Below are 144,179 nucleotides of genomic sequence, written 5' to 3' on the forward strand. Positions count from 1 at the left end.
GGGGACCCGCTGGGATTCCCTATCTCTCACACACACTCAGGGACACTCCGGGATTCCCTATCTCTCACACACACTGGGGGATTCCCTATCTCTCACACACACTCGGGGACTCGCTGGGATTCCCTTCCTCTCACACACACTCGGTAACTCTCTGGGATTCCCTATCTCTCACACACACTCTGGGATTCCCTATCTCTCACCCAGACTCGGGGATTCCCTTTCTCTCACACACACCCAGGGATTCCCTATCTCTCACACACACTCTGGGATTCACCATTTCTCACTCAGGCTCGGGGGTTCACTATCTCTCACCGAGAATCGGGGATTCCCTTTCTCTCTCACACACTCGGGGATTCCCTTTCTCTCGCACACACTCAGGGATTCCCTTTCTCTCGCACACACTCAGGGATTCCCTTTCTCTCGCACACACTCAGGGATTCCCTTTCTCTCGCACATACTCAGGGATTCCCTATCTCTCATACACACTCGGGGACTCTCTGGGATTCCCTATCTCTCACACACACTCGGGGACACTCTGGGATGCCCTATCTCTCACACACACGCGGGAATTCCCTATCTCTCACACTCGGGGACTCAGTGGGATTCCCTATCTCTCACGCACACTCGGGAACTCTCTGGGATTCCCAATCTCTCACACACTCTCAGGTACTCTCTGGGATTCCCTATTTCTCTCACACATTCGGGGACCCGCTGGGATTCCCTATCTCTCACACACACTCAGGGACACTCCGGGATTCCCTATCTCTCACACACACTCCGGGATTCCCTATATCTCACACACACTGGGGGATTCCCTATCTCTCACACACACTCGGGGAATCGCTGGGATTCCCTTCCTCTCACACACACTCGGTAACTCTCTGGGATTCCCTATCTCTCACACACACTCTGGGATTCCCTATCTCTCACCCAGACTCGGCGATTCCCTTTCTCTCACACACACCCAGGGATTCCCTATCTCTCACACACACTCTGGGATTCACTATCTCTCACACACACTCTGGGATTCACCATTTCTCACTCAGGCTCGGGGGTTCACTATCTCTCACCGAGAATCGGGGATTCCCTTTCTCTCTCACACACTCGGGGATTCCCTTTCTCTCGCACACACTCAGGGATTCCCTTTCTCTCGCACACACTCAGGGATTCCCTTTCTCTCGCACATACTCAGGGATTCCCTATCTCTCATACACACTCGGGGACTCTCTGGGATTCCCTATCGCTCACACACACACTCGGGGACACTCTGGGATGCCCTATCTCTCACACACACTCTGGGATTCACTATTTCTCACTCAGGCTCGGGGATTCACTATCTCTCATCCAGAATCGGGGATTCCCTTTCTCTCGCACACACTCGGGGATTCCCTTTCTCACGCACACACTCGGGGATTCCCATTCTCTCTCACACTCTCTGGGATTCCCTTTCTCTCGCACACACTCTGGGATTCCATATCTCTCACACACGCTCGGGGACACTCAGGGATTCCCTATCTCTTACACACACTCGGGGACACGCTGGGATTCCCTATCTCTCACACACACTCGGGTCACTCTAGGATTCCCAATCTCTCACATAAACTCAGGGACTCTCTGGGATTCTATCACACACACTCGGGGACACTCTGGGTTTCCCTATCTCTCACACACAATCCGGGATTCCCTATCTCTCACACACACTCGGGGACTCGCTGGGAATCCCTATCTCTCACACACACTCGGTAACTCTCTGCGATTCCCTATCTCTCACACACACTCTGGGATTCACTATCTCTCACCCAGACTCGGGGATTCCCTATCTCTCACACACACCCAGGGATTCCCTATCTCTCACACACACTCTGGGATTCCCTATCTCTCACACACACTCTGGGATTCACTATTTCTCACTCAGGCTCGGGGATTCACTGTCACTCACCCAGAATCGGGGATACCCTTTCTCTCGCACACACTCTGGGATTCCCTATCTCTCACACACACTCGGGGACTCTCTGGGATTCCCTATTTCTCACACACACTCGGTGACACTCTGGGATTCCCTATCTGTCACACACTCGGGGACACTCTGGGATTCCCTCTCTCACGCACACACTCGGGGACTCTCTGCGATTCCCTAGCTCTCACATATACTCGGGAACTCTCTGGGATTCCTTATCTCTCACACACACTCCGGGACACGCTGGGATTCCCTAGCTCTCACACACTCGGGGACTCACTGGGATTCTATCACACACACTCGGGGACTCTCTAGGATTCCCAATCTCTCACACACTCTAAGGGACTCTCTGGGATTCTATCACACTCAGTCAGGGACACTTTGGGATTCCCTATCTCTCACACACACTGGGGGACTCTCTGGGATTCTGTATCTCACATACACTCGGGGACTCACTGGGATTCTATCACACACACACTCGAGGACACTCTGGGATTCCCTATCTCTCACACACACTCCGGGTTTCCCTATATCTCACACACACTCGGGGATTCCCTATCTCTCACACACACTCGGGGATTCCCTATCTCTCACACACACTCGGGGATTCCCTACCTCTCACACACACTCAGTAACACTCTGGGATTCCCTATCTGTCACGCACACTCTGGGATTCCCTATCTCTCACGCACACTCTGGGATTCACTATCTCACACCCAGGCTCGGGGATTCACTATCTCTCACCCAGACTCGGTGATTCCCTTTCTCTCGCACACTCTCGGGGATTCCCTTTCTCTCGCACACTCTCGGGGATTCCCTTTCTCTCGCACACTCTCGGGGATTCCCTTTCTTTCGCACACTCTCGGGGATTCCCTTTCTCTCGCACACACTCGGGGATTCCCTACCTCTCACACACACTCAGTAACACTCTGGGATTCCCTATCTGTCACGCACACTCTGGGATTCCCTATCTCTCACGCACACTCTGGGATTCACTATCTCACACCCAGGCTCGGGGATTCACTATCTCTCACCCAGACTCGGTGATTCCCTTTCTCTCGCACACTCTCGGGGATTCCCTTTCTCTCGCACACTCTCGGGGATTCCCTTTCTCTCGCACACTCTCGGGGATTCCCTATCTCTCGCACACTCTCGGGGATTCCCTATCTCTCGCACACTCTCGGGGATTCCCTATCTCTCACACACAACCGGGGATTCCCTATCTCTCACACACAACCGGGGATTCCCTATCTCTCACACACAACCGGGGATTCCCTATCTCTCACACACACTCTGGGATTCCCTATCTCTCACACACACTCTGGGATTCCCTATCTCTCACACACACTCTGGGATTCCCTATCTCTCACACACACTCAGTAACTCTCTGGGATTCCCTATCTCTCACGCACACTCTGGGATTCACTATCTCACACCCAGGCTCGGGGATTCACTATCTCTCACCCAGACTCGGGGATTCCCTATCTCTCGCACACACCCGGGGATTCCCTATCTCTCACACACACCCGGGGATTCCCTATCTCTCACACACACTCTGGGATTCCCTATCTCTCACACACACTCTGGGATTCCCTATCTCTCACACACACTCTGGGATTCCCTATCTCTCACACACACTCTGGGATTCACTATTTCTCACTCAGGCTCGGGGATTCACTGTCACTCACCCAGAATCGGGGATACCCTTTCTCTCGCACACACTCTGGGATTCCCTATCTCTCACACACACTCGGGGACTCTCTGGGATTCCCTATTTCTCACACACACTCGGGGACACTCTGGGATTCCCTATCTGTCACACACTCGGGGACACTCTGGGATTCCCTCTCTCACGCACACACTCGGGGACTCTCTGCGATTCCCTAGCTCTCACATATACTCGGGAACTCTCTGGGATTCCTTATCTCTCACACACACTCCGGGACACGCTGGGATTCCCTAGCTCTCACACACTCGGGGACTCACTGGGATTCTATCACACACACTCGGGGACTCTCTAGGATTCCCAATCTCTCACACACTCTAAGGGACTCTCTGGGATTCTATCACACTCAGTCAGGGACACTTTGGGATTCCCTATCTCTCACACACACTGGGGGACTCTCTGGGATTCTGTATCTCACATACACTCGGGGACTCACTGGGATTCTATCACACACACACTCGAGGACACTCTGGGATTCCCTATCTCTCACACACACTCCGGGTTTCCCTATATCTCACACACACTCGGGGATTCCCTATCTCTCACACACACTCGGGGATTCCCTATCTCTCACACACACTCGGGGATTCCCTACCTCTCACACACACTCAGTAACACTCTGGGATTCCCTATCTGTCACGCACACTCTGGGATTCCCTATCTCTCACGCACACTCTGGGATTCACTATCTCACACCCAGGCTCGGGGATTCACTATCTCTCACCCAGACTCGGTGATTCCCTTTCTCTCGCACACTCTCGGGGATTCCCTTTCTCTCGCACACTCTCGGGGATTCCCTTTCTCTCGCACACTCTCGGGGATTCCCTTTCTCTCGCACACTCTCGGGGATTCCCTTTCTCTCGCACACTCTCGGGGATTCCCTATCTCTCACACACAACCGGGGATTCCCTATCTCTCACACACAACCGGGGATTCCCTATCTCTCACACACACTCTGGGATTCCCTATCTCTCACACACACTCTGGGATTCCCTATCTCTCACACACACTCTGGGATTCCCTATCTCTCACACACACTCAGTAACTCTCTGGGATTCCCTATCTCTCACGCACACTCTGGGATTCACTATCTCACACCCAGGCTCGGGGATTCACTATCTCTCACCCAGACTCGGGGATTCCCTATCTCTCGCACACACCCGGGGATTCCCTATCTCTCACACACACCCGGGGATTCCCTATCTCTCACACACACCCGGGGATTCCCTATCTCTCACACACACTCTGGGATTCCCTATCTCTCACACACACTCTGGGATTCCCTATCTCTCACACACACTCTGGGATTCCCTATCTCTCACACACACTCTGGGATTCCCTATTTCTCACTCAGGCTTGGGGATTCCCTTTCTCTCTCACACACTCTGGGATTCCCTTTCTCTCGCACACACTCTGGGATTCCCTATCTCTCACACACACTCGGGGACACTCTGGGATTCCCTGTCTCTCACTCACACTCGGGGACACTCTGGGATTCCCTATCTCTCACACACACTCGGGGACTCTCTAGGATTCCCTATCTCTCACACACTCTCAGGGACTCTCTGGGATTCTATCACACACACTCGGGGAGTCTCTGGGATTCCCTATTTCTCACACACACTCGGGGACTCTCTGGGATTCCCTATTTCTCACACACACTCGGGGACTCTCTGGGATTCCCTATTTCTCACACACACTCGGGGACAATCTGGGATTCCCTAGCTCTCACACACTCGGGGACACTCTGGGATTCCCTATCTCTCACACACACTCGGTACTCTCTAGGATTCCCTATCTCTCACACACTCGGGGACTCACTGGGATCCTATCACACACACTCGGGGACATTCTGGGATTGCCTATCTCTCACACACACTCGGGAACTCTCTGGGATTCCCTTTCTCTCTCACACACTCGGCGACTCTCTGGGATTCTATCACACACACTCAGGGACACTCTGGGATTCCCTATATCTCACACACACTCTGGGATTCCCTATCTCTCACCCATGCTCGGGGAGTCACTATCTCTCACCCAGACTCGGGGATTCCCTTTCTCTCACCCAGACTCGGGGATTCCCTTTCTCTCGCACACACTCGGGGATTCCCTTTCTCTCACACACTCTCGGGGATTCCCTTTCTCTCACACACTCTCGGGGGTTCCCTTTCTCTCACACACTCTCGGGGATTCCCTTTCTCTCACACACACCCAGGGATTCCCTATCTCTCACACACACTCTGGGATTCACTATTTCTCACTCAGGCTCGGGGATTCACTATGTCTCACCCAGAATCTTGGATTCCCTTTCTCTCGCACACACTCTGGGATTCCCTGTCTCTCACACACATTCGGGGACTCTCTGGGATTCCCTATCACTCACACACACGCGGGAATTCCCTATCTCTCGCACCCGGCGACTCATTGGGATTCCCTATCTCTCACGCACACTCGGGGAGTCTCTGGGATTCCCTATCTCTCACACACACTCGGGGTCACTTTTGTATTCCCCATCTCTCACACACACTCGTTGACTCTCTGGGATTCTATCACAAACACTAGGGGACACTCTGGGATTCCCTACCACTCACACACACTCGGGGACACTCTGGGATACGCTATCACTCAACCAGACTCGGGGATTCCCTTTCTCTCGCACACTCGCGTATGCCCTTTCTCTCGCACACACTCGGGGATTCCCTATCTCTCAGACACACTCGGGGACTCTCTGGCATTCCCTATCTCTCATACACACTCTGGGATTCAATCACACACACTCGGGGACACTCTGGGATACCCTATCACTCTACCAGACTCGGGATTCCCTATCTCTCTCACACATACTCGGGGATTCCCTATCTCTCACACACACTCAGGGACTCTGGGATTCTATCACACACACTCGGGGACATTCTGGGATTCCATATCTCTTACACACACTCGGGGATTCCCTATCTCTCAGACACACTCGGCGACTCTCTGGCATTCCCTATCTCTCACACACACTCGAGACTCTCTGGGATTCAATCACACACACTCGGGGACACCCTGGGATTCCCTACCACCAAGACACACTCGGGGTCACTATGGGTTTCCCTATATCTCACACACACTCGGGGACACTCTGGGATTCCCTATCTCTCACACACACTCAGGGATTCCCTATCTCTCACACTCTCTCAGGGATTCCCTATCTCTCACACACACTCTGGTTTTCCCTATCTCTCACACACACTCTGGGATTCACAATCTCTCACCCAGGCTTTGGGATTCAATATCTCTCACCCAGAGTCGGGGATTCCCTTTCTCTCGCACACACTCGGGGATTCCCTTTCTCTCACACACACTCTGGAATTCCCTATCTCTCACACACACTTGGGGACTCTCTGGGATTCCCTATCTCTCACACACACTCGGGAACACTCTGGGATTCCCTATCTCTCACACACACTCAGGGACTCTCTGGGATTCTTTCACACACACACCGGGACACTCTGGGTTTCCCTATCTCTCACACACCCTCGGGGATTCACTATCACTCCACCAGACTCGGGGATTCCCTTTCTCTCGCACACACTCGGGGATTCCCTTTCTCTCGCACACTCGGGGATTCCCTTTCTCTCGCACACACTCGGGGATTTCCTTTCTATCGCACACACTCGGGGATTCCCTTTCTATCGCACACACTCGGGGATTCCCTTTCTCTCGCGCACACTCGGGGATTCCCTTTCTCTCGCACACTCGGGGATTCCCTTTCTCTCGCACACTCGGGGATTCCCTATCTCTCACACACACTCAAGACTCTCTGGGATTCTATCACAAACACTCGGGGACACTCTGGGATTCCCTACCACTCACACACACTCGGGGTCACTTTGGGATTCCCTATCTCTCACACACAATCGGGGACTCTCTGGGATTCTATCACAAACACTCGGGGACACTCTGGCATTCCCTACCACTCACACACACTCGGGGACACTCTGGGATACGCTATCACTCAACCAGACTCGGGGATTCCCTTTCTCTCGCACACTCGCGTATGCCCTTTCTCTCGCACACACTCGGGGATTCCCTATCTCTCAGACACACTCGGGGACTCTCTGGCATTCCCTATCTCTCATACACACTCTGGGATTCAATCACACACACTCGGGGACACTCTGGGATACCCTATCACTCTACCAGACTCGGGATTCCCTATCTCTCTCACACATACTCGGGGATTCCCTATCTCTCACACACACTCAGGGACTCTGGGATTCTATCACACACACTCAGGGACATTCTGGGATTCCATATCTCTTACACACACTCGGGGATTCCCTATCTCTCAGACACACTCGGCGACTCTCTGGCATTCCCTATCTCTCACACACACTCGAGACTCTCTGGGATTCAATCACACACACTCGGGGACACCCTGGGATTCCCTACCACCAAGACACACTCGGGGTCACTATGGGATTCCCTATATCTCACACACACTCGGGGACACTCTGGGATTCCCTATCTCTCACACACACTCAGGGATTCCCTATCTCTCACACTCTCTCAGGGATTCCCTATCTCTCACACACACTCTGGTTTTCCCTATCTCTCACACACACTCTGGGATTCACAATCTCTCACCCAGGCTTTGGGATTCAATATCTCTCACCCAGAGTCGGGGATTCCCTTTCTCTCGCACACACTCGGGGATTCCCTTTCTCTCGCACACACTCTGGAATTCCCTATCTCTCACACACACTTGGGGACTCTCTGGGATTCCCTATCTCTCACACACACTCGGGGACACTCTGGGATTCTCCATCTCTCACACACACTCAGGGACTCTCTGGGATTCAATCACACACACTCGGTGACACTCTGTGATTCCCTATCTTTCACACACACTCAGGGATTCCCTATCTCTCACACACACTCGGGAACTCTCTGGAATTCCCTATCTCTCACACACACTAGGGGCCTCTCTGGGATTCCCTATCTCTCACACACACTCGGCGACTCTCTGGCATTCCCTATCTCTTACACACACTCGGGGACGCTCTGGGATTCCCTATCTCTCACACACTCGGGGATTCCCTTACGCTCGAACACACTCGCGGATTCCCTATCTCTCAGACACACTCGGGGACTCTCTGGCATTCCCTACCTCTCACACACACTCGAGACTCTCTAGGATTGAATCTCACACACTCGGGGACACCCTGGGATTCCCTACCACTCACACACACTCGGGGTCACTATGGGAATCCCTGTCTCTCGCACACACTCGGGGACTCTCTGGGATTCCCTACCACTCACACACACTCGGGGTCACTATGGGAATCCCTGTCTCTCGCACACACTCGGGGACTCTCTGGGATTCCCTATCTCTCAGACACACTCGGGCACTCTCTGGGATTCCCTATTTCTCACACACACTCGGGGACTCTCTGGGATTCCCTATCTCTCTCACACACTCGGGGATTCCCTATCTCTCACACGCACTTGGGGATTCCCTATATCTCACACGCACTCGGGGTTTCCCTATCTCTCACACACACTCAGGGACTCTCTGGGATTCCATCACACACACTCGGGGACACTCTGGGATTCCCGATCTCTCACACACACACGGGGACACTCTGGGATTCCCTATCTCTCACACACACTCGGGGACACTCTGGGATTCTCCATCTCTCACACACACTCGGGGACACTCTGGGATTCCCTATCTCTCACACACACTCGGGGACACTCTGGGATTCTCCATCTCTCACACACACTCAGGGACTCTCTGGGATTCAATCACACACACTCGGTGACACTCTGTGATTCCCTATCTTTCACACACACTCAGGGATTCCCTATCTCTCACACACACTCGGGAACTCTCTGGAATTCCCTATCTCTCACACACACTAGGGGCCTCTCTGGGATTCCCTATCTCTCACACACACTCGGGGACATTATGGGATTCCATATCTCTTACACACACTCGGGGATTCCCTATCTCTCAGACACACTCGGCGACTCTCTGGCATTCCCTATCTCTTACACACACTCGGGGACGCTCTGGGATTCCCTATCTCTCACACACTCGGGGATTCCCTTACGCTCGAACACGCTCGCGGATTCCCTATCTCTCAGACACACTCGGGGACTCTCTGGCATTCCCTACCTCTCACACACACTCGAGACTCTCTAGGATTGAATCTCACACACTCGGGGACACCCTGGGATTCCCTACCACTCACACACACTCGGGGTCACTATGGGAATCCCTGTCTCTCGCACACACTCGGGGACTCTCTGGGATTCCCTACCACTCACACACACTCGGGGTCACTATGGGAATCCCTGTCTCTCGCACACACTCGGGGACTCTCTGGGATTCCCTATCTCTCAGACACACTCGGGCACTCTCTGGGATTCCCTATTTCTCACATACACTCGGGGACTCTCTGGGATTCCCTATTTCTCACACACACTCCGGGACTCTCTGGGATTCCCTATCTCTCACACACACTCGGGGTCACTTTTGTATTCCCCATCTCTCACACACACTCGGTGACTCTCTGGGATTCTATCACAAACACTAGGGGACACTCTGGGATTCCCTACCACTCACACACACTCGGGGACACTCTGGGATACGCTATCACTCAACCAAACGCGGGGATTCCCTTTCTCTCGCACACTCGCGTATTCCCTTTCTCTCGCACAAACTCGGGGATTCCCTATCTCTCAGACACACTCGGGGACTCTCTGGCATTCCCTATCTCTCACACACACTCGAGACTCTCTGGGATTCAATCACACACACTCGGGGACACCCTCGGATTCCCTACCACTCACACAAACTCGGGGACACTCTGGGATACCCTATCACTCTACCAGACTCGGGATTCCCTATCTCTCTCACACACACTCGGGGATTCCCTATCTCTCACACACACTCAGGGACTCTGGGATTCTATCACACACACTCGGGGACATTCTGGGATTCCATATCTCTTGCACACACTCGGGGATTCCCTATCTCTCGCACACACTCGGGGACTCTCTGGGATTCCCTATCTCTCAGACACACTCGGGCACTCTCTGGGATTCCCTATTTCTCACACACACTCGGGGACTCTCTGGGATTCCCTATTTCTCACACACACTCCGGGACTCTCTGGGATTCCCTATTTCTCACACACACTCGGGGACACTCTGGGATTCCCTATCTCTCACACACACTCGGGGACACGCTGGGATTCCCTATCTCTCACACACACTGGGGGACTCTCTGGGATTCTGTATCTCACACACACTCGGGGACTCACTGGGATTCTATCACACACACTCGGGGACACTCTGGGATTCCCTATCTCTCACACACACTCTGGGATTCCCTATCTCTCACACACACTCGGGGATTCCCTTTCTCTCACACACACTAGGGGACTCGCTGGGATTCCCTACCTCTCACACACACTCGGTAGCTCTCTGGGATTCCCTATTTCTCACACACACTCTGGGATTCTCTATCTCTCACACACACTCTGGGATTCACTATCTCTCACACACACTCTGGGATTCACTATCTCTCACCCAGGCTCGGGGATTCCCTATCTCTCACCCAGACTCGGGGATTCCCTTACTCTCGCACTCTCTCGGGGATTCCCTATCTCTCACACTCGGGGACTCAATGGGATTCCCTATCTCTCACGCACACTCAGGAACTCTCTGGGATTCCCTATCTCTCACACACAGTCGGGGACACTCTGGGATTCCCTATCTCTCACACACACTCGGGGACTCTCTAGGATTCCCAATCTCTCACACACTCTCAGGGACTCTCTGGGATTCTATCACACACACTCGGGGACTCTCTGGGTTTCCCTATTTATCACACACACTCGGGGACTCTCTGGCATTCCCTATCTCTTACGCACACTCGGGAACTCTCTGGGATTCCCTATCTCTCAGACACACTCGGGGACTCTCTGGGCTTCCCTATTTCTCACACACACTCGGGGACTCTCTGGCATTCCCTATCTCTCACGCACACTCGGGAACTCTCTGGGATTCCCTATCTCTCAGACACACTCGAGGACTCTCTGGGATTCCCTACTTCTCACACACACTCGGGGACAATCTAGGATTCCCTATCTCTCATACACACTCGGGGACACGCTGGGATTCCCTATCTCTCTCACACACTCGGGGACACTCTGGGATGCCCTATCTCTCACACACACTCTGGGATTCACTATTTCTCACACACACTCGGGGATTCCCTATCTCTCACACACACTCGGGGACTCTGGGATTCTATCACACACACTTGGGGACATTCTGGGATTCCATATCTCTTACACACACTCGGGGATTCCCTATCTCTCACACACACTCGGGGACTCTCTGGGATTCCCTATCTCTCAGACACACTCGGGCACTCTCTGGGATTCTCTATTTCTCACACACACTCGGGGACTCTCTGGGATTCCCTATTTCTCACACACACTCCGGGACTGTCTGGGATTCCCTATTTCTCACACACACTCGGGGACACTCTGGGATTCCCTATCTCTCACACACACTCGGGGACACGCTGGGATTCCCTATCTCTCACACACACTGGGGGACTCTCTGGGATTCTGTATCTCACACACACTCGGGGACTCACTGGGATTCTATCACACACACTCGGGGACACTCTGGGATTCCCTACCTCTCACACACACTCAGTAACACTCTGGGATTCCCTATCTGTCACGCACACTCTGGGATTCCCTATCTCTCACGCACACTCTGGGATTCACTATCTCACACCCAGGCTCGGGGATTCACTATCTCTCACCCAGACTCGGTGATTCCCTTTCTCCCGCACACTCTCGGGGATTCCCTTTCTCTCGCACACTCTCGGGGATTCCCTTTCTCTCGCACACTCTCGGGGATTCCCTATCTCTCGCACACTCTCGGGGATTCCCTATCTCTCACACACAACCGGGGATTCCCTATCTCTCACACACAACCGGGGATTCCCTATCTCTCACACACACTCTGGGATTCCCTATCTCTCACACACACTCTGGGATTCCCTATCTCTCACACACACTCTGGGATTCCCTATCTCTCACACACACTCAGTAACTCTCTGGGATTCCCTATCTCTCACGCACACTCTGGGATTCACTATCTCACACCCAGGCTCGGGGATTCACTATCTCTCACCCAGACTCGGGGATTCCCTATCTCTCGCACACACCCGGGGATTCCCTATCTCTCACACACACCCGGGGATTCCCTATCTCTCACACACACTCTGGGATTCCCTATCTCTCACACACACTCTGGGATTCCCTATCTCTCACACACACTCTGGGATTCCCTATTTCTCACTCAGGCTTGGGGATTCCCTTTCTCTCTCACACACTCTGGGATTCCCTTTCTCTCGCACACACTCTGGGATTCCCTATCTCTCACACACACTCGGGGACACTCTGGGATTCCCTGTCTCTCACTCACACTCGGGGACACTCTGGGATTCCCTATCTCTCACACACACTCGGGGACTCTCTAGGATTCCCTATCTCTCACACACTCTCAGGGACTCTCTGGGATTCTATCACACACACTCGGGGAGTCTCTGGGATTCCCTATTTCTCACACACACTCGGGGACTCTCTGGGATTCCCTATTTCTCACACACACTCGGGGACTCTCTGGGATTCCCTATTTCTCACACACACTCGGGGACAATCTGGGATTCCCTAGCTCTCACACACTCGGGGACACTCTGGGATTCCCTATCTCTCACACACACTCGGGACTCTCTAGGATTCCCTATCTCTCACACACTCGGGGACTCACTGGGATCCTATCACACACACTCGGGGACATTCTGGGATTGCCTATCTCTCACACACACTCGGGAACTCTCTGGGATTCTATCACACACACTCAGGGACACTCTGGGATTCCCTATATCTCACACACACTCTGGGATTCCCTATCTCTCACCCATGCTCGGGGAGTCACTATCTCTCACCCAGACTCGAGGATTCCCTTTCTCTCACCCAGACTCGGGGATTCCCTTTCTCTCGCACACACTCGGGGATTCCCTTTCTCTCACACACTCTCGGGGATTCCCTTTCTCTCACACACTCTCGGGGGTTCCCTTTCTCTCACACACTCTCGGGGATTCCCTTTCTCTCACACACACCCAGGGATTCCCTATCTCTCACACACACTCTGGGATTCACTATTTCTCACTCAGGCTCGGGGATTCACTATGTCTCACCCAGAATCTTGGATTCCCTTTCTCTCGCACACACTCTGGGATTCCCTGTCTCTCACACACATTCGGGGACTCTCTGGGATTCCCTATCACTCACACACACGCGGGAATTCCCTATCTCTCGCACCCGGCGACTCATTGGGATTCCCTATCTCTCACGCACACTCGGGGAGTCTCTGGGATTCCCTATCTCTCACACACACTCGGGGTCACTTTTGTATTCCCCATCTCTCACACACACTCGTTGACTCTCTGGGATTCTATCACAAACACTAGGGGACACTCTGGGATTCCCTACCACTCACACACACTCGGGGACACTCTGGGATACGCTATCACTCAACCAGACTCGGGGATTCCCTTTCTCTCGCACACTCGCGTATGCCCTTTCTCTCGCACACACTCGGGGATTCCCTATCTCTCAGACACACTCGGGGACTCTCTGGCATTCCCTATCTCTCATACACACTCTGGGATTCAATCACACACACTCGGGGACACTCTGGGATACCCTATCACTCTACCAGACTCGGGATTCCCTATCTCTCTCACACATACTCGGGGATTCCCTATCTCTCACACACACTCAGGGACTCTGGGATTCTATCACACACACTCGGGGACATTCTGGGATTCCATATCTCTTACACACACTCGGGGATTCCCTATCTCTCAGACACACTCGGCGACTCTCTGGCATTCCCTATCTCTCACACACACTCGAGACTCTCTGGGATTCAATCACACACACTCGGGGACACCCTGGGATTCCCTACCACCAAGACACACTCGGGGTCACTATGGGATTCCCTATATCTCACACACACTCGGGGACACTCTGGGATTCCCTATCTCTCACACTCTCTCAGGGATTCCCTATCTCTCACACACACTCTGGTTTTCCCTATCTCTCACACACACTCTGGGATTCACAATCTCTCACCCAGGCTTTGGGATTCAATATCTCTCACCCAGAGTCGGGGATTCCCTTTCTCTCGCACACACTCGGGGATTCCCTTTCTCTCGCACACACTCTGGAATTCCCTATCTCTCACACACACTTGGGGACTCTCTGGGATTCCCTATCTCTCACACACACTCGGGAACACTCTGGGATTCCCTATCTCTCACACACACTCAGGGACTCTCTGGGATTCTTTCACACACACACCGGGACACTCTGGGTTTCCCTATCTCTCACACACCCTCGGGGATTCACTATCACTCCACCAGACTCGGGGATTCCCTTTCTCTCGCACACACTCGGGGATTCCCTTTCTCTCGCACACTCGGGGATTCCCTTTCTCTCGCACACACTCGGGGATTTCCTTTCTATCGCACACACTCGGGGATTCCCTTTCTATCGCACACACTCGGGGATTCCCTTTCTCTCGCGCACACTCGGGGATTCCCTTTCTCTCGCACACTCGGGGATTCCCTTTCTCTCGCACACTCGGGGATTCCCTATCTCTCACACACACTCAAGACTCTCTGGGATTCTATCACAAACACTCGGGGACACTCTGGGATTCCCTACCACTCACACACACTCGGGGTCACTTTGGGATTCCCTATCTCTCACACACAATCGGGGACTCTCTGGGATTCTATCACAAACACTCGGGGACACTCTGGCATTCCCTACCACTCACACACACTCGGGGACACTCTGGGATACGCTATCACTCAACCAGACTCGGGGATTCCCTTTCTCTCGCACACTCGCGTATGCCCTTTCTCTCGCACACACTCGGGGATTCCCTATCTCTCAGACACACTCGGGGACTCTCTGGCATTCCCTATCTCTCATACACACTCTGGGATTCAATCACACACACTCGGGGACACTCTGGGATACCCTATCACTCTACCAGACTCGGGATTCCCTATCTCTCTCACACATACTCGGGGATTCCCTATCTCTCACACACACTCAGGGAGTCTGGGATTCTATCACACACACTCGGGGACATTCTGGGATTCCATATCTCTTACACACACTCGGGGATTCCCTATCTCTCAGACACACTCGGCGACTCTCTGGCATTCCCTATCTCTCACACACACTCGAGACTCTCTGGGATTCAATCACACACACTCGGGGACACCCTGGGATTCCCTACCACCAAGACACACTCGGGGTCACTATGGGATTCCCTATATCTCACACACACTCGGGGACACTCTGGGATTCCCTATCTCTCACACACACTCAGGGATTCCCTATCTCTCACACTCTCTCAGGGATTCCCTATCTCTCACACACACTCTGGTTTTCCCTATCTCTCACACACACTCTGGGATTCACAATCTCTCACCCAGGCTTTGGGATTCAATATCTCTCACCCAGAGTCGGGGATTCCCTTTCTCTCGCACACACTCGGGGATTCCCTTTCTCTCGCACACACTCTGGAATTCCCTATCTCTCACACACACTTGGGGACTCTCTGGGATTCCCTATCTCTCACACACACTCGGGGACACTCTGGGATTCTCCATCTCTCACACACACTCAGGGACTCTCTGGGATTCAATCACACACACTCGGTGACACTCTGTGATTCCCTATCTTTCACACACACTCAGGGATTCCCTATCTCTCACACACACTCGGGAACTCTCTGGAATTCCCTATCTCTCACACACACTAGGGGCCTCTCTGGGATTCCCTATCTCTCACACACACTCGGGGACATTATGGGATTCCATATCTCTTACACACACTCGGGGATTCCCTATCTCTCAGACACACTCGGCGACTCTCTGGCATTCCCTATCTCTTACACACACTCGGGGACGCTCTGGGATTCCCTATCTCTCACACACTCGGGGATTCCCTTACGCTCGAACACACTCGCGGATTCCCTATCTCTCAGACACACTCGGGGACTCTCTGGCATTCCCTACCTCTCACACACACTCGAGACTCTCTAGGATTGAATCTCACACACTCGGGGACACCCTGGGATTCCCTACCACTCACACACACTCGGGGTCACTATGGGAATCCCTGTCTCTCGCACACACTCGGGGACTCTCTGGGATTCCCTACCACTCACACACACTCGGGGTCACTATGGGAATCCCTGTCTCTCGCACACACTCGGGGACTCTCTGGGATTCCCTATCTCTCAGACACACTCGGGCACTCTCTGGGATTCCCTATTTCTCACACACACTCGGGGACTCTCTGGGATTCCCTATCTCTCTCACACACTCGGGGATTCCCTATCTCTCACACGCACTTGGGGATTCCCTATATCTCACACGCACTCGGGGTTTCCCTATCTCTCACACACACTCAGGGACTCTCTGGGATTCCATCACACACACTCGGGGACACTCTGGGATTCCCGATCTCTCACACACACACGGGGACACTCTGGGATTCCCTATCTCTCACACACACTCGGGGACACTCTGGGATTCTCCATCTCTCACACACACTCGGGGACACTCTGGGATTCCCTATCTCTCACACACACTCGGGGACACTCTGGGATTCTCCATCTCTCACACACACTCAGGGACTCTCTGGGATTCAATCACACACACTCGGTGACACTCTGTGATTCCCTATCTTTCACACACACTCAGGGATTCCCTATCTCTCACACACACTCGGGAACTCTCTGGAATTCCCTATCTCTCACACACACTAGGGGCCTCTCTGGGATTCCCTATCTCTCACACACACTCGGGGACATTATGGGATTCCATATCTCTTACACACACTCGGGGATTCCCTATCTCTCAGACACACTCGGCGACTCTCTGGCATTCCCTATCTCTTACACACACTCGGGGACGCTCTGGGATTCCCTATCTCTCACACACTCGGGGATTCCCTTACGCTCGAACACACTCGCGGATTCCCTATCTCTCAGACACACTCGGGGACTCTCTGGCATTCCCTACCTCTCACACACACTCGAGACTCTCTAGGATTGAATCTCACACACTCGGGGACACCCTGGGATTCCCTACCACTCACACACACTCGGGGTCACTATGGGAATCCCTGTCTCTCGCACACACTCGGGGACTCTCTGGGATTCCCTACAACTCACACACACTCGGGGTCACTATGGGAATCCCTGTCTCTCGCACACACTCGGGGACTCTCTGGGATTCCCTATCTCTCAGACACACTCGGGCACTCTCTGGGATTCCCTATTTCTCACACACACTCGGGGACTCTCTGGGATTCCCTATTTCTCACACACACTCCGGGACTCTCTGGGATTCCCTATCTCTCACACACACTCGGGGTCACTTTTGTATTCCCCATCTCTCACACACACTCGGTGACTCTCTGGGATTCTATCACAAACACTAGGGGACACTCTGGGATTCCCTACCACTCACACACACTCGGGGACACTCTGGGATACGCTATCACTCAACCAAACGCGGGGATTCCCTTTCTCTCGCACACTCGCGTATTCCCTTTCTCTCGCACAAACTCGGGGATTCCCTATCTCTCAGACACACTCGGGGACTCTCTGGCATTCCCTATCTCTCACACACACTCGAGACTCTCTGGGATTCAATCACACACACTCGGGGACACCCTCGGATTCCCTACCACTCACACAAACTCGGGGACACTCTGGGATACCCTATCACTCTACCAGACTCGGGATTCCCTATCTCTCTCACACACACTCGGGGATTCCCTATCTCTCACACACACTCAGGGACTCTGGGATTCTATCACACACACTCGGGGACATTCTGGGATTCCATATCTCTTGCACACACTCGGGGATTCCCTATCTCTCGCACACACTCGGGGACTCTCTGGGATTCCCTATCTCTCAGACACACTCGGGCACTCTCTGGGATTCCCTATTTCTCACACACACTTGGGGACTCTCTGGGATTCCCTATTTCTCACACACACTCCGGGACTCTCTGGGATTCCCTATTTCTCACACACACTCGGGGACACTCTGGGATTCCCTATCTCTCACACACACTCGGGGACACGCTGGGATTCCCTATCTCTCACACACACTGGGGGACTCTCTGGGATTCTGTATCTCACACACACTCGGGGACTCACTGGGATTCTATCACACACACTCGGGGACACTCTGGGATTCCCTATCTCTCACACACACTCTGGGATTCCCTATCTCTCACACACACTCGGGGATTCCCTTTCTCTCACACACACTAGGGGACTCGCTGGGATTCCCTACCTCTCACACACACTCGGTAGCTCTCTGGGATTCCCTATCTCTCACACACACTCTGGGATTCTCTATCTCTTACACACACTCTGGGATTCACTATCTCTCACACACACTCTGGGATTCACTATCTCTCACCCAGGCTCGGGGATTCCCTATCTCTCACCCAGACTCGGGGATTCCCTTACTCTCGCACTCTCTCGGGGATTCCCTATCTCTCACACTCGGGGACTCAATGGGATTCCCTATCTCTCACGCACACTCAGGAACTCTCTGGGATTCCCTATCTCTCACACACAGTCGGGGACACTCTGGGATTCCCTATCTCTCACACACACTCGGGGACTCTCTAGGATTCCCAATCTCTCACACACTCTCAGGGACTCTCTGGGATTCTATCACACACACTCGGGGACTCTCTGGGTTTCCCTATTTATCACACACACTCGGGGACTCTCTGGCATTCCCTATCTCTTACGCACACTCGGGAACTCTCTGGGATTCCCTATCTCTCAGACACACTCGGGGACTCTCTGGGCTTCCCTATTTCTCACACACACTCGGGGACTCTCTGGCATTCCCTATCTCTCACGCACACTCGGGAACTCTCTGGGATTCCCTATCTCTCAGACACACTCGAGGACTCTCTGGGATTCCCTACTTCTCACACACACTCGGGGACAATCTAGGATTCCCTATCTCTCATACACACTCGGGGACACGCTGGGATTCCCTATCTCTCTCACACACTCGGGGACACTCTGGGATGCCCTATCTCTCACACACACTCTGGGATTCACTATTTCTCACACACACTCGGGGATTCCCTATCTCTCACACACACTCGGGGACTCTGGGATTCTATCACACACACTTGGGGACATTCTGGGATTCCATATCTCTTACACACACTCGGGGATTCCCTATCTCTCACACACACTCGGGGACTCTCTGGGATTTCCTATCTCTCAGACACACTCGGGCACTCTCTGGGATTCCCTATTTCTCACACACACTCGGGGACTCTCTGGGATTCCCTATTTCTCACACACACTCCGGGACTGTCTGGGATTCCCTATTTCTCACACACACTCGGGGACACTCTGGGATTCCCTATCTCTCACACACACTCGGGGACACGCTGGGATTCCCTATCTCTCACATACACTGGGGGACTCTCTGGGATTCTGTATCTCACACACACTCGGGGACTCACTGGGATTCTATCACACACACTCGGGGACACTCTGGGATTCCCTATCTCTCACACACACTCTGGGATTCCCTATCTCTCACACACACTCCGGGATTCCCTATATCTCACACACACTCGGGGATTCCCTTTCTCTCACACACACTAGGGGACTCGCTGGGATTCCCTACCTCTCACACACACTCGGTAGCTCTCTGGGATTCCCTATCTCTCACACACACTCTGGGATTCACTATCTCTCACACACACTCTGGGATTCCCTATCTCTCACCCAGACTCGGGGATTCCCTTACTCTCGCACTCTCTCGGGGATTCCCTATCTCTCACACTCGGGGACTCAATGGGATTCCCTATCTCTCACGCACACTCAGGAACTCTCTGGGATTCCCTATCTCTCACACACAGTCGGGGACACTCTGGGATTCCCTATCTCTCACACACACTCGGGGACTCTCTAGGATTCCCAATCTCTCACACACTCTCAGGGACTCTCTGGGATTCTATCACACACACTCGGGGACTCTCTGGGTTTCCCTATTTATCACACACACTCGGGGACTCTCTGGCATTCCCTATCTCTTACGCACACTCGGGAACTCTCTGGGATTCCCTATCTCTCAGACACACTCGGGGACTCTCTGGGCTTCCCTATTTCTCACACACACTCGGGGACTCTCTGGCATTCCCTATCTCTCACGCACACTCGGGAACTCTCTGGGATTCCCTATCTCTCAGACACACTCGAGGACTCTCTGGGATTCCCTACTTCTCACACACACTCGGGGACAATCTAGGATTCCCTATCTCTCATACACACTCGGGGACACTCTGGGATTCCCTATCTCTCACACACACTGGGGGACTCTCTGGGATTCTGTATCTCACACACACTCGGGGACTCACTGGGATTCTATCACACACACTCGGGGACACTCGGGGATTCCCTATCTCTCTCACACACTCGGGGACTCGCTGAAATTCCCTACCTCTCACACACACTCGGTAACTCTCTGGGATTCCCTATCTCTCACACACACTCTGGGATTCACTATCTCTCACACACACTCTGGGATTCCCTATATCTCACCCAGACTCGGGAATTCCCTTTCTCTCGCACACTGTCGGGGATTCACTATTTCTCACTCAGGCTCGGGAATTCACTATTTCTCACCCAGAATCGGGGATTCCCTTTCTCTCGCACACACACAGGGATTCCCTATCTCTCACACACACTCTGGGATTCCCTATCTCTCATACACACTCTGGGATTCCCTATCTCTCATACACACTCTGGGATTCCCTATCTCTCACACACACTCTGGGATTCACTATTTCTCACTCAGGCTCGGGAATTCACTATCTCTCACCCAGAATCGGGGATTCCCTTTCTCTCGCACACACTCTGGGATTCCCTTTCTCTCGCACACACTCTGGGATTCACTATCTCTCACACGCAGTCGGGGACACTCTGGGATTGCCTATCTCTCACACACACTCGGGGACTCTCTGGGATTCCCTATCTCTCACGCACACTCGGGAACTCTCTGGGATTCCCTGTCTCTCACGCACAATCGGGGACACTCTGGGATTCCCTATCTCTCACACACACTCGGGGACTCTCTAGCATTCCCAATCTCTCACACACACTCGGGGACTCTCTAGCATTCCCAATCTCTCACACACACTCGGGGACTCTCTGGGATTCCCTATTTCTCACACACACTTGGGGACACTCTGGGATTCCCTATTTCTCACACACATTCGGGGACACTCTGGGATTCCCTATCTCTCAGATATACTCGGGAACGCTCTGGAATTCCCTATCTCTCATTATACTCGGGAACTCTCTGGAATTCCCTATCTCTCACACACACTCGGGGATCCCCTATCTCACACACACACTCGAGGACTCTCTGGGATTCCCTATCTCTCACATATACTCGGGAACTCTCTGGAATTCCTTTTCTCTCACACATACTCGGGGACTCTCTGGGATTCCCTGTCAGTCACACACAATCTGGGACACTCTGGGATTCCCTAGCTCTCACACACTCGGGGACACTCTGGGATTCTCTATCTCTCACACACACTCAGGGCCAATCTGGGATTCTCTCTCACACACTCGGGACATCTCTGGGATCCTTATCTTTCACACACACTCGGGAACTCTCCGGGATTCCCTATCTGTCACACACACTCGGGGACTCTCTGGGATTCCCTATCTCTCACATATACTCGGGAACTCTCTGGAATTCCCTATCTCTCACACACACTAGGGGACACTCTGGGATTCCCTATCTCTCACACACACTAGGGGACGCCATGGGATTCCCTATCTCTCACACACTCGGGGATTCCCTTACGCTCGAACACACTCGCGGATTCCCTATCTCTCAGACACACTCGGGTACTCTCTGGCATTCCCTATCTCTCACACACACTCGAGACTCCCTGGGATTCAATCACACACACTCGGGGACACCCTGGGATTCCCTACCACTGACACACACTCGGGGTCACTATGGGAATCCCTATCTCTCGCACACACTCGGGGACTCTCTGGGATTCCCTATCTCTCACACACACTCAGGGACACTTTGGGATTCCCTATCGCTCACACACACTGGGGGACTCTCTGGGATTCTGTATCTCACACACACTCGGGGACTCACTGGGTTTCAATCACACACACTCGGGGACACTCTGGGATTCCCTATCTCTCACACACTCTCGGGGATTCCCCATCTCTCACACACACGCGGCGACTCTCTGGGATTCCTTATCTCTCACATATACTCGGGAACTCTCTGCGATTCCCTATCTCTCACACATGTACTCGGGGACTCTCTGGAATTCCCTATCTCTCACACACACTCGTGGACTCTCTGGGATTCCCTATCTCTCACACACACTCCAGGACACTCTGGGATTCCCTACCTCCATCACACACTCGGGGACTATCTGGGATTCTGCATCTCACACACACTCGGAGACTCACTGGGATTGTATCACACACACTCGGGGACACTCTGGGATACACTATCTCTGACACACACTCGGGGATTCCCTCTCACACACACTTGGGGTTTCCCTATATCTCACACACACTCAGGGACACTCTGGGATTCAATCACACACACTCTCACACACATTCGGGGACACTCTGGGATTCCCTATCTCTCACACACACTCGGGGACACTCTGGGATTCCCTATCTCTCACACACACTCAGGGCCTATCTGGGATTCTCTCTCACACACTCGGGGAATCTCTGGGGTCCCTATCTCTCAGACACAATCGGGGACTCTCTGGCATTCCCTATCTTTCACACACACGCGGGGACTATCTAGGATTCTATCACACACACTCGGGGACATTCTGGGATTCCCTACCTCTCACACACACTCGGTGACTCTCTGGGATTCCCTACCTCTCACACACACTCGGGGACACTCTGGGATTCCCTCCCACACTCCGGGACTCCCTGGGATTCCCTATCTCTCACAAACACTCGGGGAATCCCTATCTCTCACACACACAGTCGGGGATTCCCTGTCGCTCACATACTCTCGGGGATTCCCTATCTCTCACACACACTCGGGGATTCCCTATATCTCACACACACTCGGGGACACTGGGATTCCCCATCTCTCACACACACTCGGGGACAGTCTGGGATTCTGTATCTCACACACACTCGGGGACTCTCTGGGATTTATCACACACTCCGGGACTCTCTGGGATACCCTATCTCTCACACACACTCTGGGATTCCCTATCTTTCACACACTCTCGGGAACTCTCTGGGATTCACTATCTCTCACCCAGGCTCTGCGATTCACGACCTCTCACCCAGACCCGGGGATTCCCTTTCTCTCGGACAAACTCGGGGATTCCCTTTCTCTCACACACACTCGGGGATTCCCTTTCTCTCGCACACACTCGGGGGATTCCCTTTCTCTCGCAACACTCTGGGATTCCCTTTCTCTCCCACACACTCTGGGATTCCCTTTCTCTCACATACATTCGGGGACACTCTGGGATTCCCTATCTCTCACACACACTCGGGGACACTCTGGGATTCCCTATATCTCACACACACACCGGGACACTCTGGGATTCCCTATATCTCACACACACACCGGGACACTCTGGCATTCCCTATCTCTCACACACACTCGGGGATTCCCTATCTCTCACACACACTCGGGGATTCACTATCTCTCACCCAGGCTCTGGGATTCACTATCTCTCACCCAGAGTCGGGGATTCCCTTTCTCTCACACACTCGGGGATTGCCTTTCTCTCGCACACACTCGGGGATTCCCTGTCTCTCAGACACACTCGCGGTCTCTCTGTCATTCCCTATCTCTCACACACACTCGAGACTCTGTGGGATTCAATCACATACACTCGGGGACACCCTGGGATTCCCTACCACTCACACACACTCGGGGCCTCTCTGGGATTCCCTATCTCTCACACACACTCGGGAACTCTCTGGGATTCTGTATCTCACACACACTCGGCGACTCTCTGGGATTCTGTATCTCTCACAAACTCGGGGACTCTCTGGGATTCTATCACACACTCCGGGACTCCCTGGGATACCCTATCAATCTCACATACTCTGGGATTCCCTATCTCTCACACACTCGGGGATTCCCTATCGCTCACACACACTCGGGGACAGTCTGGGATTCTGTATCTCACACACACTCGGGGACTCTCTGGGATTTTATCACACACTTCGGGACTCTCTGGGATACCCTATCTCTCACACACACTCTGGGATTCACTATCTCTCACCCAGGCTCTGGGATTCACAATCTCTCACCCACCCTGGCATTCCCTTTCTCTCGCACACACTCGGGGATTCCCTTTTTCTCGCACACACTCGGGGGATTCCCTTTCTCTCGCACACACTCTGGGATTCCCTTTCTCTCGCACACACTCTGGGATTCCCTTTCTCGCGCACACACTCCTGGATTCCCTTTCTCGCGCACACACTCCTGGATTCCCTTTCTCGCGCACACACTCCTGGATTCCCTATCTCTCACACGCACTCTGGGATTCCTTATCTCTCACACGCACTCTGGGATTCCCTATCTCTCACACACATTCGGGGACACTCTGGGATTCCCTATCTCTCACACACATTCGGGGACACTCTGGGATTCCCTATCTCTCACACACATTCGGGGACACTCTGGGAGTCCCTATCTCTCACACATACTCCGGGACACTCTGGGATTCCCTATCTCTCACACACACTCGGGGATTCCCTATCTCTCACACACACTCTGGGATTCACTATCTCTCAACCAGACTCGGGGATTCCCTTTCTCTCGCACATCCGGAGATTCCTTTACGCTCGCACACACTCGGGGATTCCCTGTCTCTCAGACACACTCGCGGACTCTCTAGCATTCCCTATCTCTCACACACACTCGAGACTCTCTGGGATTCAATCACACACACACTCGGGGACACCCTGGGATTCCCTATCTCTCACACACACTCGGGGACTCTCTGGGATTCTGTATCTCTCACAAACTCGGGGACTCTCTGTGATTCTATCACACACTCCGGGACTCCCTGGGATACCCTATCAATCTCACATACTCTGGGATTCCCTATCTCTCACACACTCTCGGGGATTCCCTATCTCTCACACACACTCGGGGATTCCCTATCTCTCACACACACTCGGGGATTCCCTCTCTCTCACATATACTCGGGGCCTCTCTGGAATTCCCTATCACTCACACACACTCGGGGACTCTCTACGATTCCCTATCTCTCACACACACTCCGGGACACTCTAGGATTCCCTATCTTGTCACACACTCGGGGACTCACTGGGATTCTATCACACACATTTGGTGACACTCTGGGATTGCCTTTCTCACACACACACTCGGGGACTCTCTCGGATTCATTATCTCTCTCACACACTCAGGGACTCTCTGTGATTCTATCACACACACTCGGGTACACTCTGGGATTCCCTAACTCTCACATATTCTCGGGAACTTTCTGGAATTCCCTATCTCTCACACACACTCGGGGACTCTCTGGGATTCCCTATCTCTCACACACACTCCGGGACTCTCTGGGATTCCCTATCTCTCGCACACACGCCGGGACTCTCTGGGATTCCCTATCTCTCACACATACTTGGGGACACTCTGGGTTTCCCTATCTCTCACACACACTCGGGGACACTCTGGGATTCTGTATCTCACACAAACTCGGGGATTCTCTGGGATTTTATCACACACTCCGGGACTCTCTGGGACACCCTATCTCTCACACACACTCAGGGATTCACTATCTCTCACCCAGGCTCTGGGATTCACTATCTCTCACCCAGACCCGGGTATTCCCTTTCTCTCGCTCACACTCGGGGGATTCCCATTCTCGCGCACACACTCTGGGATTCCCTTTTTCTCGCACACACTCTGGGATTCCCTTTTTCTCGCACACACTCTGGGATTCCCTTTTTCTCGCACACACTCTGGGATTCCCTTTTTCTCGCACACACTCTGGGATTCCCTATCTCTCACACACACTCAGGGACACTCTGGGATTCCCTATCTCTCACACACACTCGGGGACTCTCTAGGATTCCCAATCTCTCACACACACTCAGAATCCCAGAGAGTCCCTGAGTGTGTGTGAGAGATTGGGAATCCTAGAGAGTCCCTATCACACAGACTCCGAGACACTCTGGGATTCCCTATCTCTCACACACACTCGGGGATTCTCTATCTCTCACACACAGTCTGGGATTCACTATCTCTCACCCTGGTTCTGGGATTCACTATCTCTCACCCAGGTTCTGGGATTCACTATCTCTCAAGAGACTCGGGGATTCCCTTTCTCTCGCACACTCGGGGATTCCCTTTCTCTCGCACGCACTCGGGGATTCCCTGTCTCTCAGACACACTCGTGGACACTCTGACATTCCTTATCTCTTACACACACTCGAGACTCTCTGGGATTCAATCACACACACTCGGTGTCACTATGGGATTCCCTATCTATCACACACACTCGGGGCCTCTCTGGGATTCCCTATCTCTCACACACACTCGGGGCCTCTCTGAGATTCCCTACCTCTCACACACACGCTTGGATTCCCTATCTCTCACACTCGGGGACTCTATGGGAGTCCCTATCTCTCATGCACACTCGGGAACTCTCTGGGATTCCCTATCTCTCAGACACACTCGGGGACTCTCTGGGATTCCCTATTTCTCACACACACTCGGGGACTCTCTGGAATTCCCTATCTCTCACACACACTCGGGGACTCTCTGGGATTCCCTATTTCTCACACACACTCGGGGACTCTCTGGAATTCCCTATCTCTCACACACACTCGGGGATTCCCTATCTCTCACACACACTCGGGGACTCTCTGGGATTCCCTACCTCACACACACACTCCGGGACACTCTGGGATTCCCTATCTCTCTCACACACGCGGGGACTCTCTGGGATTCTATCACACACACTCGTGGAAACCGTGGGATTTCCTATCTCTCACACACACTCCGGGACACTCTGGGATTCCCTATCTCTCACACACTCGGGGACTCACTGGGATTCTATCACACACACTTGGGGACTCTCTCGGATTCCCTATCTCTCACACACACTCGGGGACTCTCGGGGATTCCCTATCTCTCTCACACACTCGGGGACTCTCTCGGATTCTATCACACACACTCGGGGACATTCTGTGATTCACTATCTCTCACACACACTCGGGGATTCCCTATCTCTCACACACACTCAGGGCATTCCGGGATTCCCTATCTCTCACACACGCTCAGGGACACTCCGGGATTCATATCTCACTCACACACTCGGGGATCCCTATCTCTCAGAGCCACTCGGGGACTCTCTGGGATTCCTTATCTCTCACACACACTCGGGGACTCGCTGGGATTCCCTACCTCTCACCCACATTCTGGGATTCCCTCTCTCTCGCACACACTCGGGGACTCTCTGGGATTCTCTATCTCTGACACACTCGGGGACACTCTGGGAATCCCTAACTCTCACGCACACTCGGGGAAACTCTGGGATTCCCTATCTCTCACACACACTCGGGGACTCGCTGGGATTCCCTCTCTCTCACACATACTTGGGGACAGTCTGGGATTCCCTTCCTCACACACTCGGGGATTTCCTATCTCTCACACACACTCGGGGACACTCTGGGATTCCCAAACTCTCACTCACCTTCGGGATTCCCTATCTCTCATACACACTCGCGGACAGTCTGAGATTCCCTCTCTCACACACACTCGGGGACTCTCTGAAATTCCCTATCTCTCACGCACAGTCGGGAACTCTCTGGGAATCCCTAACACTCACACACACTTGGGGACACTCCGGGATTCTCGATCTCTCACACACTCTCGCGGACACTCCAGGATTCCCTATCTCTCACACACTCTCGGGGACACTTCAGGATTCCCTATCTCTCACACACTCTCGGGGACACTTCAGGATTCCCTATCTCTCACACACTCTCGGGGACCCTCCAGGATTCCCTATCTCTCGCACACACTCGGGGACACTCTGGGATTCCCAATCTCTTATTCAACTTCGGGGATTCCATATCTCTCACACTCACTCGGCGACTCTCTGGGAATCCCTATCTCTCACGCACACTCGGGAACTCTCTGGGAATCCCTAACTCTCACGCAGACTCGGGGACACTCTGGGATTCCCTATCTCTCACACACAATCGGGGATTCGCTATCTCTCACACACATTCGGGTAACTCCGGGATTCCCTATCTCACACACTCTCGGGGACACTCCGGGATTCCCTATCTCTCACGCGCACTCGGGGACAGTCTGGGATTCCCTATCTCTGACACACTCGGGGACACTCAGGGATTCCCTATCTCTGACACACTCGGGGACACTCAGGGATTCCCTATCTCTGACACACTCGGGGACACTCAGGGATTCCCTATCTCTCACACACACTCGGGGACTCTCTGGGATTCTATCACACACACTCGGGGACGCTCTGGGATTCCCTATCTCTCACGCACACTCGGGAACTCTCTGGGAATCCCTAACTCTCACGCACACTCGGGGACACTCTGGGATTCCCTATCTCTCACACACACTCGGGGACTCTCTGGGACTCCCCATCTCTCACACACACTCGGGGATTCACTATCTCTCACACATGCTCGGGTCACTCCGGGATTCCCTATCTCGCACACACTCTCGGGGACACTCCGGGATTCTCTATATCTCTCTCACTCTCGGGGACCCTCCAGGATTCCCTATCTCTCACACACTCTCGGGGACCCTCCAGGATTCCCTATCTCTCACACACTCTCGGGGACCCTCCAGGATTCCCTATCTCTCACACATACTAGGGGACACTCGGATTCCGAATCTCTTACTCACCCTCGGGGATTCCGTATCTCTCACACACACTCGGGAACTCTCTGCGAATTCCTAACTCTCACGCACACTCGGGCACACTCTGGGATTCCCTATCTCTCACACACACTCGGGGATTCCTTATCTCTCTCACACACACTCGGTTACACTCCGGGATTCCCTATCTCTCTCACACACACTCGGTTACACTCCGGGATTCCCTATCTCTCACACAGTCGGGGACACTCCTGGATTCCCTAACTCTCACACACACTCGGGGACACTCTGGGATTCCCTATCTCTCACACACACTCGGGGACATTCTGGGATTCCCTATCTCTGACACACTGGGGACACTCCGGGATTCCCTATCTCTCACGCACACTCGGGGACACTCTGGGATTCCCTATGGCTCTCACACACTCGGGGACAGTCTGGGATTCCCAATCTCTTACTCAACTTCGGGGATTCCATATCTCTCACACACACTCGGGAACTCTCTGTAATTCCCTATCTCTCACACACTCTCCGGGACACTCTGGGATTCCCGATCTCTCACACCCACTCGGCGACTCTCTGGGAATCCCTATCTCTCACGCACACTTGGGAACTCTCTGCGAATCCCTAACTCTCACGCAGACTCGGGGACACTCTGGGATTCCCTATCTCTCACACACATTCGGGTAACTCCGGGATTCCCTATCTCTCACACACTCTCGGGGACACTCCGGGATTCCCTATCTCTCAGGCACACTCGGGGACACTCTGGGATTCCCTATGTCTCTCACACACTCGGGGACACTCCGGGATTCCCTATCTCTCACACACTCTCGGGGACACTCCGGGATTCCCTATCTCTCACACACTCTCGGGACACTCCGGGATTCCCTATCTCTCACGCACACTCGGGGACACTCCGGGATTTCCTATGTCTCTCACACACTCGGGGACAGTCTGGGATTCCCTCTCTCACATACAGTCGGGGATTCCCGATCTCTCACACACACTCGAGGACACTCTGGGATTCCCTATCTCTCACACAAACTCGGGGACAGTCTGGGATTCCCTCTCTCACACACACTCGGGAAATCTCTGGGATTCCATATCTCTCACACACACTTGGGGACACGCCGGGATTCCCTATCTCTCACACACTCTCGCGGAAACTCCAGGTTTCCCTATCTCTCACACACACTCGGGGACACGCTGGGATTCCCAATCTCATACTCAACTTCGGGGATTCCATATCTCTCACACACACTCGGGGACTCTCTGGAATTCCCTATCTCTCACGCACACTCGGGGACACTCCGGGATTCCCTATCTCTCACACCCACTCGGCGACTCTCTGTGAATCCCTAACTCTCACGCACACTCGGGGACACTCTGGGATTCCCTATCTCTCACACACACTCGGGTAACTCCGGGATTCCCTATCTCTCACACACTCTCGGGGACACTCTGGGATACCCTATCTCTCACACACATTCGGGGACAGTCTGGGATTCCCTCTCTCACACACACTCGGGGACTCTCTGGGATTCCATATCTCTCACACACTACCGGGGACACTCTGGAATTCCCTATCTCTCACACACACTCGGGACTCTCTGGGATTCCCTATCTCTCGCACACACTCGGGGACAATCTGGGATTCCCTATCTCTCACACACTCCCGGGGACACTCCGGGATTCCCTATCTCTCAGACACTCTTGGGGACATTCCGGGATTCCCTATCTCTCACACACTCTCGGGGACACTCCGGGATTCCCTATCTCTCACACACTCTCGGGGACACTCCGGGATTCTCTATATGTCACACACTCTCGGGGACACTCCGGGCTTCTCTATATCTCACACACTCTCGGGGACCCTCCGGGATTCCCTATCTCTTACACATACTCGGGGACACTCTGGGATTCCCAATCTCTTTCTCACCCTCGGGGATTCCGTATCTCTCACACACACTCGGGGACTCTCTGGGATTCCCTATCTCTCACACACACTCGGGGACTCTCTGGGATTCCCTATCTCTCACACGCACTCGGGGACACTCAGGGATTCCCTACCTCTCACACGCACTCGGGGACACTCTGGGATTCCCTATCTCTGACACACTCGGGGACAATCTGGGAGTCCCTATCTCTGACACACTCGGGGACACTCTGGGATTCCCTATCTCTCACGCACAGTCGGGAACTCTCTGGGAATCCCTAACTCTCACGCACACACGGGGACACTCTGGGATTCCCTATCTTTCACACACTCTCGGGGACACTCCGGGATTCCCTATCTCTCACACACTCTCGGGGATCCCTATCTCTCCGAGACACTCGGGGACTCTCTAGGATTCCCTATCTCTCACCCACATTCTGGGATTCTCCATCACTCGCACACACTCGGGGACTCTCTGGGATTCCCTATCTCTCACGCACACTCGGGAACTGTCTGGGAATCCCTAACTCTCGCGCACACTCGGGGACTCTCTGGGAATCCCTAACTCTCGCGCACACTCGGGGACACTCGGGGATTCCCTATCTCTCACCCACACTCGGGGATTCCCTATCTCTCACCCACATTCGGGGATTCCCTATCTCTCACCCACACTCGGGGATTCCCTATCTCTCACCCACACTCGGGGATTCCCTATCTCTCAGAGACACTCGGGGAGTCTCTGGGATTCCCTATCTCTCGGGGAGTCTCTGGGATTCCCTATCTCTCGGGGAGTCTCTGGGATTCCCTATCTCTCACGTACACTCGGGGATTCCCTTTCTCTCACGTACACTCGGGGATTCCCTATCTCTCTCACCCACTCGGAAACTCTCTGGGATTTCCTATCTGTCAGAGACACTCGGGGACCCTCTGGAAATCCATATCTCTCACGCACACTCGGGGACTCTCTGGGATTTCCTCTCTCACACACACTCTAGGACTCACTGGGATTCCCTTTCTCTCTTATACTCTGGTATCCCCTCTCTGACACACTCTGGGACTCACACACACACACACTCTGGGACTCTTGCTCTCTTTCTCTCGCTCTCTCTCTCACACACACACGGACTCTCACACACACACAGGGACTCTCTCTCTCTCTCTCACTCTCACACACACACTCTTGGACTCTCTCTCTCTCACACACACACACTCTTGGACTCTCACACACACACTCTTGGACTCTCTCTCTCTCACACACACACACACTCTTGGACTCTCACACACACACTCTTGGACTCTCTCTCACACACACTCTTGGACTCTCTCTCACACACACACACTTGGACTCACACACACACTCTTGGACTCACACAGACACACTACGCTGGGTCTCAGGGATTCTCTCTCTCTCACATACACTGGGACTCTCACAGACACACTACGCTGGGTCTCACAGATTCACACACACACACTCTCTCTGCGACACACTCACATCATCTGGGACTCTCTGGGATTCCCTCTCACAAACTCTTGGACTCCCTCTGCCACTTTCTGGGGCTCTCTTACACTCTGGCACAGCCTGGGACTCTCTCACACACACCCTGAGATACTGTTCCACACTCACGGATTCTCTGGGATTCCCTTACACACTCTGGCACACTCAGAGATTCTCTCATACACTCGGGGCTTCCGTTACAGACTCTGGGACTCTCTCTCACTCACTGTGGGATTCTGTTTCACATTCTGGGATTCCCTTCACACACTCTGGGATACTGGGACTCTCTCACACCCCCTGGGACACTCTCAAATTCTTTCACACACTCAAGTATCCCAAACACACTTTGGGACAATCTGGGATTCCGTTACGCAATCTGGGACACTGGGACCCTCTCCCACACACTCTCGGTACACAGTCTGGGACACACTGGGATTCGTTCACCAACTCTGGGACACTGTGGGACTCTCTCGGACACTCTTGGACGCTCTGGGATTGCCTCACAGACTCTGGGATTCCATTACACTCTGGGTCACCCTGGGACGCTCTCTCTTGCGCGCTGACACCCTGGGACACGCTCTTGCACGCGCGCACACACACTGGGATGCTCTCTCTCTAGTGCGCGTGCACATACCCTGGGATATTCTGTGATTCTCTCACAAACCATGGGACTCTCTCACGCACTCAGAGTGGTGGCAACGGTGTTGGGGCAATGGGTTTGGGGGCAAAGGAGCTGGATGGGGTGGGGTGGAATGGCGTTGCACGGGGTTGGGGGGGGAAGGGCGTTGCACGGGGTTGGGGGGGAGAAACGGCGTTGCACGGGGTTGGGGGGGAGAAACGGCGTTGCACGGGGTTGGGGGGGAGAAACGGCATTGCACGGGGTTGGGGGGGAGAAACGGCATTGCACGGGGTTGGGGGGGGAGAAACGGCGTTGCACGGGGTTGGGGGGGAGAAACGGCGTTGCACGGGGTTGGGGGGGAGAAACGGCGTTGCACGGGGTTGGGGGGGAGAAACGGCGTTGCTCGGGGTTGGGGGGGGAGAAACGGCGTTGCTCGGGGTTGGGGGGGAGGAACGGCGTTGCTCGGGGTTGGGGGAGAACGGCGTTGCATGGGGTTGGGGGAGAACGGCGTCGCACGGGGTTGGGGGAGAACGGAGTCGCACGGGGTTGGGGGAGAACGGAGTCGCACGGGGTTGGGGGAGAACGGAGTCGCACGGGGTTGGGGGAGAACGGAGTCGCACGGGGTTGGGGGAGAACGGAGTCGCACGGGGTTGGGGGAGAACGGAGTCGCACGGGGTTGGGGGAGAACGGAGTCGCACGGGGTTGGGGGAGAACGGAGTCGCACGGGGTTGGGGGAATGGCGTCACACGGGGTTAGGGGAACGGCGTCGCACGGGGTTAAGGGGAACGGCGTCGCACGGGGATGGGGTGAACGGCGTCGCACGGGGATGGGTGGACTGTGGATGGGGGAATGGCGATGCACAGGGTTGGGGGAACGGGGTTGTGGGGGGCAGAATGGCATTGCACAGGGTTGGGGGGGGTCGGCGATGCACGGGGTTGGGGGAAACGGCGTCGCACGGGGTTGGGGGGGAATGGCGTTGCACGGGGTTTGGGGGGAATGGCGTTGCACGGGGTTTGGGGGGAATGGCGTTGCACGGGGTTTGGGGGGAATGGCGTTGCACGGGGTTTGGGGGGAATGGCGTTGCACGGGGTTTGGGGGGAACGGCGTTGCACGGGGTTTGGGGGGAACGGGATTGGGGGAACGTCGTCGCACAGTGTTGGGGGATGGGGATCGGGGAACGGCGTTGTACGGGTTTGTGGGGAACAGGGTTGGGGGAGCAGCCTTGCACGGTGTTGGCGGGGTGGGGGGACAGGGTTTGGGGAACGGCATTGCACGGGGTTGGAGGGGAACGGTGTTGCACGGGGTTGGGGGACGGGTTTGGGGGAACGACGTTGCACAGTGTTGGGGGATGGGGTTGGGGGAACGGCATTGCACGGGGTTGGGGATACGGCGTTGCACGGGGTTGGGGAGAATGGCATTGCACAGGGTGGGGGAAAAGCGTTGCACGGGGTGGGGCGGAACGGTATTGCACGGGGTGGGGGGGACGGGGTTGTGGGCGAACGGAATTGGGGGAGAACAGAGTTGCACGTGGTGGAGGGAACGGCATTACACGGGGTTGGGGGGAACAGGGTTGGGGGAGCAGCCTTGCACGGTGTTGGCGGGACGGGGTTGGGGGCACGCGGTTGCATGGGGTGGGGGGGACAGGGTTTGGGGAACGGCATTGCACGGGGTTGGGGGACGGGTTTGGGGGGAAAGGCATTGCACGGCGTTGGGGAGAAACGGCGTTGCACAGGATTGGGAGAACGCCATTGCACGTGGATGGGGGAAACGGTGTTGCACAGGGTTGGAGGGATGGGGTTGGGGGAACGGCGTTGTACGGGGTTGTGGGGAACAGGGTTGGGGGAGCAGCCTTGCACGGTGTTGGCGGGACGGGGTTGGGGGAACGTCGTTGCACAGTGTTGGGGGACGGGGTTGGGGGAACGGCGTTGGACGGGTTTGGGGGGGAATGGAGTTGCACGGAGTTGGGGGATGGGGTTGGGGGGGATGGCATTGCACGGAGTGGGGGGAAACGCGTTGCACGGGGTGGGGGGGACGGCATTGAACGGGGTGGGGGGGATTGCGTTTCATGGGGTGGAGGGGACGGCGTTGGGGACGAACAGCGTTGGGGGAGAACAGTATTGCATGTGGTGCGGGGGAATGGCGTTGCATGGGTTTGATGGGACAGAGTTGGGGGGGAGCGGCGTTGCATGGGGATGGAGGACAGGATGGGGGGGAATGGGTTGGGGGAACGGGTTTGCACGGGATGGGGGGACAGGTATGGGGGGACAGGGTTGGAGGGAACGGCGTTGCACGGGGTTGGGGACGGGGTTTGTGGGAATGGCATTGCAGGAAAACCGCGTTGCATGGGGTTGGGGGAACGGCGTTGCACGGGGTTGGGGGACAGGGTTGGGAACAGCGTTGCACGGGGTTGGTGGGATGGGGTTGGGGGAGCGGGTTTGCACGGGGTGGGGGGACAGGGTTGGGGGGAATGGCGTTGCACGGGGTTGGGGGAACGGTGTTGGAGGAGGTTGGGGGGGAACTGTGTTGCCCGCGTTTGGGGGGACGGGGTTGGGGGAAACGGCATTGCACAGGATTGGGGGAGCGGCGTCGCACGGGGTTGGAGGGGAACGGCGTCGCACGGGGTTGGGGGGGGAACGGCGTCGCACGGGGTTGGGGGAATGGGGTTGTGGGGGGCAGAATGGCATTGCACAGGGTTGGGGGGGTCGCCGTCGCACGGGGTTGGGGGGAACGGCGTCGCACGGGGTTGGGGGGAACGGCGTCGCACGTGGTTGGGGGGGGAACGGCGTCGCACGGGGTTGGGGGGGAAACGGCGTCGCACGGGGTTGGGGGGAACGACGTCGCACGGGGTTGGGGGGAACGACGTCGCACGGGGTTGGGGGGGAACGACGTCGCACGGGGTTGGGGGGAACGACGTCGCACGGGGTTGGGGGGGAACGACGTCGCACGGGGTTGGGGGGAACGACGTCGCACGGGGTTGGGGGCACGGCGTCGCACGGGGTTGGGGGGAACGACGTCGCACGGGGTTGGGGGGAACGACGTCGCACGGGGTTGGGGGGGAACGACGTCGCACGGGGTTGGGGGGAACGACGTCGCACGGGGTTGGGGGGAACGACGTCGCACGGGGTTGGGGGGAACGACGTCGCACGGGGTTGGGGGGAACGACGTCGCACGGGGTTGGGGGGAACGACGTCGCACGGGGTTGGGGGGAACGACGTCGCACGGGGTTGGGGGGAACGACGTCGCACGGGGTTGGGGGGAACGACGTCGCACGGGGTTGGGGGGAACGACGTCGCACGGGGTTGGGGGGAACGACGTCGCACGGGGTTGGGGGGAACGACGTCGCACGGGGTTGGGGGGAACGACGTCGCACGGGGTTGGGGGGAACGACGTCGCACGGGGTTGGGGGGAACGACGTCGCACGGGGTTGGGGGGAACGACGTCGCACGGGGTTGGGGGGAACGACGTCGCACGGGGTTGGGGGGAACGACGTCGCACGGGGTTGGGGGGAACGACGTCGCACGGGGTTGGGGGGAACGACGTCGCACGGGGTTGGGGGGAACGACGTCGCACGGGGTTGGGGGGAACGACGTCGCACGGGGTTGGGGGGAACGACGTCGCACGGGGTTGGGGGGAACGACGTCGCACGGGGTTGGGGGGAACGACGTCGCACGGGGTTGGGGGGAACGACGTCGCACGGGGTTGGGGGGAACGACGTCGCACGGGGTTGGGGGGAACGACGTCGCACGGGGTTGGGGGGAACGACGTCGCACGGGGTTGGGGGGAACGACGTCGCACGGGGTTGGGGGGAACGACGTCGCACGGGGTTGGGGGGAACGACGTCGCACGGGGTTGGGGGGAACGACGTCGCACGGGGTTGGGGGGAACGACGTCGCACGGGGTTGGGGGGAACGACGTCGCACGGGGTTGGGGGGAACGACGTCGCACGGGGTTGGGGGGAACGACGTCGCACGGGGTTGGGGGGAACGACGTCGCACGGGGTTGGGGGGAACGACGTCGCACGGGGTTGGGGGGAACGACGTCGCACGGGGTTGGGGGGAACGACGTCGCACGGGGTTGGGGGGAACGACGTCGCACGGGGTTGGGGGGAACGACGTCGCACGGGGTTGGGGGGAACGACGTCGCACGGGGTTGGGGGGAACGACGTCGCACGGGGTTGGGGGGAACGACGTCGCACGGGGTTGGGGGGAACGACGTCGCACGGGGTTGGGGGGAACGACGTCGCACGGGGTTGGGGGGAACGACGTCGCACGGGGTTGGGGGGAACGACGTCGCACGGGGTTGGGGGGAACGACGTCGCACGGGGTTGGGGGGAACGACGTCGCACGGGGTTGGGGGGAACGACGTCGCACGGGGTTGGGGGGAACGACGTCGCACGGGGTTGGGGGGAACGACGTCGCACGGGGTTGGGGGGAACGACGTCGCACGGGGTTGGGGGGAACGACGTCGCACGGGGTTGGGGGGAACGACGTCGCACGGGGTTGGGGGGAACGACGTCGCACGGGGTTGGGGGGAACGACGTCGCACGGGGTTGGGGGGAACGACGTCGCACGGGGTTGGGGGGAACGACGTCGCACGGGGTTGGGGGGAACGACGTCGCACGGGGTTGGGGGGAACGACGTCGCACGGGGTTGGGGGGAACGACGTCGCACGGGGTTGGGGGGAACGACGTCGCACGGGGTTGGGGGGAACGACGTCGCACGGGGTTGGGGGGAACGACGTCGCACGGGGTTGGGGGGAACGACGTCGCACGGGGTTGGGGGGAACGACGTCGCACGGGGTTGGGGGGAACGACGTCGCACGGGGTTGGGGGGAACGACGTCGCACGGGGTTGGGGGGAACGACGTCGCACGGGGTTGGGGGGAACGACGTCGCACGGGGTTGGGGGGAACGACGTCGCACGGGGTTGGGGGGAACGACGTCGCACGGGGTTGGGGGGAACGACGTCGCACGGGGTTGGGGGGAACGACGTCGCACGGGGTTGGGGGGAACGACGTCGCACGGGGTTGGGGGGAACGACGTCGCACGGGGTTGGGGGGAACGACGTCGCACGGGGTTGGGGGGAACGACGTCGCACGGGGTTGGGGGGAACGACGTCGCACGGGGTTGGGGGGAACGACGTCGCACGGGGTTGGGGGGAACGACGTCGCACGGGGTTGGGGGGAACGACGTCGCACGGGGTTGGGGGGAACGACGTCGCACGGGGTTGGGGGGAACGACGTCGCACGGGGTTGGGGGGAACGACGTCGCACGGGGTTGGGGGGAACGACGTCGCACGGGGTTGGGGGGAACGACGTCGCACGGGGTTGGGGGGAACGACGTCGCACGGGGTTGGGGGGAACGACGTCGCACGGGGTTGGGGGGAACGACGTCGCACGGGGTTGGGGGGAACGACGTCGCACGGGGTTGGGGGGAACGACGTCGCACGGGGTTGGGGGGAACGACGTCGCACGGGGTTGGGGGGAACGACGTCGCACGGGGTTGGGGGGAACGACGTCGCACGGGGTTGGGGGGAACGACGTCGCACGGGGTTGGGGGGAACGACGTCGCACGGGGTTGGGGGGAACGACGTCGCACGGGGTTGGGGGGAACGACGTCGCACGGGGTTGGGGGGAACGACGTCGCACGGGGTTGGGGGGAACGACGTCGCACGGGGTTGGGGGGAACGACGTCGCACGGGGTTGGGGGGAACGACGTCGCACGGGGTTGGGGGGAACGACGTCGCACGGGGTTGGGGGGAACGACGTCGCACGGGGTTGGGGGGAACGACGTCGCACGGGGTTGGGGGGAACGACGTCGCACGGGGTTGGGGGGAACGACGTCGCACGGGGTTGGGGGGAACGACGTCGCACGGGGTTGGGGGGAACGACGTCGCACGGGGTTGGGGGGAACGACGTCGCACGGGGTTGGGGGGAACGACGTCGCACGGGGTTGGGGGGAACGGTGTCGCACGGGGTTGGGGGGAACGGTGTCGCACGGGGTTGGGGGGGGAACGGCGTCGCACGGGGATGGGTGGAATGTGGATGGAGGAATGGCGATGCACAGGGTTGGGGGAATGGGGTTGTGGGGGGCAGAATGGCATTGCACAGGGTTGGGGGGGGCGGTCGCACGGGGTTGGGGGGAACGGCGGCGCACGGGGTTGGGGGGAACGGCGTCGCACGGGGTTGGGGGGGAACGGCGTCGCACGGGGTTGGGGGGGGAACGGCGTCGCACGGGGTTGGGGGGGGAACGGCGTCGCACGGGGTTGGGGGGAACGGCGTCGCACGGGGTTGGGGGGAACGCGTCGCACGGGGTTGTGGGGAACGGCGTCGCACGGGGTTGCGGGGTACTGCATTGCACGGGGCTGGGGGGACGGTGTTGCACAGGTATATGGGGAATGTGGTTGGGGGAATGGCGATGCTCAGGGTTGGGCAGAGCGGTATTGCATGGGGTTGGGGGGACAGCGTTGCACAGGGTTGGGGGAACAGTGTTGCACGGGGTTGCAGGGACAGTGTTGCACGGGGTTGGGGGGATGTGGTTGGAGGGAATGGTGATGCATGGGGTTTGGGGGAACGGCATTGTGGGGGTACGATGTTGCACGGGGTTAGGGGGAACGGCGTTGGGGAAACGGTGTTGCACGGGGTTGGGTGGAACGGCATTGCGCGGGATTGGTGGAACGGCGTTGCACAGGGTTCGGGGGGAACGGTGTTGCACAGGGGTTGGGGGGAACGGCATTGCATGGGATTGGGGGGAACGGCGTTGCACGGGATTAGGGGGAACGGCGTTGCACGGGATTAGGGGGAACGGCGTTGCACGGGGTTGGGGGGGAACAGTGTTGCATGGGGTTGGGGGAAACGGCGTTGCACGGGATTAGGGGGAACGGCGTTGCACGGGGTTGGGGGGAACAGTGTTGCATGGGGTTGGGGGAAACGGTGTTGCACGGGATTAGGGGGAACGGCGTTGCACGGGATTAGGGGGAACGGCGTTGCACGGGATTAGGGGGAACGGCGTTGCACGGGATTAGGGGGAATGGCATTGCATGTGTTTGGGAGCAATGGCATTGCACGGTGTTGGGGGGATGGGGATGGGGAAGGGTTTGGGGGGAAACGGGGTTGCACGGGGTTGGACGAACAATGTTGCATGGGGTTGGGGGGATGGCGTTGCACGGGGTTGGGGGGATGGGGATGGGGATGGCGTGGGACGGGTTTGGGGAGAAACAGCGTTGCACGGGATTGGGGAGAAACAGCGTTGCACGGGATTGGGGGAACGGCGTTGCATGGGGTTGGGGGGACAGAATTGCACGGGGTTGGGGTGAACGGCGTTGCACAGAGTTGGGGGAAAAGGCGTTGCATGGGGTTGGGGGAACGGCGTTGCACTGGGTTGTGGGGGTGGTGTTGCACGGGGTTGAGGGGAACGGGGTTGTGTGGCGGGAAACGGCATTGCACAGGGTTGGGGCAACAACGTTGCACGGGGTTGCGGGGACAGTGTTGCACAGGGTTGGGTGGAACGGTGTTGCACGGTGTTGTGGGGACGGCGTTGCACAGGTTTGGGGGATGTGGTTGGGGTAATGGTGATGCACGGGGTTGGGGGGTCGGAGTTGGGGGAATGGTATTGGGGGGTAGGGGGTTGCACGGGGTTTGGGGAACGGCATTGGGAGAACGGCGTTGCACCGGGTTGGGGGAATGGCGTTGCACGGGTTTGGGGGGAACGGCATTGGGGGTAGGGCGTTGCACGAGATTGGGGGGGACGAAAGGCGTTGTACGGGGTTGGGGGAAACGGTGTTGCACGGGGTTAGGGGCTCGGGGTTGGGGGGAACGGCGTTGCACGGGGTTGAGGGGGAACGGCGTAACACGGTTTTGGGGGGATGGGGATGGGGGAACGGCGTGGGATGGGTTTGGGGGGAATTGCGTTGCACGGGGTTGCGGGCGAACGGCGTTGGGGGGAACAGTGTTGCACCGGGTGGGGGGGGGAACGGTGTTACATGTGGTGGAAGGAAACGGTGTTGTATGGGGTTGGGGGGAACGGCGTCGCACTGGGTTGTGGGGGCGGTGTTGCACGGTGTTGGGTGACAGGCTTGGGAGGAACGGCATTGCACGGGGTTGTGGGGAGGGTTTTACACAGGGTTGGAGGGATGTGGTTGCAGGGAATGGTGATGCACGGGGTTGGGGGGAATGGCATTGGGGTGTACGGCGTTGCACGGGGTTGGGAGGACGGGGTTGGCTGGACCGGCATTGGGGGGTACGGCACTGCACGGGATTGAAGGGAACGGCGTTGCACGGGGTTGGGAGGACGGGGTTGGCTGGACCGGCATTGGGGGGAACGGCGTTGCACGGGATTGAAGGGAACGGCATTGCACGGGGTTGGGGTCAGGGTTGGGGGGAACGGTGTTGCACGGGGTTGGGGGGACGGGGTTGGGGGGAACGGCGTTGTACGGCTTGGGGGACAGGGTTGGGGGACAGGGTTGGGGGAAAGGCGTTGTATGGGGTTGGGGGACAGGGTTGGGGGGAATGGCGTTGTATGGGGTTGGGGGACAGGATTGGGGGGAATGGCGTTGTACGGGGTTGGGGGACAGGGTTGGGGGAAAGGCGTTGTATGGGGTTGGGGGACAGGTTTGGGGGGGAACGGCGTTGTATGGGGTTGGGGGACAGGGTTGGGGGGGAACGGCGTTGTACGGGGTTGGGGGACAGGGCTGGGGGTAAAGGCGTTGGGGGGAACGGCGTTAAACGGGGTTGGGGGGACGGGATTGGGGAAACGGGGTTGTGGTGGGGGGACGGCGTTGCACAGTGTTGGGAGGATGGGGTTGGGGGGACCGGCATTGGGGGGTACGGCATTGCACGGTGTTGGAGGGGCAGGGTTGCACGGAGTTGGGGGTGAACGGCGTTGCACGGGGTTGGGGGAACGGCGTTGCACTGGGTTAGGGGGAATGGCATTGCATGGATTTGGGGGGGGAAAACGGCGTTTCACGGTGCTGGGGGGAACGGCGTTTCACGGGGTTGGGGGGACGGGGTTGAGGGGGAACGGGGTTGCACAGTATTGGGGGGACGGGGTTGGGGGGAACGGGGTTGCGCGGGGTTGGTGGGACAGGGTTGGGGAACGGCGTTGCACGGGGTTGGGGGACAGGGTTGGGGGGAACGGCGTTGCACGGGGTTGGGGGGGATGGGATTGGAGGAACGGGGTTGTGGTGGGGGGAACGGCATTGCACGGGTTTGTGGGGGAACAGCGTTTCACGAGGTTGGGGGACGGGGTTGCACGGGGTTGGGGGTGAATGGCGTTGCACGGGGTTGGGGGAACGGCGATGCACGGGTTAGGGGGAACGGCGTTGCACTGGGTTAGGGGGAATGGCATTGCACGGGGCTGGGGGGGAACGGCGTTTCACGGTGCTGGGGGGAACGGCGTTTCACGGGGTTGGGGGGACGGGGTTGAGGGGGAACGGGGTTGCACAGTATTGGGGGGACAGGGTTGGGAGGAACGGGGTTGCGCGGGGTTGGGGGGACAGGGTTGGGGGAACGGCGTTGCACGGGGTTGGGGGACAGGGTTGGGGGGGACGGCGTTGGGGGGAACGGCGTTGCGCGGGGTTGGGGGACAGGGTTGGGGGGACGGCGTTGGGGGGAACGACGTTGCACGGGGTTGGGGGGATGGGATTGGGCGAACAGGGTTGTGGTGGGGGGAACGGCATTGCACGGGTTTGTGGGGGAACGGCATTTCACGAGGTTGGGGGGACGGGGTTGCATGGGGTTGGGGGTGAATGGCGTTGCACGGGGTTGGGGGAACGGCGATGCATGGGTTGGGGGAACGGCGATGCATGAGTTAGGGGGAACGGCGATGCACGGGTTAGGGGGAACAGTGTTGCACTGGGTTGAGGGGAACAGCGTTGCACTGGGTTAGGGGGAACGGCGTTGCACTGGGTTGGGGGAATGGCATTGCACGGGTTTGGGGGGATGGGGCTGAGGGGCAACAGGGTTGCTCAGTGTTGGGGGACGGGGTTGGGTGGGGACGGGGACGGCTTTGCACTGGGTTGGGGGGATGGCGTTGCACGGGGTTGGGGGGGAGCGGAGTTGGGGGTAATGGGGTTGCACAGGGTTTGGGGGACGGGGTTGGGTGGGGATGGGGTTGGGGGGAACGGTTTTGGGCGGGGACGGCGTTGCACAGGGTTGGGGGAACGGGGTTGGGGGGTCATTGCATGGGGTTGGACGGGGACGGAGTTGGAGGAACGGGGTTGCACAGAGTTGGGGGAATGGGGTTGGGGGGAACAGCATTGCACAGTGTTGGGGGACGGGTTTGGGCGGGGATGGCATTGCACGATGTTGGGCGGGTACAGGGATGGGGGAACGTGGTTGGGGGGGAACGGCGTTGCACGGGATTGGGGGACGGGGTTGGGAGGGCGGCGTTGGGGGGGACGGTGTCAGACGTGGTTGATGGGAGCAGCGTTGGACGCGGTTCGGGGTGGGTGGGGAGACAGGAGCCCCCTGTAAATTGAGATACATCCCACCCAGCCCCTCAGAGTCCCCTGTACACACTGACATTCCCCCTCCTCACCCCCCCAAACTCGGAGCCCCCTGGAAACACTGACACATTCCCCCCGCCCACCCCTCTCGGAGCCCCCTGGAAACACTGACACAATCCCCCCCACCCCTCTCGGAGCCCCCTGGAAACACTGACACATTCCTCTGGTGTATTAATCCGTTCCTGAAAGTTAGTGTCAACATCCCCACAATCACGGTAAATCCGCTTCTCTCAAGCTCCCACTCACATGGAAAGCAATAGCTCCCTCTACAAATGGGTGAAATGAACAATCCAAATGATACCTTTCCATTTCCTACACCAAAGCAGTGACTACTCTTCAAGCTGACAATCTGGGCCTCCAATGAATCTCTCTGTTCTAGGAATTCACTGAGTAAATATTAAAGAAATATCCATTATGAACCTGACAGACCACTTTTCAGGGATTCCCCCTGAGGGAGAATGTGTATATTGGGTATCTCCTGAATTGTCCCAACTGCTGGAACTGTTTCTCCATCGAGATCCTCTGATTCAGAGTCCAGAAGCCGGGGTGTGTGGAAGGACAGGACTGTGAGAGCTACTGTATACCACATCTGACTGTGTCAGTCACAAAAATAAATCTCTCGGTTTGAATCCTGTCATGGTCAGTGAGGATCAGTAATGGACGTCTGATTCCCTGTCTGGGAGAAAACCTTGCTATTTTGCAAGATCAGCATTTTAAATTGAATATTCCCATGTATCAGAACTGCCTCCAGAGTCAGCGATGAACAATGGACCCTAATTTACACCCAGACATCAATGAGACTCAGAAAGAGTCCTTGCTGTTTCAATAGCGCAATCACAGTGCCACAGCCAAGCCAAGCAAATGAGGGGATTGTTTCTCCCAAAAAAACTTTAGCAACACAGACAGAACAATACCATTTAGCCCCAGGAGCCTGACTGCAGCTTAATAACATTCTTTGTTCTGATTAAAAGATTGTAGGCAGCACGGTGGCACAGTGGTTAGAACTGCTGCCTCACAACGCCAGAGACCCGGGTTCATTTCCCGCCTTAGGCGACTGACTGTGCAAACTCCACCCATTCTCCCTGTGTCTGCATGGGTTTCCTCTGGGTGCTTGGGTTTCTTTCCACAGTCACAAAGATGTGCAGGTTAGCTGAATTGGCCATGCTGAATTGGCCGTAGTGTTAGATGTAGGAGAATGGGTCTGGGTGGTTTGCGCTTCGACGGGTCGGTGTGGACTTGTTGGGCCGAAGGGCCTGTTTCCACACTGTAAGTAATCTAATCTAATCAAATGCAAAACATTAACTCTGCTTGTCTCTCTCTACATTAGCTGCCGGTCTGTTTCAAATTTCCAGCAGCCACAGCATTTGTGTTCATTTTAGTAACATCATCGTTAACTTTTCAGAACTCACCCAGTTTCTGCAACATCTTTTGATCCACTTAGTATTGCAAACATTGCAAATTATTCTCTGGAATGTAGTCAGTGATTCCATTCTTGAGGTGGAAATGATCACAGATTCCCAGGTGTTTGAGTGAAGTCATTTCTCCTTATCTCAGTCACTCAGGCTGCTCTCCAGTCCTGAGACTGTGACCCATCGTAGATTCCTATCAGCAGAGACAGCTGCCAACATCAATCCTGCCAATCTCTTTGGTCATAATATCCAATTCAATGAAAACACCTCTTATCACATGCAGTACAGGATATCTGAATCTCACCCACTTATTCAACAATCTCCAGAACCAGGAATAAGTTGGTGCCCCTCTGTTACAAACACTCTGATGGCAACATGTGCTTCCTTCAGTGAGGAAAACAAATTTGCACCAATCCGGGTCTATCTGTCTGCCTGAGGTTCCAATAAGTGCATTGATGGAAATCACATTGGAAAACCAAATCCCTTTCCAGGTGTTTAAATCAATTCATGCAGAATTTACACAGGAAATCTGCATTATTGGGAGCATAATCTTATTAGTGACAGTCTGTTGCACACAGCAACATGATCCTCTCACAAACACACGCTATTGTTTTATGTTGAAATTGAAATATTAAGCTAAAAAGGTTATGTAAACAATCTACTGCTTGTCACTTTAATAAACGAACTTTCTGATAAGGTAATGCTCAAAGTGTTATAAAGTTGAAGGTGTGTACTCTATCTTTAAGAGGGAGGGAACACTCTTCTGAACTGTGTACTGTATATGACTAGCCAGCAAGCCAAAGTGTACTGGGAAAAGAAACAAATGTTACATTTGGCTGTGAAATATAGACCTATGTTGGTTGCTGTTTTGACAAAATTCAAATTTAACCTATCAGTTTAAATTATACCCCAAGATTCTAAAACCCAATTGAGTTTGAATTTATTGTTTTGCCAGCATCAAGCCAATGAGATGATCTGATGGGGGCGTATAAAATGTGGACATTTTAAAAATTGGTCAGAGAGTAACTGCTGTCTGGGAGAGTCAACATCTAGCTCACCAATAAATTAGGAAAGTCTCTCAATCAAAGGGTACCTTTTCATATGAAACATACTCGGAGTAAAAGAAGACAACGACGACCCAGGGAGATCCTCAGCCAGAAGCAGAAAGACACAAAATTCACGAGTCACTGTGTGGGTTCGATATTAAATTGATGTAATTTTAATAAGTGTCTTACTGAAATAACGTATAGTTATAGAGCTGGAGGCAGATAATATGCAGTGAAGAGAAAGGGAGAGCTTAGATTTATGAATAGTTGTTTAATATTCACTTTGAGTTAAAAATAGATTAATGCTATTTTCTTTAAATAGTGGAATGTGTGAGTTTTCTGTCACTCAGACTTTAACAGATTATGTGGGGAGGTGAACTTTTCTGGGTGTTTGGTTTAACTAACAGAGGGGGTCACCGTCATGTTGTAACAAAAGAAACACGACAAAGAACAGTACAGCACAGGAGCGGGCCCTTCAGCCCAGAATGTTGTGCTGAATGTGACACCAAATTAAACTCATCCTTTCTTCCTATCTTTGTTCCATATCCTTGCATATTCACATGCTCACCCAAAAACCCCTTAAACAACCCTCTCATTTCTGCCTCCTCCACCATCCCTGGCAACATGTTCCAAATTCCGACCACTCTCTGTGGAAAACATATTACCCCTCACATCTCCTTTGAGCTCTCCCCCTCTCACCTTAAATGCACATTCTCTAGTAAAGATATTTCAACTCTGGGTAAAACATTTTGACCAGCAACCTTGTGCATCTCATGGCGCTGCGCTGACTGTCCCTAATTAGGTCATTCTTTACTAAATACACATAAATCCTATCTGTAAAAATTCTGTCCAAAGCTTCCCAACCACTGAGGCGAGACTCACCAGGCTATAACTTCCTGGATTGTCCCTATTTCCCTTCTTGAAGAGAGGAACACCATAAGCTACTCACCAGTCCTCTGCGACCTTTCCGGTGGCAAGTGAGGACTCAAAAATCATGTTCAAGACCCCAAAAATCTCCTGTCTTGCCTTTCTCAATAACCTGGGGTAGCTACTGTCGGATCCTCGGGATTAATCCACTTCAATGCTGTTCAAGAAATCTAATGCTTCTTTCTCGACCTCAAAAATACCCGAGCACATTAGCATACTCCACACAAATCTCATTATCCCCAATATTCTTTTCCTGGGTGAATGCCGATGCAAAGTAATTATTTAGGATCTCGTCCACTTCCACTGACTTCAAGCACAAGTTCCTTCCTTTAGTCTTGACTGGCCCGACTTCTTTCCAAGTTATGTGGAAGCTGTGGAAAGAGTGCAGAGTAGATTTACTAGGATATTGCCTGGTATGAAAGGAAGGTCTTACAAGGAAAGGCTGAGGGAATGGAGGCTGTTTTAGTTGGAAAGAAGAAGGTCGAGAGGTGACTTAATTGCCTGCAACAGTAGTAGAATTGCCGACGCAAATGGCATTTAAATGGGCATTGGACATACATATGGGTAATATTGGAAGGTTGTAGGTTAGATAGGCATCAGATTATTTTCAAAGGTCGGTGCAACATTGAGGGCCAAAAGGCCTGTACTGCGCTGTAACGATCCATGTTCACATCCTCTTGTGGCTAATTATCTCCAGAACGATTTGGGATGCTCTTTAACCTTCCTTGCGAAGGGCATGCCCCTCCTTGCTCTGCTCATTCCCTGTTCAGGTTCCTTCCAGCTTTTGTTTTTTTTACGTTCATCACATGCCATGCCCGATTCTAGCTTCCCAAACCTTGCATAGGCTTGTTTTTTCCCCTTTTGACTAAATTCCCAGCCTCCCTTGTTATCCAAGGGGCCTTACATTACCAGCCTTATCCCTCCTCCTTACTGGAACATGCTGGTCGTGAACTCCAATCAGCAAGCCTTTAACTAACTCCCACGTGCCCAATATGGCATTGTCTGATGACAGCTCCTCCCAATTAACACTCCCCAGATCCTGCCTAATACTGACATCATTTGCAATCCCACAATTTAGAAACATCCCATTTATTCGTAGCTGCCTTAAAAAAAACTTACGTTGTGATCACTGTTTCCAAAATGGTCTCCCACTGAAAGGTCAGTCACCTGGCCAGGCTCATTCAGCAATATAAGGTCCACTATGGCCCCTACCCCTCCTTTACACTACTATTTCAAGAAACCCTCTTGGATACACTTAATAAACTCTGCACCGTCTCAGCCTCTTGCTCTAAAGTAGTGCCAGCAAATGGTGGGGAAGTTAAAGACACTTTGAGAACTCTGTTGTTATTGCCTCTGCCGAGATATTCTGCCAAGATATTTGTACCTCGAGGTATTGTTGGCAGATTGAGGGTCCTATAGCATAATCCCATTAACTGCATCCTTCTTATCCACATTGCCTCAGTGGGCGAGCCCCTCCAATATGTCCTGAGTGCAGACATAACATTCACCCGATTGGTAATGCAACTCCTCCACCTCTTTTACCCTCCTCTCCATCTCATCTGAAACAATGAAACCCTGGAATATTGAGCAGCCAGTCCTATCCTTCTCCAAACCAAATCTCTGGAATGGCCACAATATCGGATCTGTGCTCATCTACCTTAACTATGTTGCGCCTTGTGTTGAAATTAACACAATCAGCCCATTCGTACAATGGTGTTCATTTCTCTGTATTTCCTTTCTGATTGACTCGTATACATCTTCCGACCTTCCTTACCCCCCATGTGCTGCCCTGCTGCTGTGATTCCCAGGACCTTGCCATTCTAGGTTAAACCCTTCCCTTGTAGCAGGAACAAGCCTCCCAGTGAGGATATCAGTTCCCCTCTAGTTCAGGTCCCAATTATTCAAGATCCTGAAACTCTTCCCCCTATACCAGCTCTTCAGCCATGCATTCATCTCTGCTATCTTTCAATTCCTTGTCTCACAAGCACATGGGACTGGTGGTAACGCAATGATTACTAGCCTCAAGGTTCTGCTTTTCAGTCGTTCCCTACTTCCTGTGCTTACTCCTCAGGATCTCATCCCTCTTTCTACTCATGTCGTTGGTAGCAAAGACCTCTGGCCTCCCATTCTCCCAATTCAGAATTTCAAGCAAATGCTCAGAGATGTCCTTGACCCAGCCACCAGGGATACAACAGTCTCAGACGCAGCCACAGTAACACCTGTCTATGCCCCCAGCTAGTGCTTCTCCTCCCATTTTCGCTCCCTTGGATTTTGCCCGACCTTGGTCTACAGCACAGTCAGTTATAGAGTCATAGAGTCCTACAGCACAGAGAGAGGCCCTAAGGGCCAGACTGATCCCTGGCAACCATAATGTCCATCTATGGTCACCCCATTTCCCTGCCCGTGCCCCATCTCCTTCTAATCCTTTCCTATCCATGTATTTGTCCAAATGCCTTTTAAATGTTGTTAATGTACCTGCCTCAGCCACTTCCACTGACAGCTCATTCCGTATGAGAATCAGCATCTGTGTAAAAAAGTTGCTGCTAACGTTCCCTTTTATTCTTTCCCCTCTAACGTTAAACTGATGCCCTCTAGTCCTCAATTCTTCAACCCTGGGAAAAAGACTGAATGCATTCACCCTATCCATGCCTCTCATGATCATATACATTTCTATAAGATCTCCCTTATGTCTCCTGTCCTCTGAAGAAAAATGTCCCAGCTTGTCCAACCTCTTCCGATAACTCAGGCCATTGAGTATTATAGACCTGGCTACCGCTGTGCTACTCCCCTGAGAAGCTATCCCCAACAATACACCAGCTCTCTCTCCTTAAACATCCCACATCCAACCCCATCTTTGTCCCCTGTACGATCCTCAGTTTCCTGCTCTTGCTCCAACCCAACCACGCGGACACCCACCTACCTGATGGAACCTGGATGCTTGGACAGGACAAGATCATGGGTGTTTTTAAACGCAATGAATGGAATTCTGAAATTATATTTGGACTGAATGTAATGTAGAGCAGCGTGAAATGGAGGTGGATGACTTACGTGACTTGCTGTAAGGATACTGACAGTAGAACCTGAGGCGATCGTGAGTATACGGAGGTAGAATGTGGGAAACGAGCTGGGACTGTATTGGAGTAGTCATGGTGAGAGAGAACAAATGCTGGATGGAGGGTTTCAGCAGCTGACGGCCTGACACTGAGGTGAACCATCGGAAACTGTGCAAGTGGCCACCATCTAATAGGACAGAGAAACTGATCCATCGGCCTGAAACTGACTGACCACGTGGCTGTCAATGAATCTAATACAAGTGAATGAAAACATTGCTCAGAGTCTGTTTCTGTAACATTCAACACAACCAGGAAATGGAAAGTGAATAATGAGCTGAAAACAAGGCCACTGCTCTGTTAGAGTCAAAATCATTCAATGTTCAGTCACTGAATATTCTCACCTGCAGAAAGGAATCTCCCAGAATCACAGCAGAAAGAGAAAACAAACTTGGCAGAGACAGAATGAAGCCACCGCCTGCATCACAACAGCTCAGAACAAAGAGGCTGAATTCTCAATCAACTGACAAGCAATACAGATACTTTCAGAGTTACAGATAGAGTTCAGAATTATTCAGGAAACAGACTTACCAGATACATTGGTAGGTGGTGTGTGCCAGAAATCCATGAAATAGCTTTGTGATGTGCCGTTTGTTCGTTGAGAAATTATTCTTTGTTTTCGCTAAGAAGAGCAGATGCATAGTTCACTGATTATTAGATTTACAGACAAAGGAAACCTGATCAAGGACTCACAGGTCAATTACACTGTTAGTGACAGTCCATCGCACACAACAACAGCCTGTTACACAGAGAACAGAACAGATTCTAGTTTAACAGAGACACTCTCACAATGAACATCTGCTGCTTTAATAAAAATGTTACCTGTTTGAAGAAAAGGAACATATCAACAATACAGCGAGACTTTTAAACTGCCCAATGTAACTGTGGAGTTTTTACCCAATTCAGTGATCACTGTTTCTATGTATTTTGAAGCTATTTTGAGCAGGGTATCTATCGCGGGTCGGTGTGGACTTGCTGGACTAAGGGCCTGTTTCCACACTGGAGGGATACTATTCAATATAATTATCAACCTGTCCCACAGCAGGATGGGTAAGGCTCGAGGGGAGTCTGAACTGGGGAGGGGTTGTGTCCCACAGCAGGATGGGAAAGGCCCGAGGGGAGTCTGAACTGGGGAGGGGTTGTGTCCCACAGCAGGATGGGTAAGGCCAGAGGGGGGTCTGTACCGGGAAGGGGTTGTGTCCCACAGCTGGATGGGGAAGGCTCGAGGGGGGTCTGTACTGGGAAGGGGTTGTGTCCCACAGCTGGATGGGGAAGGCTCGAGGGGAGTCTGAACTGGGGAGGGGTTGTGAGCCACAGCTGGATGGGGAAGGCTCGAGGGGAGTCTGAACTGGGGAGGGGTTGTGAGCCACAGCTGGATGGGGAAGGCTCGAGGGGAGTCTGACCTGGGGAGGGGTTGTGTTCCACAGCAGGATGGGTAAGGCCAGAGGGGGGTCTGTACCGGGAAGGGGTTGTGTCCCACAGCTGGATGGGGAAGGCTCGAGGGGGGTCTGTACTGGGAAGGGGTTGTGTCCCACAGCTGGATGGGGAAGGCTCGAGGGGAGTCTGAACTGGGGAGGGGTTGTGAGCCACAGCTGGATGGGGAAGGCTCGAGGGGAGTCTGAACTGGGGAGGGGTTGTGAGCCACAGCTGGATGGGGAAGGCTCGAGGGGAGTCTGACCTGGGGAGGGGTTGTGTTCCACAGCAGGATGGGGAAGGCCCGAGGGGAGTCTGTCCCCGGAAGGGGTTGTGTTCCACAGCAGGATGGATAAGGCTCGAGGGGAGTCTGAACTGGGGAGGGGTTGTGTCCCACAGCAGGATGGATAAGGCTCGAGGGGAGTCTGAACTGGGGAGGGGTAGTGTCCCACAGCAGGATGGATAAGGCTCGAGGGGAGTCTGTACTGGGGAGGGGTAGTGTCCCACAGCAGGATGGATAAGGCTCGAGGGGAGTCTGTACTGGGGAGGGGTAGTGTCCCACAGCAGGATGGATAAGGCTCGAGGGGAGTCTGAACTGGGGAGGGGTTGTGTCCCACAGCAGGATGGATAAGGCTCGAGGGGAGTCTGAACTGGGGAGGGGTAGTGTCCCACAGCAGGATGGTTAAGGCCAGTCAAGAGTATACTGGGGAGCGGTTGTGTCCCACGGCAGGAAGTGTGAGGCCCGAGGGTACTCTGTACCAGGGAAGGTATGCGACCCAAAGCAGGACAGGTAAGGCTCAAGGGTAGACTGTACTGGGGAGGGGTTGTGTCCCACAGCCAGACTGTTAAGGCCCGAGGAGAGTCTGCACCAGGGAGAGGTTGTGTCTCACAGCAGGATGGGTAAGGCTCGAGGGGAGTCTGTTCCTCAGAGGGGTTGTATCCCACAGCAAGACGGTTAAGGCCAGAGAGTAATCTGTACTGGGGAGGGTATGCGTCCCAAATTAGGATGGGTAAGCCTCAAGGGTAGACTGTACCAGGGAGGAGTTCGGTCCCACAGCAAGATGTGAAAGGCCTGAGGACAGTCTGTACTGGGGATGGAATGTGTTGCACAGCAGAATGGGTAAGGCCAGAGGGAAAACTGTACCCAAGTGGGGTTGTGTCCAACAGCAGGGTGGGCAAGGCTCAAGATTAGACTTTACCAGGGAGGAGTTCAGTCCCACAGCAGGATGGGTAAAGCCTAAGGGGAGTCTGTACCAGGGAGGTGTTGTGTCCCACAGCAGAATGGGTAAGGCCCGAAGGGAGTCTGTACCGGGGTGGAGTTCAGTCCCACAGCAGAATGGGTAAGGCCCGAGGGCCATCTGTACCGGTGAGGGATTGTGTCCCACAGCAGGATGGGTAATTAGATTAGATTACATTACAGTGTGGAAACAGGCCCTTCGGCCCAACAAGTCCACACCGACCCGCCGAAGCGCAACCCACCCATACCCCTACATTTACCCCTTACCTAACACTACGGGCAATTTAGCATGGCCAATTCACCTGACCTGCACATCTTTGGACTGTGGGAGGAAAGCGGAGCACCCACAGGAAACCCACACAGACACGGGGAGAACGTGCAAACTCCACACCGTCAGTCGCCTGAGGCGGGAATTGAACCCGGGTCTCTGTCGCTGTGAGGCAGCTGTGCTAACCACTGTGCCACCATGCCACCCACAAATGTCCGAGGGAAGTCTGTACCGGGAGGGTTTGTGTCCCACAGCAGAATGGGTAAGGCCTGAGGAGTGACCGAGAGCAAAGATTTACTTAGGGAGCTGAGGGGCAACATTTTCCACAGAGGACGGTTCATATACAGAATGGACTGCCAGTGGCACATGGGAGAAACAAGAACAATTACAACATGGAAAAGACATTTGGGCAGGAACATGGAGGGGAGAAAGTTTGAAGGGCCATGGGCCAAACGCAGGGAAATGCAACTCATTCAGTTCAGGAAACCTGGCCAGCATTGGTGACTTCGGCCAGAGAGTCATGCAGCACAGAAACAGACCCTAAGTCTTGCGTTATTGGGGGAGTGGACTCTCGTGACAAGGCATGTTGTCGAGACTGAAGTAAGTTACAGAGATATGGATGGTCGTCTGGACTGGAGCAGGTTCAAACGTATGAAATGATTGGTGAGAGGGGAGGAAAGTACAGAGATAGGAACTGTTTTTAGCATTAGAATGACTGATCCACATGACAAGCTATAGATACAGTGTGGGAGAGGGAACACAGAATGGAACATTCCCAGACAGCATTCCCACCCTCTCGTGGAAGGCCTGCTTTCCCCTCTTTTGTACTGATGCTCACTAAGACAGCACAGGCTTGGATTGATAACTGTGACACTCCCGATGTTGTCTTAGTACAACAAAACTTGCAGTAAAGGCGGTGACCGAACCTGGGGTGTGTCTGTATTGTGCTCCCCTTCCAGCACTATAGCTATGTCCTGTCCTGTTAACTGATGTTTGGAGCCCTCTCATTGCTCTCTGCACTGTGAGTGATCTTACCTCACTCCAGATCTCCCTGCCCTGTGTCTCTCTGGCTGACAAACCATCTTCAATGAGGGATGGATTAGACACCCAGCAGCTGGGAAGTCTATTAGGTCAGGACTTTCCTGAGTACCTACAGACAGATAAACAGAATTGGAAATTAGAATGATGCAGTGATGGCTACACATGTCAAATGGCACTGAGTCCGACAGAAATCTGGAACACCCCAGTCTCCATCGTCTATCTGGAGTGGAGAATTCTGTTTGCTCAGGATCTGGAGTAGCTGCAAGAGCAAGGGACACTGACAGAGGCAACAATTCGACCCACACAGTGAGGGATACCACATGGAGAGTTACTAAGTAATATCACCAGAGTGCAAGATCAAACAATTGTGCAGGAAGAAAGGGTTTTGATTCTTGTTGCACTGGGATGCACAACTTGTGAGCAGGCGAAGTAATGGCCTATTGGCATTATTGTGGAACAATTTATCCAGAAACTCAGCAAGTGTGCTCTGGACACAGGTTGAAATCCCACCATTGCAAATGATTGAATGTGAATTAAATGCTTCAAAAAAGATGTAATTAAAAACCTGTGAGTGAGTATTAAACAATTGCTGATGTTAAGAAAAATCCACCGGGTGCATTCATGTCTTTAGTGAAGTAATCTAAGGTGGGTCTTTCCTCCAATTGTCCTCGACCCCAATAGCCCCGCCCACCTGCACATTGACCTTCTCAAGATGGCGGCTCTGAGGCCCGCACTCCCTCTTCCCTCAAACAAATGGCGGCCGTCACCCTGGGCCGCTTTCCCGACAGAGACCACCATCTCCTTATCAGGGCCTGGAGGGTCTTTTACGGGTTTTTTCACCTATATCCGCGTCTTGTGAATTCTCTCCGCTCCTTTCTCCCAGTGAGTCTCCCACACGCCACTCTCTGAAGCCGAGCGTAGCCGCACCCGGAGAAAGCTGCTCCATGTCTCGCCGTGTCCTGGTTAATGTGACACTGCGCATGCCCTTCATAGAAACCAAACTGCGCGTGCATCGAAGATTATCAGTGAGTTTATAGAGAATATTCATAACTGCATGGAATCACGGGAGAAATATTAGACATTAGCAATTGCTCTGTCGAGTTACAGTCATTGAGATGGTTCATATCCAAATAGATTTTTCCATCCAACTTAATCATACCGGCCAGGTATGTAAATTTCCAATCATTCTGGGAATTTGAAAATAAGTTTGTTACTCGAGTTGTGTAAATCGATTGGAAATATGTACATTGTCAGATTTACATCTTAACTATGTTGTCAGATTTACATCTTAACGATTTCTTTAAAACCTCACATTGTTTTATGAGAGGGGATAATACTCCACTATGTCGTGAGAATGATCAATCCTGCAAAACAGTTTACTTTCTGACCAATGCTGAAGCGTTCACTCCCGAGAATGCATTGGTCCCGCTCCTCACTCACTCTGTTTGGAGGACCGGACGCTGCTCTGTCCTCGAGTTCCGCCCCTTCCTCCCAATTGCAGTGTTGATTGTGACGCGACTCAGCAGCTAAGCAACAGAAACATTAAGGGACAAGGGAATAAGAGAGAATCTGGATAAAGTAGACTGGAAACAAAAATTTTATGGTGGGAAGTTGATGAGCAGTGGAAGAGTTTCAAAGACATTTTACAAAGGTCTATTCCAGTGAAATGGCAGGACTGTATGAAAAGGCATACTCAACAATGGGTATCTGAGGAAAGTGATCAAATTAGACCATAAGACATAGGAGTGGAAGTAAGGCCATTCGGCCCATCAAGTCAATGGGCATTTCAACTTCACTTACCCACATTCTCCCCGTAGCTCTTAATTCCTTGTGACATCAAGAATTTATCAATCTCTGCCTTGAAGACATTTAGCATCCCAGCCTCCACTGCACTCCATGGCAATGAATTCCACAGGCCCCACGCTCTGGCTGAAGAAATGTTTCCGCATTTCTGTTCTGAATTTATCCCCTCTAATTCTAAGGCAGTGCCCACCGGTCCTAGTCTCCTCACCTAACGGAAACAATTTCCGAGTGTCCACCCTTTCCAAGCCATGTATTATCTTGTAAGTTTCTATTAGATCTCCCTTAACCTTCTAAACTCCAATGAATACAATCCCAGGATCCTCAGCTATTCCTCATATGTTAGACCTACCATTCCAGGGATCATCCGTGTGAATCTCCGCTGGACACGCTCTAGTGCCAGTATGCCCTTCCTGAGGTGTGGGGATCAAAACTGGACACAGTCCTCCAAATGGGTCCTAACCAGAGCTTTTTAAAGTCCCAGTAGCACATCGCTGTTTTTATATTCCAACCCTCTTGAGATAAATGACAACATTCCATTCGCTTTCTTAATCACGGATTCAACCTGCATGTTTACCTTGAGAGAATCCTCGACTAGCACGACTGACTCTCAGAAACGTAGAGAAATTCTATTGAGACGGCCTTCATACAGGAAAATCCTGAATGAACTTTCTTCTGATCCCCCCAGTGTGCCAAGAAATCGATGAGGAGAAATCAGAAGAAGAGACTGTCTCAACCATTACTACAACGATGATGCAGACACCCATCTATCAGATGAGCAGTGGACAATGCATTGCTATGACACAGGGGGAAGCAATTCAGATGGCCAACAATGGTACAGATTAAATGCAAGGACTCCACACATGATCAATGACCAATACAGCGACAGCCAAGGTTGGAGCAGCCATTATACAGTATGCACAGAGCCCTGATGGACCGCAAATCTTTGTGCCGGGCAGCCAAATGCTTGTTCAAGGTGCTGCTGGAGATGTCCAAACCTATCAGATCTGTAGAACTCCTAACTCCACTGCTGACCAGGGAATGGTTATGGCATCTTCACCAGTCCTGCAAAGCCAGCCCCAGAATGCTGAAGAAACCACTCGTAAACGTGAGGTCCGCCTCATGAGAAACAGGGAAGCAGCTCGAGAGTACCATCGCAAGAAGAAATAGTATGTGAAATGCTTGGAGAATGGGGTTGCTGTTCTGGAAAATCAAGTTGAAAGAGAAGTCGAACAAAGTGGCCAAAAACAGCATGAAACTAGAACTGGGAAAATGTTAAAGGTCAACCGAAAGCCACAGGAGCTATAAAGAAAAGTAATATAGAACATGAGAAACATAAACTAGCACAGATTACAAAGACAGAAAGGAAAAGTTTATATAAATATATATAACGAGAAAAGAATGGCTAAAGTAAATGTTGGTCCTTTGGAAAATGAGAAGAAGCATTTAGTTATGGGATATCACAGTGGAGGATACTAATATCTTTCCAGTAACTAGCAAAGAGACAAAGGTAGGTGAGGATTTGGAAACTATCATTATTACAGAACAGCGAGCTTTAGACTGTTTTGAGGTAATTGAGCTAACGATAGAATAGTCTCCTCACCTTGATGGAATGCATTCCAGGGTACTAAAAGAGATTCTAGGAAAAATAGCAAATTCACTGGCAGTAATTTTCCAAAATTCACTGGAGCCTGTGGCAGTCCCAGCAGACTGCAAAACAGCAAAAGTGACACCAATGTTTTTAAAAGGAGGTAGACAAAAAGTGGGGAATTATGTACCAGTTACTTTATTCTCTGTAGTGGAAAAGATGCTTGGGTCTATTATCAAGGAAGAAATAATAGAGAATCTCAATAGAAATTGTCCCATTGTACAGACACAGCATGAGGGGCAGGTCATGATTGACCAATCTTTTTGAATTCTATGAAGACTTTTCAAGCAAGGTAGACAACGGGGACCCAGTGGATGCGGTGTACCTGGATTGCCAAAAGACCATCAACAAGGTGCTGTGCAAGAGGCTGTTGCATAATATAAGGGTGCATGGCGTTACCGGCAGAGTATTAGCATGGATAGAAGATTGGTTGACTAATAGGAAGCAAAGTGTGGGGATAAATGAGCATTATTCTGGCTGGCAATCATTGACAATTAGTGTGCCTCAGGGATCGGTGTTGTGACTGCAATTATTTACAACTGATACAGATGATTTGGAGTTGGAACCACATGTAGGGTGTCAACGTTTGCATGTGACACTAAGATGATTAGCGGAACAAAGTGAGCGGAGGACTGTGAAACTTTGCAGAGGAACATAGATACATGGAGTGAGTGGGTAATGGTCTGTAAAATGAAATAGAATGTTTGTAAATATAAAGTTTATACTCTTTGGTTCTAGTAACATTTAAAAAAAATCACTTGAATGTTAAAAAGTTGCATTATTTGCTCTGCAGAGTGACCTAAGCATCCTTCTACATGAAGGTTGGTCACCAGATACAATAATCAGTTCAGAAAGCAAATGGAATTTTGTCCTTCATTGCTGAAGGGATTATGTTTGAAAGCAGAGGTTTTGTTTCAGCTGTATTTGGGTGTTGGTGAGGCCACACCTGGCGTACTGCATGTAGTTTTTGTCTCCTTACTTGAGAAAGGATGTACTGGCACTCGAGGGGGTGCAGAGGAGGTTAACTAGGTTGATTCCAGTGTTGAGAGGTTCGGCTTAACAGAGACTGAGTAGATTGGGATTATATTCATTGGAATTCAGAAGAATGAAAACATTTAAAATAATGAATGGAATGGATAAAATAGAAGTAGAGAGCTGTTTCCATTGGCAGTTGAAGCTAGGACAAGAGGGCATCACCGCAAGACTAGAGGCAGCAAATTTAAGACTGAATTGACAAGGAACTTCTTGACCTCTATGGAATTCACTGCCCAGGGAAGTAGTTGGTGCTCGTTCAGAAAACGTTTTTAAAACTAGGTTAGATTTTTAAAAATGTAATTAATTAATGAACACGGTGAGAACGTGGGTAAATGGTTCTGTGTCCACGAAATGATCAGCCATGATCTTATTGAATGGCAGAGCAGGCTCGAAGGGCAGGACGGCCTTCTACTGTTCCTAGATCTTAGGTTATACATCCCCCCCCTCATTCGAGACTTGGAGGTGTTGGTGTTGGTGTTGGATTGGGATGGATAAAAGTAAAATTCACAGAACACCAGGCTATTGGTCAACAGGATTATTTGGAAGCACTAGGTTTGCTGCTTCTTCATCAGGGGGTTTTGAGATGCTGTTGTCATTTTTATAACTCATGAACAGCAACAAAAGCCACGAAGCAATCCGCATGCTCCAGCCAACAATGCTCCCCGGGTGATTGATGTCAGCGGCGGACCAATGGAAAGGCAGGGACAGAGCTGGAGGAGCTGGCGCACAGTTGGTCCTCCGACCAATCAGGGTGAATGAGGGGCGGGACTAGACTAGACCACTTGATCATCCTCGCGGTCTGTTCGGGATGTGTGGATGGAGAGCTGTTGGTAAAGATAGAAATAAACAGCAGGAAGCGGGAGGGAAATGGTGTCGGTATGGGTTGAGAGGGTTCACAGACATTTGGTGCACATCGAAAATACAAATTTGAAACTCAGTCCCGTTTTTGCAGTAAACGGGAAAATGCCTCATCCAGCGATTGATTCGAGTAAGCACCACCATCTTTATTCGGGGCAACGATTCACTGGACCCGTGCAGCCGCCAGCTTTGTTGGGGGCAAAGTTCAGCGGGACGCATGTGCAGCCCTCTCTGGTAGGGAGTCACAGGGCAGGATTTGCACAGAGCATATTCACACCCAGAGAAATGGATTTTTTTTCTGGATTTGTTTTTTCATTCATTTAAATGATTTGGATGTGAATAGAGGCGGTACAGTTAGTAAGTTTGCAGGTGACACCAAAATTGGAGGTATTGTGGACAGTGATAAAGGGTATCTCAAAGTACAATGGGATATTGATCGAATGGAACAATGGGCTGGGGAGTGGCAGATAGGGTTTAATTTAGATAAATGTGAGGTGCTGCATTTTAGAAAAGCAAATCAGAGCAGGACTCACACACTGAATTGTAAGATCTTGGAAAATCTTGTGAACAAAGAGACCTTGGAATGTAGGTTCATATTTCCTTGAAAGTAGAGTTGCAGGTAGATACGACAGTGAAGAAGGCATTTGGTATGCTTCCCCTTATTGGTCAGAGCATTGGGTAAAGGAGCTGGACAGGTCATTGGTTAGGTCACTTTTGGAATATTGTGTGTAGTTCTGGTCTCCCTCCCATCAGAAGGAGGCACTGAAACTTGAAAGGTTTGAGAATAGATTTTCAAGGATGTTGCCAGTGTTGGAGGATATGAGTTGCGGGGAGAGGCATAATAAGCTGGGGCCATTTTCCCTGCAGTGTCATAGGCTGAGGTGTGATGTTATAGAGGCTTATAAAAATCGTGAGGGACATTGATAGCGTAAGTAGACAAGGGTTGGTAGACCCCAGAACGAGAGGATATAGGTTTAGGGTGGAGTGGGAAATTCAAAAGGAGCCGAAAGGGCAACTAAAATTGTAACATTTCAAAGGCATTTGAATAGGAAGGGTTCAGAGGGATGTTGGCCAAGTGCTGGAAAATGGGAATACATTAGGTTAGAATATCTGGTTGGCAAAGATGGGTTGGACCAAAAAGTCTATTTCTGTGCTAGACATCTGACTGTGGGATCATAAAAGTGAACATTGCTCTGATTCATCTCTGGGCTCCTTGATGTCCACTTGTTTATTATCTAGCTTTCTCAGTCTCTCGTGTGTATTTTTGCTCCGTGTAGTATTTTACTATTACGTTCACAGTCCTCTTTGTAAATGAATTGTCCACTGCTGCCTGGCTCCTGACCATATACTCTATTATCAGGTTATTTTTTCCACAATATCTTTGACGGTCAAGAGTTCTTTTTTTTCCAATAAGTGAGTGGATTTTCCTTCCATTTCTGACAGTCAAATTCTGCACCATTTTCATTCCCCCATAAATCATATTGCACTCCCTGAAACATGATGTGTATTTCTCCTTCCACAGATACCAGTGATCAAGGCCAAAGCTCTGTTGCCTGTTGAGAAGGTGATGTTTGACTTCCTTGTACTGCTGCAGTTGGTATGGTAAAGGTGCTACCACAACGTGGTTGGGTAGGAGACATTACAGATTATGCACTCAGAGATGGTGAAGAGTAGAAGATATCTGTATAAATCAACACATTTTTAATTTCACAAAATATTGAGAACTTTTGACATAAGGCTACAGATGGAGAATATTATGTCCGGTGACCAAACCTTTGCGAAATAAGCAATTTTTCAGGAATGACTTAAAGGAAGAAAGCAGATCTTAGAGGGTGGGAATTCCAGACCGTGTTGCCTTGGAATCTGTAGAAACAGTCACACAGCTGAACTGAAAAATAAACATATCATTGGGAGTCTAAACTGAAATGAGTTATTGAGATGTGAAAGTGTGTCTGGTGCATGGAGATAGGAATGATTACAGCCAGGAATTAAGTCAAGGGTGTGAAAGTAAATTGCTGTTGCTTATAAATGGGAGCCTTTTGATGGATCAGCAAGTTCTGGTACAAGTGAATACTTGGGCAGTAGAGTTTTCAATATTCTGGAGATTATAGGGAGGGTGATTGTGGGATGCTGGCCAGGAGTTGGTTTAGATAATGAAATCTAGAGTTCATAAAATGAATGAATGAGAATTTCATTAAATTAGCTGAGACTGTGGTGAGGTCAGATGATATCACTGAAGTCGAAATAGTGGTCTTGGAGTGGGACAGGCTGTTACCTTCAGCTGTTTGTCAGTTTGTGAATCAAGTCTGTAACAAGCTCAGAAGCTGATTGGCCCTGCAAGAACCCAAACTGGGCGTCACTGAGCAGGTTATTGTGAGCATGTGCTTGACAGCACTATCGATGACAACGTCTATCACTTCACTGCTGAGCGAATGTGGACTGATGGAGGGGAATTGGCTGGGTTGGATGTGTCCTGCGGTTTTGTGTTGAACAACACTGGGAAACATTTCCCAATATCGGTAGATGCCAGTGCTGGAGCAGTACTTGTCTTGGTGGGCAGCAGGTTCTGGAGAAGAAAGTGAGGACTGCAGATGCTGGAGATCAGAGCTGAAAATGTGTAGCTGGAAAAATGCAGCAGGTCAGGCAGCATTCAGAAACTCATTCCTGAAGAAAGGCTCATGCCCGAAACGTCAATTCTTCTGCCCCTTGGATGCTGCCTGACCTGCCTGCGCTTTTCCAGCAACACATTTTCAGCAAGTTCTGGAGCACAGCTATCAGTATATATTGCCACAATGCTAGCAGGGCCCATAGCCTTTACACTACTTGTCCATTTCTTGATCTGATTTGAAATGGGTTTTCAACCAATTCGATTCACATCTGTGATGTCATGGACAAATGAAGAAGCCTCATCCACTTGGCACTGCTGGCTGAAAATTGCTGAAAATGCTGTCGTCTTATCTGTTGTATGAATGTGTGAGGCCCCTCCATCAGTAAGGGTGGGGATATCAGTGATGCTTCCTGCAGTGAGTTGTTTAATTGCCCATCACCATTCCTGACTAGGTGTGACAAAATTGCAGAGCTCAGATCTGATCCACTGGTTGTTGGATCACATAGTTCTATTTGGTGTTGCTTGCACTGTACCTTCACCAGGTTGGCGCCACATTTTCAGGTATGTCTGGTATTGCTCCTGGCATGCCCTGCGGAACTCTCCATTGAAGTAGTGTTGATTCCCCTGGCTTGATGTTAATGGTTGAGTGGGGGATATACCAGGCCATTAGATTACAAAATTGGGCTGGAGTACAGTTCTGGTACTGCTGTTGGCCCACAGTGAGACAGAGGTTGTAGGGTCAAGAGGGCTGATTGTGTTGTTGTATTTTCCAGTGCATTGGTAGATGTAATGTGGTCCATCCAGTTTCATTCCTTTGTTGAGACTGTGCAGTGACTAATACAATGAGTGATTTGATGGGCCACTGTCAGGAATGCAACTTTTGAAAGAAAGGTTTTGTGATTTATATATGAAAGAAGTGAAACTATCATGGTATTCGAACAGATGAAAGACTCAACATACAACCAAGGTATTTTTCAATGGACAATTTCAGTTACGTCACACTATAAATTTTTGCTATAAATGCTGTGCCTTAGAATTGTGCCCTCCACACTCACCTGATGAAGGAGCGGTGCTCCGAAAGCTAGTTTGCTTCCAATTAAACCTGATGGACTATAACCGGTGTTGTGTGATTCTTAACTTAGAATATTACAGTACTACTAACAGGACTGCATGTAAACAGGCTCAGTCCAGTTAGTCAATACATTCGGAAGGATTGCCTCCAAGTTTAACGACGCAATATTCGTCAAAACCGTCAACTTCAACCTGCAATGTTGTTATTAACAAAAACTTCAGGCTGACACAAAGCTCCCCACCCCACTGCAATGTGGTAACTGGGCCCGGCCCAGGAATTGGAACTGGGACATTTGTGGACCGTGATCTCAAAGGAAGCGAGCAAACACAATTCTGACAGATGAGTTCTCAAAGATGAGTAGCAGGTTTGAGACAAGGCTGGTGGTATACCATCTTGCACTTAGCTTAATTGCATTTCTTATTTACAGTAGTGTTTTGAAAAGTATAAAGAACCAGTTTGTTTTCTGTGGTTGGGGACTTTTATCCTCGTTGATCACAGTTGCTGCCTCTCGCTCCACAAGTCAAATCATAGGATCTAAACAATAAACTGCAGGTGCTGGAGATCTAAACCCAGAAACAAAGTGCTGGAGAAACTCAGCAGTTCTGAGGGCATTGGTGAAGAGAAAAAAAATTGTTACATTTCAAGTTTTTGTCTGAATGGACAAAAGGTCATTGGACTTGGAACTTACAATGTTTTATTCCCCTCAGAGATGCTGCTGGGCCTGCAGTTCTCCATCACTGTGCTTTCGATATTCAACTTTATTTACAAAACAGATCGGAAAAATACTAATCTGCAAAAGTGAAAGGTTCATTGCAAACATGAGCATAGTTTCCACACTTGAGTTACACAAGCACGCCTCAGTTTAAAAACAAGATTTAACTCAAAGTAATATTCCATTTCAAAATTAGCCGAGTTACACCAGTAATAAAGCTCATCCACCCAATGAGGCACTTCAGCACAACATCCTGCAGTGTTGCACACAGCCACCTTTACCGAAGAATGATCACATGTCACAAAATTGAAGGCAAAGAGCGTGTCTCTTTACAGGAGCTGAAGTCAAACTCTCAATTTTTGGAAAGATTTTTATTAAACCTGATTGAACATTTAAATCTCAGAGCAAAATCTTTGCTTTTTTAAAACAAAGTGTGTGGGAAACATCCCACATCTTGCTAAAGGTTCAGTTCAGTCTGATACATAGAGCCAAACGTAAAACAAACATCACACTTTCTTTCACTTCTACAAAGGGCTGACATCACATTTCTTCAGGATTTAAAGTATTTTATAAATTGTTTGTAAAATCATTTGTCACGTTAAAGAACTGGACAATAACTACCATTGTATACAATAAGAGTGAAGCCTGTGACAGCAGATTGAGCTTTGGAGGGCAGTGAATGCACTTTCTAAATTCTGGGAGCACTTTTGGAGACTGCTCCCAGATGGTGATAGTGAGCATATCTGGAATGCACTGTTTAGATTTGGGAATCCTTGGGAAACAGTCTGTGGTTTCACTGATACTTGGTTTGCGTTGTTGGTGTACAGTAAGCAATTCATAAAGTTACTTATGTATTGTTGTTGACTACCTGAATGGTATTCAAATCTGCCAGGTTGCCTTCAATAGTGTGAATGCATCTATTGTAAATATTTCAAATATTCCAGAACTGCCCAGTGCTTGGCAAATTCAGGGGGGACAAAAAAATCACATTGAGTAATTTGAAATTAAGAATGCAAGAGGATTTAACCACTGAAATGTTCAATTCAAATAGTTAAATGGAATGCTCACATCTAAAATACCTGTGATCCATAGGAATGGATGGACTGACAGAATTGGGACCAAATTCCTAGCTGGGGAGTGTGAAATGTGCTTTGATAAAGTCACCTGCATTTACCAACAATAATTTGGCAAGCTCGGAAATTTAAAAAAACAATGCGAGCTTCATTGCTGCTCCAGTCGGGTCCCAAGCTCTGTGAAAAAATAACAATGTTCAGGTTTATTGCATACACTCTGAAACACGTGTTTCTTCAATAGATCTTGCAAGTTTACCAATGAGCATAGCAACATCATTTGGATGGACAAACTTTTGCCAACTCATTTCTTTCCGAGCCTCTATAGCCTGAAGAGTGACCAGAAGCAATTATTCCCCATATGTGGGAACATATGGGGAGTAATTGGGGTGGCACAGTGGTTAGCACTGTTGCCTCACAGCACCAGAGAGCACCAGAGACCCGGGTTCAATTCCCGTCTCAGGTGACTGACTGTGTGGAGATTGCACATTCTCCCCGTTTCTGCGTGGGTTTCCTCCAGGTACTCCGGTTTCCTCCAACAGTCCAAAAATGTGCAGGTCAGGTAAATTGGACATGCTAAATTGTGTTAGGTGTAGGGGAATGGGTCTGGATGGGTTGCGCTTCGGCGGGTCGGTGTTACTTGTTGGGCCGAAGGGCCTGTTTCCACACTGTAATTAATCGAAAAAAAAATTACCGTCGAGGATTTTTTCCTTCAGAATTGATTTCCATATATTCAGTGCCCAGAAAAGATAAAAAGCTTGTCACCTTTTATAGAGCAATGATTCAGTGGGAGTAAAACACTCCCCTTTTCTTGCTTAATAATCACGCTGCCTAAATTTTAAACATGAACACTTCTTAATAGTTCACGAGATCCTAACGAAATATTTTGTGCAAAACAAATCACATGATACATAGTTATTCAGATAATAAAACAAGTTTGTTCATTGAAGAACCCAGAGGAAAAGGTCATGAAACAATGTGAGTTTGATACACCTCAATTATCATTTCAAGTGCACTCTCTGCATAAATTCTCCTTTTCCTCCTTGAAGTATTCAAATTCTTGAATAATTGAGAGAATGAAGTCATAGTTGTACAACACACAATCAGACCCTTCAGTCCAACTTGCCCATGCTGACCAGATATCCTAAATTAATCTAATCCCAGCATTTGTTCCATATCCATCTTAAACCCTTTCTACTGATTATCATTTTATTTTACTTTATCAGCACTTGAAATACTGACGTTGTTTTCTCTAACATTGGTTAAAGAAATCCTAAGTTCATTCATCTAAGTTAATTTTGTAATCTTTCACAAAGAAACAATTGAGAACAAAATATAGCCGAGTGCAAAACAAAATACTGCAGCTGTGCGATATCTGGGAACACTCTAAAGCTGAGGCACTGATACTGCACAAGTTTGTCAGCACGGTTTCAATTCCTGACAATAATTTATTAATGCCTTAGCCTTCACATAGTTAAGGTAAATGTGAGATATCTGAATTTCATGAATTGGTTCCTATTGCACTTTGATCAACAAAAAATATTCTTGGTTTAATCTACTCAAAGGAGAAAGTGACGACCAAAGAAGCTGGACATCAGAGTCAAAAAGTGTCATGCTGGAAAAGCACAACAAGTCAGGCAGCATCCGAGAAGCAGGAGAGTTGATGGTTCAGGCATAAGCCCTTCATCAGCAATCACAGGCTTCAGAAAAATAACTGGCATAGACTTATGGCAACACATACGTAGAAAGGTCGAAGCACGTTACTATCTGATTAGAGACTAATTTCAGATTTGTTACCATTCAGTGCAACATTTCAGTATGATATTTACATATGTACCCAAAAGATAAGTTTGGTTAAAATTACAAGCTCTAGAATGATTATAGGATTAAACCTGGAAATAAAGCTGGTGAACAAGAATGGCAAAGTGAAGTCCCACCAGTATCGCCTTGGGCAGTGTCAAGGAAGAATTTGAGAGCAGAGTTGCCACTTTGGAGTAACCTGCAGTCTGGCCAAATTGCAGCAAAAAGCTGTTCAATTTTATCTGCAAACTATTGAATGCAAAATCCTCCTTGCACAATAATGAGGCAGTATTTTGGGATGTCATTTTTAAAATATATTATTTTCAAAGTTACTCACAATTGAGAGTAACAGCTTGGCGCTGTCTGCATAACACAGTACATAAAGGAATTAACAGAAAAAATATTATTACCCAAATTCAGAGTCACTAATTTATTGATATTGCATGGGTCCAGCATTGATAAGTAATCGATTTTTAAAAATAAATATAGATACATTTACTAACTACATTGGGATACAGTCAAGTTTCTTACTGAACAGTGACAGGATTGGACAGAGTCCGCGTGGATTTAAGAGAGGGGAATCATACTTAACAAAGCTACTGAAAGAATCTACAGAGTCAAATATTAAAGTAAGAAATTGCAGGACATTTAGAAAAGCTTATCATTAAACATGGTAGACTGGGTTTTGTGAAAGAGAAATTATCTTTGACAAATTTGCGACAGTTCATTGAGGAGATAACAAGCAGGGCTGATAAAGGGCAATCCAATGATGTTCTGTATTTGGATTTTAAAAATGCAAATGATAAGGTGCTACATAAAAGTCAATTGCTCAATTTAGGAGCTCATGGTATCGGCGTAATGTATTAGCATGGATTGACGATTGGTTTACCACACTGGCTGTTGGTGAGTCCTCACTTGCAGTGTTGTATACAATGTTAGCTCCCATATTTAATAAAGGATAAACCAACATCGGAGACCATTCAAAAAAGATTCAATTAGATGTTTCGAGGACGAAAGTGTTGACCTATCAAGAATAGATAAGCAGGAGTGATCTTATGGAAACAAGATTCTGAGGAGCTTGACAGAGTAGATGTTGACTAGATTTTCTAGCACCAGTGAAGTCTCAAACCAAGGGACATTACATAAGGGAACATTCATTTTAGAAAAAGTAAAGAACTTTTTCTCTGTGAATGGCTAGAATTTCCGCACCCAAACAATTGTGAAAGTTAAGTGTGGGAGGGGAATGGTTGGCTGACTCTTCGGAGGGTTGTTCTGGCTTGTTGGGCTGAAGGACCTGTTTCCACATAGTAGGGAATCTATGATTCTATCTCAAATTATTTTAAAAAAGGGCAAATAGATTTTTGAAATATTGAGCAGTTGAGGGCTATGCGGATCAAGCATAAAAGAGGTATTGAGGTCTGGGTTGGCCAAGCCATGATCTGATAGAATGGGGGAACAAGCTGAAGGCGATGAATGCCCTACTCCTGCACCGATTCCTTGAGGCTCTATTTCATGTTTTTTTTTTGTTTCCAAAGAAGAGCGTGATACAATGTGCTTAAGATCTCAGATGTTGTGTAAAGGAGTGAAAATGGGGTGTTTATGTACTGATTCAGAAGGCATTGATTCATCAATCACAGCTATACAGTCATGAGTAGGGAGGCAATCCCCTCCATGAATAGAGGAAATCTACTGCAGAGCTCACACAAAGGGAATTCTTACCCTCAGTAAACTCTCCCATCACATTACCCAACATATCAGCTGAAGGAGGACACACTGCGCATGTTCTCGCCAACAAAGGGACTCCGGGTGATTGATGTCAGCACCGGACCAATGAAAGGACGGTGGGCGGAGCTGGATGACCTAGCGGGATGTTGGTCCTCCAACCAATCAAAGTGAATGTCGGGCGGAGCTAAACTAAACCATGTGATCACTCGCGCGCGGCGCAGAGTCGCTGTAATGAATGCTCGGGAAGTTATGGAAAGAAAGGATACGGTAAGGAAAAAAATAAATAGGGAAACTGGAGAAAAACTGTGTTGCTATGAGCGGAGATTTTTTACAAACAAATTGTGCACGTCGGAAAACACAAATTTGAACGTCCCAGTCCCGTGTTTGCAGTAAATGGGGAATGGCCTCAGCGCGGCTGCAGGCCTGAGTGAGCGCCGCCATCTTTATTCGGGACATGTGCGCGGCCGCCATCTTTGTAGGGGGCAAGGTGCAGCCAGGCGCATGTGCAGCCTTTCTCTCGTTTAGAGTCATTGGGATCATAGCAGTCAATACAGCTCTGATTCACCTCTGGGCTCCCTCATGACCACTTTGTCAATATCTGGCTTCCTCAGTCTGAACCATGGGTGTATTTTTGGTCTGTTTAGTACTGTATTATTACTTTTATAGACCTTTGCAAATGAGTTTTTCACTGCGGCCCAGCCCCTGACCATGTGCTGCTCTATTATCAGATTACTTTTTTCTTGAATATTTTTGACAGTCAAGAATTCTTTTTTCCAAAAAGCAAGTGTATTTTCCTTCCATTTCTGGCTATCAAATTCTGCACCATTTTCATTCCCTGTAATCCATTTTGCACTCCATGAAACATCAACTGTGTTTCTCCTTCCACAGATACCAGTGATTAATGCCAAAGCCCTGTTGCTTGTGGAGAGGGTGATGTTTGACTTTCTTGTACAGCTGCAGTTTGTGTGGTGAAGGTGCTCCTACAATGAGGTTGGGTAAGAGACATTATAGATTATTCATTACAGCAACAGTGATGATTTGAAAATAATGTCAAATCAACAACAGTTTGTATTTTTATTATCATGCTTATAATTTCACAAAAATACTATTGAGAACTTTAGACATAAGGCCAGAGATGGAGATATTAGGTCAGGTGACCAAAAGTAGGTTTTGAGGGATGTCTTAAAGGTGGAAAACAGACCTGTGAGATTTTGGTTGCAAATTTCAGACCATGCTGCTTCAGCAACTGTAGAAACAGCCACACAGATGAAGTAATGAATTAACAAATTGTTGGGAGTCTCAAAGAAAATGGGTTGTCGAGGTCTCAAAGTGTGTGTGGTGCAGGGAGCTAGGGATTATCACAGCCAGGAATTAAATCAAGTGTGAGAAATTTAAATTGAGGGATATTGGCCACATGCTGGCAGGTGAGACTAGATTGGGTTGGGATATCTGTTTGGCATGGATGGGTTGGACCGAAGGGTCTGTTTCCATGCTGTACATCTCTATGACTCTATGTTGTTGCTTATGAATAGGAGACTTTTGATGAATCAACAAGCAGATATTTAGATGTTCTTGAGATTACAGGGAGGTTGAATATGGGAAGCTGGCCAGGGAGTGAGTTTGGATAATGAAGTCTAGAGATAGCTCATATACTTTCATCACATTGTGTTGAGACAAGGGTGAAATCAGCTCGAAATAGTGATCTTGGAGTGGGGCTGAGCTATCACCCTCACCTCACCTCTGGGATTCAACTGGTTGTCAGTTTGTGAATCAGACGGTGACACAATCGTGAGCTTATTGGCCCTGGTGGAGCCTAAAGTTGCAGAGCAGCTGTTGCTTGGTAGCCCTGGTGATGACATCTTCCATCACTTTACTGCTGATCGAGTGTAGACTGATAGATGGAAATTGCCTGGGTTGGATTGTTCTGTGCTTTTGTGTTGAACATCCCTGGGCAATGTTCCACATTGTCGGTAGATGCCAGAGCTGGAGTGGTACGTGGCTTGGTGGGTGGCAAGTTCTAGAGCACAAGCCATCAGTATGATTGCCAGAATATTGGCAGGGCCAGTAGCCTTTAACTACTTAACCATTTCTTGATGTGATTCAAACTGAATCGAACTGGTTTAAAACTCACATCTGTGATGTTGGAAACCACTGGAGAAGGCTGAGATGGATCATCCCACTTTGCACTTCTGGCTGCAGATTGCTGCAAATGCTGTCATCTTATCTGGTACATGGGTATGTGAGGCCTCTCCATCAGTAAGGGTGGGGATATCTGTGATGCTTCCTCCAGTGAGTTGTTTAATTGTCCATCACCGTTCACAACTGGATGTGGCAGAACTGCAGAGCTCCGATCTGTTGCATTGGATGTTGGAACACTTAGCTCTGTTGCTTGCTGCTGATGCTGTTTGATATGCAGGTAATTCTGTTTGATAGCTTCACCAGATTAGCACTTCATTTTTAGGTCTGCCTGGTGCTGCTCTTGGCAAGCCCTCCTTTACTGTCCATTGTGATGGGTGAGAGCAGGATTTACAAACCCATGAGATTACAGATTGTGCTGGAGTACAGTTCTGCTGCTGTTGATGTCCCACAGTACCTTATAGATACCCTATTTGAGATTCTACATCTCTTTGAAGTCTGTCCCATTTAGAACGGTGATAGTGCCACTCAACACAGCGGAGGTTTTCTCAACTTTAAGGCAAGGCATTGTCTCCAAAAGGAACATGTGATGGTCGTTCTTACCGATAACTGTCATGGCCAGACATATCTGCAGCTTGTCAATTCATAACAATGAGATCAAGTATGTTTTTTTCCTTCTTGTTGGTTCCCTCACCACACGCTGCAGACTCAGTTGAGCAGCTATGTCCTTTAGGACCTGGCCAGCTCAGTCAGTAATTCTGTTGCAGAGCCAGTCTCGATTGTGGACATTGAAATCCTGTACCCAGAGTATGTTTGACACCATTTTGTTGCCTCAGTGCTTCCTCCAAATGTTCAACATGAAGGAGAACTGATCCATCAGCCAAGGGAGGACGGTACATGGTAATCAGCAGGAGCCATGAGACTCCCAGGGCGAATCCTCCCTGTCTGTACACCACTGTGCCACCACCTCTGTCTGGTCTGTGCTGCCGGTGGGACAGGACATATCCAGAGATTTTAGGAGAAATTGAAGACTGCAGATGCTGGAGGTCAGAGTCGATAGTGTGGTGCTGGAAAAGCACACCAGATCAGACTGATGAAGGGCTGAGGCTCAAAACGTCGATTCTCCTGCTCCTCTGATGCTGCCTGACTGTTGTGCTTTTCCAGCACCACACTCTCGATATCGAGGGATGGTGATGGTGGTGTCTGGTCATTGTCTGTAAGGGATGATTCCGTGAATATGACTATGTCAGGCTGCTTCTTGACTAGTCTGAGGTAGAGCTCTCCACATTTTGGCACCAAAAACCATATGTTAGTGAGGAGGACGTTGCACCATCGAGAGGGCTGATTCTGTGGTTGTAATTTCTGGTGCCTTGTTAGATGCCACATGGTCCATCCAGTTTCATTCCTGTGTTGAGACTTTGCAGTGATTAATACAGTGAGTAGCTGGCTGGGCCGCTGTCAGGTTGGCAGGATTTTTTTTACCATTGACAATGGTTTCATGGAAATCAGGAGATTCCTAATTCCAGTTATTTTTTCGTGAATTCAGATTCCACCATCTATAAAGATGGGATTCGAACCAGGACTTCAGTCGTTTGTTTTAATATTCTGGATAAAAGCTAAACACATCAGGTTTGTTCACTCATTTTAAATATCACTAACCCTGGTTTTGTTTTTTTGTAAAACACTGTCCATCATCCTGTCTCCTCTATCCTCCCCTCCAATAACATGAGTGAGGAGCACATGGAGTTTCTCTGTCACCATGACTGAGATAATCCGATCTGCTGCTTCCCTCCCTCCCACTAGCCCACTGAGCCAAACTGCCTCACGTGGTGTTCCTGGTTTTTGTCCTAAACCTACATCTTTCTCCAGTCTCTTGTTAAGCCTTATCAGAGCTCATCTTTACAATTTACCCAAAGCTTGCTAAACCACAGACTTTCCAACACTCTGTCTCCTCCTCCTCCTCACCGATTCACAGATATTGTTCCTTGTTCTGGCTGTCTGTCTTTTCTGGTTATGCCCTTCTCTCCCCTTCTTTGAAAAACTTCCTTTTGACCTCATGGTTTTTGGAAAATCCTGCTCCATTTCCACTCTCTCTTTCCTTTCTGAATTCCTTGCATTTGGTGTCCCTCCAGTATCTATCCTTGCTCTCTCCTGTATCTCACCGACATACTGCCAGGAGTTGACATTGTGAAAAAGCACCATGTTAGGTTTTACATGTACACTGACACTGTCCAGCTCTCCCTCCCCACCATCCCTCTCCATTGTTCCACTGTTACTCAGTTACCAAACTGCTTATCACATTCCCACCACTTGATTAGCTGCAGTTTCCTCCAATGAAACATTGTAACGGTTAAACCCATTGCCTTCAGTTGTTATTCCAAACTCCTTTCTCTTACTGCTGAGCCTCTCCCTCTCCCTGGTAACTGTCTGAGGCAGAAATACGTTCTTCACAATATTGCTGTTATATTTGACCCTAAGGTGACCTTCTGATCAGACATCTGCACAATCCCAAACACCAGGGAATTCCAATCTCTTAAACATTGTTTGTCTCCACCTCACCCCAGCTCCATTGCTACTGAAACCCCTTACCCGCCTCTGTGTCGCCTTAAACTTGACGAATCTGAAGCAGAACCCTTGATTCCGCGACTGACCCAGAATCTGGTTCCAGACTCCCTTTTCAGTATTAACACTCGGAAACATCCACTCAGTATTTATCCTGTCAAACCCCTTAAGAATCCCATCTGTCTCAATGAGATCACCTCTCTTTCTCCAAAATCCAGTGAGTAGAGTCCCAACCTGTTCAGCCTTTATTTAAAAGATAATCCCTCCAAACCAGGGATCATCCCAGTGAATCTTCCCTGCTGAAAAATGTGTTGCTGGAAAAGCACAGCAGGTCAGGCAGCATCCAAGGAGCAGGAGAATCAATGTTTCGGGCATAAACCCTTCTTCAGCTTATGCCCAAAACGTTGATTCTCCTTCTGCTTGGGTGCTGCCTGACCTGCTGCGCTTTTCCAGCAACACATTTTTCAGCTCTGATCTCCAGCATCTGCAGTCCGCACTTTCTACTAGTGAATCTTCCCTGAAATGCCTCCAATAAAGTGACACATTTCCTTATCTAAAGGGACCAAAACTGCTCACATTACTCCAGATATGGTGGTCTCACCACCACTTCCTCACATTACTCTCAGGTATATACTCCAAACTCTCATACTGAAAACCCTCTAAACAAAACATTCCATTCCCCTTCCTGATGACCTGTTGTAACTATGTACAGTAATCCTGCGCCAGGAGGAGGGGATGGTGTGGGTTTCTAACTTGAACTGAGAGTGACAGATTGTATAAACTTGTATTACAGGATATTACAGGTGGACATTCAGATGGTAATCTCAGTAAATGTTCTGCCAAACTCTGAATTACTCAGTACATCAGGACCTGGATATTCGCATTGTGTGTGTGTGAGTATTGCGTTCCAGATCAATCCCTTTTGCTGCTTAAAAATTCTCCTTTGAATCATCACATTCTCTCAAAAGGTCTCCCCAAACCATCATGTGTTATGTAATCATTTTGTAATGATGTGATGAGTGTAAGGTTTATTATTCGAATGTGTAATTTTTGTACAAGGATGCCTCGGAGAGGGAGCAGAATATTCTTAAAGGGGAGAATAACCATTTTGCGGGAGGCTGTTGTTTATTTATCAATGACATAGGAATAGAAGAGTTCACATTGTTGGATCATTCAAATCTCTTGTGGGGTAGAATTGACCTTCATCAGAAGGTTGGATTGTACCTGCACTGAAAGGGAAGAGTTGCTAGTGCTATTCAGGAGGCATTAAACCAGTGAAGGAACGGAGGTAAACTCAAAAGAGTGAGGAAAGAGCCAAGTCTGAGGCTGGTACAGTTCAGGCGTCAAACAGTCAAGGCAGGCAAGGGCAAGGCACAGAATGAGGTAGGACTGAGCAGTTACACTGCATTTATTTCAATGCAGGAGGCCCGATAGGTCGGGCAGAGGAGCTCAGGGTATGGTTTTGAACATGGCACTGGGATATTACAGCAATTACAGAGGTATGACTTAGGAATGGTTAGGACCAGCAGCTTAATGTTCCAAGGTATAGATGCTATAGCAAGGATAGAAAGGGGGCAACAGAGCAGGGGGGTGAGATGGTTTTGATGAGGGATAACATTATGGCTGGGCTTCAGGAGGATAATCCTGGAAGTACATCCAGGCAAGTTGTACAGGTGGAACTGAGAAATAAATAGTCAGCCGGGAATTGAGAAGCAAATTTACTAACAGATCACTTATCTGTGAGAATAGTATGATTGTATACAAGACTTGACCTTTTTTAATTCATTCACAGGATGATGGTGTCACTGGCTGGGCCTCAAGGGCAGTTAAGATTCAACCACGTTGCTGTGGGTCTGGAGTCACATGTAGGTCAGACCAGGTAAGGATGGCAGATTCCTTCCCTGAAGGATATTAGTGAATCTCATTGTTTTTTTTTGCAACAATCAACAATGGATTCATGGTCTTTAATAGATTCTTTCTTCCAAATTTTTATTGAATTCACATTCCACTGTCTGCTGTGACGGGATCCAGACTCTGAGCCCCAGAACGTTATCTGGGTGTCTGGATTATCCATCTAGTGATAGTATCACTAGACCATTAGGCAGGGTGAGTGACTGAGGTATCAGTGGGGCAGCACATCAGCACCAAATATCCCATGGTCTCTGTGGAACATAGAAAGGGCTGGGGAGGGAAATATATGCCTGGTGGTGGGGTCTGACTGTAGGTAGCGGAAATTGCAGAGGTTAATGCACTGTATCTGGAAATTCATGGGGTGGCAGGTGAGGACCGGTGGATTATATTCTTATTGTGGTTGGAGGGGTGGGGGGGGAAGGTGGAGGTACGGGAAGTGGAGGATATGCATTGGAGGGAATTTTTGATCACGTGAGAGGGAAATGCAGTCCTTGAAATAGGAATCCTTTCTGGGATGTCCTGGAGTGGAATTGCTTCTCCTGGAAGCAGATATGGCAGAGGCGGAGGAATTGGGAGGACAGGTTCATGTTTTTACAGGAATATACTCAAGGGAAATCAGATGAGCAAAAAGGGAACATGAAATATCTCTAGGAAATGGTTTAAGTAGAATCCAAAGCGATTCTACAAATATATCAAGGATAAAAGAAAAAACAGACAAAGAATACAACTTCTTAAAGACCAAGAAGGCCATCTGTGGAACAACAGGAGGTGGGAGAGATACTATGCAACTCTTTTCTGGAGAGTTTGGAGAACTTGATAGTTAACAACAGTGATAACTTGAAAAGTGTCCATGTTACAGAGGAGGTGGTACTGGATGTCTTAAATGGCATCAAGGTGGATAAATCCCTGGGTCCTGATCAGGTGTATCCCAGAAATTTGTGGAAAGCTAGGAAAGCAGTGCCCCTCCCTGAGGTATTTATTTCATCGTTTGTGACAGGTGAGGTGCTGGGAGACAGGTGTTGTTATTTTAAAAAGGTGGTAAGGAAAGGCCAGGGAACAAGAGAACAGGCAGCCTGAAGTCAGTGGTAGGCAAGTTGTTGGAAGGGATTATGAGGGATAGGATTTACATGTATTTGGAAAGACCAGGAAAGATTAAGGATAGTCAACATGACTTTGTGTGAGTAATTCTCTCTTTCTAACTTGATTGAGTTTTTTTGAAGATGTGACAAAGATGATTGATGAAGACAGACTGTGGACGCTGTCTATATGGACACTGAACGATGTTCCACAAAGCAGACTGGTTAGCAAGGTTAGATAACATGGAATGTTGGGAGAACTAGCCATTTGGATACAAAACTGGCTTGAAGGTAGGAGGCAGAGGGTGGTGATGGAGGGTTGCTTTGCGGACTGGAGGCGTGTGAGCAGCAGTGTGCTGCAGGAATGGATATTCGGTCCTCAAATAAATGACTTGGATGTGAATATATGAGATATAGTCAGTGGTTTTACAGAAGACACCAACATTGGAGGTATAGTGGACAGCGAAGAAGGTTAGTTCAGAATACAACAGGATCTTGATCAGATGGGCCATTGGAGCAAAGAATGGCAGACGGAGTTCAATTTAGACAAATGCGAGGTGCTGCATTTTGGAAAGGCAAATCAGGGCAGGATTTATACACTTAATGGTAAAGTCCTTCGGAGTGTTGCTGAACAAAGAGACCATGGAGTTCAGATTCATTGTTCGTTGAAAGTAGAGTCGCAGATAGGCAGACTAGTGAAGGTGGTGTTTGGTATGCTTATATTTATTGGTCGATGCATTGAATACAGAAGCTGGGACATCATATTGTGGCTGGACAGGACATTGATTAAGCCATTTCAGGAATTCTGTTTTAAGTTCAAAATCCCCTGTTCTGGGAAGGATGTTCTTAATCTTGAAAGAATTCAGACAAGATTGACAAAGACTTTGCCAGGGTTGGAGGATTTAGGCTACAGGGAGAGACTGGGGGTAATTTCCCTGGAGAGTCAAAGATTGAGAGGTGACTTCATGTAGATTTGTAAAATCATGAGGGGCATGGATAAGGTGAACAGCCAGGGTCTTCCCCCCCCCCAGGTTAGGTGGTTCCAAAACAAAATCACATGGGCTTAAGTCAAGAGAGCAAAGATTTAAAAGGGATCTGAGGAGCAAAGTTTTCAAGCTGTGTGTGGTGTGTGTATTGGATGAGCTGCCAGATGAAGTAGTGGAGGCTGATACAATTACAACATTTGAAAGGCATCTGATTGGGTACATGAATAGGAACGGTTTCGAGGGATACGGATCAATAGCTGGGAATAGAATTCCATTAGTTTAGGATTCCTAGTTGGCATGGACAAATTGGAGCAAAGGTCTGTTTCTGTGCTGTACATCTCTATGACACGAATAAATGAAAATAAGATGTGTTCCTCTTTTGTAAAGAGCTATCAGAAGCACAGATAATTGTATTTGGAGCTGAGAAGGTTAAGCAGTGAGTTTGACCAGCTGCAAATTTGTGTCTAGGATATTTAATTTGCAGAGAGAAGGGAATTGTGAACAATGTCACAATTTTAGTAACTATTTTCAGGTAATTGGCAAATAATATGTGAACAGTAAGGTCTGAGCATCTGGAACAGTCTGATTGGCAGCTGGACACAGACTCAGCAGTTATTCATAAACAGATTTGGAATTTTACTTTTTAGGGGAAGATTTGGGGGGCTATGGGCAAATGGGAAGGGAATTGCAGCATCTCCAGAGGGAGAGAGTACAGCCCCAATGGGCTGAATAGCCCCCAGCCCCTGTGCTCTGAGATACTGCCCCATTCACTGTGAATGATGAACCTCATCCCATGGCAGAGAGAGGGAGGATCCCACCACTCACCTCACAATGGGTCTCGTGTGATTGATGTCAGCGCAGGCCAATAGGGGGCAGAGGGCAGTACTAGAGGACCAGGTCGTACCAGTTTGTCTTCCAACCAATCGGAGTGAATGAGGGCATCCTCAAGGCTGGAACTAAAGAAAGGCACATATCGCAGAGATTTGAGAAACTGGAGGACATGAGATAGGGAGCGTTCTGTGGCTGGTGAGGAATTATATAAATAAGGAAGAGTTGTGAGGCTGGATAAGGTGACAGTGATCAGGAGAGTTGAGGATGGAGGAATTTAGAGTTAGTGAGGATTAGAATCATAATGTTATACAGCAAGGAAACAGGCCCTGTGGTCCAACCAGTCCATGCCAACCATAATTCCAAACTGAACTAATTGTACCTGCCTCCGCTTGGTCCACATCCATCCAAATATTTCCTATTTATGTACTTACCTGAATGTATTTTAAATATTAGATTAGATTAGATTACTTACAGTGTGGAAACAGGCCCTTCGGCCCAACAAGTCCTCACCGCCCCGCCGAAGCGCAACCCACCCATACCCCTACATGTACCCCTTTACCTAACACTACGGGCAATTTAGCATGGCCAATTCACCTGACCTGCACATTTTTGGACTGTGGGAGGAAACCGGAGCACCCGGAGGAAACCCACGCAGACACGGGGAGAACGTGCAAACTCCACACAGTCGCCTGAGGCGGGAATTGAACCCGGGTCTCTGGCACTGTGAGGCAGCAGTGCTAACCACTGTGCCACCGTGCCGCCCACGGCTACCACTGCCTCTGGAAATTCATTCCACACGTATAATTTTTTTTTAAACCCTAATGTCTTTTCTCAAACCTTTCTCATTTCTTTTCAAAATGAATGCACCCGAGTTTTGAATCCCCCTCTCCCCCGGCTATTCACCTTATCTACACACTTTCTGATTTTATAAACCTCTAATAAGGTCACCCCTCAACCTCCTGCACTGCAGTGGAAAAAATTCCCAGCCTATCCAGCCTCTCCTTAGAACACAATCCCTCCATTCATGGCAACATGCTGGTAAATCTCTTCTGAACCTGCTCCGATTTAATAATATCCTTCCTATAACAGCACAACCAGAACTGGACAGAGTATTCCAGAAAAGGCCTCTCCAACATCCTGTACATTCTCAATATAACGTCCCAACTCCTGTATTCAAAGGTCTGAACAATGACGGTAAGTGTGCTAAGCACCTTCTTAACCACCCTGTCGACATGTGACACAAACTTCCGAGACGTGAAGCCCTCTGTCTCTTCATTCCCATATCACTACTCAAGATCCTACTTTTATTGAGTTAAGTCCTACCCTGGTTTGTTTTATCAAGATGTAATATTTTGCATTTATTCCAATCCAAAAAATTTTCAAATATAAAGGCAGTAGGAGTATAATTAAGAGGGAAATCAGGATGCAAAAAGGGGACATAAGATAGCTTTGGCGAATAGGGTTAAGGATAATCCAAAGGGCTTTTATAAATACATTAAGAACAAAAGGCTAACTAGGAGAAAATAGAGATCAGCAAGGCAGTCTTTGTGTGGGGCTTCAGGCGATGGGTGAGATAGGGAAACAAGTACTTTGCATCAGTGTTTACTGTGAAGAAGTACATGGGCGATATAGAATGTGGGGAAATAAATGGTGACATCTTGAAAAATGTCCATATTACAGAGGAGGATGTGCTGGATGAGTGGCTAAGGGGTTGGTGCAGGGGAAAATGATTCACATTTTTGCATCATTGTGATCTCCTCTGGAGTAGAGTTGACCTGCATAAGAAGGATGGATTGTACCTGATTTGGAAGGTGTCTAATATCTGGGCAGGGAGATTTGTTAATGCTACTCAGGAGGCATTAAACCAGTGAGGGAGTGGGTGTGATTGCAAATAGATAGTTAGAAAAGAGGTATGTCTGAGGCTGGTGCAGTTCTGAGGTCAAATAGTCAAGGCAGGCAAGGGCAAAGCAGAGAATGAGGTCAGACTGAGCAGTTACACTGCATTTATTTCAATGCAAGAGGCCTGACAGGGAAGGCAGATGGGCTTAGGGTATGGTTTTGAACATGGCACTGGGATATCATGGGTATTACAGAAACATGGCTCAGGGATGGATAGGACTGGCAGCTTAATGTTTCAGAGTATAGATGCTATAGGAAGAATAGAAACGGGGCCAAGAGAGGAGGGGGAGTAGCGTTTTTGATTAGGGATAGCATTATGTTTGTGCTTAGGGAGGATATTCATGGGAGTACGCCCAGTGAAGTTATTTGGATGGAACTGGGAAATAAGAAAGGGATGATCACCTTATTGGGGTTGTCTGCATGGATTTCATCCGGGTTCTCTGGTTTCCTCCCACAGTCCAAAGATGTGCAGGGTAGATTGGATTATCCAGGCTGAATTGCCCGTAGTGTTCAGGGATTTGTACGTTGGGTGGCCCTGGAAAATGCAACGTTACAGGGGGAGGTTAGGAGGCTCTGAGCGTCAGTATCGATGTGATGGGCCGAATGGTCTCATTCCACACTGTTGGGATTCTGGGATTCTCTGATAATTCTACTAGTTTTAAAATAGTTACAGAAAATAATAGACCAGATTATCCAATTTAGAAACTTAACTTTTCAAAGGTCAATTTTGATGGCACAAGGCAAAAACTTTCATCTGACCCCGCAAACCTGCTCTGCCATTCAATAAGATCAGGGTTGATCTTTTCATGGCCTCAGCTCCACATTCCTGGCTCTCTCACCATAACCCTTAATTCCTTTCCTGTTCACAAATCTACCTTTTGCCTTAAAGGCAAATAAAGTTGATAGCTCAGCTGCTTCACTCAGCAGGGAATTCCACAGATTCACAACCCTTCAGCTGAAGAAGTTACTCCTAAACTCAGTCCTAAATCTGCTCCACCTTATTTTGACGCTATGTTCTCTAGTTTCACCCACCCCTGGTGAAAATAAACTCCCTGCTTCTATCTTACTTACTCCCTTCATAATTTTGTTTTTTTTCCCATCCAACCTCCCATTCTTCTAAATTACAATGAGTATAGAACTAGTTTTCTCTCCACATACACCAACCCTCTCAACTCCAGACCCAAACTAGTGACCCTCCTCTGCACCCCCTCCAGTGTCAGTACATCTTTGCTGAAGTAAGGTGATCAAACCTGTACACAGTACTCCAGGTGTGGCCTGTACAGCTGCAGCATAACCATCCCTCTAGCAAGGAAGCACAATATTCCGTTCACTGCCTTAATTACCTGCTGCACCTGCAAACCAACTTCCTGTGATTCATGCACAAGGACACCCAGCTCCCTCTGCACGGCAGCATGCTGCACGTTTTCACCATTTCATCATCCAGTTTGCTGTTAGTTCGACCAAAATGGATGACCCCACATTTCCCAACATTATCCTCCATCTGCCAGATCCTTACCCACTGACTCAACCTATCTGTATCCCTGTGCAGACTTACGGTGGCCTCTGCACACATTGCTCTACCTCATCTTTGTATCAAATCTGAACTCTGACACCGTACACTTGGTCCTCAACTCCAAAACATTTGTGTAAATTGTAAACAGTTGTGGTGCCAACACTAATCCAAACACCCATTTATCCCCATTCTTTACTTTTTGTTGGTTAACCCATCCTATATCCATGCTAATACATTAGCCATAACGCCGTGCAGCCTTTATCTTATACAGCAGCCTTTCATGTGGCAACTTGTCGATTACTTTCTGGAAATCCAAATACACCACATCCACCGGGTCCCCTTTGTCCAATGCATTTGTGATGTCCTCAAATAGTTCAAGTAAATGCGTTAAACATGAGCTGCCTTTCATGAATCCATGCTGTGTCTGCTCAATGGGATAGTTTCTGCCCAGATAACTCGCTACTACTTCCTTGAGAGGTTCAAGCATTTTCTCCACTACAGAAGTTAAACTAATGGGTGTTTTTTTTTAAATAGTGGCATCACATTTGCAGCTTTCCAATCTGTCAGATACATCCCAGAGTCCAGCAAATTTTCGCGAATTATCATGAACACATTTTCTATTTCCCGGCCATCTCTTTTAGTCCCTGGGATGCATTCCATCACGGCCAGACACCCCTTTTACCTTTAGGCTGTTACCATTCCCAGCACTTCCTCTTTACTGAGAATGATTGATTCTCTGTCCATATCTGCCATTGCCTCCATAGACCTGTAAAAATGAGACAATGAGAGTACACAGACAGTATGTTCCTGTTAAGTGCAAGGCTGGGAGGCGTAGAGAATGCTGCCTGTCGAGAGAAAATTAAGGAGGGATATGGCAGGTACAGACAGCTGGGTTTGAGTGGATCCCTGGAGGAGTATAGAGACAGTAGGAGAATACTTGAGGGAAACCAGGAGGGCAAAAAGGGGACAAGCGATGGCTTTGGGAAATAGGTTTAAGGAGAATCTAAAGAGATTCTAGAAATAGTGACCAGGCAGAGAATAGGGACCCTCAAAGATTAACAAGACTGACTATGGAACCGCAGGAGGTTGGAAAGATTCTATATGAATATTACACATTGGTTTTTACTGAAAAACGGTATGGAAGCTAGAGAATTTGCACAAATAAATAGTGATAACTTGGCAAGTGTCCATGTTACAGAGGAGGATACCCTGAATCTCTTAAAATGGATAAAGGTGGATAAATCCCTGGGACCTGATCAGATGTATCCCACGAATTTGTGGGAAGCTAGGGAAGTGATTGTTGGGCCCCTCCCTGAGATATTTGTGTCATCAATAACCACAGGTGAGGTGCTGGAAGATGTGTGCCATTATTTGAGAAAGGTGGTAAGGAAAAGCCAGGGAACTATAGACCGGTGAGCCTGAAGTCAGTGGCAGACAAGTTGTTGGAAGGGATTCTAAGGGACAGGATTTGCATGTAATTGGAAAGGCAAATAATTGGGGAGAATCAGCATGGCTTTGTGCATGGACATCGTTAACATGGACTTCAGGAAGACACAATGTTCCACATAACAACAGACTGGTTAGCAAGTTCAACATCATAGAATACGGGGAGAAGTAGCTATTTGGATTAAAAAAAAATGGCTGAAAGGTCATTCATCACAGAGATATACAGCACAGAAACAGTCCCTTCGGTCCAACCTATCCATGCCAACCAGATATTCCAGCCCAATCTATCCCACCTTCCAGCACCCGGCCCATATCCCTCCAAATCTTTCCTATTCATATACGTATCTAGATGTCTTTTAAATGTTGCAATTGTACTAGCCTCCACCACTTCCTCTGGCCACTCATTCCACACACGTACCACCCTCTGTGTGTAAACGTTGCCCCTCAGGTCTCTTTTATATATTTCCCCTCCCACCCTAAACCAATGCCCTCTAGTTCTGGAAGCCCCCACTCCAGGGAGGAGACTTTGTCTATTTATCTTATTTATCCTGTCCATGCCGCTCATGATTTTATGTACCTCTGTGAGGTCATCCCTCAGCCTCTGACACGCCAGGGAAAACAGCCCCAGCCTATTCAACCTCCCCCTATCGTGATTTCGACCAGGAGCAGATTTGTCTCCAGGATATTTAGTTGACAGAGAGGGAAAGTAGAAGGTTTCTCACAATTTTTAGTAACTACATTCATGTAACTGGCAAATAATGCAAGGTAAAAATGAGAAGATTATTTTACTGAGTCAGTTCTGTGCATCTGGAACAGTTGAACAACAGCTGAATGCAGATTCAACAGTTACTGTCAAAACAAATTTGGAATTCAACTTTTTAAGGAAAGATTTGGAGGGCTATGGACAGATGGGAGGGGAGTTGGGACAGATTTGCAGCATCTGCAGAGAGAGAGTACAGCTCAAATGGGCTGAATAGCCCCCAGCCCTTATGCTCTGTGATACTGCCCCATTCACTGTGAATGATGAAGCTCATCCCACCGCAGAGCCATAGAGATGTACTGCACAGAAACAGACCCTTTGGTCAAACTCGTCCATGCTGACCAGATGTCTTAACCTAATCAAGTCCTATTTGCCAGCACTTGGCATATATCCCTCTATACCCTTCCTATTCATATACCCATTCAGATGCGTACCAGGCTCCACCACTTGTCCTGACCGAAAATTCCATGCATGCAGCATCCTCTGATTGACAGAAGTTGCCCCTTAGGTCCCTTTTAAATATTTTCCCTGTCAACTTAAACCTATGCTCTCTCGTTCTGGACCTGTCTATTTATCCCATTCATGCCCCTCATGGTTTTATAAGACTCAGAGGTCACCCTTCAGCCTCCAACAAGTATGGGAGGATCCCACCAACATGACACAATGCCAGGTGATTGACAGCAGCTGCAGACCAGTAGGAGAGTTGGCGTGATCCTCCAGCCAATAGAAGTGAATGAGGGGTGTGGCCAGCAGGCCAGCACGTGACCATGAGCTGTGCAGGCGCAGTGTCACTGTGAGGGGGGGACTCAGTGAGTGTGATGGGAGTGGCATAGACTGGGAGAAAAATGGATTTTGTGGGTACTGGGGCGGTTTATAAACACACGGTGTAGGCTGCTTGACATGAATTACAAGCTCCCGCTAAATAAAAACCAGAAGACACTGTGGATGATGGAAATTATGAACAACAACCAGAAAGTGCTGGAAAAGCTCAGCAGGTCTGGCAGCATCCGTGAAGACAAGTCAGAGTCAACATTTCTGATCCTATGAACCTTCCTCAGAACTGATGTGACTGAGAAAAAAATGTTGGTTTATATGCAGAAGGTATAGGTTAAAGAGTAAATGATTGGGAATAGAGCCCAAAGAGAGAGATAGGAGAAATTGGGCAAAGGAATGTATATCGATCTGGCTGGGGGAGGGTGAATAGCTGTTTATGGGGACTGTTAGTGGCTAATCACAGATAGTGTGTAATAGCAGGCTATGTAATAACAAGGCCGAGTGTGTGGGGTAGGGGGCTAGGATGCTAGGACGTGGGAGAGTTCAGGATCTAAAATTATTGAATTTGATATTGAGGCCAAAAGGCTGAAGGGTCCCCGAGTGGGTGATGCGGTTTTGTTCTTCTAGCTTCGTTAACATGTGGCACTGGAAACGCACAGCAGGTCAGGCAGCATCCAAGTAGCTGGAGAATCGACGTTTTAGGTATATGCCCTTCATCAGGAATGTGCGGTGTGGGAAAGAGTGCTGAGAGATAAATAGGACGGGGGGGGGGGGAGGGTTGGGGGGGAGGGGGGAGGGGAGGGTTGGGGGAGGGGAGCTAGGAAGGCAATAGGTAGATGCAGATGGGAGGTAATGGTGAGAGGGTGGAGTCGATAATGGGGAAGGAAGATGGACAGGTGGGTCAGTTCAAGAGGCCAGTGCCGAGTTGGAGGGTTGGAGCTAGGATAAGGTAGGGTGAGGGGAGATGAGGAAACATTGATGCTGTGTGGTTGAAGGGTCCCATGGCGGACGATGAGGTGTTATTCCTCCAAGCTTCGGGTGGCTCGATTTGGCAATGGAGGCAGCCCAGAATCTGCATGTCCTTGGCTGAGTGGGAGGGGCCGTTGAAGTTGTCGGCCACAGGGCAGTGTGGTTGGTTGGTACGTGTCCCAGAAATGTTCCCTGAAATATTCCGCAAGTTGGCGTCCTGTCTCCCCACTGTAGAGGAGACCACATCGAGAGCAAAGGACTCAATAGGTGAAATGTTTGAATGTAAGAACTATCTCTGCTGAATGTGGAAGGATCCTGTGGTGCCTTGGATGGAGGTGAGGGGAAGGTGTGGGCACAGGTTTTCCACCTCTTGCTATGGCGAGCGAAGGTGCTGGGAGTAGAGGATGGGTTGGTGGGGAGCATGGATCTAACAAGGTAGTCACCGAGAGAATGGTCTCTGAGGAATGCTGAAAGGGCTGGGGAGGGAAATATATCTCTGATGGGGTCTGATTGTAGGTGGTGGAAATGGTGGAGGATGATGTGTTGTACCTGGGTGGAATGTGAGGACTTGGGGGATTCTATCCTTGTTGCAGTTGAAGGAGTTGGGTTCAAGGGTGGAGGTGTGGGAAGTAGAGGAGATACGGTGGAGGGTATTGTTGACCACATGGGAGGGGAAATTGCTGTAATTGAAATACGGAGCCATTTGGTATGTTCTGGAGTGTTCTGCCAGTTTGTATCAAGCTTCACTGGAACATTGCAGTAAGTATGAGACAGGGATGTTTGCCAGGGAACAGGCTCGTGTGTTGAAGTGGCAGGCAACTGGAAGCTCAGGGTCTTTTTTGCGGCAGAACGTTCATCAGCCACCATTTCCATCCCATCCACTGAGATGCTGCCAGACACCGGTTCCTGTTCCCTCCATTAACAGCTATGCACTCTCCCAGCCAGATCGCTATCCAGTCCTTTTCTTTCCAAATGTTCCTTCGGGCTCTGTCCCCACCTATTATTCACTCTTTAACCCGTATCTCCTTTGCCATTGCACTGGGAGCTAAATTGCCCCTAGTTTTCAGACGTGTAGGTTAGGTGCAAAATAAATATTTGTCTTTACTATTCATCCTGCACTGACTGTGAGTTTTGTTGTGTGAATTCATTTTATGGGATATTAATTGAGACTGGGATCTCAGAAACAGGTTTTTACAGTCAGCAGAGACATCAGGACCTGAATATAATTGGCATTTAACTGTGGAAACAGAAAGGTTTGTCTGTTCTGTCTGTGAGAAAATATCTTCAATACTTTTGCCAAGCAAAAATCAGAGAGATGGACAAATTTGTGGCTGGATCACCCTTTGGGTGTGTGCTCTGTTCTGGGCCCTGCAGCTGAGGAAGGAGATATTGCCCTGAGGGGGAGCACAGATTTATCCAAATTGCACCTCATCTCTTTGCAGGAACTGTCAGATTTAGTCCCCAATCACCCACTTCGTAATGTTAACCTGTAAACTCCTTATTTTCAGTTCTCTGCAAACTACCCAATAAATTCCTTATGGACTCAAATTCCAGCATCTTTTCAGGTGGAATGTTCCAGATTCTGACAACTGAAAATGACAGGGCTGCACTGAGAGTGCTGCTTGGCTCAGTGAGTGTGTTTTGGAATTGGGTGAAAACAATGAGGTGAGACAGGGAGAAGGTGATGCTGAAACTCAGGTTTAGTTCAGGCCATTCAGAAATTCACATGCTCCCAATGGGAATAGCCAATTTTTATGAGATACCTGCTGAATATTTTGTAACAGGTTTTAAAGTATAACATGTCAGCTTAAGTAAAGGTCGGGGATTTAGATTATAATGGACATGCTTGAAGTAAAGAAAGGTTGCTAGCTCATTTAAGTTCTCGCGATGGGAGAACTAGCTGAATCTAGAGAGACATTGTTACAGGAGACCTCAGATCCGCGGTGTTCTCCTCTTGTACAATGTGGGAAATAAGGGATGCTTCCAGTGTCCCTGGCGACAATATGTGCAGGAAGTGTGCCCATCTGCAGTTACTGGGAAACTGCTTTTCAGATCTGAAGCTGTGAGTGGACTCACTGTGGAGCATCTGCAATATTGAGGATGTTATGGACAGCGCGTTCAGTGAGTTAGGAAAGGGAATGGATGACTATCAGATCAAGTGAAAGGCTCAGGAAGTAAATGCAGGAGTTCCCAGTGATCATCCCATTATCAAACAGATACTGTATCCCTCTTCGGATTCTGCACCGAACAGGAGGAAAGAGAATAACGGGGATTCAATAGTCAGGGGTACAGACAGGCACTTCTGTGGCCACAGACATGAATCGAGGATAGTATGTTACCTCCCTGGTGCCAGGATCCGCGATAGCATGGATAGGTTATTGGACATTGTGGAGCTGGAGGGTAAACAGCCAGTGGTGGTGGAATCCTCTCACTATGCAGACCATGTATCATTTACATTCTCCACTGCTTCTCACTCATGTCTGCTTCAAAAAGAGGGAATCACTGAGAAACACGGAATAAAATGGGATCAGAGTCTCTGGTATTAAACTGTTGAACACAATGCCCCCATCTTATCCATATTGGTCATCAAGCATACATGCCCGCTGCGATCATCTCATACCTTTTTGATATTAGAATAGATGATAGATGATTGGTTAATGTTTTGGGGAGGCAAATGAGCAGAGAGGTTTAGTAGGAAATTCTGGAGCTCAGGGTGCAGGAACCTGAGTTAAAAATGGGCTATCCTCAAGGCTGGAATTACAGAAAGGCACTTAGCAGAGAGATTTGTGGGGATCGAGATTACAGAGATAGGGAGGATTGTGTGATTGGAGGATGTTACAGAGATGCTTATGATAGCAGAGATAAGGTAGAGTTGTGAAGCTTCATGAGGTGACAGTGATAGGGAGAGTTGTGAACACGAAGACACCGAGAGTTAAGAGTTTCAAAGTTATATATCATGGAAATGGACCCTGTGGTCTAACCAATCCATGTCGACTATAATTCCACCTAAACTAATCACACCTGCCTCTGCTTGGCCTATATCCCTCCAAATATTTCCTATTTATGTACTTATCCAAATATCTTTTAAGTATTGTAATTGTATTCACAGCTACCACTTCCTCTGGAAGTTCAACCCATAAGTGCAAAAATAGAAAAACTCATGTCTTTTTAAAATCTTTGTCATCTCTTCTCAAACTGTATGCACCGGTGTCTTGAATCCCCCTCCCATGCAGCCATTCATCTTATCTACACACTCCATGATTTTATAAACCTCTAATAAGGCCACCCCTCAACCTCCTGCTCTCCAGTGACAGACATCCCAGCCTATCCATCCTCTCCTTCTAAAACAATCCCTCCATTCATGGCAACATCCTGGGAAACATCTTCTGAACCTTCTCCAATTTAATAACATCCTTCCTCTAACAGGGGGACCAGAGCTGAACACAGTGAAGAGGCCTCACCAACATCATGTATAACCTCATGGCAGGGTCCCAACTCCTATACCTAAAGGTCTGAGCAATGAAGGTAAGCGTGCTAAACACCCACTTAACCACCCTGTCTACATGTGACACAAACTGCAAAGACCTGAACCCCTCGGTCTCTTTGTTCCACATCACTATTCAAGGCCTTACTTTTAATTAGTGTAATTAATTAATGAGGCTAAAGGAGATGTTTGTTTTATTAAAATATAATATCTTATATTTATTCAAATTAAATTCCATCTGCCACATTTCAGCCCATTCACCCAATTGATCAGGATCCCTCCGTATTCGTGGATAACCTTTTGTTACTGTCTACCTTAACAGTTTTTGATGTCACCCACAAACAAACCATGCTTTGTATATTCTAATTCAAACCATCTACACACATGACAAACAAAAATGGACCCAGCACCGATTCCTAGAGAACACTGCTGGTCACGGGCCTCCAGTGTGAAAAACAACCCTCCACTATTACTGTCTCCTATTGTTAAGCTCATTTTGTATCCAGTTGGCAAGCTCTTGCTGAATCCCATGGGATCGAACTTTACAACTTCGTCTCCCCTGCACAACCTTTTTAAAGGCTTTACTAAAGTCCAAATAAACAATGTCTGCCGCTCTGCCCTCATCGATCTTCTTGGTGACTACCTTAAAAATCTCAATCAAGTCTGTGAGACACCCTGTTAAGTAACCATGTTGAGTGTCCCTAATCATTCCTTAACTCTCCAAATACATGCAAATCCTATCCTTCTGAATCGCCTCCAACGGCTTACCCACCACTGAGGTCTACAGTTCCTAGGCTGCTCATTATACCCTTCTTTAACAAAGGTACAACATTAGCCACTCTCCAGTCATCAGGCAGCTCACCTGTAGTTATCGATTATACAAATATTTCTCCATGGTGCCCACAATTACCTCTCACCCAAACTGTTCCCGTCCTATCACTTCCGTCACTTGCCCTGTCTGATCAGACAAGAAAAGGTCAGGTGTTGCTTGCTTCCTGATAGGAACATTTAAATATTGATAAAGAACATTTCTTGAACTCATTTAACACATTCTTTACCAACCAAACCTTTCACACTATCGTAATCACCTACTACTATAACTTTATTGTTGTGACTGTATATCGGAGATCTCTCTGTATATTTGTTCCTTATATTCTCCCTGATTATTGCAGCGTCTATAGTGCCATCTGACCAAGGTGATTTTTTTTAAAGTTTGAAAACACAATTTTGTTTTTAAAAAAGCTTTCCTCTGCGATTTAAATATAAATCTCTTTTTGTTTATTCACTCAGATGTGGATGTTTACCCTGAGGGCAGTTGGGAGTTAACCACATTGCTGTGGGTCTGGAGTCACATGTTGGCCAGACCGGGTGAGGATGACAGTTTCCTTCCCTAAAGGGCATTAGTGAACCAGATGGGTTTTTTCCTAACAGTCGACAATAGTTTCATGGTCATCACTAGCCTTTTCATTCGAGATTTTATTGATATCTGATGCCACCATCAGCCATGATGCTACCATCTAACCCTAATCCTCGGAAGATTGCTCATATTACTCGTCTAGCAAGAATATCATCTGGCCATTGCCTCCCTTTTTAGCAATGTATTATTTTTAAAAAAGCTCCATCATTCTCCGTGTACAATTTGAGGTAAAATTACACACATGCAATTTCTGAAGCTGGAGAGGGATTACAGAGACAGGGGGGGATGTGGGTCTAGTGGGGGATTGTTGTCCAAACATCACTGTGGTGTACATGGACTGCAGCATTTCGGGGAGGCCGTTCACCACCACTTTCTCCAAGACACATAAAGGTGGCCAATAAATACTGGTCTGGACAGCAAAGACAACCTCCAGTGAATAAAACCGAGCAGTGACCTCTCCCAGCTGACTGGTTGTGAAGGTATAAACCGCTCGGAAATGCAGCTTGGAGAAAAGAGAAACAAACAGTGACATTTCACAGCTGCCCTCCGAGAGACCTCTCTCTCTGAGCTGCTCACAGCCGGATCAGCTCAGTGGGTTTCAGTCTCTTGAAATATCAATTTTAGACGGTTTTATTATATTAATATTGAGAAATGTGAGGGTTTCTTTTTCATGTCTTTCGGTCTGTTGTTTAAATGTTTAAAATATAAAGCGTAAGCATTAAGTTATTCTCGGGCAGTATTTTTCGAGCAGTAAGACTGTGCCTTTGTCTTGGTCTGTAGATTGTTAAGACGGAGAGATGGCCTGTTGTAGAGTGGTGTGCTGTTCCTGTCAGATGTTGGAGATTAGAGAGAGTTTCAATGATCCTGATGATTGTGTCTGCAGGAAGTGTCTTTGCAAATCCTATCAGATCACATGGATTGGTGGAGGAGTGATTAAAGGCAGTGAGGAATTGACAGGAGCCGGGGTGTGTGATAGGTGGCAGTCTCAGGATTGCAGGATACTGCAGATACAGTCAGGTAGATGGGTTACCTCTAGGAAAACTAGGAGGGGTAGGCAAATACTGCAGGAATATCCAGTGGTTATCCCCAGCTCAAACAAGTGTACTGTTTTGGAAAATGCAGGGGGTAATAGACTTTCAGGGGAATATAGCACTGACTGCCAAGTTACTGCAACTGAGACTGGCTCTAACATAATGTAAGGTATATCCAGTTCCACGCAAACGATGGTGTTAGGGGGGACACTCTAGTCAGGGGCACAGTCTGCCATTTCTGCAGCTGACAGTGAGACATCAGAATGGGGTGGTGCCTCCCTGATGCTAGGGTCAAGGATGTCTCACAGAGGGAGCAGAATATTCTCAAAGGGGAGAACAGCCAGTGGGAGGACATTGTACATTGGTACCAATGGCATAGGAAGGGGAAAGCATGGGGTCCTGATGAGCAGAGAGATTTGCTAGTTCCACTCGGGAGGCATTAAACCAGTGAGGGAGTTGGGGTAAACCTAAAGAGATAGTGAGAAAAGAGGTATGTCCAAGGCTGGTACTGTTCAGATTAGACTGTCAAGGCAGGCAAGAGCAAGCCACAGAATAAAGTGGGACAGACCATTTACCCTGCATTTATTTCAGTGCAAGATGCCTGACAGGTCAGGCAGATGGGCTCAGGGTATGGTTTTGAACATGGCACTGGGATATTACAGCAATTACAGAGGCATCACTCAGGGATGGATAGGACTAGCAGCTTAATATTTCAGGGTGTAGATGCGATAGAAAGGGGGCAACAGTACAGGGGGAGTGGCGTCTTTGATTAGGGATAACATTACAGCTGGGCTTCGGGAGGATATTCCTGGGAGTACATCCAGGCAAGTTACTTGGGTGGTACTGAGAAATAAGAAAGGGATGACCGTCTTACTGGGATTGTATTCTCAACTCTCTCCCAATAGTCAGCGGGGAATTGAGACACAATTTTACCAGGAGACCTCAGTTATCTGTAAGAATAATATGGATGCAATGATAAGTGTTTTTAACTTTACCAACATAGCCTCGGAGTGCTGTAGTGTTAAGGGTTTGGATGGAAAGGTATTTGTTCAGTGTGTACGAGAACTTTTCAGATTCAGTTTGTAGGATGTACCTACTAGAGAAGGAACAAAACCTGACCCGTTTTCTTTATTCATTCATAGGATGAGGCTGTCACTGGCTCGGCCAGCATTTATTGCTGCGTTTACCCAGAGGGCAGTTAAGAATCAACCACGTTGCTATAGGTCTGGAGTCACATGCAGACCAGAACAGGTAAGGATGGCATTTTCCTTCCCTAAAGGTCATGAGTGAACCAGATGGGATTTCCCAACAATTGACAATGGATTCATTGTTGTCACAAAATTAATTTTTCCAGATATTTATTGAATTCACGTTCCAAAATCTGCTGTGATGGGATTCAAACCCAGGTCCCCAGAATGTTATCTGGGTCTCTGGATTAATTGTCTAGCGATAATTTCACTCCGTCATCGCTGCCTCTTAGGAAATGAGGCAGGGTGAGTGACCGAGGTATCAGTGGGGCAGCACATCAGCACCACAGATCCCACAGTATTGTGGCTTAGTGGTTAGCGCTGCTTCCTCAGCCCCAGGGTCCTGGGTTTGATTCCAGCCTCTGGCGACTCTGTGTTGGAGTTGGCATGTTCTCCCCAGTGTCTGTGAGGATTTCCTTCGGGTGTTCCAGTTTGCTCCCACAGTCCAAAGATGTGTAGGTTAGTTGGATGAACCATGTTAAATTTCCCATAGTGTCCAGATGCAGTAGATGAGGTTTTGGGATGTGCGGAGAAATCGCTGCCTGATGTGAAAAGATCCTTTTCGTGTCTTGGACAGAGGTCAGAGGGAGGTGTGGCCGCATGTTTTACATCTCCCGTGGCGGCAAGGGAGGGTCAAGGGTGTGGAGCATGGGTTGGTGGGAGGGGGTGGGCCTAACAAGGGTGTTGCCGAGGGAATGGTCTCCGTGGAACGCAGATAGGGATGGAGAGGGAAATATGTCTGTGGTGGTGGGATCCGACTTTAGGTAGCAGAAATAACAGAGGTTAATGCACTGTATCTGGAGATTAGTGGGGTGGAAGGTGAAGACTGCAAGGTTATAATCTTATTGTGGTTGAAGTGGTGGGATAAAGGTGGAGGTGTGGGAAGTGGAGGGTATACATTGGAGGACATTGTTGATCAAGTGAGAGGGAAATTGTGGTCCTTGAAGTAGGAGGCCTTTCTGGGATGTCCTGGGGTGGAATTGCTCCTCCTGGGAGCAGATATTGCAGAGGCAGAGGAATTGGGAGCACAGGATCACACTTTTGTACTTGAGGGAAATCAGGAGAGCAAAAAGAAGACATGAAATAGCTTCAGGCACTGGTTTAAGTAGAATCCAAAGAGATTAAACAAATATATCACAGACAAAAGTTTAACTGGACCAGAGAATAGGACCCCTTAAAGATCAACAAGGCTGTCTATGAAACCACAGGGAATGGGAAAGATATGCAAATATTTCATATCATTTTTTACTGGAGAAGGATATAGAAACTCGAGAGTATGGAGAAATAAACAGAGATACCTTGAAAAGTGTCTATGTTACAGAGGAGGTGGTACTGGATGTCTTAAATGGCATCAAGGTTGATAAAGTCCTGGGACCTGATCAGGTGTATCCCAGAACTTTCTGGAAATCTAGAAGTGATTGTTGGGCCTCTCCTGAGATATTTGTATCGTTGATAGCGACAAGTGAGGTGCCATTATTTTTAAAAGGTGGTAAAGAGAGGCCATGGAACAAGAGAACAGCGAGCCTGAAGTCTGTGGCAGGCAAGCTGTTGGAAGGGATTCTGAGGGACAGGATATCCATCTATTAGGAAATGTAAGGAATGATTAGGGAGAGTCAATGTGGCTTTGTCCATGCACAATTGTGTCTCACTAACTTAACTGAATGTTTTGAAGTGACAAAGAAAATTGATTATGCCAGGCGGTGAATGTTGTTTATGTGGACATTGAACAAGGTTCCACAAAGCAGACTGGTTAGCAGGGTTAGATAACATGGAATGCAGGGAGAGCAAGCCATTTGGATACAAAACTGCCTTGAAGGTAGGAGACAGAGGGTGGTGATGGAGGGTTGCTTTGCGGACTGGAGGCCTGTGAGCAGCAGTGTGCTACAAGGATCGATATTGGGTCCTTAAATAATTGACTTGGATGTGAATGTGTAAGGTATGGTCAGTAGGTTTACAGAAGGCACCAAAATTGGAGGTGTAGTGGACAGTGAAGAAGGTTAGTTCAGAATGCAACAGGATCTTTATCAGATGGGCCAATGACGCAAGGAATGGCAGATGGAGTTCAATTTAGACAAATGTGAGCTGTTGGATTTCGGAAAGGCAAGTCAGGGCAGGACCTGTACACTTAATGGTAAAGTCCTGGGGAGTGTTGCTGAATAAAGAGACCTTGGAGTCCAGGTTCATAGTTCCTTGGAAGTCGAGTCACGGGTAGGCGGGGTAGTGAATGCAGTGTTTGGTACACTCCCCGTTATTGGTCAATGCATTGAATGCAGCTGTTGTGACGTCATATTGTGGTTGTACAGGACATTGATTAATGCTCTTCTGGGATTCTGTTTTCAGTTCCAATCTCCCTGTTCTCGGAATGATGTTGTGAAACTTCAAAGGTTTCAGAAAAGGTTTGCAAGGACTTTGCCAGGGTTGGACGGGTTGAGCTATTGGGAAATGCTGAATAGGCTGGGACTATTTTCCCTGGAGAGTTAGAGACTGAGAGGTGACCTTATAAATGTTTATAAAATCATGATGGACCTGGATAAGGTGAGCAGTCAGGGACTTTTTCCTGGGTTCTGTGGGTTCAGAACTAGAGGACACAGGCTTAAGATGAGAGGGAAAAGATTTAAAAGGGATCATTTTTCTCAATGAACAGAGTTATCAGAATCTGGAACATTCCACCTGAAAAAGGTGCTAGGATTTGAGTCCATAAGGAGTTTACAGGTTAACATTATGAATTGGGTGATTGGGACTAAATCTGACAGTTCCTACAAAGAAATGAAGTGCAATTTGGATCATTCTGTGCTCCCTCTCAGGCCAAAAAAGACCCTGAGCTCCCGGTTGCCTGCCCCTTTAACACGCGAGCGTGTTCCCTGGCCAACATCTGTCTCATGCTTAGGTGCAGTGTTCCAGTGAAGCTTGATGCAAGCTGGCAGAACACTCCAGAACATACCAAATGGACCATATTTCAAGGACTGCAATTTCCGCTCTCATGTGGTCAACCCCAATGCCCTCCAGTGTATCTCCTCCACTTGCGACACCACTGCCCTTGAACCCCACCCCTCCAACCCTTAACTCACACACATTGTTATCACATTGCCTGCCATTACACACTACCCACGATTAACCACTAATTGTCTCCGTTGACAGCTATCCCCCACCTACATCACTCAACGATTGGAGCTGCCAAGGACACAAACCTCTGGAATATCCTCCCTAACCCCCTCTGTCCTCCTTTAAGATTGTTGGGCCTCTCCTGAGATATTTGTATCATTGATAGCGACAGGTGAGGTGCCATTATTTTAAAAAAGGTGGTAAGGAGAGGCCATGGAACAAGAGAACAGTGAGCCTGAAGTCAGTGGCAGGCAGGTTGTTGAAAGGGATTCTAAAGGACAGGATATATGTGTATTTGGAAATGATGAGGGAGAGTTAAAGTGGCTTTGTTTGTGCAAAATCGTGTCTCACTAACTTGAGTTTATTTTTTTTTTCTTGAAGGTGTGAGAAAGATGATTGATGATGGCAGCCTGTGGACGTTGTCTCCATGGGCATTGAACAAGGTTCCACAAAGCAGACTGGTTAGCAAGGTTAGATAACATGGAATGCTGGGAGAACGAGCTATTTGGATACAAAACTGGCTTGAAGGTAGGAGACAGAGAGTGGTGATGTAGGGTTGTTTTGTGGACTGGAGGCCTGTGAGCAGCAGTGTGCTGCAGCAATGGATATTGGGGCCTTCAATAAATGACTTGGATGTGAATATATGAGATATGGTCAGAAGGCACTAAAATTGGAGGGGTAGTGGGCAGTATAGAAAGTTAGTTCAGAATACAACAGGATCTTGATCAGATGGGCCATTGGAACGAAAAATGGCAGACTGAGTTCAATTTAGATATATGTGAGCTGTTGTATTTTGGAAAGGCAAATCAGGACAGGACTTATGCACTTAATGGTAAAGTCCTGGGGAGTGTTGCTGAACAAAGAGACCTTGGAGTTCAGGTTCATTGTTCCTTGAAAGTAGAGTCGCAGGTCGGCAGACTAGTGAAGGTGGGGTTTGGTATGCTTATATTTATTAGTCAATGCATTGTATACGGAAGCTGGGACGTCATATTGTGGCTTCACAGGACATTGATTAAGCCATTTCAGGAATTCTGCTTTCAGTTCGAATATCCCTGTTCTGGGAAGGATGTTATGAAATTTGAAAGGAGTCAGACAAGATTTGCAAAAACATTGCCAGGGTTGAAGGATTTGGGCTACAGGGAGAGACTGGGGCTATTTTCCCTGAAGAGTCAAAGACAGAGGTGACTTTATGGAGATTTATAAATCATGAGGGGCATGGATACGGTGAACAGCCGGGGTCTTTCCCCCCCCCCCCCAGGTGAGGTGGGTCCAAAACAAGAGCACATGGGCTTAAGTTGAGAGGGCAAAGATTTAAAAGGGATCTAAGGGGCAACGTTTTCAAGCTGAGTGTGGTGTGTGTGTGGAATGAGCTGCCAGATGAAGTAGTGGAGGCTGATACAATTACAACATTTGAAAGGCTTCCATGAATGGGATGGGTTTTGAGGGATAGGGCCCAATAGCTGGCAAATGGGACTCCAGTAGTTTAGGATTCCGAGTCGGCATGAACGAATTGGACCGAAGGTCTGTTTCTGTGCTGTCCATCTCTATGACACTAATAAATTAAGATGTGTTCCTCTTTTGTGGAGAGCTAGCAGAAGCACAGATAATTGTCCTTGGAGCTGAGACGGTTAAGCAGTGATTTTGACCAGGTGCAGATTTGTTTCCAAACAATTAATTTGCAGAGAGAGAGGAATTGTTAGCACGATCACAATTTTTCGTAACTACTTTCAGGTAACTGGCAAATAATGCAGAGTGAAAATGGGAACATTATTTCATTCAGTAAGTTCTGCGCACCTGGAATAGGCTGAACAGCAGCTGGACACAGATTCAGCAGGTGTTCTCAAACAGATTTATAATTTTACTTTTTAAGGAAGGACTTAGTGGGCTTTGGGCAAGTGAGAGGGGAGTTGGGACAGATTTGCAGCATCTCCAGCGGGAGAGAGTACAGCCTCAATTGGCTGAATAGCCCCCAGCCCCTGTGCTCTGTGATACTGCCCCATTCACTGTGAATGATGAACCTCATCACAGGGTAGAGAGAGAGAGGATCCCACCACTCACCTCACAATGGGACCCGGCTGATTGATCTCAAACAAGTATACTGTTTCGGAAAGTGTCGGAGGTCACACTCTCAGGGGCATATCGCACTGACAAGCAAGGTACTGGTACAGAGACTGGCTCCAATGTAATGTGAGGTATATGAGGTTCCTGGTGATCGATGGTGATAGGAGATTCTCTGGTATAGGGCACAGACTGCCGTTTCTGCAGCTGACAGTGAGACATCAGAATGGGTGGTACCTCCCTGGTGCCAGGGACAAGGATGTCTCGGAGAGGGAGCAGAGTATTCTCAAAAGGGAGTATGATCAGTGGGAGCTCATTATACATTAGTACCAATGATATCGGAAGAGGAAAGGATGAGGGTCTGACGAGAGAATATAGCAAATTATCCTGGAGGATAAAAAGTAGGTCTTCGTGGGTAGTAATATCTGGATTACTCTTTGTGCCGCATGCTAGTGAGAGTAGGAACAGCAGGATAGAGCAGATGAATGTGTGGCTAAGGATCTGGTGCAGGGGAGAAGGATTGCCATGTTTGGATCATTGGAATCTCTGCTGGGGTAGAATTGACGTGCATAAGAAGGATGGATTGTACCTGAATTGGAAGGTGTCTAATATCCAGGCAGGGAGATTGGCTAGTGCTACTCAGGAGGCATTAAACCAGTGAGGGAGTGGGGGGTAAACCTAAAGAGATAGTGAGAGAAGAGGTATGTCTGAGGCTGGTACAGTTGAGAAGTTAGACAGTCAAGGCAGGCAAGGGCAAGGCACAGAACGAGGTGGGACAGAGCAGTTTCACTGCATTTATTTCAGTGCAAGAGGCCCGTCAGGGAAGGCAGATGAGCTGAGGGTATGGTTTTGAACATGGGACTGGGACATCATGGATATTACAGAAACGTGGCTCAGTGATGGATAGGATTGGCAGCTTAATGTTCTAGGGTGCAATGGGAAGGATAGAAAGGGGGACGAGAGGAGGCAGAATGGCGTTTTGGATTAGGGATACCTTTATGGTTGTGCTCAGGGAGGATATTGGGAGTATTTCCAGTGAAGTTACTTGGATAGAATTGGGAAATAAGAAAGGGATGATCACCTTGTTGTGGTTGTCTGCTTGGGTTTCGTCTGGTTGCTCTGGTTTCCTCCCACAGTCCAAAGATGTGTAGGATGGGTGGGTTATCCAGGCTGAATTGCCCATAGTGTTCAGGGATGTGCTGGCCAGGTGGATTGCTCATTGGAATTGCAACGTTATAGGGGTAGGGTAGAAGGCTCTGATGTTCAGTGTGGATGTGATGGGCTGAATGGCCCGCTTCCACGCTGTCTGGATTCTCTGATAATTCTACTAGCTTTAAAATAGTTACAGAAAATAATAGACCAGATCTAATAGGTAGCCTTCTAAATTGGACAATTTCGATGGCACAAGGTAAGAACTTGCAAAATTTGTTTGCGGGAGGTTATTTCCAGGGAAAGGGATGGCTGGACAAAAGAGTAACCAGGCAGAGAATAGCAACCCTCAAAAATCAGTAAGGCTGTCTATGGAACCGCAGGCGGTGGGAGAGATTCTGTAAGTATTTCACATCAGTTTTTACTGAAAAATGATATGGAAGCTCGAGAGTTTGGAGAAATAAATAGTGATAATTTGGCAATTGTTCATATTACAGTGGAGGAGCTACTGGATGTCTTAAAAAGCAGAAAGGTGGATAAATCCCAGGAATCTGAGCAGGTGTATCCCAGAACGTTGTGGGAAGCCAGGGAAGTGATTGCTGGGCCCCTCGCTGAGATATTTGTATCATCAATTGCCACAGACAAGGTGCTGAAAGATGGGTGCCATTATTTGAGAAAGTTAAAAATCACACACCAGGTTATAGTCAAACAGGTTTATTTGGAAGTGTGCTTCCAATTAAACCGTTTGGACTATAACCTGGTGTTGTGTGATTTCTAACTTTGTACACCCCAGTCCAATACCGGCATCTCCAAATCATTATTTGAGAAAGGTAGTAAGGAAAAGCCAGGGAACTATAGACCGGTGAGCCTGAAGTCAGTGGCAGGCAAGTTGTTGGAAGTGATTCTCAGGGACAGGATTTACATGTCATTGGAAAGGCAAGAAAAGATTAGGGATAGTCAGCATGGCTTTGTGCATGGAAGTCATTAACTTGGACTTGAGAAAGACACAAGGTTCCACAGAACAGGCTGGTTAGCAAGTTCAACACCATAGAATACAGGCGGAACTAGCTATTTGGATACAAAATTGTTTGGAAGATCAAAAAGTCATAGATGTACAACACAGAAGCAGAGACCCTTCGGTCCAACCAGTACATGCTGACCAGATATCCCAACGCAATGTAGTCCCACCTGCCTGCACCCGGCCCTTATCCTTCCTATTCATATACCCAATAAGATGCCTTATAAATGTTGCATTCGTCCAACCTCCACCACTTCCTCTGGCAACTCATTCCATACACGTACCACCCTCTGTGAAAACGTTGCCCCACAAGTCTCTTTAAAGTCTTTCCCCTCTCACCCTAAACCTATGCCCTCTAGTGCTGGGCATAGGTTTAGGGTGAGAGGGGAAAGACTTCCACCATCCCAGGGAAGAGACTTTGTCTATTTATCCTATCCATGCCCCTCATGATTTTATATACCTCTATAAGCTCACCTCTCAGCTTCCGATGCTCCAGGGAAAATAGCCCCAGTCTATTCAAAATCTATTCAACCCCCAGCTGAGCTCAAATCCTCCAATCCTGGTAACTTTCTTGTAAATCTTTTCTGAACCCTTTCAAGTTTCACAACATCCTTCCGATAGGAAGGAGACCAGATTTGTACGCAATATTCCAATAGTGGCCTCACCAATGCCCTGTACAGCCACAACATGACCTCCCAACTCCTGTACTTAATGTTCTAACCATATGCCGCCTTCACTATCCTATCTACCTGTGGCTACACTTTCAAGGAGCTATGAACCTGCACTCCAAGGTCTCTTTGTTCAGTAACACTCCTCAGGACCTTACCATTAAGTGTATAAGTTCTGCTAAGATTTGATTTCCCCAAATGCCACTCCTCAGCCCATTCACTCATCTGATCAAGATCCCGTTGTACTCTGAGGTAATTGTTTTCACTGTCCACTACACCTCCAACTTTGGTGTCATCTCACTAACTATGCCTGCTATGTTCACATCCAAGTCATTCATATAAATGACGAAAAGTAGTGGATCCAGCACCGACCCTTGTGGCACTCCACTGGTCACAGGCCTCCAGTCTGAAAAACAACCCTCCTCCACCACCCTCTGTCTTCTACCTTTGAGCCAGTTCTGGATCCCAATTGGCTAGTTCTCCCTGTATCCCATGAGCTCTAACCTTGCTGAGCAGTCAGTGTCTTGGTGGAGGGTGCTTTTAGGACTGGAAACCTGTGGTGAGCAAAATGCTGTCAGGCTGGGTGCTGGGTCCATTGCTTTTTGTCATTTATATCAATGATTTCCATGTGAATATAGGAGCTATGGTTAGTAGGTTTACAGTAGACACCAAAATTTGAGGTGCAGTGGACGGTAAAGTTACCTCAGAGTACAATGAGACTCCGATCAAATGGGCTGAGGAGTGGCAGATGAAGTTTAATTTTGATAAATGTGAGGTTCTGCATTTTGGAAAAGCAAATCAGGGCCGGACTTCTACACTTAATGGGAAGGTCCTGGGTAGTGTTGCTGAACGAAGAGATCTTGGAATGCAGGTTCATAGTTCCTTGAAAGTGGAATCATAGATAGGCAGGGTAGTGAAGAAGGTGTTTAGTATTCTTGCCTTTATCGGTCAGTGCATTGAGTACAGGAGTTGTGACATCATTTTGCGGCTGTACAGGACATTGATTCAGTCATTTCTGGAATTCTGCTTTCAGTCCTGGTCTCCCCACTATCGAAATGAAATTGTGAAACTTGAAAGGATTCAGAAAAGTTGTGCAAAGATGTTTCCAGGGTTGAGGGATTGAGCTATAGGGAGAGGCTGAATAGACTGAAGCTGTTTTCACTGGAGAATCGGATGCTGAGGGGTGACCATAGAGGTTGATAAAATCGTGAGGGGCATGGATAAGGTAAACAGCTAGGGTCTTATTCCTGTTTAGGTGAGTCCAAAACTAGAAAGCACAGGCGTGAGGGAAAAGATTGAAAAGGGATATTAGGGGCAAAGTTTCAAGCTGAACATGATACGTGTATAGAATAAGCTGCCAGAGAAAGTGTGGACGCTGGTATAGTTACAACATTTAAAACGCATCTCATTGGATATGTGATTGGGAAAGGTTTAGAAGGCTATGGGCCAAGTGCTGGCACGTGGGACGAGATTAATTTAGGATATCTGGTCGGCATGGACAATTTGGACAAAAGGGTTTGTTTCTGTGTTGTACATCTCTACGACACTAATAAATTAAAATTAAGATAGGTTTCTCTTTTATGGAGAGTTAGCAGAAGGTCAGACAATTCTCCTTGGAGCTGAGAAGGTTAAGCAGTGATTTCGACCAGGAGTTGATTTGTTTCCAGGATATTTCATTTATAGAGAGACAGAGTGAGAAATTTTTAACGTCACAATTTTTAGTAACTACTTTCAGGTAACTGGCAAATTATGCAGGTTAAAAATGTGAAGATTATTTTACTCACTAAGTTCTGAGCATCTGGAACAGTTTGAAAGACAGCTGAATGCAGATTCAGTAGCTATTGTCAAAACAAATTTGAAATTTAACTTTTTAAGGAAGGATTTGGAAGGCTATGTCCAAATGGGAGTTGAGTTGGAACTGACTGGTACCATCTCCAGAGGGAGAGAGTACAGCCCCAATGGGCTGAATAGCTCCCAGCCCCTGTGCTCTGTGATACTGCCTCATTCACTGTGAATGATGAAGCTCATCACAGGACAGAACTGTAGAGATGTACAGCATGAAAATACACCCTTTGGTTAAACTGGTCCATGCTGACCAGATATCCCAACCTAATCTAAGTTCCATTTCCCAACACTTGGCTCATATCACTCTGCACCTTTCCTATTCATATACCCATCCAGATGCCAAATGGTATAATTGTACCAACATCCTCCACTTCCCGACAGAAGATTCCATACATGCACCAACCTCGGTGGGAAAAAAAATTGCCCCTCTGATCCATTTTAAATTCTTCCCCTCTCATGTTAAACCTATGCTCTCTCATTCTGGACTCACCCACCCCAGGGAAACAACCTTGTCTATTTATCCTACCCATGCCCCTCATGATTTTATAAACCTCTATGAGGTCACCCCTCACCCTCTGATGCACCTGGAGGATCCCACCACTCAGGTCACAATGGGGCCTGGCTGATTGACACAGCTTCAGACCAATCGGAGAGTTGGCATGATCCTCCAGCCAATGGGAGTGAATGAGGGGTGGGTCCAGCAGGCCAACACATGACCATCAGCTTTGCAGGCGCAGTGTCACTGTGAGGGAGGACTCGGTGAGTGTGAAGGGAGTGGGAGAGAATGCAGAGACAGGGAGAGAGATGGAGTTAGTGTGGACTGGGAGGGTTGATAAACACTGTTTCAGTCTGCTTGAACTGAATTAGATTCTCCGGGTAAATTGAAAGAACTGTGGATGCTGAAAATCACACACAACAACTGAAAGTACTGGAAAAGCTCAGCAGATCTGGCAGCATCTGTGAAGTGAAATCGGTTCGCATTTTGGATTCGGTGACATCCTCAGGAACTGATGCTACTGAGAAAAAAATGTTGGTTTTTATGCAGAAGGTAGGGGTTAAGGAGTAAATGATAGGGGGGGATAGAGTCCAAAGAGAGAGATAGGAGCAGTTGGACAAAGGAGTGGATAACGATCTGAGGGGGAGGGTGAATAGCTGTTTATGGGGACTGTTAGTGGCTAACCATAGGTAGTGTGTAATGCCAGGCTATGTAATAAAAAGGCCTGGTGTGTGGGGTAAGGGGCAAAGACACTAGGACGTGGGAGAGTTCAGGACCTAAAATTATTGAATTTGATGTTGAAGCCAGAGGATTGTAGGGTCCCCGACTGGGAGATGAGGCGTTGTTCTTCCAGCTTGTGTTAGTGTGGCGCTGGAAAAGCACAGCAGGTCAGGCAGCATCCAAGGAGCAGGAGAATTGACATATTGGGCATGTAAGCACTTCATCAGAAATGTGGGAGGTGGGGGAAGAGGGCTGTGAGATAAATAGGGAGGGGTGTTTGGGGTTGGGGGGAAGGGAGCTACGAAGAGACTAGGTAGATGTAGATGGGGTAGTGGTGAGAGGGTGGAATGGATAATTGGGAAGGAAGGTGGACAGGTGGGACAGTTCAGGAGGCCAGTGCCGAGTTGGAGGGTTGAGTCTGTGATGAGGTGGGGGAGAGGAGATGAGGAAACCTTGATGCGTGTGGTTGAAAGGTTCCAAGGTGGAAGATGAGGTGTTCTTCCTCCAGGCGTGGGGTGGCTTGGATTTGGGGGTGGAGGACACCCAGGACTTGCATGTCCTTGGCAGCGTGGGGGCGGAGGGGATGTAGCTGAAGTGGTCGGCCACAAGGTGGTGGGGTTGGTTGGTGCATGTGCCCCAGAAATATTCCCTGAAATATTCCACAAGTTGGCGTCCTGACTCCCCAGTGTAGAGGAGTCCACATTGAGAGCAAAGGACACAATAGTTGAGGTGTTTGGGTGGGCAGGGAAATTTCTGCTGGATGTGGGAGGATCCTTTGGTGCCTTGGATGGAGGTGTGGGCACAGGTTTTACACTACTTGCAGTGGCAAGCGAAGGTGCTGGGAGTGGAGGATGGGTTGGTGGGGAGCTTGGACCTAATGAGGAAGTCACAGAGGGAATGGTCTCTGTGGAATGCTGAAAGGGGAGGGGAGGGAAATATATCTCTGGTGGGGTCTGATTGTAGGTGGTGGAAATCGCAGAGGATGATGTGTTGTATCTGGGTGGAAGGTGAGGAGTGGGGGGATCCCATCCTTGTTGGGGTTGGAAGGGTGGGGTTCAAGGGCAGTGGTGTGGGAAGGGGAGGAGATACACTGGAGGGCATTGTTGACCACATGGGAGGGGAAATTGCAGTCCTTGAAATAGGAGACCATTTGGTATGTTCTGGAGTGTTCTGCCAGCTTGTATCAAGCTTCACTGGAACACCGCAGTAAGCATGAGACAGGGATGTTGGACAGGGAACAGTCTTGTGTGTTAAAGTGACAGGCAACTTGAAGCTCCGGGACCTTTTTGCAGCCACAATGTAACTCATCAGTCACCATTTCCACCACCACCACTCAGATGCTACCAGGTTCCTGTCTCCTCCACTAACAGCTTTCCACCCTCCCACCAGATCGTTATTCACTCCTTTGTCTTTCCAAATGTTCCTGTCTCTCTTTGCACTCTGTCCCCACCTATTATTTACTCTTTAACCCCTATCTCCTGTAGTCCAAAGATGTGCAGGTTAGGAGAATTGGCCCAGCTAAATTTCCCGTAGTGTTCAGGGATGTGCATTAGTCCGGGGAAATGGAGAGTAATAGGGAGGGGAATGGATCTGGGTGGGATGAACTTCAGAGGGTGGGTGTGGAATTGTTGGGCCGAAGAGCCCGTTTCCACGCTATAGGGATTCTACTTTTCCCAGCTGTCTTCGGTTCTGCTGAAGGGTCACAGAACCCGTGATGACCCTTGGTGTGTGCAGGAGGCGGAAAGGGGAGAGTGGCAGCAGAAACCAGATGAGATGTATCAGTGTAGACTGGGAGGGTTTAGTCATACTCTGTGCAGGTCGTTAATCTGAATTAGAAACTCTTGGTCCCACATTTGCAGCAAAGGGGAAAACAGCTGTGGGCCTCAGGCAGTGAGCGGTCCTGGGTTATGGCCGCCATCTTTATTTGGGGCAAGGTACAGCAAGGCGCATGCAGATGTCCTCTTTTGGGGGGGGGGGGGCGGGGTGATTTCAAGAGGAGTGTTTACACATCAAACACATACCAAGAGAAGTGTTCGCCTTCACTATTCACCTTGCACTGATTGTGAGCTTTGTTTTGCGAATTCATTTTCTAGGATATTAATTGAGAATAATTGAGACTGGGATCTCAAAAACAAGTTTCTACAGTCAGCGGATCTGAATATCATTGGCATTTAACTGTGGAACGAGAAAGGTTTGTTCATTCTGGGAAAATGTCACCAATAGTTTTGTCAAGCAAAAAGCAGAAAGATGTTCAAGTTCATGGTCAGAGCACCCTTTGGGTATGTGTTCAATTCTTGGCCCTGCAGCTGTGGAAGGAGGTATTGGCCTGAGAGCGAGCATAGATTTATCCAAATGCCAGATTTAGTCCCAGTCACCCACTTCATGATGTTAACCTGTAAACTCCCAACTTCCAATTCCCTGCAAGCTTCTCATAGAATTTCCTTGTGGACTCAAATTCCAACACCATTTCAGGTGGAACGTTCCAGATTCTGACAACTGTCTGTTCATCCAGAAACTGCTGAAGTCCATGTTGACTCTGTGGTTACAAAGGGCTGAATTGAAAGATGAGATGCTGTTCCTGAGCTCCCATTGAGATGCATTAGAACAGTACAGGAGGCTGAGGGCGGTGTAGGTGTGAGCAGACATTGAAAACGACAGGGCTGCACTGTGAGGGCTGCTTGGCTCAATGAGAGTGTTTTGGAGTTGGGTGTAAACAGAGTGAGGTGAGACTGGGAGAAGGTGAAGCTGAAACTCAAGTTTAGTTCAGGCCATTCAGTAATTCACGTGGTCCCAATGGGAACAGCCAATTTCTCAGTGATACCTGCTGAGTATTTAAGTTTTTAAAGTATGACATATCTGCTGAAGTGAAGATTTTTTTTTATTATAATGTACATGTTTGAAGTGAAGGAAGGTTGCTCACGCGTTTAAATTTTCTTAATGGGAGTAACGAGATGAATGTAGAGAGATGTTGTGATAGGGCACCTCAGACCCGTGGTGTGGTCCTCTTGTACAATGTGGGAAATAAGGGACGCTTCCTGTGTGCCTGACGTCTATGTGTGCTGCAAGTGTGTCCATCTGCAGTTACTGGGAAACTGCTTTTCAGACCTGGAGCTGTGAGTGGACTCACTGTGGAGCGTCTGAGAATGTTATGGACAGCATGTTTAGTGAGTTAGTCACACTGCAGGTGAGGGCTACACAGGCAGAAAGGGAATGGGTGACCATCAGATCAAGGAAAAGGCTCAGGAAGGGGGTGCAGAGGTCCCCAGTGGTCATCCCCTTCTCATACAGATACTGTATCCCGCTTGGGATTCTGTAAGGGCAGGAATGGGTGGGGTAGCTTCTCGGGAAATCAGCACCAGCTAGGGTCATGCCACCACAGAGAGCTCCGCTGCACAGAGCGGGAGGAAAGAGAGGAAACACGGCTATAGTGACAGGGGATTCAATGCTCAGGGTTAGGGCAGGCACTGCTGTAACCACAGACATGAATCCAGGATGGTATGTTACCTCCATAAAGCTAGGATCCGCTATATCATGGGGAGGCTGCAGGACTTTCTGGAGCTGGAGTTAAACAGCCCATGGTGGTGGAACACACAGATACCAACAACATCGCTAAACAGAGGGATGAGGGCCTGAAAGCTAGATATAGGGAGAGCAGAGATGCATTAAAATGTAGCTCCTGAAATGTAATAATGTCAGACTTACTCCCAGTGCCATGTGCTAGTGAGAGCAGGAATAAGAGGGTAGATCAGCTGGATGTGTGGCTGGGGAAATGGTGTACCAGAGAAAGGTTTAGATTCTTCAGGCACTGGGACTGTTTCTGGGTGGGTCCTATACCAGCCTGACCGGTTATCCCTGGGCAGAGCTGAGACAAATCTGATGGGGGCTTTTGCAGTTCCATTGGTGAGGTTTTACCTAGTCTGGCAGGGGGTTGGGAAATCAAGTGTCGGCTTAGATGGGTACGATTCAGGTCAGGGAATGGGAGGTAGAATATTAGCGATGTAGTCAGCAGCTCAGAAAGCCAAAGAAAAGGAGGATTAAACGAGGATTGAGTCCCTCTTCAGCCATCAGTCCTGCCATCTCAGAAATGTGAGTCAACAAAATATGGAGCTGTATACATGTCTATGACTCTGTGCTTCAGCAAAATGGTGGAAATCTGCAATAAGAAAATAAATTGCTGGAGATCCTCAGCAAGTCTGTCAGCATCTGAAATGGTGACAGATGCAGGAAACATTGCAGCCTTGAAGAAGTGTTTAGATGATCACACCAAGATGTTACATGGAGTGCCAGAACGTGGGACTAGAATAAATAGGCGTTTGATGACCAGCATGGATACGATGGGGCAGGAAAATTGATGTTTCGGGTCAGGACTATTCATTCGGACTGACAAACTGTCCTGACCCAAAACATCAACTTTCCTGCCCCTCTGATGCTGCCTGACCTGCTGCACTTCCCCAGATCAACATTGTATAAACTCTGACTTCCAGCATCTGCAGCCCTTAACTATCTACACATCTCAGGACTCAGGCTGGTGACCCTCCTTTACTCAATCTCAATAACCAGGATAGCTCCCCTTGGGAAAGAGGAACAAAGGTACACACAGTACTCCAGGTGTGGTCTCACCAAGGCCCTTCCAGAAAGGGATCCCTGCTCCTGTACTTGAATCCTCTCACTAGGAAGGTCACACATCATTTACATTCTCCACTGCTTCCCACTCCTGCCTGCTTCTGAAAAGAGGGAATCTTAGAGAAACACGGAATAAAATGGGGTCAGAATCTCTGGTCTTAAACTGTTTAACACAATGCCCCCATCTTCTCCATATTGGTCATCAAGCGCACGTGCCTGGTGTCATCATCCAAACACTTCTTCAAGGCTGCAATGTTTCCTGCATCTGTCACCATTTCAGATGCTGCCAGACCTGCTGAGGATCTCCAGCACTTTTTGTTTTCTCTGTTGTATAGTATTGAAAGGGGGGATTTGTAGTTGAGAAATTCACAGTGAATTTCATGTTCAGTTTTGATAGTTACAGGATCCGTGCCGATCTGGATATCATTGGCCTTTTCGTCTGGATGGAAAGGTGTGCATTCTGCCCGTGAACGAATATTTCAAATGTCAGTGTGACTGGAAAAAGTACTTAGACAGCGAAGTCCATGTTAGCGTGGGGACTGTGGAGAGAGATTTCATTTGGTTTTTGAAAGTTTAAAAAATCATGGCACATTTCCCAGGAACAGTTAAGCCCCAGATTGGTTTTGTATGAGGGCAATTTACCATGAAACCAGAAAGACAAAAGGATTCCTGCATCATGGAAAAAGCTGTGAAAATGGAATTGTTGTAACGGAGTGAATTATCGATCATGGATTGTAATCCATTGGTGTTGTCACGTCGGTTCCAGCACCGTGGGGAAACACTGGAAATGTGATGGATGCAGTGTAGGTTTCAGTTATTCAACTGGAAAAGTGCAGAAGAAATTTACAAGGATGATGCCAGGTCTCAGGGGTCTGAGTTATAGGGAGAGGTTAGACAAGTGAGGGCTTTTTTGTTTATAGTTGAAACTTTATTGCTGGAACAGCACAGCAGGTCAGGCAGCATCCAGGGAACAGGAGATTCGACGTTTCGGGCACAGGCCCTTCTTCCTGAAGAAGGGCCTGTGCCCGAAACGTCGAATCTCCTGTTCCCTGGATGCTGCCTAACCTGCTGTGCTGTTCCAGCAATAAAGTTTCAACTTTGATCTCCAGCATCTGCAGACCTCACTTTCTCCTTTTTTGTTTATAGCAGAGGAAACTGAGGGGGAATATATTAAAGAAGTGTATAAGATCATGAGAGGTCTGGGTAATATGAATGCACTCAGTCTTTTTCCCAGGGAACTAAGGACTGGAGGGTATCAGTTTAAGGTTAGAGGAGAAAGACTAAAAGGGAACCTGAGGGGCAACTGTTCTCCACAGAGGGTGGTATGTATATGGACTGAGCTGCCAGTGGAAGTGGTTGAGGCGGGTCTGTTAACAACATCTAAAGGGCATTTGGACAAATACATGGATAGGAAAGTTTCAGAAGCAGATGAGCCAAGTGCATGGTAATGGGGTTAGCATGGATGGACATTCTGATCGGCATGGGCCAGTTTAGGCCAAAGGGCCTGTCTCTGCTGTAGGATTCTATGATTAAGTCCATTTGCTATTTCTCCCCCTAACTCTGTTGGTATCTTGGGATGTATTCCATCAGGGCAAAGAGACTTGTCTACCTTTAGCTCCATTAGCTTGCCCAGCTCTAACTCTTTCATGATAACTGTTGTTTCTAGGTCCTCACCTTCCTCAGTCTCCTTATCAATTACTGGCATGGTCTTCATATCCTCCACTGAAGACTGACTGCTGTGTACCCATATTCCTGAACCCTGCTGGATAGGAATAGCTAGGCACAGAACTCTGAGAGCTCTTCTTTGAGTCTTTATTGATGAGACATGGCAGTTACCTGGATAGTGTACATGCAGAACACCTCCCGGCAGCATCAGGTAACTCCCCGCCTGTCCGATGTGCCGCTCCCATTCTTATACCTTTGTGGTTTGGGACTTTGAATAGAAACTGTCTCTCAGTATTATCTCCATGGCAACGGCAGTTTGAAAGTCTAGTTCAGTTCAACATTTTGTGGTTAAACCACACACCCCTCCCCCCACGCCCCTTTGGCTGCCTCAAGTGCCTGACAGGTGCTTCAGTTTCAGTGGGGCTGTCTATCAGGATTCTGATGTGGAGGAGCCAGTGGTGGGTTGGACAAAGTTTAAAAACCACAGAACACCAGGTTATAGTCCAACAGGTTTATTTGGAAGTACAAGCTTTTGGAGTGTGCTGTGATTTGTAACTTGATCAGGATTATCTCTATGGTAACAGTTAAGTGCTTCAACAATTACAGAGGCCATATGTTCCCCACACAATAGGTTCCCCTCTAACAGTGTAAACTGCTATTCTGGCCCAGGGGATAGCTACTCATCACTTTTCTCCCCCAATCCCATCTCGCTTTCTGTTGATCTTTAAAGTTTTTCTAATCTCCTTGGTCTTTGGCAATTTGTATGCATTCTATTTCAGTTTGATAGACTCTCTTATTTCCTAAGCCACCCATGGCAGATTATTCCTTTTCCTACAGTCCTTCCTTTTCCCTGATATATACTTTTGCTGAGCACTTCAAAAAGTTGCTTTGATATTCCCCCACTGTCCGTCAACTTTCCCACCATAAAGTCTTTGTTTCCAGTCTACATTAGCCAACTCCTGCCTCATCCTATTGTAGTCTCCTTTTGTTTAACCACTTGGGAGTGGATCTAATCTTCCACTTTCCATCTGTGTTCGAAGTTCAGCCAGACTTATCAGAAGTCTTTTATCAGATTACGAGGTGAGGCGATGTTTCCTGGGTGTTTTGGTTTTCATTGTCAGTGACCTTGGCTTTGTAATAAAGTACAGAATAGATATTCACAACAGCGTACACTGGACGCTGCGAATGTACGACGCAATCTAAAACCATAAATCACTGTCTCCCCTCAGTTTAAAATTGCAAAATCATTATCTCCTACATACGTCCTCACTATCTAAGCTTGGAATGCTAATCCACCTGACTATCTGTCATTTTCTGAAAATCTCCTTTGGTGAATGTGGTGAGTTTTGGATTCAGCATTCCAGTTATTACCGTAAGAAGGTGAGCACTGGGCACAGGAGAACCAGCCCCACTATTTAATATGGTGATGATTGAGCTCACATCGGTCTCAGCAGGATTTTCCCACCTGCTCTCTCTCACCCTTCATCTCATTGCAAATTCAACATCTGTATCTCTTCATTACATTGGCTCATTGTCCTGGCATCCACCGCATTTTCTATCCAGAATTCCACAGATTCACAACACATCGAGACAAGTACATTCTTCCTCATGAGAATAGAATAGAGTCCCTATAGTGCAGAAACAGGGTATTCATCCATCGAGTCCACACCAACCCTACGATGAACATCCCATTCAGACCCACTCATTCCCTGTAACATTGCATTTCCCATGGCTAATTGTCTAACCGGCACATGAATGGACACTGTCAGCAATTTAGCATGGGCAATCCACCTAACCTGCACATCTTTGGACTGTGAGAGGAAACTGGAGAACTGCACGAAACCATGCAAGCATGGGGAGAATGTATAAACTCCACATAGTCGCCTAAGGTCCCTGACGCTATGAGGCAGCAGTGCTAGCCACTGAGCCACCTCTGCTTAAAACCTACTGCGCCTTATTAACCTCCCTATCCCACACTTTTCATTCATGTTCCAGAGACAGGGCTCCAGTGCCTGCATGAGGAGTGCAACTCCCAAATTCCGAGGCAGGGACCAAACGTCTGTGGGGAAACCTGGCACTGCACAAGTACAGAATGTGGATGAGTTTTGGAGCATGTGCTTTGGGGTAACTAGTGGAAAGTATTTCACACTTTGATTGTCTGGGGTAGGAACTTATTTGCTTGTAGTATTGATTTGTTGGAGGGTCAAAGTGTCAGCAAACCCACATGGGACCAAGGTCCATCCCCAACTCGTCATAACACTGGAATCGACCAATAAGAAACAAAGAAGGATCTGACCCATTCTGCAAGACTGAAGGTTCCTCTTCTGTCCAGGATCTTCCACCTCCCTTTCTGTTTCCTTTGGTTTCATTCTGCTGTTACATTATTGACTTGCAGCAACTGAGGGAAAGGAAGTGAACCCAGAAAGGGTGCAGAGTCTAACCAGGGACGTGAAGTGGTGGCATAGACCTATTTATCAACAACTCCATGAGAATGGGGAGGGTGTACATTAGGGGGTAGCAGAGTCAGAATGGTGGGAGAAAGTAAGTGGGCTGGAGGGTTTCAGCTTTGGGGGAAGAAAGGGGAAAAAGATATTCCAGAGAAACGAGAATTGTCTGCTCTGAATTTCTAATCTGTGCATATTTCTTTATACAGGGTGCTAGATGCTGATGGTTTGCAGACTGAAATCTCAACATCATTTGCCGATCGTGATAAAGTTAACCAGAATTTGAAGAACCAAAGATAGAGAATCACTCAGCCAAAATCCTGCAACACTCTCCCTCCCAGCATTGTCGGTCTCTCTGCACCAAATGCACTGTGAATGATACAAGACAGCAGCTCACTACCATCTTCTCAAGGATAACGAGAGATGGGGAATAAATGCTGGCTGAGCCAGTGATGCCCATATCCTGGAAATGGTTTCTATCTCTAGTTGCTGAATCCTGGTTGATGTTTCTGCAGGATGATGAGGGACGCTGAGTGCATCCTCCAGGAGCCAGCACCATCACATTACCCCTGCCTACACCCACACAGTAACACCGCAACGTCACTGGAACAAAAGGCAGTGAAGCCAAAGGAGGACTTAGATATAGTTCTTTGAGGTAAAGTCATGAAAGGGGATTGGAACATAGCAGGAACAGGAGACTGCGCTGCATGGTCAGCTGTTTTCCCTTGAATGGTGGAGCAGGATTGAAAGGCCGAATGGCCTCCTACTGCTATCTCCCAGGTATGTATATAGCCTTGGAGCCCAGGTAGGAAGAAGTGGGCAGGGATTCTCCAGGAGATTGCACCTCCACATCAGTTTTCAGTGAGGGACGGTTTGATGGATTTTATTTAACATTTGTCTTTAACACCTGGTTTGTGAATTTTTGGTTTTAAAGTATTGTAGCTATTTATTCCACAATAAATAAAACTAAAAGAAAAAAAAATGAAACTATCTGAATATAACAGTTTTTTAAAATTTCAAACGCCCTGTAAAACAAAATCCTGTCTATTCCCGGACACCATCACTTTCCAGTTACTCAAACTCCAGGGAAATAGTCCTCCCTGTCTGAACCTTTGGTTTGATTTAACTGTTTTTCAGTTCTCCTTCTGTGAGCTGTGAAGCGTTCTTTTTCCCCCATTTCTCCTACCCAGATGTGTTCTCACACACAGCTGAGCAACCTTCTCACGTTCATCATTATGCCATTTTGAGTTTTGTTAATCTATAATCACCAGCAGGAAACCACCCGTGTAACCAATTTAATATTTACAAACAAAGCCCATTACAGGCAAAGCAAACCATTACAAAAGACAGAGTGGGAAGGGACCAAATCAAAGTAGAGTTAGGGGTGAGGGGGCAGCAGTGGAGATAAAGCACGGTATCCCCTGCGATGCCAACCTCTATCTAAAGGCATTGAGAGCATTGATACACACCACATGCTCCTTCTTCAAGGACACCCTGCTTTCTCCTCAATCATAGAATAGAATCCCAACAGTGTGGCAGGAGAGCATTGGCCCATCAAACCCCACCAACCATCCAAAGAGCATCCCACCTGGAGCACTCCATCCTTGTAACACTGCATTTCCCATGGCTGATCCACCGAGTCTGCACAATCCTGGACACTGTGGACAATTTAGCATGACTGATCCACCTAACCCACAAATATTTGAACTGTGGGAGGACACCAGAGCACCTGGAGGGGGCCCACAGAATCATAGGGGAATGTGCAAACTCCACACAGGCTGTTGACCAAGGCTGGACTCCAACCTTGTACCTGGTGCTGTGAAGCAGTAGTGCTATAATCCCAAGTTATAGAACATAGAAGAATACAGCGCAGTACAGGCCCTTTGGCCCTCGATGTTGCACCGATCCAAGCCCACCTAACCTACACTAGCCCACTATCCTCCATATGCCTATCCAACGCCCGCTTAAATGCCCATAAAGAGGGAGAGTCCACCACTTCTACTGGCAGGGCATTCCATGAACTCACGACTCGCTGAGTAAAGAACCTACCCCTAACATCTGTCCTATACCTACCCCCCCTTAATTTAAAGCTATGCCCCCTCGTAATAGCTGACTCCATACGTGGAAAAAGGTTCTCACGGTCAACCCTATCTAAACCCCTAATCATCTTGTACACCTCTATCAAGTCACCCCAAACCTTCTTTTCTCCAATGAAAACAATCCCAAGTGCCTCAGCCTCATACGATCTTCCTACAATACCAGGCAACATTCTGGAAAACCTCCTCTGCACCCATTCCAGTGCCTCCACATCCTTCCTATAGTATGGCGACCAAAACTGCACACAATACTCCAGGTGTGGCCGCACCAGAGTCTGATACAATTACAACATGACCTCAGGACTCCGGAACTCAATTCCTCTACCAATAAAAGCCAGTACGCCTTATGCCTTCACCGCACTATTTACCTGGGTGGCAACTTTCAAAGATCTGTGTACATGGGCACCAAGATCCCTCTGCTCATCCACACTACCAAGTATCCGACCATTAGCCCAGTACCCCATCTTTTTGTTACTCATACCAAAGTGAATCACCTCACACTTAGCTACATTGAACTCCATTTGCCACTTTCTGCCCAGTTCTGCAGCTTATCTATATCCCGCTGTAACCTGTCACATCCTTCCTCACTGTCAACAACTCCTCCGACTTTCGTATCATCCGCAAACTTGCTCACCCAACCTTCGAACCCCTCCTCCAGGTCATTTATAAAAATGACAAACAGCAATGGTCCCAAAACAGATCCTTGCGGAACACCACTAGTAACGGCACTCCAAGATGAACCTTTACCATCAACTACTACCCTCTGTCTTCTTCCAGCCAGCCAATTCCTACTCCCAACCTCCAACTCACCCTCAATGCCATACCTCCATATTTTCTGAAGTAGCCTACCATGGGGAAACTTATCAAACCCCTTACTAAAATCCATATACACCACATCTACCGCTTTCCCCTCGTCCACCCCCTTTCACCTTCTCAAAGAATTCAATAAGGTTTGAGAGGCATGACCTGCCCTTCACAAAACCATGCTGGCTATCCTTGATCACATTATTCCTATCCAGATGTTCATATATCCTATCCCTTACAATTCTCTCTAAGACTTTGCCCACAACAGAAGTGAGACTCACTGGCCAATAGTTACTAGGGTTATCCCTACTCCCCTTTTTGAACAAGGGAACCACATTTGCTAGCCTCCAGTCTTCTGGCACTACTCCTGAGGACAACGAGGACATAAAAATCAAGGCCAATGGCTCTGCAATCTCCTCCCTTGCTTCCCAGAGGATCCTAGAATAAATGCCATCAGGCCCAGGGGACTTATCTATTTTCACCCCTTTCCAGAATTTCCAACACCTCTTCCCTACGTACCTCAAAGCCATTCATTCCACTGAATTGTGACTCAGTATTCACATCGGCAACAATGTCCTGTTCCTGAGTGAATACTGACGAAAAGTATTCATTCAGTGTCTCCCCAATCTCTTCAGCCTCCACACGCAACTTCCCACTACTATCCTTGACTGGACCTATTCCTACCCTAGTCATTCTTTTATTCCTGACATACCTATAGAAAGCCTTAGGGTTTTCCCTAATCCTACCAACTAAGGACTTTTCATGTCCCCTCCTTAGCTGCTCTTAGCTCTCTCTTCGGGTCCTTCCTGGCTACCTTATAACTCTCAATCGTCCCAATTGAACCTTCATGCCTCATCTTTACATAGGCCGCCCTCTTCCATTTAGCAAGGGATTCCAATTCCTTCTTAAACCATGGCTCCCTCACACGACCCTTTCCTCCCTGTCTGACAGGTAGATACTTATCAAGGACACTCAATAGTTGCTCCTTGAACAAGCTCCACATATCAATTACGCCCTTGCCTTGAAGCCTAATTTTCCAAGCCACGCATCCTAAGTAATGCCTCACCGCATCATAATTTCCCAGCCCCCAGCTATAACTCTTGCCCTGCAGTGCACAATTATCCCTCTCCATCACTAGAGTAAAAGTCACCGAATTATGGTCACTATCCCCAAAGTGCTCACCTACCTCTAATTCTAACACCTGGCCTGGTTCGTTACCCAGAACCAAATCCAGTATGGCCTCACCTCTTGTTGGCCTATCTACATATTGTGTCAGGAAACCATCCTGCACGCATTGGACAAACACCGACCCATCTAACGAACTAGAGCTATAGCTTTCCCAATCAATATCAGGAAAGTTAAAGTCCCCCATAACAATCACCCTATTACTTTCACTCATCTCCTGAATCATCCTCGCAATCCTTTCTTCTACGTTTCTAGGACTGTTAGGAGGCCTGTAAAAAACTCCTAACAGGGTGACCTCACCTTTCCTATTCCTAACCTCAGCCCAAACTACCTCAGTTGGCGAGTCTTCATCCATCGTCCTTTCCACCGCTGTAATACGATCTTTGACAAGCAATGCCACACCTCCCCCTCTTTTACCCCCACCTCTGACCCTACTAAAACATTTAAACCCTGGAACCTGGAACAGCCCATCCTGTCCTGTTCTACCCATGTCTCCGTAATAGCCACAACATCGAAGTCCCAGGTACCAACGCACGCTGCAAGTTCACCTACCTTATTTCATATACTTCTTGCATTGAAGTGTACACACTTCAAGCCACTTTCCTGTTTACAGGCACCCTCCTTTGAGATTGATGCCATGTTCCTAACCTCCCTACACTCCAGGTCCTGCACCCTAAAGCTACAGTCTAGGTTCCCATGCCCCTGCAGAGTTAGTTTAACCCCCCCCCCCCCCCCCCCCCCACCAAGAGCACTAGCAAACCTCCCACCAAGGATACTTGTGCCCCTCAAGTTCAGGTGTAGACCATACTGTTTATAGAGGTCCCATCTTTCCCAGAAAGAACCCCAGTTATCCAAATACCGGAATCCTCCCTCCTGCACCATCCGTAGCCACACATTTAACTGTTCTCTCTCCCTATTCCTCGACTCTCTATCACGTGGCACGAGTAACAAACCAGAGACAACAACTCTGTTCGTTCTCCTGTGCGCTTTTATAGGGAAAAAACCGACCCGGCTGCCCCTCTGGTCATCGTCACTTCCCCCTGCTGCTCCCGCTCTTTCTGTGAAGAGAGAAAAAAAACACCGCTGCCCGCTACCGGTAAGTACTTTTAAAACAAACTGTCTTACCTTAACTGTAGCCTTCCGGGTTCCTTTACACTCTGCTGCTGCTCGCACGCAAAATTTAAATCAAAACAGATGATCCCTGCTCATTGTCACATTGCTGTTTGTGGAGAATTACTGCCCAGAGAGACATCCTGAGATTCAGAAAGAGACAATATAAATTCAGTCAACTCCATCTGAATTAATGTGATTAACAACAACATCAATACTCCAACAGTGCCATTGGACCTCGTACCTACTCTATCATTTACGATTTTTAACCCATGGGAAGTTTGTTACCAGCTTCGATGACAGCCGTAATGCTCTGACCACTTTGACGGAGCCAGTGCAAGTCAGTTCTAATAGTTATCAATAGATTGAATCTAAACAGGATGCCCCACAACAGGAAGTGCTCTGACACTCAATGCCTGTAAGTTAAGGTCATTTTCCTACAACCACTCACGTCTGGCAATACCATTGAAGATATTTTATACAGTAACCTTTCAGTCTCAATTGCCAGTTCCAGTCCATGAAGCAGCCACTAGCCTGCACCAGTCAATTGAATTCTAACAGCAGCATTGCCCTGGCAGGAGAGATTGAGGAGCTTGAAGGTGTCTTCTCTGGAGTATCTAAACATGAAACCCTTCAAAGGAACAAAAATCTTCAAGAGCTCGAGAGGATAGATACAGGAAGGATGTGCTCCCTGGCTGGTGTGCCTGGAATAAAATCAGCACTAACTACGATATCTTTACTCAGCATTCCCTTTCGATGCATAAATGTTTAAGATTTATTTGCTGCTCTAATTACACTCCCAGTTTTAACTGCTGTAAAGTTGATGACTATGCAAATATATAAAATATAATTTAATCCGTCCCAAAACCTCTCTGTACCTGTGTCTCACTTGTGTTCACCGAGACACTCATTCAATCTGACGTCTTTATAAACCCTGCCCGGATATTTCCTTAGAGGGCTCAGAATGAAATATTCACTGAATTGTTACTGCGCAAAAGGAGGCTGATTGGCTCATCAGCTATCCAAAGGATCATCTAACTGAATGGCTTTCTTCTCCCTTTACCCCATAAACCGTCCCATTCATCCTCTTCCAATAACACCGGCGAGTTCACAAGCAACCACGGCGATTGGATTTGTTTTGTTTATTTGTGGGATCACTTGCCGGGACAGCATTTGTCATCCATTCTAACTGCCCAAGAGATGGTTCAGAGACAACCACGTTATTCAGTGTCTAGATTCACATGTAGGCTGGACCAGGTCAGAATTAAGTTTCTCAGACCCAATGGGCAGCACGGTGGCACAGTGGCTAGCACTGCTGCCTCATAGCGCCAGAGACCCCGGTTCAATTCCCGTCTCAGGCAACTGACTGTGTGGAGTTTGCACGTTCTCCACGTGTCTGTGTGACAGTCCAAAGATGTGCAGGTAAGTGAATTGGCCATGCTAAATTGACCGTAGTGTTAGGTATGGGGAAAATGTAGCAGTATGGGTGGGTTGCGCTTCGGCGGGGCGGTGTGGACTTGTTGGGCTGAAGGGCCAGTTTCCACAGTGTAAGTAATCTAATCTAATGACAGGAAGAGCTGATTACTGGCCTATTATCTTATTTCTGGAATGATCATGATTAATTTTTGCAGTTGAATTAAAAGTGAAAGACCAAAATATGTTTTATTCTGATTGAGCACATCCTCCTATTTTCTAAGTTGTTATTGACAGTCTCATTCCCCTCGCACCAGAACCTGTTCCAGAGAGTGTTACAGAAAAGGCAGAATGGTCAGCTGCAGCTGGTCACCTGACCGGTCACTGGAACCTAAGATTCACTCTCCACAGATGCTGCCAGATCTGTTGAATTTTTCCAGCAATTTCTGTTTTTGTTCCTGATTTCCCAGCATGTGCAGATGTTTCGTTTTTGAATATAGATCTTGTCTGTTGCATAGGAGTTTATTGATGAGTTTGGAGAGCTTTGAACATTGCAACTTAGGCCACAAATCAGCCATGATCTATGGAATGACAGAGCAGTTTTGAAGGGCTGAATGGCCTCCTCCTGTTCCAATGAAAGTTATCCATCTGCAGCTTGTGGTAACATTTCCCCTCAATGCTCACTTCACATCCATGTCTAACACTGTTACTGACTGAACAAACCTCCTGTGTTTGAACTAAACCTGCTAATGTTCAGTGGCTCCCTCCACTGCTACCCGGATTTAACTCTCATCATGGAATGCTGTCTCGTGTGACTACGGGAATGCCCACAAGGACTAATCCTGGAGTCTGTATCCCGTGGGATCCAAAAGTCTCGTTTATTTCCTTCTTCCTATTTCATTCTGGCATTGAACTCACGGTTTAAATCCATTCTCCTGTCATGCTCTTCAACATGCCCATGTGGGTGGACTAGAGACAGCTGGCACCTGAGATTGAATCTGCCTCCCCCCACAATCAGGGATTCGGGAAAACACTCAGATAATGGCCTGTGCATCTGATTGTTGACTCAGGCAGATCGGCAGAAAGAAAGATGCACATTTAGATAGCACCTTTGATGACCTGGGGCAATGAAACATGCTTCCAATCCAATGATTTCAACCGCAAATCTCTGAAAACACAGACACAAAGCTTCCTACCTGTACCAGGTTGTCTCTCAGCCTCCTCTTTTCTTAAGAGTTTTAAGCTGTTAGGCCTTTCCTGGTGATTATAACTACTGCGTTTCTGTCAGATTTGTGACTGAACCTTTATTTTCCTGTTGTGAGTGATGCTAGTAGCAGAAACAGTTCCTGACTTGTGAGGGGTTTCGGTTGGAGTATTTATATTTACACATTCATTCCCACCCTCACATACAGTGTGAAATTGATGTAAAACAGAAGGAAAGGATTGAGTGAGCACCCACAGAAACACAAAAGGCAGCATGTGTACCTGAGTTGAATGAACCTGGACTTAGGAAAATGTGACAACAATCACAACTAGTTATAAATACAGAATCCCTTAGGCGCACAAAGAGACTATTTGGTCCATCGAGTCTGCAATGACCAGCTGTCCCACCCTACCTCCATAACCCCACATTTAGCATGGCTAACCCAACCCACCTAACCTACACACTACAGGCCATGTTAGCACAGCCAACCCATCAAACCTGCACATCTGTGGGAGGGTCACATATTATGTCCAAGTCCTCAGGATTGTGGATGAAGACTTGCAAATACTTGACTCTGATGCAAATCCTCTTTTTTTCCAAAATAAAATCTGGGGGAAACTGCAGCCAGAAAGATTTCCAATTATCTCATAAGGAAGAGAATTCAAAACTCGTGCCACTGACTCAGGGGGCGCTGTGAAGTCACAGAGGTCTGGGAACCATCAGAAATGTAACGAGTTGTGAGCAAGGTGGGGGTGAGACAAGGACAAAAAGACAGTCTGTCACACGGGGGAAGGCAGGAGAGATTAAATTGCAGAAATGGTAGTCCCTCAAGGCCATGGGGAATGGAGTTAGGGCTGGGAAAGAAACCAGGAAACAAGGGGAGCAGCTGTCAAAGAAATACATTGAAAAAACAGATTATAACAACATGGAGGGCAGAGGACGCAGTCTGAAATTGTTGCTCTCATTGGTGAGTACAGAACGCTGTAAAGCCTGGGTCATTCTATTACAGCCAACACATGCAGGATAGGCCAAGTGGCCTCGATTTGCGCTGTAACTTTCTGATAAATTTATTCTGACATTTGGAATTCAGGTTGGGTGATGTTCATAAATTCTCAAATTGGACTTGAGTTTAATATTCTGGAGAAATGTTAAATAAATCACAATGATCCCATTCTGCAGACTTTAGTCAGCAGCCCTGTATGTTCCAGCATCTCAGTTACATCCATGTCCTTTTATTCTAATGTGATGCAGGTTACTGCCCCATCAATGCGTTCCTGCTCCCCACCATCTCCGAGTGAAATGAATTCTCCCTTCCCCTTCTTTCTGGGAATTAGTTTCAATCCAAATCCTCCAGTTTCTGACCTCTCAGTTAATGAATAACTCCTTCCTATCCACTCGATCTGGATTCTTCAGCATTTTATCACTTCAATTAAATATCACCTCATCCTCCTAGGAAATCATCCCCAGCCTATCCAACCTTTCGTCAGAGCAGAAATTTTCCAATTGTAGAAATATTCTGATCAATCTCCTCTGTACCCTCTCTGGTGTGATCACATCAACCCTGGAATGTGGGGATTAGAAATGTGTGCAGTACTTTAACCGCAGTCAAACGAGTGTTCTTGACATTTCCCGTGTCACCTCCGTGTTCTTGTGGTTGTCACTCACACAAGAGGTGTCTTGGATTTCCCACATGGAACTGGATGTGCACTCCATGGGGCTGGGATTCCCTACCATGTGTTTATTTGTTAACTAATCCTAAATTAACTTCAGATGAAAACAACATTATCAGCTACCCACCAATCAACTTCTTCCATTATACTCAAGTCACCATACTTTTTAAACATCTCTTTAAAATTATTACTATCTTGAAGAGAACTGTCCTCAGAACTCCAGCTGTGCTCTGACTTTATTCACAACTGGATTTGGTTGGACTGCAGATCTTAGATCTGTTCTGTTGTTTCCCAGATTGCTTCACTCTGTCTATCGCTTGCTGCTTATGCTGTTAGGCACACAAGTAGTCATTTTTGAGAACTTCATCAGGTTAACACCTCATTTTTAGGTATTCATGCTGCTGTAACTGACATGCCTCCTGAATTCTCTCAGTTGAATGAGGATTGATACTCTAGTTTGATGGTAAGAGGTAAGTTGGGGGATATGCGGGACAGTGATTCTGTAAGTTTTGTTGGAGTACAATTCTACTGCTGTTGGTGGAAGGAAAGAGCTAAACTCTTACACTATTGGCCCATATACTACATGCAGTATCATGAACACTGATAGGCCAAGACATGAAATACAAGCAACACTGTACAATGATGCAGGACCACAACTGCAGTAAGGGGAGTTTAAGATCCAACTTGACACAGGATTAGGGAAAGAAGCAGCAGATCAGATTGTCTCATTCTTAGTCACAAAGAGACTCTATGAGATTATTGTACTGTTGGGGGTGAGGGTGGAGGAGGTTGGGGAGATGGAGAGCCCTTCAAAAGAAACTAATCTGCCTGAGAGTTGTGAGATAGAATTGATTGCCATGCATTTAACAGAAAGCTAATTGAAACTGTTTTTATTCCCAAAAGATAACTAGACTGATGGTGCTTCCAATCATCACCAGAACCAAACCCCAGGATACATGGTTTGGAGATGGATGTCAATTTCCAATCAACATCCAACTCCTGCAATCATTGAGCAAACGTTTGTGTGATTACCCAGTTCTGATGAACCAGAAAATCACTGTTCACTCTGTGCAGATGGACAGCGATGTGGGGAAGTATTGGCCGAGTGGCATTGTCGTGAGACAGTTAATCTAAAACTCCAGATAGTGTTCTGGAGACCTGGGTTCAAAACTTGCTGCAGCAGATGGGGGATTTGAATTCAATTTCAAAAAAAACTTGTGAATTTAGAGTCTAATGATAACCATTAATCGATTGTCAGAAAAAAAAACATCTGGTTCACTAATGCCCTTCAGGAAGGAAGCTGCCATCCTTACCTGGTCTGGCCAACATTGTGACTTCAGACTCACAGCAATGTGGATGACTCTTACCTGCCCTCTAGGCAATTAGGGATGGGCAGTAATTGCTGCCGGGCCAGCGACACCTTCATCCTGTGAATGAATAAAGGAACATAAAAGTCTGTACCCAGTGTGAATCTATGCATGTTCAACGATGTTGTGAACATTTCCAAAGCTAAGATCTCTATGTGCACAACTTTATAAGCTGCCAAAACCATTGTTCATTACTTGGCATGAAAAAGAGAAAAAATCCTTCAACTGTGGCTATCAGTAAATTAACTGGTGTCTCAGCAGGATGGATGCCTGAGTGAATCCCTTCCCCCCCCCCCCCCCCCCCCCCCCGATCCCCCCCGCCCCCCCACTTACACACACACACACAGAGCAGGTGAACAGCTCCCCAGTCTGACTGGTTTGGCCAGTTTCCAGGTGGGATGGGTAAATAATTCCCTTCTGGCATTCCCCACATTTCCAGAGTCGGTCCCTAGTGTGGCTGCACTGATGTTTTGCCATTTCAGATAAAGGCTCGCAGACTGTTACACACACCGTTATCCCGCACCCTCCCCCCCCCCCCCCCCCCCCCCCCCTCACCCCAAGAACCCAGGAAAAGCAGTAAACATTATCCCCTGCTGTGGAGGGACAGCCTGTATTGGTCTGAGTAGGAACACTGAGTAGATTTACCTAAATAACAACTTAATCAGTGACCAGAGCAAGTTAAGCAAGTCCAAATAAAATGCATTATAGCACAGAAAGAGGCCCATCAAATCCAAGCTGGCTCTCTGTAGCAGAATCCCATATTCTCATCCCCGCTACGTACCACAAACTTTGCAAGTTTATTGCCCTCAGAACTGATCTAATTGTTTTTATCAATCATTGATCTTCTCTACTTGCACCACCATAATAGGCAACATGTTCTGCATATTTCTAGCCAATACAGTCAGCAGAAACACTTGCTCATCTCCCGCTGTCTCAAAACCTTACATCTGACCTTAACTCTTGTGCCATCACCTATCAAATACAAATATTTTTGTCTGCTATATCTAGGTCTGTTATAATCTTATACAGCTCTATCAAAAATATATCCAACTTCTTCACTTCGAAGAAAGTCACAATTTCTTCAAATCAATCCAGTGACTGCATTTTCTTCATCAGTGAACCACTCCAGTAAGTCTGTACGCCACAGACTGAAGATCACTCATATCCTCCATAGTTGATGCCTATTTTGTTCCACAAATCCAGACGATGCAACTGCAGTAGCTTTATTATTGGACAGCCGGCGAGAGTTTCAAAGCGTCTCTAAAGGAGCCGAGTGTCTACTTGCAGAGACTCTTCTTCATGAATCTCTGCCTTACCCACAGAGACAGTATATTCAATAGGAATTAGACAAAGGCATATCAGTCACATGGGCGATTGTCAACAGATAGTTTACAGTAGTTAATTATGACCTTATAAAGCTTGATGAATGACGATGTCCTGTGATAACGTGTGATGGATTACAGAAATTGATTATCATATTGTTCATGATTATGTATTGATGGGAAGAGATTAAGGCAGAAGGGTTCTTCCTTCAGTAAATGGAGGATTCACTTACCTATGCTCATATGGAGGGGAGGTAAGATAATGGGAGTGGGAGGCAGTTTAACAGGGTTGTGCACAGGGCTCTCAGTCTTGTCTGGAAAGGGCAAATTCCTCTGTCTGGGGTTACGGGAGAATCCACTTGTGTGGCTGTAAGAGGTTCTATTTTGAGATACTATCAGCCTCCCCTTCTGAGGTGTTCTGTCTGTATTCTATGAGTACAGGCCTTCAGTTGATGAAATAAGGGGAATGTTTAACCCTTGAAGAGGCATATTCCACTCAAAATATTATCTCTCGCTCCACACATTCTACCCACTGGAAAACAGAACAGTGCAGCACTGGAATAATTGGCCCAACATGTCTGTGCGGACCATGATGCCATTCCAAACTAATTCCACCTGCCCGGACATGATCCATAAAACTGCCAACCCCTGCCAGCGTATGCGCCTGCCCAAATGCCTCTTAAGCATTGTGATTGTTTCTACTTTTACCACCTCCCAGGAGAGTACATTCCAGTCATCTACCACCTTTTGCATAAGAAACTTGCCTGACATAACTCCCTTTAAACTTTCACATGTTGTTGGAAATACTCAGCAGGTCTTGCAGCATCTGTGAAAATAAAAATCTGTTAATGTTTCGGGTCCTTCCTCAGAAACGTGAACTCTGATTTCTCTTTACAGATGCTTCCAGACTTGTTAAGCATTTCCAGAAGCTTCTGTTTTCGTTTCTGATTTACAGCATCTGCTGTTCTCTCGGTTTTTATTTTCTTTAAATTTCCCCCTGTCCCCTGAAATCTATGGCCTCTAGAATTTGTCATTTGTACCTTGGAAAAAGATTCAGATTATAGAACATAGAACATAGAACAATACAGTGCACAACAAGCCCTTCGGCCCTCAATGTTGCGCCGACCTGTGGAATTTTCTCAACTCGTCCCCCTACACTATCCCAAATTAATCCATGAGCTCATCTAAGGATTGCTTAAAACTCCCTAATGTGGCTGAGTTGACTACCTTAGCTGGTAGAGAATTCCACACACTTACCAATCTCTCTGTGTAAAGACTTTGCCTCTGACATCTGTCTTAAATCTATCACCCCTCAATTTGTAGTTGTGCCCTCTCGTACAAGCTGTCGTCATCATCCTAAGGAAAAGACTCTCACTGTCTACCATATCTAATCCTCTGATCATCGTGTATGTCTCTATCAAATCCCCCCTTAGCCGCCATCTTTCCAATGAGAACAGATCCAAGTCTCTCAGCCTATCCTCATAAGACCTTCCCTCCAGACCAGGCACCATCCTGATAAATCTCCTCTGCACCTTTTCCAATGCTTCCGCATCTTTTTTGTAATGGGGCAACCAGAACTGGACACAATGTTAAAACTGTGGCCGCACCAGCATTTTGTATTGTTGCAGCATGATATTGTGGTTCCAGAACTCAATCCCTCTACCAATGAAACCTAACACGCCGTATGCCGCCTTAACAGCACGATCCACCTGGGTGGTAACTTTCAGGGATCTAGGTACATGGACTCCGACATCCCTCTGCACATCCACACTACCAAGAATCTTTCCATTGACCCAGTACTCTGCCTTCCTGTTATTCTTCCCAAAGTTCATCACCTCACATTTAGCTGCATTGAACTCCACTTGCACCTCTCAGCCCAATTCTGCAGTTTATCTAAATCCCCCTGCAACCTGTAGCATTTTTCCAAACTGTCTACTACTCCACAGACTTTAGTGTCATCTGCAAATTTACTAATCCATCCACCTATGCCTGCGTCTAAGTCATTTATAAAAATGACAAACAGCAGTGGTTCCAAAACAGATCCTTGTGGAACACCACAAGTAATTGGGCTCCAGACTGAATATTTTCCATCAACCACCACTCGCTGCCTTCTTTCAGAAAGCCAGTTTCTAATCCAAACAGCTAAATAACCCTCAACTCCATGTCTCTGCATTTTCTCCATCAACCTACCATGTGGAACCTTATCAAAGGCTTTCCTGACGTCCATGTATACCACGTCAACTGCCCTCGTCTCATCTAAATGCTTGGTCACCTTCTCAAAAATCTCAATGAGGTTTGTGAGACACGACCTGCACTTGACGAAACCATGTTGACTATCTGAAATCAAATTGTTGCTTTTTAGATGATTATAACTATTATCTTTTATAATCCTTTCCAAAATCTTTCCTACAATGGAAGAAAGGCTCACTGGTCTATAATTACCTGAGTCATCTCTGCTGCCCTTCTTGAACAAGGGCACAACATTTGCTATCCTCCAGTCCTCAGATACTAAACCCATAGACAATGATGACTCAAATATCAAAGTCAAAGGCTCTGCTATCTCCTCCTTAGTTTCCCAGAGAATCCATTGATAAACCCCATCCGGCCTGGAGACTTGTCCACTTTCACTCCTAGAATTGATAACACCTGTGCTTAACTAACCTCAATCCTTTCTAGTCTAATATCTCGTACCACATTTTTGTCCTCTACAATATTCTCCTTTTCCTGTGTAAACACCGATGAGAAATGTTCATTTAACACTTCTCCGATCACTGCAGGGTCCACACTCAACTTCCCACTTGTGTCTTTGATTAGCCCTATTCCTACCCTAATCATTCTTTTATTCTTCACATACCTATAGAAAATTTCAGGCTTATCCTTTATTCTGTTTGCTAAAGACTGCTCGTGTCCTCCCTTTGCTTTTCTTAACTCTCTCTTTAAATCCTTCCTAGCTGATCTATAACTCTCTATTGCTTCATCTGTACCATTTTGCCTCATCAACACATCAGCCTCTTTCTTCTCCTTACCAACAGATGCAATTTCTGTAGTAAACCATGGTTTACAAACTCTGTTTGTGCCAGTTGGGTCACCCCACAGCCATTGACTTTCCAAAGACAACAATCCAAGATTTTCCAACCTCTCCCAATCCAGGCAACATCCTGGTAAACCTGTTTCCACCTTCCCAAAAGCCTTCACATTCTACCTATATTTTGATCAAAACGGCACACAATACCCCAAAGGTGGCCTGATTATAGTTTTATGTTCACTCCCCTGACAGAAGAAGGCAAGCCTGCCATCCAGCTCCTACACCACTTTCAGGGATCTTTCAGCTTGCAACTGAAGATCCCTCTGTATATCAGTGCTGCTCAGGACCCTTCCGTTTATTGTATACATTCCTCTTGCTATGTGACTTCCAAAACCCATCACCTCACACTTGTCTGAATTAAAATATATCTGCAATTTCTCCACAAAACTTTCTGACTCATCTCTTTCTTGCTGTATCCTTTGACTTCATTCTTCACAATTCACAACTTCAACAGTTTGTGCCATCTACAAACTTGCTAATTAAATCGTTTACATTTTCAAACTTTTCATTTATATACATTACAAGCAATAGATGTCTCAGTTCTGATTCTTGTGGAACAGCACTAGCCATAGACCTCAAGCCAGCAACATGCCTCTGCACAACTGTTGCTGGGAGAAATATCAAAGAGGAGCCTTGAGTTCTGTGCTGAGCAGCATGTCCAACGTTTATTCAGAGGTCCTTACTAATACATGATGGGAGAGGTCTCTCTCTGTCTCCCCCAGGTAAGTCCAGCATTTTGATGTGTTCACTTCATATGTTCCAGTAATATTTTCCCCCTGACCTGAACTTCAGGGCTTGGAATGGTCAACTCGGATATTTCCATGTTCCCTTTCCCAGTCTCGGATTCTCTCAGCTCATGCACCTGCTTTGCCAGTTCTTTCACAAATGGTTTAACCTTATCCTTATCATTGCACATCTCCAGCCTCCCACTACCACATGTCTCTGCCCACCCCCCCCCCCCCCCCACCCCCCCCCCCCCCCACTACCATACCCTGTGGCATCTGCAAAGTCCATCCAGACACTAATTCAAAGGGGGACAGCCCGGTCCGCCTTCCTGGGGTTGTCCACAGTTTCATTAGGCTGGTGGGGAGTACTCTAACCCATCGTTGTCCTGTTTCTGAGAGAGCCTTAGTCAGACTAACTTTCAGTGTCTGCGTCATTCCTTCTACTGTCCCAGAGCTCTGGGGCTGGTATGGGGGATGGGATTTCTGTTCAGTACCAAACAGGGCACATAGCTCTTTAGCTATGTTCCCTGTAACATTTTTCCCTTGGTCAGAATCTGCAGGGGAATGCTTCCACCCACTGAGTAAACCTATTTATTAAAACCCAGCATGACTTCCTTCCCTGGGATTGGGATGGGTGTGTGTGTGAAATCCATCTGTAATTGTTCCCATGGGCCCCTGGGTCCCTGCTGCTGCCTCCATTTTATCCTGATTGCTTTCCCTGGCTCACACTGTGTACAGACTACACACCTTCCACAAAACCTTGCTGTATTTCTCCCTGTTCCAGGCAAGGATTGTAGTGGATCATCTGATATTGCATTTTATCCTCCCCAATATGGGCCAGCCCATGATATGTTTTTAATAATGTTTGTCTTGTACAATGTAGTGGCACTGCTGGATCACCCAGACTCTGTCGTGTCCTATTACCGCCCCACCCTTTTCCCATTCCTGTTTCTCCTGTTGTGGGACTGTTTCTGGGAATATCTTTAAACCTCCTCTCTCACGTCTGTAGCTACGCCCATTGCCATCTCCTCAAATGTCTGCACTGTTTCAGTCAGTATTTCACTTACAAGATTATTAAAGGATTGGACACTCTGGAGACAGGAAGCATGTTTCCGCTGATGGGTGAGTCCTGAACCAGAGGAAACAGTTTACAAATAAGGGTTAGGTCACTTAGAACAGAGTTGAGGAGAAACTCCTTCAGCCAGAGAGTGGTGGGTGTATGGAATGCACTGCCCCAGAAGGCTGTGGAAGCCTAGACTGGATACTTTCAAGAAAGAGTTGGATAGATCTCTTAAGGGTAGTGGAATCAAGGGTTATGGGGATAAGGCAGGAGCAGGATACTGATTGAGAATGATCAGCCATCATCATAATGAATGGTGGTGCTGGCTGGAAGGGCAGAAGGGCCTACTCCTGCGCCTATTGTCTATTCACCTGCCTTACCCACATACTCACTGCCCTGTTGGTGTGAGATTTCTACTTTCCTGTGAACTATAATCTTCATTATTGCTGCTTCACTGGGAAAGTTAGCTGCTTCCACAAACTCTCTGACCGGTTCTTCATGCTCTATGTGGCCCCCAGACAAGGTGATGTACCCTCACCGAGCCCAGGCCATCACTTGGTCATGAACTATACCAAAGGCATGCTGTCTGTCTGTGTCTATGCTGACTCCCTGACCCCTGGCTAATGTCCGTGCTTCTGTCAGGGCTCGTGATGGTTCTGCCATTTCTGGGTAATTCTCCACAAAAGTCCTCCAACAATTAAACAATCCTAAAGTTTGCCTTATCCCGTTCACGGTTTGCGGGTGGATAGTTTTGAAATCCCAGTTCCACTGGGATTGTCCCCCTCCTTTGCTGATTTGATTTCCCTGATGTGATGTCCCAGGTACATCTCTCCCTACCTTCCTACACTCTGTGGGTTAATTTTAAGCCCGGCCTGCCTGACCTGACCCAATACTCTGTGTAATATCTGTGTTCTTTCTCTCCGACTGAGATATTGAGGTGTTGGTAAGTTTAAATTGACGAACTCCATCAGCCATGTATCGGTGGGATATACTGGAATATTATGGGATCCCTGAGGTAACTGGATCCAGGTCTACTGCTTTCCTCAGACAGTAAATACTAGCTTATTCTGCCGTTCCAAGTCCACAGGAACCCATTCACAATATCAAGGACTGAGACTGTATCCTGTTGCAATTTTAATCCATTAAATACAGTGGTGTGGTTCACTACTGTAGGATACTCTTTAGTGGCAGATTTACCGAGGGAGGTATCATCAATAGTGAGGTGGGATGAGCCTTTCGGCTTCTGTGAGTTAGTCTGGGATACTGTTGGTCTGACTATTCCCTGCTTCTCTCACAATTACAGCCTCCTCAGCCTCAGCTTTAATGGGATCCGGTTTGTGTGGGGAGTGAGAGGGCCCTCGATGTTTACAGGAACAACTGATAATAACCAACATTCCTGTTTGAGTTACGCACATTGCTGTTTGGGTCCTAGCTATAATTCCTCAGATTCTCTGACAGTTCCAGTCTCCCTACAAGGTAACTAATCTGGAGATGTTGCCTCTCCTTTGATTCCTGTCCCGGGCCTGGCCAGGTTGTTCCCATATTAGAGTTTGTGTCTCTTCATCAATAGTTGCTCCGAACTATTCTAAAATGGGAACTCCCAGAATGGTCCTTTCCTCAGTTTCACACTCCCATATCTGAATATATATTGCCATATCCATGATCTGCATTGGGACAGGTTTATTTCATCCAGCTTCTCGATTCCCTCTCCAACTGCTCTCATTTTAGTAATTGAGGGGTGAGGGGCAAATCCGTATCAGTAACTGATATTGATGCTCCTGTATTAATATTATGTTCTGCTGGTTCCCAAACACAGCATCAATGAATATTCATGTGCCTATGTGAACTCATGCACACACACAATGTGAACATCTATCTCCCTCTCTCTGCCTACGTTCCTTGGCTATGTGCCCTTTCATGCTTCACTTGTAACATTGTGGGTCTGGTTACCCTCCCTGTATTGCAGCTATTCCCCTATGTTTCTGAGGTTGCCTCAGCTCTCATGGCCCAATTCAGAATGTGGTTAGAATTAAGGTGTAAGCTGCAGTGAAGGGGTCTGTGGCTCTGATACTCAGAAGGGAAAGGGGGAGAGGAGGAGAGCGCTAGTTATAGGGGACTCTCTAGTTAGAGGGACGGACAGGCGTTTCTGTGGACATGGGCGAGACTCACGGATGGTTTGTTGCCTCCCGGGTGCTAGGGTCCGAGACGTCTCAGACCGTGACTTCAGAATCCTTAAGGGGGAGGGTGTGCAGCCAGAAGTCGTGGTACACATTGGCACCAACGACATAAGTAGGAAGAGGGGTGGGGAGGTCATTCAAGAGCTCAAGGAGTTAGGCTGGAAGCTAAAAGCTAGGACAGACAGAGTCGTCATCTCTGGGTTGTTACCGGTGCCACGTGACAGTGAGGCAAAGAATAGGGAGAGAGTGCAGTTGAACACGTGGCTGCAAGGCTGGTGTAGGAGGGAGGGCTTCAGATATTTGGACAATTGGAGAAGGTGGGACCTGTACAAACAGGACGGGTTGCACCTGAACCAGAAGGGCACCAATATCCTGGGGGGTAGGTTTGCTCGCACTCTTCGGGGGGGTTTAAACTAATTTGGCAGGGGGATGGGATCCGGACTTGTAGTCCAGCAAGTAAGCTAGCTGTGTGTCAGGATGCCCAAGACTGTAGGGAGGCTGTGGAGAAGGTAGCACTGACAGGGACTACTTGCGGACACAGAGATGGGCTCAAGTGCGTATACTTCAACGCAAGGAGTATCAGAAATAAGGTGGGTGAACTTAAGGCGTGGATCGGTACCTGGGACTACGATGTTGTGGCCATCACGGAAACGTGGATAGATGTGGGACAGGAATGGCTGTTGGAGGTTCCTGGTTACAGGTGTTTCAGTAAGATTAGGGAGGATGGGAAAAAAGGAGGGGGGGGGTGGCATTGCTAATTAGAAATGCTATAACGGCTGCAGAAAGGAAGTTTGAGGGGGATCTGTTTCTGGAGGTAGTATGGGCTGAAGTCAGAAATAGGAAAGGTGCAGTCACCTTGTTGGGTGTTTACTATAGGCCCCTCAATAGCAGCAGAGATGTGGGGAAACAGATTGGGAAACAGATTTTGGAAAGGTGCAGAAGCCACAGGGTCGTAGTCATGGGCGACTTCAACTTCCCAAATATTGATTGGAAGCTCTTTAGATCAAGTAGATTGGATGGGGCGGTGTTTGTGCAGTGTGTCCAGGAAGCTTTTCTAACGCAGTATGTAGATTGTCCAACCAGAGGGGAGGCCATATTGGATTTGGTACTCGGTAATGAACCGGGACCAGTGGTGGGCTTGTTAGTGGGTGAACATTTTGGTGGTGGTGACCACAATTCTGTGACTTTCACCTTGGTTATGGAGAGAGATAGGTGCGCACAACCAGGTAGATTTTATAATTGGGGGAAGGGAAATTACGATGCTGTAAGGCAGGATTTGAGGAGCATACGTTGGGAGCATAGGCTGTCAGGGAAGGATGTGGTGGAAATGTGGAACTTTTTCAAAGAGCAGATACGACGTGTCCATGATATGTATGTACCTATCAGGCAGGAAAGAAATGGTCGTGTGAGGGAGCCTTGGTTGACGAGAGAGGTTGAATGTCTGGTAAAGAGGAAGAAGGAGGCTTACATAAGGTTGAGGAAACAGGATTCAGACAGAGCAGTGGAGGGATACAGGATAGCCAGAAGGGACCTGAAGAAAGGGATTAGGAGAGCTAAGAGAGGGCATGAAAAATCGTTGGCGGATAGGATCAAGGATAACCCCAAGGCATTTTATGCGTATGTGAGAAACCTGAGAATGACGAGAACGAGGGTAGGTCCGATCAAGGACAGTAGTGGGAGACTGTGTATTGAGTCGGAAGAGATAGGAGAGGTCTTGAACAAGTACTTCTCTTCAGTATTTACGAACGAGAGGGACCGTATTGTAGAAGAGGAGAGTGTGAAATGGACTGGTAAGCTAGAAGAGATACCTGTTAGGAAGGAAGATGTGTTGGACATTTTGACCAACTTGAGGATAGACAAGTCCCCCGGGCCTGACGGGATATATCCTAGGATTATGTGGGAAGCAAGAGAGGAAATCGCAGTACCGTTGGCAATGATCTTCTCGTCTTCACTGGCAACGGGGGTGGTACCAGGGGACTGGAGAGTAGCGAATGTTGTGCCCCTGTTCAAAAAAGGGAATAGGGATAACCCCGGGAATTACAGGCCTGTTAGTCTTACTTCTGTGGTAGGCAAAGTAATGGAAAGGGTACTGAGGGATAGGATTTATGAGTATCTGGAAAGACACTGCTTGATTAGGGACAGCCAGCACGGATTTGTGAAGGGTAGGTCTTGCCTTACAAGTCTTATTGAATTCTTCGAGGAGGTGACCAAGCATGTGGATGAGGGTAGGTTTTAGTAAGGCATTTGATAAGATTCCCCATGGTAGGCTTATGCGGAAAGTCAGGAGGCATGGGATAGAGGGACATTTGGCAAATTGGATAGAAAACTGGCTAACCGGTCGAAGGCAGAGAGTGGTGGTAGATGGTAAATGTTCAGCCTGGAGCCCAGTTACAAGTGGAGTTCTGCAGGGATCAGTTCTGGGTCCTCTGCTGTTTGTAATTTTTATTAATGACTTAGATGAGGGAGTCGAAGGGTGGGTCAGTAAATTTGCAGATGATACGAAGATAGGTGGAGTTGTGGACAGTGAGGAGGGCTGTTGTCGGCTGCAGAGGGACTTAGATATGATGCAGAGCTGGGTTGAGGAGTGGCAGATGGAGTTCAACCCTGCCAAGTGTGAGGTTGTCCATTTTGGAAGAACAAATAAGAATGCGGAATACAGGGTTAATGGTCGGGTTCTTAGTCAGGTGGAGGAACAGAGGGATCTTGGGGTCTATGTACATAGATCTTTGAAGGTTGCCACTCAGGTGGATAGAGTTTGTAAGAAGGCCTATGGAGTATTATCGTTCATTAGCCGAGGGATTGAATTCAAGAGTCGTGAAGTGATGTTGCAGCTGTACAGGACTTTGGTTAGGCCACAGTTGGAGTACTGTGTACAGTTCTGGTCGCCTCACTTTAGGAAAGATGTGGAAGCTTTGGAGAGGGTGCAGAGAAGATTTACCAGAATGTTGCCTGGAATGGAGAGGAAGTCGTACGAGGATAGGTTGAGAGTTCTCGGCCTTTTCTCGTTGGAACGGCGAAGGATGAGGGGTGACTTGATAGAGGTTTATAAGATGATCAGAGGAATAGATAGAGTAGACAGTCAGAAACTTTTTCCCGGGTACAACAGAGTGTTACAAGGGGACATAAATTTAAGGTGAAGGGTGGAAGGTATAGGGGAGATGTCAGGGGTGGGTTCTTTACCCAGAGAGTGGTGGGGGCATGGAATGCGCTTCCTGTGGGAGTGGTAGAGTCGGAATCATTGGCGACCTTTAAGCGGCATTTGGATAGGTACATGGATGGGTACTTAATCTAGGTTAGAAGTTCGGCACAACATCGTGGGCCGAAGGGTCTGTTCTGTGCTGTATTGTTCTATGTTCTATGTTCTATGTCATCTTTTAAATACATCAAACCGATTTCATCATCACAGGTTGGGGTTTAGTAATCCCCCGTGGTCCTTACACACCTCAGGCTTCCTCTCTATATGATACTCGATATTACCCTTGGCTCCCTGAGTCACCAAGGTTATTTTAGCCCATTCAGCCTGTCTCCTCCCCAGTGTGTCCCTGTAATATCTGTAAATGCCTGGAGACACTGATCGGCTGTGCACTGGGGGGGACCGGCTTACACCCTCTCCCTCTCATTGCAGGGACAGGTTCTGCTGTACACGTCGGGGCATCTTGGCCTAAAAGATTTTAGCCTGACACCATCATCGGTACCTCAACTAATTTATGCATTCTCCCAAAAAGGCCCATTATTACCATTTCTCTATCAGGCTGGGTATTCATTCACCAACATCTGTCGTTCAGCCAGGTAAACGGTTCAGTTTGGTTTCTGTCAGTTCCCTTTCGTGCCCCCCTCCTATCTGTCCAAGTTTGAGCTTTGATGCACAGGGTGCCATAGACACGGCCTTCTGGGCCTTACAGGGCGGTGGGTCATCCCACTCATTGCCATCCCTCTGTCCATACGTGGGCGCTTTGTCATCTAATCTGTTCCAGTCAGTGTCACCATCCTCACTGCCTTCTGAGGAGAGCGGGAGACTAGGTACATCCCCCACTGTAACTACCACCTGGCCCTTTGGCTTTAAGGCCTCACGTCTGAGAGCCACCACCTTCACTTGTTCCTGTTTCCCATAATAATGTAACACATCCTGTCATTCCTGGAATAAAACAGAGCAAAATGTGAATTTGGTTTGACTTGAAACATTAATAATTTGACATTCACTTTACATATCTATAGAGGTGAAAATTCTACTGTGATTATTTAAGTGAATTTAACGTGATCATACAGTGAAAATAACTGATAATCAACGACAATGAATGAACTGAATAATATGTGATTATTTGTCCAAGTTCTTGCATTGAAAATTCAATTTTATTTAAAGCTTGTCACCCATTACACCATGGGCATTCTTATTAGGGAATAAAGTAATGGAAGGATATCAGAGAAAATAAATAGACTTTAATTTTAGCCTCACTGCAATAATGAACCAAAACAATATTTGGAAATATGGTTGAACTACATAACAAAGTTTCCAGTGTCATTATTAACATGAAAACTATTTTAGTTTGCAAATTGTTTTGTACTAAGAATAATTGGAAATGAATTGTGATTATGAATTGACCATTTAAAATATTTTTGGAAGAGAATAATCAGATATATTTTTGGAGGAAATTAGGAAAGGAAATAAATATGTATACATTGGTATTAATAGTTTTAAAATGCTTGGAAGTTCACTGCGATTATTTGATTGAGAGAGGCTGCAGGATTATAAAGACTAATTCACCTTTTCCATTGCATTGTTGGTTTCACTAGAATCTGTTGTGGTCTAAGCTCTTGTAGTGTGCAATGGACTGTCACTAATAGCTTAATTAACCTGCGAGTCACTGATCACGTTTCTTTTGTCTGTAAGTCAGTCTGTAAGTGCGCGACACACCTGCTTTTCTGAGGAGAAACAGAGACTCTTTTCAAATGAAATAAGTGGCAGTTCACTCTGAGAATGGTTTCTACCACACACCATACGCAGGAAAGTGTTTTTCTAAAGAATTCCAATCTCTATCCATAAATCTGATGGTATCTGTGTTTGTCAGTTTGTGGAGGATTTAGCACCTTTGTTCTGTGCTGTTTTTATACAAGCAGTTGGTTCATTATGTCTTTGCCAAGAAGGTTGTTTACTTTCCCCTTTTACTGTGATTCTGCAGGTTAGAATATTCTGAGAGTCAATAATGTTCAATAACTAAACATTGAATGGTTTTGACTCTGACAGAGCAGTTGCCTTATTTTCAGCTAATTATCCACATCCCATTTCCTGGTTGTGTTGAATGTTACAGAAACAGGCTCTGAACAATGTTTCCATTCACTTGTGTTGGAGTCACTGACAGCCACGTGGTCACTCAGTTTCAGGCTGATGGATCAGTTTCTCTGTCCTATTAGATGGTGGTCACTTGCTCAGTTTCCGATGGCTCACCTGAGCGTCAGTCCATCAGCTGCTGAAACCCTGCATCCAACATTTGTTCCCTCTCACCATCACTAATTCAATACAGACACAGCTTGTCTCCCACATTCACCTCCACATACTCATGATCACCTCAGATTCTACTGTCTGTATCCTTGCAGCAAGTTGTGTAAGACACCTATATCATTTCAAAATTTGGTCACTGCTTCTTCAGGACATTCGTGAAGAAGGGCTCATGCCCAAAACGTCGATTCTCCTGCTCCTTTGATGCTGCCTGACCTGCTGTGCTTTTCTAGCAATACATTTTCAGTTGTAATTGTAGTAACCAGTTAATTACAAGTTACTGACAAAATATATTAAGAGGAGATGCTATTGGTGGTGGAAATGCTGCTGGTTGGTATAACAGAGGGCTGGGGTGAATACTGTATTCAGTTTTGATGAGAAAGTTGAGCAATGTAAGATTCGTTTATCTTTGTTAATAAGAAGAGGCAGAGATTGCAGCTAAGACATCCACAGGCATCCACCCTCACCACTACTGATGCTCAGTAGCAGCAGTGCCAATCAAGCGGGCTGCTTTATTCCAGATGGTATCAAGTTTCTTGAGTGTTGTTAGGGCTGCACTCATCCAGGCAAGTGGGGAGTATTCCATCACACTCCTGACTTGTGCCTGGTAGCGTTTGGACAGGATTTCAGGAGCCAGGAGTTGAATTACTCTTGTAGCCACTGTGTTTATGTGGTGAGACCAATTCAGTTCCTGATCAATGATTATCCACAGGATAATGTTGATAGGAGGTGTTCAGTCATGGTAACACCATCGAATGTCAAGGGATGGTGGTTAGGTTATTTCTTATACGTGGTAGCCTGCATTTGTGTGGCATGTATGTTACTTGCCTCCTGTATCCCAAGCCTGGATATTGTCCAGATCTTGTTGTACTTGGACTTGCACTGCTTCAGTACCTGAGGAGTTAATTATTTATTAACATTAAATAGTCATAAGATTATGCAAATTCCTTTTTCTATCAAATGTCATGGACTGTATCTTGTGGTCACTCTCATATTCACTTTCACTATCTTTTTATTTTCTTCCTAATTCAGACACAAATGTTTGAACATCGATCAGAATAAAATTACATAAATTAAAAACACATGTTTCTACAAGTAAACTAATTGAATGAAATACATTACTTCTGTATTGTCTGCATTTTGACAAAAAATAAATTATTTTCAATAACTATTGAATGGCTCATTTATTGCCCTCAATCCATCAATCTAAGTATTATATTTCAGTCTTCAGTTTACCGATCTTAATGTACGTCTAATCAACATCAGAGCGAAGTGTTTTAAAATATTGAGTCAATGTATTTGTTCAGAATACAACATTTATTAGGAATTCATTATCCTTATAATAATTGCAGAATAATTTGTTTGTCTTTCTAACGTATATCGTCAGATCCATATATTATTTTAATCCATATTTTAATTTAATTAATTGCAGCAATGCTATTGTTTTCACGTCAACTATCCCACAATGGAACCAATCATTCTGCATCCAACACCCTTTGAAAACTGACTTTTGCTCATTTGAATGATCACAGTAATCTCAGCCTTATGAATTCAGAGAACTATAACTACTTTTCACTGCAACAATTCCTGTTCATGTCTGCACATTGCACAGTCATGTAGCAAAATTAAATTTCTCCTTCTTCTAGGTGTACTGATAGATTTTCGAAAATCTAAGTGTTGCTAATATCTAATTATTGTTCAGTACAGTAGGGGGTATAAATGTGTAATAATGGCTCAGTACATGAAGTAATGTGAAGATATTGCAATGTACAAACTCACAATGATTGTGAATATCAATTTTTATTTTAACCATGGAAACACAGTTGAATTGATTTCATTATATTTCACTTCAATGCTCACATTCATTGTATTTCTAATCACAATAAGAGCGAACTACTTCATGTGACAAAATTATTTAAAATTCATGTCACTTTTATATGGACACAAAATAGAATTAACACCCATTTGTTCTTTCCTTTACCAATCACAGTGAAGTTTGAATTGTAGAATGTTAGACTGATACAGCACGGAAACAGGCCATTCAACCTAACTTGGCATTCCTGCCAGGTTTCCGTAACTAAACTAGTCCCATTTCCCTGTGTTTGTCCCATACCCCTTTGGACGTTTTCTATCCAATAAACTGTCCCAAAGTCTTTTAGATTTTGTAATTGTACCAGCCACTGCCCTTCATCTCACAGCTCATCCCAATATGTGAAACACACTGTGTGGAAAAGTTGCCCCTCAGACCCCTTTAAATCTTTCCCCTCACCTCAAGTAGTATTTATACCGTAGAATCTTTAATACTGCAAAGTTATTAAAAGTTGAGAGGTATTTAGAAGCAGCGTAATAACATTCATACTTTAATCAGTGATGTTAAGCAAATACATTCAAGATGTTGTGATCATTATAATGAACAACAGTTACAAGTTGAGACAATGTTGGTTGAAAAGCAATTCAATAGACACTTCGATATTTTCTAATCAATTCTGAGGTGTTTTGACACATCTCTTTTGAAGGTGGGAATTGAACACATGGCTCCTGGTCTACTAGTACACACATTACCAGATCCTCCATAATATTCCCATGCAGGAAGGGCAGGACTATAATCACATACTTACTGTGTTTATTCACAGGGAAAACTGCTCAGATATTTATTGTTATAATTGGACTAGGATTGTATTAGACAGTTCCAGTGTGTAATGGACCAATAAAAGGAATTAGTAATTTCTAATAATGATGGAACGAAGCAACAATGGTCTTAAATAAATATAAATCTCATGATAATCAAATAAGTCAATTTGTTTGAAGCAGTTATTCATCTGCATAAATTAAAATTAACTTGCTTTTTAATGCACATGATTTGGAAATAAAGCATTTGAGATTCAATGTGATTACTTGGCGAAAGACAATTTCCCTTATTTTCAAAAAATTGTGATTTCTAAGAATTCAATATCTATTGTAAAAGCATGGAACAAACATTTGTTAATTCTGGTTTATTTACACAAGGAACACGTGAAATTTAAATAATGCTTAACATGGAAAATACTTAGCTCTTATTGTAATAATTAGAAATGTAGAAATGTTAAAATTGAAGTTAAATACAATCAATACAAGAACGTAAACAAAACTGTGGATGCTGGAAATCACAAACAAAATCAGTAATTGCTGGAAAATAACTCAGCAGGTCTGGCAGCCTCTGTGGAGAGAAATCAGTGTTAATACTTGGGCCCAGTGACCTTTCTTCAGACTGCACTTTTTCTCACAACCAATGCAATCCAGCTAAGATTCCACACTTAAAATTATTTTTGCTAAGATTAAGAGATTGTAGAGTGCAATATTGTTTGTATCAGTTGATGTAAAGAGACATAGTTCCACATCTACAGCTGGAGATATTGGATTTCAACAATGATTACCGGTTAGATTTTGGTAATAATTAGTTTTAAAATGGCTGATAACAAATTTAAGAATGATGAGAAAACCCTTATTGTAATGTAATTGTACATCATGTTGGAAAAAACTGAAATATTGATGTGAAAAATAGTTATCCATCTCTTAATTGATAAGACTGATTAATGATCCTTCCATTAATACAAGAAATCAAATGAAAGAAAATGAGAAAGTTAGAATGATTGTTGGGTGAGAGAACTTTGGTTGATTGCAGGTGTTGACCTGAAAAGAATGTTAATATTTCATTATGATACTGGCTCTAATAAATAATGGATTGAACTAAAATGTAAATCTCATGATAGTGTGATAATTGAAATGACAATTAAATAATATTTAATGTGAGAACGCAACACTTAAAATAATTCAATATTTTCAAAGCAGTTTGTACTGGATATTCATTAAGATAAGTAAACTCAGAATTAAAATATTGGGTTAATTTTTTAAAAATCACACTTTAGAAGATTATTCATAAGAATTGTTCTGTCATTGAAAAAAACCTCATTTCTTCAAGAATTCTGCATTTCCCTAATTTTCTATCTTTTTTTCCACAGGGATCTGTACAGGAACCCTTCTGTTTGCGAAACAATTATATAGAAGTGACATAGATTAAAATCTAATTGGGTGAGTTAATAAATTTGCAGATGATATAAAGTTCAGTGCAGTTGGGGACAATGTAGAGGGTTGTCAAATAAATCAGCAGGAAAAAGGTAAATTGCAGCTATGGGCAGAGTAATTAAGGGAAATTTTAATCCATACAAGTGTGAGGTGTTTCACTTTGGAAGCTCAACTGTTAAGGAAAGGTAGATAGTTAATGGCAGGACCCTAACAGCTTTATTATTCAAAGGGATCTTGGCGTTCAAGACCATGGCTCCCTGAAAGTGACCATGCAAGTAATTAGGTGGTTAGGAAGGCAAATGGCATGCTTGCCTTTATTCGTCAGGGAACTGATTACAAGAGTCAGGAAGTCATGTTGTAACTTTACAAGACTTTGGTAAAGGCATACTTAAAGTATTGTATTCACTTCTGTTCACCATGTTCCAGGAAGGGTATGGAGGCTTTGGAGAGGGTACAGAGGGCGTTTACCAGGATGCTGCCTGGATTTGTAGAGGCGAGAAAAACTCAGATTGCTTTTTTGTGGAGTGGCGGAGACTGGGGAAAGACTTGATGGAAGTCTGTACAATCATGAGATACATAGATGGGGTTGACGGTCATAAAGTTTTTCCCAGAGTTGAAGTATCAAAAACTATGTGACATGCGTTTAAGGTTAGGGGGGTAAGTTCAAGGGGCACGTAAGGGGAAATTTGTTGTGTACACAGGGAGTGGTCGGTGTCTGGAATGAACTTCCAGGGTTGGTGGTGGAAGCATATACATTAAGGCTCTTTAATGTTCATTTTGATAATTTGGAAGGATATGGACCAAGGGTAGGCAGAAGTGATGAGTTTCTTTTGCATTACGTTCAGCACAACGTTATGGGCCAAATGGCCAATTCCTGTGCTGCATGGGTCTTTGAGAGAAAACTAATGTATAACTCATATGACATTTAATCTAATCAATATTTAGCCACTGGTGTCAGAAATAGTATCTAAGTAATGAAAATCATTTTATTTAATCAAAATACATCCAAGTGTTATCCATATGGTGGGCAACAGGATTTTACTTCCAGTCAGCTCAAGAATGTTCAAATATTGTTTATTCTGTGAACTGAATTCTGCAGAAGAGTTTCAATAAACATTTAACGCATCATTATTGTGCATTTCAACACCTCACGTACACCAATCCTTATTCTCTTGGCCGAGCAGATGAAGTGATGAAGATCGCCTGATGAAGAGGCAGCACCTTGAAAGTTAGTGCTTCCCAATAAACCAGTTGGACTATAACCTAGTATCATGTGATTTTTAACTTTGCTCACCCCAGTCCAACTCCGGCATCTCTGAATCATTGTTTCACAAAGGAATTCTCATAATTTTTAAAAAGTAAATATGACTTTAATTAAGAACTTTAACGCGATTATTAATCCCTTCCTGCATAAGCAAAATATCTCAATGTCAATGAAATCAATGCTCACACAATAGGGCACTTACAGTCACACAAATGTCTTCCTGGTCATCTAATTACTGCTCAGGAGAAAAACAGCAGTAAGTATCTTATCGTTCCTGAGAACAAGAGCCACAATAAACATTTGGTGACCAGTTCCATCCAATAAATGCATTTGATTTCTTACATTTTAATTCAGTAATTGCACACAAAATATTTAGCTAAAACCAATAACCATGCTTTATTACAAATGACCGAGAATGCTAACATCAACATAATTAGTCACTTGCCAATCAAGGTTCCAGTTGAAGTATTGCAAAATAAAATAATTTAATTTCGGCTTAGTACACCTGTAGGTGAAAACATGTTCATTTTAGAACATAGAACATAGAAAAATACAGCGCAGTATTTTGGCCCTCGATGTTGCGCTGATCCAAGCCCACCTAACCTACACGAGCCCACTATCCTCCATATGCCTATCCAATGTCCGTTTAAATGCCCATAAAGAGGGAGAGTCCACCACTGCTACTGGCAAGGCATTCCATGAACTCACGACTCGCTGAGTAAAGAATCTACCCCTAACATCTGTCCTATACCTACCACCCCTTAATTTAAAGCTATGCCCCCTCGTAATAGCTGACTCCATATGTGGAAAAAGGTTCTCATGGTCAACCCTATCTAAACCCCTAATCATCTTGTACACCTCTATCAAGTCAACCCTAAACCTACTTTTCTCCAATGAAAACAGCCCCAAGTCCCTCAGCCTTTCCTCATACGATCTTCCTACCGTACCAGGCAACATCCTGGTAAACCTCCTCTGCACCCGTTCCAGTGCCTCCACATCCTTCCTATAGTATGGCGACCAAAACTGGACACAATACTCCAGTTGCGGCCGCACCAGAGTCTTATACAACTGCAACATGACCTCAGGATTCCGGAACTCAATTCCTTACCAATAAAAGCCAATACGCCATATGCCTTCTTCACCGCACTATTTACCTGGGTGGCAACTTTCAGAGATCTGTGTACAT

At 48.1% G+C, this 144,179-nt stretch overlaps 2 long non-coding RNA genes and 1 pseudogene across 2 annotated transcripts; 2 read left to right on the forward strand and 1 right to left on the reverse strand.

Moving 5' to 3' along the window:
* Positions 1–47,893: 47,893 nt before the first annotated feature.
* Positions 47,894–54,908, reverse strand: LOC148148431 (uncharacterized). Its single transcript, XR_015759074.1, has 3 exons — positions 54,792–54,908; positions 51,370–51,460; positions 47,894–48,099 (listed from the first exon to the last, which is right to left on the reverse strand). It is a non-coding gene; the product is annotated as an uncharacterized LOC148148431 (long non-coding RNA).
* A 2,559-nt stretch (positions 54,909–57,467) lies between these two features.
* LOC148148432 (cyclic AMP-responsive element-binding protein 1 pseudogene) lies at positions 57,468–57,767 on the forward strand (annotated as a pseudogene).
* An 11,572-nt stretch (positions 57,768–69,339) lies between these two features.
* On the forward strand, positions 69,340–113,303 carry LOC148148433 (uncharacterized). Its single transcript, XR_015759075.1, has 5 exons — positions 69,340–69,392; positions 70,014–70,120; positions 72,808–72,890; positions 74,617–74,708; positions 113,165–113,303. It is a non-coding gene; the product is annotated as an uncharacterized LOC148148433 (long non-coding RNA).
* Positions 113,304–144,179: the final 30,876 nt, after the last annotated feature.

The sequence above is a fragment of the Chiloscyllium plagiosum genome, unplaced genomic scaffold, assembly GCF_037043375.1.
Source record: "Chiloscyllium plagiosum isolate Xiang-an unplaced genomic scaffold, Cpla_swu_hap1 HiC_scaffold_13, whole genome shotgun sequence".
Lineage (NCBI taxonomy): Eukaryota > Metazoa > Chordata > Chondrichthyes > Orectolobiformes > Hemiscylliidae > Chiloscyllium > Chiloscyllium plagiosum.